At 41.3% G+C, this 144,179-nt stretch overlaps 7 protein-coding genes across 13 annotated transcripts; 2 read left to right on the top strand and 5 right to left on the bottom strand.

Moving 5' to 3' along the window:
• The first annotated feature begins 8,052 nt into the window (after positions 1-8,052).
• Positions 8,053-18,931, top strand: nfil3-2 (nuclear factor, interleukin 3 regulated, member 2). Of its 2 annotated transcripts, none has more exons than XM_073495176.1 (2): positions 8,053-8,200; positions 14,436-18,931. In XM_073495176.1, the coding sequence occupies exon 2, from the start codon at positions 14,980-14,982 to the stop codon at positions 16,837-16,839; it is 1,860 nt and encodes a 619-aa protein (XP_073351277.1). In that variant the 5' UTR covers positions 8,053-8,200; positions 14,436-14,979; the 3' UTR covers positions 16,840-18,931. The 2 variants fall into 2 exon arrangements, with proteins under 2 accessions (XP_073351277.1, XP_073351278.1); XM_073495177.1 differs by lacking the exon at positions 8,053-8,200 and adding an exon at positions 9,064-9,200.
• Positions 18,932-42,248: 23,317 nt separating this feature from the next.
• Positions 42,249-58,291, bottom strand: LOC141019588 (ral guanine nucleotide dissociation stimulator-like 1). The gene is made up of 17 exons (XM_073494551.1): positions 57,945-58,291; positions 54,252-54,538; positions 52,997-53,041; positions 52,705-52,904; positions 52,422-52,579; positions 52,082-52,330; positions 51,778-51,881; positions 51,316-51,400; positions 49,906-49,977; positions 49,198-49,284; positions 47,349-47,381; positions 46,812-46,933; positions 45,601-45,690; positions 45,139-45,268; positions 44,292-44,618; positions 42,724-42,838; positions 42,249-42,624 (listed from the first exon to the last, which is right to left on the bottom strand). The coding sequence occupies exons 1-17, from the start codon at positions 57,966-57,968 to the stop codon at positions 42,485-42,487; spliced, it is 2,268 nt and encodes a 755-aa protein (XP_073350652.1). The 5' UTR covers positions 57,969-58,291; the 3' UTR covers positions 42,249-42,484.
• An 8,356-nt stretch (positions 58,292-66,647) lies between these two features.
• LOC141019171 (choline transporter-like protein 2) lies at positions 66,648-88,296 on the bottom strand. Of its 4 annotated transcripts, none has more exons than XM_073494017.1 (22): positions 88,151-88,294; positions 79,786-79,834; positions 79,628-79,701; positions 79,440-79,524; positions 78,206-78,290; positions 77,711-77,824; positions 77,526-77,586; positions 77,273-77,396; positions 77,034-77,117; positions 76,784-76,896; positions 75,367-75,498; positions 75,169-75,268; positions 74,814-74,906; positions 73,650-73,734; positions 73,079-73,341; positions 72,824-72,918; positions 72,484-72,587; positions 72,302-72,375; positions 72,112-72,182; positions 71,598-71,686; positions 71,384-71,468; positions 66,648-67,485 (listed from the first exon to the last, which is right to left on the bottom strand). In XM_073494017.1, exons 1-22 carry the CDS (start codon positions 88,176-88,178, stop codon positions 67,379-67,381), a joined length of 2,115 nt encoding a protein of 704 aa, XP_073350118.1. In that variant the 5' UTR covers positions 88,179-88,294; the 3' UTR covers positions 66,648-67,378. The 4 variants fall into 4 exon arrangements, with proteins under 4 accessions (XP_073350118.1, XP_073350117.1, XP_073350116.1 ...); XM_073494016.1 differs by lacking the exon at positions 88,151-88,294 and adding an exon at positions 81,483-81,882; XM_073494015.1 differs by lacking the exon at positions 66,648-67,485 and adding an exon at positions 67,776-70,842 and having other exon boundaries at positions 88,151-88,296.
• Positions 88,297-91,151: 2,855 nt separating this feature from the next.
• gcdhb (glutaryl-CoA dehydrogenase b) lies at positions 91,152-97,112 on the top strand. Its single transcript, XM_073494161.1, has 12 exons — positions 91,152-91,236; positions 91,705-91,817; positions 92,260-92,292; positions 92,403-92,543; positions 93,094-93,156; positions 93,566-93,736; positions 93,895-94,024; positions 94,940-95,156; positions 95,368-95,471; positions 95,642-95,767; positions 96,167-96,327; positions 96,459-97,112. The coding sequence occupies exons 2-12, from the start codon at positions 91,715-91,717 to the stop codon at positions 96,530-96,532; spliced, it is 1,323 nt and encodes a 440-aa protein (XP_073350262.1). The 5' UTR covers positions 91,152-91,236; positions 91,705-91,714; the 3' UTR covers positions 96,533-97,112.
• Positions 97,113-105,757: 8,645 nt separating this feature from the next.
• On the bottom strand, positions 105,758-115,576 carry farsa (phenylalanyl-tRNA synthetase subunit alpha). Its single transcript, XM_073494727.1, has 13 exons — positions 115,397-115,576; positions 114,993-115,130; positions 113,930-114,028; positions 113,721-113,839; positions 111,402-111,494; positions 109,610-109,738; positions 109,402-109,517; positions 109,223-109,307; positions 109,008-109,107; positions 108,170-108,338; positions 107,865-107,942; positions 107,088-107,202; positions 105,758-106,308 (listed from the first exon to the last, which is right to left on the bottom strand). Exons 1-13 carry the CDS (start codon positions 115,541-115,543, stop codon positions 106,203-106,205), a joined length of 1,494 nt encoding a protein of 497 aa, XP_073350828.1. The 5' UTR covers positions 115,544-115,576; the 3' UTR covers positions 105,758-106,202.
• A 4,863-nt stretch (positions 115,577-120,439) lies between these two features.
• On the bottom strand, positions 120,440-133,243 carry ilf3b (interleukin enhancer binding factor 3b). Of its 3 annotated transcripts, XM_073493950.1 has the most exons (18): positions 133,167-133,243; positions 131,651-131,749; positions 130,623-130,846; positions 130,320-130,494; positions 130,072-130,216; positions 128,586-128,677; positions 127,352-127,447; positions 126,945-127,056; positions 126,744-126,841; positions 126,548-126,659; positions 126,280-126,393; positions 125,847-126,052; positions 125,557-125,733; positions 125,178-125,459; positions 124,711-124,843; positions 124,543-124,590; positions 122,584-123,003; positions 120,440-121,281 (listed from the first exon to the last, which is right to left on the bottom strand). In XM_073493950.1, exons 2-18 carry the CDS (start codon positions 131,651-131,653, stop codon positions 121,142-121,144), a joined length of 2,577 nt encoding a protein of 858 aa, XP_073350051.1. In that variant the 5' UTR covers positions 131,654-131,749; positions 133,167-133,243; the 3' UTR covers positions 120,440-121,141. The 3 variants fall into 3 exon arrangements, with proteins under 3 accessions (XP_073350051.1, XP_073350052.1, XP_073350053.1); XM_073493951.1 differs by lacking the exon at positions 133,167-133,243 and having other exon boundaries at positions 121,058-121,281; positions 125,178-125,444; positions 131,651-131,734; XM_073493952.1 differs by lacking the exons at positions 120,440-121,281; positions 122,584-123,003 and adding an exon at positions 123,145-123,986.
• Positions 133,244-134,182: 939 nt separating this feature from the next.
• On the bottom strand, positions 134,183-139,317 carry LOC141019605 (prostaglandin E2 receptor EP1 subtype-like). The gene is made up of 3 exons (XM_073494571.1): positions 139,136-139,317; positions 136,866-137,767; positions 134,183-135,225 (listed from the first exon to the last, which is right to left on the bottom strand). The coding sequence occupies exons 2-3, from the start codon at positions 137,718-137,720 to the stop codon at positions 134,950-134,952; spliced, it is 1,131 nt and encodes a 376-aa protein (XP_073350672.1). The 5' UTR covers positions 137,721-137,767; positions 139,136-139,317; the 3' UTR covers positions 134,183-134,949.
• Between the last annotated feature and the right edge of the window lie 4,862 nt (positions 139,318-144,179).

Below are 144,179 nucleotides of genomic sequence, written 5' to 3'. Positions count from 1 at the left end.
AAACCCCAACGGAACAATGCCAAACTGTTATCTCTTAAATAGCATACAGCAATATAACCAAACATAAATAGAGCCTGGAGTCCGGATATCTTTTCACAGATAGTGAGAGAATAAGTGAAAGAGTACAAGAGATGGGTAAGGCCTGGCTGACAAGTGCTGACAAATGCAGGCGTTGAGCAGAGGAGATGAGCACTTGGCAGGGTTGTCTCCCACAGTCCCTGCAGGCGTCAAGACAGTCTGACAGACAGAGACAGAGACGGTGGGTGTGTCTGCTATTACTCAACAGTTCTATTAGAAACCTTCAACACACCAGAGCCTTAATTATAACAGCTGGAGGGGAATTCTTGTAAATTGAAGAATGGATGGTATGAATTTGATGGGGCCACATTCAGATTCTAGTGGTTCTTTTTGCAACATGTCTATTGTCAGACATTTTGTGTCACAGCGCCCAAATTTCTATACAGTTTTAGGTCAGCTCAAAATCAGTTAGCGTTCATTCATCTTGCTCTAGTTGGGAATGTGTAAAAATCATGATGCTTCAGAGTCAGCAGGGGGCAGCAAAGACAACATCTTCAACGTCGCCATGGAGCCCAGGAGTCTGTGTTTAAACATCAACCACAAGATATGAATCATGCCATGGATCACTGCTATTTGTATTGTTCCTGCAGGTTAGCAAGTAAATGGGCATGGAGATGAGTAATAGTTAAATTAAGCAACTGTACACGTGAATTTTTTATGTGTGCGTATGCAGGCAGAGACGTGAGGAAGCTGAGGCTCAAGCCTGAAAAGGTCAACTGAATTAAGAGGAGAAAAAAATGTTTGATGCAATATATATGTCACAAATTCAGGTCATTGCCATTTTGTTATGAGAAATCTTCTAATAATTTATTCAGCTTGTTATGTTTAATCATCATTTTGTTACTAGAAAGATTTTTTTTCAACTGCTTATGCGTAAAAAAGGTTTAAATCTGATCTTTTAATGCCTTTTGTAGGGGGAAAAACTGATTTAGACTGTAATTAGATGACTCCCCAAGAATTTAGAAACACAAACATTCATTCTGGCTGCAGTTCTTTCCAAAATATTGATTATAAAAGCAACATTTTCTGCGAGTAAATTGGACAAGCCTGTGGTGAAATGGAGTGGTAACAAGGTAGAGGCGAGGCACACGCTGCAGGTGTGGAGCGGAGGGAAGAAGAGAGTCTGATTTAATGAATCTACTGCAACATGCTGCTGTTACGCTACCGTCCTCACGCACATCCATGCATCCATAAAAAATCCCCACAACCCCCTCATCCCCCCATGTTCTGTTCCCCCCTTATTTTTTTTTCTCCAGTGAAAGGATAAAGCCTGTTGCTAGGCAGGCAGTGCGACAGTTGCCATGGGAACGCTTGCAGACATAGCTGGAAGGGGGAAAAAACGTTGGGCAGGGTGGGGGTAAAGGATGGGGTGCAAAAAGAGAGGGAGCGATGCGGAGACAGAGAGAGTGCGTGTGTGTTTTTATGGGGGGAGGGGGATCCAAGTTCACGGCCAATGCCTCAGTGCTGTTTGTCTCCTCCAGCTAGAGGAGGGAACAAAGAGGTGCAAAGGAATGGTGATTCATATTTAGTTCACATTTGAGGCACCACATTTCGGGGTTACCCTCTGATAATGCAGTGTCACGGGATGTAGGTGTGAAGTGGATACTGGAATGAATGAATCGAAGGCACCGCACACATCATTTGCTTTGTCTCTTTTGAGGTGCAGGGAACCAAATCCACCCCAAAATCTTTTTCTCAAAGAAAAGTCAATCCCACTCACGCTCAATCACAAGTATCACCTGATGAAGTGAAGTGGACATTGAAAAAAGATGGCAGCAGCAACTTGACAGATCTGGACTGATGTCGGCTTTGACACTCTATAATAGAAAACCACATCAAGAACTGGCAAAGAAGGTCACTTAGCATAATTGAGGCAGACAGTTATTTAGTGTACTGAACAAATTGCAGCACAAGAACAAGAAAGTACTGCGGTGTCAAAGGTGAAAAGTCCAGTTATACAAAATAAATGCTTCAATTAATGCACTAAACGCACAAATGTTACTTTAACAAGGTTAGATGTGGAAAAGGATAACTGAGAAAAACTAAGACTTCATGGGGGATGCAGGAGACACATCCCCCTCAATAATTAGAACACATGCATTTGTCCCTCTCAAAAAAAACCTGAATGTAACAGAAGGCATTTATTTTAGTGATTATTTTCCATTATATTTTGTGTTGTCTTTGTGGTTTTTTATTGTTTTGTGGTTTGTGGCTGAGCCTGTCCTCATCAGATAAACAACCATGTGGGTTGAAATTGAAAGCAGCATATTACGACCCACATTGACCTTTGTTGTTAGGCAACGACCTTGAGCGGCTGTGGTAATTACAAGTAGTATAAAGAATGACAAGTCCGTAAAGGGAAGAGGTCAGGGATGGACGGTCAGGAGACCTAAAGCCCCTTTCACATATGCACTATAACTCTGGATCTATCCAGAGTTTAGCCATAGGAGCTGTATGTGTGAACACAAATGTCTGCATTATCTGCCCCAGACTTTACCTTGCCAGCTTCCTAGTCCTAAATCCGGGTGAGCAACATGTGGGAATAAAGCAGACAATTGTCCTAGTGAATCAAAGCAAATGTGGGCGATATCCTGATCTAATTCTCTGGATATTGTCCGGAGTTCATATGTGAAAGGGGTGAAAGTTACGTCATCCATAACGTGACGTAAGTTAATTAGGTAATGTAGATACATTTGTAATGGAATTTACCGAAGCAAAGTCATGATTTTTTTTTTTTGGCCTTTGTATGGCTTTATTTACAGGTCAGCTTCAGAGAGATGACAGAAAACAGGCTGAGAGAGAGGGGGGAGAGCCTCTGCACATGGGACACCCGCTCTACCAACTGAGCTAATGGGCGCCCCCAAAGTTATGATTTTAACCCAAATGACAAGGTTTCCCCAAACCTAACCAAACTGCAACTGTATGACGAACATGGTGATATATGTTGTTTTGGGAGACACTGACAATCGACCTATTCAGTTGTTTAGGTATGATGTCTTCTCATTTTCTGAACTTACCAGACTGTTCTTCTTGTTCTAATACTTGCCTTAACCCACCTAATTGATCAAAAATCTCAATGTGTTAATAGACTGCCCAAAAAGACCAAACTGTCAGGAACAGACTCCATGAGGATGGCATGAGAGCCTAATGTCCTCTAGTCGGACCTGTGCTCACAGCCCAGCACCATGCGGCTCGATTGGCGAGACAACACCAGAATTGGCAGGTCTGCCATTGGCACCCCGTTCTCTTCACAGATGCGAGCAGGTTCACACTGAGCACATGTGACAGGCGTGAAAGAGTCTGGAGATGCCGTGGTGGACATTGTCCTGCCTGTACATAATCCAGCATGACCAGTTTGGCGGTGGGTCAGTGATGGTCTGGGGAGGCGTATCCTTGAAGGGTCGCATAGACCTCCATGTCATAGCCAACGGTACCCTGACTGCTGTTAGGTACCAGGATTAAATCCTCAGAACGATTGTCAGACCTTACGCTGCTGCACTGGGCCCTGGGTTCCTCCTGGTGCAGGACAATGCCCGACCTCATGTGGCCAGAGTGTGTAGGCAGTTCCTGGATGATGAAGGCATTGATGCCATTGACTGGCCCTCTCCTTCCCCTGACCTAAATCCAATTGAGCACCTACGTTATGTATTGGTGCAGGCTGTCCAGGAGCTCACTGATGCCCTGATCCAGGTCTGGGAGGAGATCCCCCAGGACACCATCTGTCGACTCATGAGGAGCATGCCCAGACGTTGTCGGGAGTGCATACAGTCACGGGCCATTCACACTACTGAGTCACATTGTGAGTTGCCTTGATAAAATTCAGTTGGATCAGCCAGTGATTTAATTTTTTTACTTTGATTTTCGGTGTGATTTTGAATCCAGCCCTCAATGGGTTGATGATTTTGGTTTCCACTGACCACTGATTTTGTTCACAACAAATGACATCAGAGATCAAGGATTTTCGACTTGAATAATCTGTTCATCAAGATCGGACGTGTGGACGGAAGTGCTTTTGAGAAGATGTCAAAAATATCGAGATATAAATCATGTATCACAATATAACCTAAAAATATTGCAATATTATTTTACAAATCATAGGCCATAAATTAAAAAGGCACAATTTGGTACGTAAAAAAAAATCACCAGAATGCAGGAAATAAAGTGCTAAACGCTAAAAATCTCCTGGATGGGGTCCCCCCCAGCCCCCACTGAATATGTGTCTGCTCCGAATGTTTAAAAAAAACCTCGACCTTGCACTTACTCATACACACACACCCCTTTCAGTCCAATGCCAAAGATAGATTTTTAAAAAAGAGGAAATAATGAACACATCCGCAGCAGACGTCAGCCTTCCAGGCATCCATTCAAGCCCTTTTTTCTCCGGTTTAAATCAAAGTGCACTTTGCTGCACATTTACTGAGACACTGAGCAGACCTTCACCATCCCTGAGTCAGGAGCGGGATGGAGGAAGACGGGTATCTGTTGCTATTGTCTAAATCACTAAGTGCACATGCAAATTATGATCTGCTTTCCTCCCTGCAGCTAAAAGGGAGCTGTCCAACTCTTTTTGAAACTATCACTAAGCACATTGGTCTCTCTGGTGCACTCCCCTGCATGCCACGGTGACAGATACCCATTCAACTGTTTGAGCTTATTTAAAAGCCTGCTCTTTATTTACCTGAAGGATGGCGTGAAACCAGACGAGTGACATTAACAGAACAGTTTGCTCCCTTGCTCTTTGTGTGAGTCTCTTCCATGCTTCATGCCTGCCAGCATGACACACATTCCTGCTTGTGATCAAGATGAATCAAAACACAATGTGCTTCAATTACACAATACGGTTGCATTGTGGCCAGAGGAGCTCGCTCTATTAGTTTATTCAACACTGTGTGGCGGAAGTAGATTCAGATTATTGCAACAATACAATGACAGGCATGTGAGTGCCAGGAAAGCTTCCTGACTATTAAACCAAAATGTTCCACTTGCAGTCATGCGCTTACAACAATGACAATAGTGCCTGTGGTTTCCTCTGGAGTACCACTGTCACAGTAGCTGAAAACACAATAAGTCTTTACTTGGTGGTCCATTAGTGCAGCGTGTAGGGGCCGTGGGGCAAGGGGTGATAAGGCAGAAAATACCCTCCAACAAACACATGTTGATGAGTAGTTACTGTACAGGATGTGGGCCCACGTCAGTACTGATCCATACTTATACTCTATTACATTTCTGTGGGATATATTGTACCTTTTACTCCACTACCATTATCTGAAAAATATGATGATTTTTATTTCATACAAAACATAAACTTTGTCAGTGTATTAAGAATATCTAAATTAATATGAGTTATTTCTAAACTGCATTCATTTAAATATATATATTTATCAGCAACTTGGCAAATGAAAGTATAAAACCTAAAAGTAGATGAAAAGATGAATAAAGGCAGTCAAATTGTGTGTGTGTGTGTGTGTGTGTGTGTGTGTGTGTGTGTGTGTGTGTGTGTGTGTGTGTGTGTGTGTGTGTGTGTGTGTGTGTGTGTGTGTGTGTGTGTACGTACATACTTGGCCAATAAGCCAATTCTGATTTTATAAGTAGCATTTCATGTGTGAAATTGGTTGAGCTGGAGCTTATCTTATTAAGTGTGTAGTTTGCATTTGGCTGGGAAGTTTAATCTTTAACAATATACTCAAGTAAGTGAGAGTACCTCAAACGTCTCAAGTCCAGTACTTGAGAATATGTACTTACTTTTTATCACTGGTCCAGCACTGACAGTCTGGTAGTCTGGGCCCTTTAACCTGTAGGAAAAGAGAGTATTAGAGTATTAATGTTACACTTTGTCACAAGAGAAGAGGACACAAACGCAGACAACACACAGGAGGCAGGAAATAGGGGAACCAAAAGTGAGCTTTAATAAAATAAAGGCTGAAAATACAAAACACAAGAAATCTATACAAACCAGGAGAAACCAAAAATGTCCAAAAAAGGACCAAAAACAAAGTGCAACAGAAAAGCAAAGTTCAAATCAAACGGGAAACAAGAAACCAAACTCAGAAACATACCAAAATGGGAGGCACGAGGAAACACTGGAGGAAACACTGGGAAGAAATGCTGGGAGGCAACACAGGGGAAGACGGACCAAAACAACATTTACCAACACGGACCTCACGGATTTACACAGGACACGGAACACGGAGGAATGACGGAACGAACTGACAAACACATGAGGGAGAACAAAGACTATATACACAGACACCCTAACGAGGGGATCAGGAACAGGTGGCGTGAGGAGGGAAGAGGCACAGGTGAGGAAACGAGCGGAAAAACCCTGGGAGGGAAAAACACACAGGAGGAACTGAAAAGCAAGAAGTGACACATGAGGGCATAATATCAAAATAAAAGAAACACAAGAACAAGAGACTGACTCATGACAATTGTCATTGTCATGTCAGGGCACATTGTCCTGCTGGGGGGCAACTGCCATCAGGTAGTGTTGTTGTGATGCGGGGGTGTACTTGGTCCACAACAGTGTTTGGATGGGTGGTGCGTGTCAAGTGGCATTCACATGAATGCCAGCACCCAAGGTTTCCCAGCAGAACATCGCATTGTGATGAGATGATCAATGTTATTCACGTCACCTGTCAGTGGTTTTGATGTTGTGGCCGGTGTTTTTGCAGTCCAGGCCCTGTTGGGAGAATTGCTGAGAGCGGTGACTGTATAGTTGTGACATCACAGCCAGTGGCGTACTCAGGATGTTTGAGGGGTTAGGGGCGAAAAAAATAAAAAGGGCACCAGCTGTATGAGGTGGGGCACCTCGTGCAGAAAGTTGTTACGCATTTACAGTGAAGAGAAGCCACTTTATCACGTTTTGTCCCTTGGGAAAGGCACCCTAGGGAGAACTTTATCACATTTTATCTACCATAGGTGCATCCAAGAGGGCACACATGTATACATTTCTCTGTGGATTGAGTGTTTTGATACTCTTACAGTGTTTATATAGCACATACGCCTGCATTATAATAAAGAAAGTTTGGACTGACACCCATTTTTAAGCTGGCACATAAACAAACAGCTACAAGAAGCAGCTGGTCATCTTAGTTAAGCATAAAGACATAAAATAGGAGGATACAGCTAGCCTAGCACTGTCTAAAGCTAATAAAATCAACCTACCAGCACCTCTTAAGCTCAGTAATTAACATGTTATATATTGTGTTTAATTTGTACAAAACTCCAAATGTTTTGCTAGTTGTTTTTATAGCCTTTATGCTAAGCTAAGCTAAGCTAAGTGGCTGTTAGCTATAGTTTTGATTTTACCATACGGGTGTGAGTATGGTATCTATCTTCTCATCTAACTTTCGGCGAAGAAACCGAACTGTCGCTTTAACTTGTAGCTGGTGTCGCAACAGGGGAAAACAAGATGATTTGGCACGCAGTTACTCAGAAAGTCACATGGGTCTGTTGGACAGACTCTGGTTCAGTACAACCTGCGCAAACAATGAGAATCTGCTTTTCCCAAAGCACCGGCTGTGGTGGGTGAAACAGCTTATTTTTATATTTCTTTGCTCACGGCTCGCCTCTATGTGTGTTTCCACTGTGCTGCTGTTTGTAATGTCTAGTAACCTTATTATGGGTATCACAGGCCCTCATCTGACTGAGTCTGGCTTTGAGCCTAGTCCCTCCCCCTCCAGGCCTCTCTCCTCCCCCTGCATCTCCTCTCCTGCAACGGGATTTGAAGGCGAGGAGAGAGGGAGGGGGCAGAGCCGAGAGAGAAACAAAAAACGTGACTAGGCACCCAAAGCGTCCTGTTATGCAACAACTGACCTACTAACATACATTTAGAGACTCTGAGAGAGAAGCAGAGAGAGAGAGAGGGAAGGAAATAGAGAGAGACAGAGAGAGAGAGAGAAAGAGAGAGAGAGAGAGCAAACATGACATGAGGAGCGCACTGAGCACAAGAAGCACTGTGTTCACACTCTCGCATATACCTGCACTAATCGCAGAGCTGGTGTTTTGAAAGTGACGGACAGTGTGTGTATGAGTGTGTGAGGGCAGCAGCCGATGCGCAAAGCGGATTGTTGGACAGGAGCAAGGCTGTGTGTACCCACTGTGGACTCAGCTGTAGAAACCGGTAAGTTTGGCTTATTTTTATACCTGCATCATATATCAGTGATATTAATTTAAATGTGTTGGATATAGTGCTACACATTGTACTCTGATTTTTTTTTTATCTGGGTTTTTGCATCTATTTTTTTTCTTCTGTTTTTTTCCTACTCCCTGAGTGTTTGTTTTGGTGCCTGGGCGCATCTTCTCAATGTCAAGGCGAGGCTGCTTCCCCAGTGTGGAGACTGTGTGAGGGTCTGTGTGTGTGTGTGAGGAGGGGGGGAGGGGGGTATCCAGAGGTTATGGGATTCCTTCAGAAAAAGGTGCGGTATGTCTGGCGGAAAACAGAGGCGAATGTGGATGAATTGGAGCGGTGGCATGGTTGTAATGAGGCAGGGGCAGCACATCCGCGCTGTTTGTGTTATGGTAGATTTAATCAGTCATATACTCACGACTTGTTGTGGTGCGTTTAGGGGCTAGTTTAGTCTGTTATACCAGAGTCGGTTAAATGATACACCTGCTTTCAGATAAAAAATTTTTAACACGAATTATAAAGGTAAGAAAATGTTATAAACTGATCCCATAGAGGGGAAATATTATATTATTATAAGCCTATTATTATGAGGAGGCATAAAGAGAATATTCCATATAAGTAACGTTCAAAGTCAGGTTTATATTTACACTGCGCTGTTCTGGGTTAGTAGGCTATATGCAGACAACTGGAAAAATCCCATGCAGGCTCCGAGGACACACTTCTCTCTGTCACGTGTAGCAGCTCTTTGTAAAGGTTAACGCGGCTGTGCAGCCCTCCGGGTTAACCCTTTAGTAGGCTAGCAGTCTGAAGGAGCACAACACAATCCAGAGCAGGCAGACAGGCATGATCATCCGTCCCGGATACATGTGGACATTTCGGTGTGACTTCTTTCGCTTTGTTTCACGACCTCGGCTCGGACCGACGGGAGCCTAAAATAGAAAAACGGGATGAAGAATGGTGAAGTTCACGAGCTCTGATTGCAGCCGCGTGCCAGGTGAGGTGTGGAAACCAGAACATCTGGATCAAATGTGGGTCAGACGTGTCCCGGTGTTGCCGAGGAGCTCAGTTGACAGCTACTATAGAAATGTACATTTATTGTAACAGGCGGATGAAAATGTGGAGATGTTTCATATCTTTGTGAGTCAGTGGGGGAATTTCATGGCATGGATGGATTCTTGCAGTCGCCTCGGATGACTGAGGATCCGATTAAATATGCATGAAGACGATTTGTCAGACAGGGCAACAAAGGAGGCATGCGGGGTAACATATTTATCACAATGTGCTGCTATGTAAATGATAAGCCGTATTTTTTGTTTTTTTGTTTTTTGGCTTTGCGCTCAACATACTCAAAGGCACATTAAAACAATACATCATGTTCTTTAAATTGACTTGAGCCGCTGTAACTCCGTTTGGCTGCAGTCAGCATTGGTTCAGTAGTGCTGTGAAATGTTGCCATAACTTGTAGGCGCATAGATGACAAAGAAGGGGCATTTGATGTGATATTTTACTCTTTGTTTTGAAAGGGAAAACTCCCCTTGGCTTCATTTTCCACACCGGCTTTGTGGTTTACAGACCGCACGTGGGCACGGTCACCCCCTTCCTTGTATTGCAGCTTTACCATGCATTGAGCATCGGATGCAATAACAGTTTATAGTCATGTAATTCACACATAACAGGAGTGTGAACAAGCAATTTTCTAGGTGAAAGAATAATTTAAGATTTGTTGTGAAGTGCCCAGGACAGCCTGTCTCTCCTCAGGGAGCGTGCCTGTGAGCATTTTACGCATTGTAAGTTGTGCGTGTGCCGCACCTGTACTTTAATGCGATGTAGGGAACATTGAAGAGGTTACTCAGGTTGCATAATAAATGAATTAAATAATTAAAATGGATTAAAGAATGGGGCAGATTATGCAATCGGTGGAAACCCATAGTCTGTGGCTATGCAGCGTTGCGCTTTGCAGCGGAGCGACCGCTGCCAATTGGTTGGCGCACACACTGGGTCTCTATGCCAGCTATGAATGTAGGTCACATTAGTCCTGTGGGAGGGGGGGCGGCTGAGGCGCACCACCGCCGCTGACTAGAAAGGCAGAATCAAAACCCCACCAAAATAAATCCTCGCCCCGCCATAACAAAGAAACGAGGCAGGCATGCAGAAATAGAAGATTGGCACACTGATAAGAGTCCCGCATGACCTAAATAAATATCATCTCACTCATCAAAACTTACAGAATTTTGATAATAAACCCCCTAAAATCTTGTTTTGTCAAGTATTTTTATCCTATTGCATCACTGAAATGGGCTGCTGAGAGAACCGTGATTATTTGGGTTTAGATTAAACCCGGTCTGTGTCCACTTTTACTAAATAAAACCCGGGAGGGGAGTTCACACCCAGGAGCATGGACTTGTCTCCATTCTGGCCTACTTTGTGGCCTCTTGACTTTCTCGGGGTTTCCTGGCACATGTAAGATGATAAAAGATGAGGGCCGTGCTTTGTTATTGTGCTGTGGTTTTGAGCCAGCACAGAGGCGAATTACAGCATTTAGTAGGCCACGGGAGCACATGTGACTGGTGCAACACATGGACTGAGTCACTCTGCTGTTTTTTTTCCTTTTCCAGAGAGGGGTTATATGGCAGTGTGTTCGTGGAACAAGGATAGGACTCCGCCTTGCTGGCAGGCTGCCTGATTTCTTAACCCCCCTCTCTCCTTCTCTTTCTTGGGAAGAAAAAAAGTCAGCTCTCAGACTTGGAATTCAAGCGGACCCCACCCATGACCCCCAACTCTGCACCACGTGCCATCCATAGCATACTTCCCAGGGGTGGGGGGGTGGGGGCAATAGTTTCATCATTACCCTCTTTTCTCTGAACCATGAGGCCCCCCCTCCCCTGCTTTTTTTATTTTAGACCTGCTCCCATTTCCTGAAACTCTCCACAGGAACACGTGCCGGGGTTTGAACTCAGTCCACTGTTTCCAAAGCTCATTGCCACATTTAGACTCGCCCGGGCCCTGTGGTCGTGTGAGCGGGTGCAACTTGGATTCTTTTACTGTGCTATCATTCCACAAGTGCCACAGAGACCTGGTGATGACACGTGGAGAATATATGATAAATTGGAAACGACTAATCTAGGTCAGGGAAATGTGTGCAGAGCTAGGTTCGCTTCCTTCAGTGGGATCTATTTGTGTATTTGAGCCGGAAAATTTGATTTATGCGTGCATATAATGGCTGTATTTTAAGTTTTCCTCTTGGCTGCTGTGATTCATTTGCCATGTCCCTGCTGTTGTGGCTTTAAGCATATCCGAAAATGTAAATCAGCTGTAATTTTGGTGACAAAGAGGGTGAATGAAATGGGTTTCCAGGCTGAGCTGTGAGGCACAGTCAGAACGTGCTGCAGGTTGGTGTGATTCACGCTCATTCATACAGTTGGAAATTGAGGGGTGCAGACAAACAGCAAGAAGCAAGAGCCTCCACTGTGAGTTAATTAAACCGAAATATGCAATATTACGCACTCGGTGACGTCAATCACCCTCCTTTTGTTGCTGAACGATGTTTTCTCACCATCTGCTTTTGGCCGTGTCAAGCCACTGGTTCAGAGGAAGGGAGAGAGAGTCCGATATGATTGGCTGTTTCCCCCCTTTTGTTGCTATGGGTGACACATTCCTTCTATTGATGCAATACCAACATTGTCGCAATTGCCTCTGGTCCCCCCCCCACCAAGCTACAGTATAATCTCATCTCCAGCCCTTTCTCTTTGTTTTAAGTCTCCCTCATTGATTCCCTCCATTTCTTTGTCTCCACTCCACTTGCACACACCTCTGTCTATATTTAGACAATGCTCTAATTCTCTGCGCCTCCTTGTTCTTTTTTGTCTTCCCATCTCTTTTTGTCCTTTTTCCCCCGATCTCTCTCCCGTCTCTCGCCGCCTCACCTCTCCGCAGCTCGGTTGACCTATATTCTAGAGAGCCGTACAGTGGAGGCAGCCAGACTTGTGTTTACAGAGTGCGGTCGGTCCCCAGTTTCTGGGTCAGTGGGACATGCTGAGAAAAAAGTCTCTCACTTCGTTCTTTCTCTCTCCCGTGCCCAACAGCCACATGTCAAAGGCTCACAAGGATAACCTCAAACCATTTAGTCAGGCAGACGGGGAAAATCCAGACACTTACAAACAATCTAATGTGATGTAGATTGTCCAATTAGTTATGATTCTTTAGATATAATTTTCTTAAAACAGTCTGCCATTGTCTGGATTTGAGATGCAAAAACGTCCTTTTGCTAGAATCTGGGCTCAAATCCATATTCGTAGCAAGGATACGCCTGTAGTTACGTAATGGTGTCAGATCCTGACGAAGAGCAGAATATAACCAGTTCAAACACCTTGCCAGATTATGAGATAACAGATTCAGACAGTGTAATAGTGCTTATACAGTTTAACCTAGGAGTGCAGATGTTGAGTAATACACAGTTAATGCAGTTGGTAAGAATGGATGGGATCTACTGTGACTATTATTATGCATACATTTAGATAGAGAACACCAGTAAGTAAGTGAGGAAATAATGTTGCGCCATATTTCGATACGTTTGACCTACAATACTCGAGTCCACGGGCACAATCTGACTGTGGGTTAGTTACAATCTAAAAGAGAGAGATAGGGAGAGACAGAGGGAGGGAAAGAGTCATTTGTTTGCCTTTGTCATGCACTAAAAGTACAAGTCATGTGGAAGCACGGCAACAACACGTGTGACCTAATTATTTTTACAGAGCGAGTCTAACCTGTGATATTAACAAGAAGCAGGTCATTGCCACATATCCTGTTATTTGGGTCTCTGCTGTTGGAACTAGAGGAAAAGTCAGGAATATACCAAAGATGTTAGGATTCATTCTCAGGGAACCATTGATATCTGCACCTAATTTTATTGTAGTTGAGATAATTCATCTTATGCCATGCTGCCCTACATGGCTAAAAACAGAATATCGCATTTAAAAAGATTTTCTTTTTAATCCATTGGTGTTATGCCCTAATAAGTACATCGTTCTGGTTTTGTCTGGAGGCCCACCTGTTCAGGTCATTACAGTGGGTTCCCTGCTGTATTTGAGCTCTGAGTCACCTATTTCCATAGTTATGAGACTTTCCAACCACCCTCGTGTTTTACCCAAATGTTAATAGGACATGTTATTCCTGCCCGTGTCCCGCCTCCCGCCTCCTTTCTTTCCAGCGGCCCTTGACCTATATTTATCAATGCCCCACCTCCCAGCTGCCCCCACACCTCCAAATCTCCTGCCTCAGTCTCAGCCTCTTTATCCTTGACCTGCACTGGCTGCTGCCTTTGTCTGCCTTATCTGCTCACTCTGCATCATTGATTTGGCATTGAGTTTTCCTGGCAAAAGAATGCTGCCACATTCCTCCACGGATGAACACACAGGGGGGGCAGCTGTGTTTCACCAGTGTTTGTGGAAAAGGGGTTGGATGTACCTCACAGAGGGGTTTTTCTTTTCAGGAAATGTTCTAAAACTGATCCTGGGTGGGAACCCCATCAGCCCTGCATCTGACTCAATGCTTGCTCGGTCTGGCCCAGATACTCATCAGGCAAACAAAAGGAGCTAATCCATAAACAGTCCAGTTTTGTGCTCTCAGCATGTGTCAGACTGATGCAATTTATGTGGTGTGACACTATTTCATGTGTGCACTTGCCCCATTTGCCCCAAATGTCCTTTTTAATTACCAGTCTTTCATTTGTGCCTTCAACTGCCTCAAAAAATGTGTGCTCAGACATTTGCACATATGTAAAAAAAAAAAAAGATTATATGGACTCCTTCATAAATACTGGGTGACAAGATGAAACAAGCCTTGCAGTGAACTCAACTCCCTCATTACGTCACAAAAGTCAACATCAGCATGGCAGGCTAAGGGTCAGGGGTCATAGGCTGCAGACGGAGCAGATCAATAGCTGGGCCAAGAGGTCAGACAGTGGGGTCTAGCAACCATTTATTGGTTGCCATGGGTGACACTGCCAGTTAAAGCCAGACATCCTAAAACAGCAAAGGAAAGCTGTTAGGATGTAGAAACTTGTCTTTGATTACAATGCATGCTTAAAAGAATAACACCATTAGGAGAAATGACAAAAAATGCCTTAAAAGAAACAACTTCTGTCTAAAGTCTGATGTGAGAAAATGCACAATGGAGCACTTGCAGTCCACATTGATTAACATACCTTTTTTGTCTGTCTTTATCTCTGCAGCCTTTCATCTTGCAGTCAACCGCAGAGAGAAGCGAGACAGACAGAGGGAGCGGGAACGAGGCTCCCCGAGAGACTGACAGGCTGAGGTAGACGGGCCGACCTACATCCTGCTGTTTGCATGGAGAACTAGGACACCTCTCCGCCAGCTTAGCTCAGTGTGCTGTTTTTATGCTAAACCTTCAAAAACCAACAGCAGAAAACCGAGAGGAAAAAAAGACATTTGCCTCATCAGATCAACTTTAAAGGACATTTGTGCTTTTTCAAGACTGGTCTGATCCATTGAGGGTCTATGATACTTTGAAGCGTCTGGACACTGAACCAAAAACCCTTCAAGTGGATAAATGAGGGTTGCTGTGCTGGCTAACTTGGGCACTTGAGTCCCCATCTGTCATAACCACACTGAATCTGCAATAAACAGACCAAGAACTTTGGGGGAAAACTTTCAAAGGTTGTTTTCATCACCACCCCTCCTTCCCTTGACCTCTGACCTGGTTCTTCCCCAGTCACCCAAGAAACATTTCAAACTGGCTGCCACAAGACAAGAATGGAAAATCTGACTTCAGCTCTGAAAACTTTAAACAAAAACTCAGGGAATAACCTAAACTGCCTTGAGACCTTTGATGGTTACGAAGAATCTGATTCTGTTCAAGGGAGTCCAACTCGTCTAGGCCGCCTCAGCAAGCCCAAACCCAATATGACCTGCAGACGAAAGCGTGAGTTTATCTCTGATGAGAAAAAGGACGCCTCCTATTGGGAGAAACGCCGCAAAAACAACGAGGCTGCCAAGCGCTCCAGGGAGAAGCGACGTCTCAATGATATGGTTTTGGAGAACCGAGTCATTGCACTGAATGATGAAAATGTGAGGCTCAAGACAGAGCTGCTCCAGCTGAAGCTGCGTTTTGGCCTTATAAGCACTGCCTCCTACATTGAAAAGAGCCAGCAGATTGGTGGCAACAACACGGGAAGTGGAGGCTCCTCCTCTACCCCTTCAAATCAGTACTACTCCAGTGGTTACTCTAGTGGTTCTCAGGTGATGATGAACTCTGATTCCTCCGAAACAGAGCAGTCGGGACGCAGTGAGGGTCACAGGCAGATGGTGAAATACTCGCCACGAGGCTCCCTCTCTGACATGTCCGACGGCTCCTCCAGGGACAGCCCTGAGCCAATGCCTTTTGAGATCAAACAGGAAGGTGACAGGCTAGAGATGGACATTGCCAATGGCACCACCACCCAGATCATGTTTAATATCCACCGTGGTCTGGCCTCCGTGCCCACTCATCACCAGATCCAGCAGCATACTCAGGAGCTGGAGGCTGCATATCACTGCCAACACCAGCAGCAGCACCAACTTCACCAACAACCACCAGCCCATCAGGAGGCTGTTACGGCTATCAACACTGTCAGTCAGCCTGCCCCTCATCCACCTGCTGCCCAGAGGAGTGTCATTCTTTATGGCTCCAGCAGTGCCTCCTATCCTGTAGACACACTGACGAGGCCCAAGGACATTGATCTGCAGGCAGCCCAGAGGCAAAGCAGTGGCAGCAGCCAACTGTCCCAGGCCATTACAGAAAGCTCCACAGAGACACTGGCTGAGGTGACGAAACAGCTGGAGAGGAAGACATTAGACTCCCCGCCATATGAGCTCCCAGACAGTCGTAATGAGGCTGGAGAGAGACAGGTGTACAGAGTTTGCCAACTTCCCCAGCAACACCTGCAACAGGAGCAGCAGCAACTCCAGCAAGAGAGCGATTCGTCTGCAGAGCTCCTCCACAAACAAGTGGAGGGGGTCAACCACTCCCACCTATACCACCATCTCCAGCAGTCACATCATGCTTACCTCAGTGCCCAAGACGAGGAGCCACCTGTGCTTACCTATGAGGGTGGGCCCAGGAGCGAGCCTTACTACCAAGGCCAGTCAAGCTCCTCTGGCAAGGATACTTCATCCAGTGATGGTGATCCCCGCAGCTCTGACAAAGAGGCCTCCACGGATGACGATGAGTCCCCCTCCTCATCTTGCTCAGATATGGGCAGCTACCGTAACCAACATCTTACCGGCGTCCACCAGCCTGCCTCACCTCTGCCCTACTCCCAGCTGTGCTCTCAGTTCCAGGGCCGGGATCCCCATGGGGAGGTGAAGGGCACAGCATTGCCTCACAAACTCAGACTCAAACACCGTGCCATGAGCACCGGGAGCAGCGGCAACTGTTCTGGCCAGGAGTCCCCGACAACCCCTCCCTCTGCAACGCCGCCTCCCCTGCCCCAGCACCCCTACCTGTCCCTCATGCCACAGCAGAACATTCAGAGCCCTGGTGTAGCCTGTAAACAGGCTGCCTCAGGGGAGGGGGCCAGGAAGGAGAGCGGGAAAAAGGAGACAGGTGGACGACGGAACAAGAGGCGAGATTAGGTTACATTCTCTGAACTTGTCACAACTTAAAGGAAAGACATTTCTCCTCTAAGAACTACCCTGCCATCATGCCTTTGCCCTATAATCCAATCTCCTTCTTAAGCCCTCGGGACAGAAAGCTGGGCTTTTCTACTCCCCTACCCCTATATCACCAAAAAGGCTGGACATCTTGTAGGGCTGTATCATATTTGTATATATTGTACAGATTTGTCATTTCTTACATCCTTTACATACTTACAGAAGCACTTTTGTTTATGTGATGAGAGGAGGAATGGAACTGCCTGTTTTTCTACTTTTGTCATCCAATGTTATACAGCACAGTACATCAGCATACATCACCATTTTGATCACGTACAAACAAGAATGTAGGAAAAATGAAAAGTTTTGAGCTTTATCAGTACTATAAATTTGGTACATATCTGACTGTAGACAAACATACACGTGTATGGCTATCTGCCTTAATTAAAGTCAAATGCAAACGTACACTGGGGACATTCCCTCGACCAAAGAAGCACCAACACTACAAATATAAAGTTCCATACCTCTTCCCAGACCCTACCTCTACCAACCCATACTCTCCCCAACCATCTCCATTATTTCACAAAAGATCGCCATCACCTTTATTTTTTAAGCACTTGGTTTGTATATTACTGTGATATATGAATATATGTATCTATTATAAATATATATTTTACAAAGAAATTTGAATACAAATCCAACAAAAATGCGACAAACATGCAATGGTAAAAGAGGGTTTTGAAAGTGACCATCCTATTATGAATCACAATTACTGTACAGCCACATTGTCCTCTGTTGCTACAGGACCCATTTGAATTAAAACGCCTCTTTCTTGATTGTTAAGCTTTAGCATTAATCATTTGTTAATGCCCTGTTTACACAGAAATGGCCGTCCGCATTGGAGCGCCAACAGCACTGAATGGAGAACACATTGTTTCCTGAGGCCAGAGCCTCATTAAAATGTTTGGATTTCTTAACCTTTAACCAGCCTTTAAATATTCGGTGGAATTCACCAGCTGCAGGCTTTAAGCCTTTAGTTTATTTGAGCTTTATCAACCATATCTTGTTGTTGTTACCATTCACTGGCCCAATGTATTTATTTCCCTCTTCTCCACACGCCCATCACTGTAAAAAAGCCCACAGGAACATAGACGGAGAATGTGTACAGACCTTTTTAGATACATACCGCAGCCTTGAGTTTGAACTGTAATGTAGGCATGGGATGCTTGGGGGCAAATGCAGGAGGTCGCATTCATGTAAACACACTACAGTGCACTGAGTTCTGAACAGGTTCCTCTTGTGTAAACCAAGACAGCGTTTACATGAAATGAGGTTTTGTAGTGTGACCAAACATGGCCCTTGAGATTTATATTAGCACCCAGATAATTGAGTCATTGTGAAATAAAAGCAAACTAAATTCTCTAACCCTCCAATGGACACCAGAGTTCAAATTCCCCAACAACAATTTGAGCTTAAATTAATCAAGAAAATGACCTCCCTTGTGTCCCATGTGCCTCCATTTATCATTTCAGGGGTTATTCATCCCTTTCTCATTGTAGTTCTGCTTTTGGGCAGTGATGAATTGCCTGCACTGGATCTTAGTTTAACAAGTCTATGTACCATGTTTGGCTTTTTGGTGCTTGTGTATAAATGTAAAGCTCCCCCCACCCTTGAACAACACTGTAATGTTTATTTCATTGGTTTTATATCCTCTTTTTTTCATCAAGGTGTTGTTCTGTTTTCCTCTATTCTGTGTTTTCTCTCCTATTGACTGTGATGACATGTATTTGCCTCATTCCTCCTCCCCTTCCCCCTTTTCTCAGTGTGTATTAATCAGTAATGTTTGTGGTTTTGCTGATGGTTTTATGAAAAAGACAAGAGAAAAAAAAGAAACAGGCAAAGATAGCGTGGTGTGTAGAGATGGGTGGTGGTTGGTCTGGTTGGTCATTACCATCGCTTCCTTTTGACATGAATATGTATGTAAAGACACTAATGTTCATTGTGGAAGATGGGAGCATTTCAAGATCGAAAAATAAAATAAAAATAATGTTGACCATATCAACATATCATGAAACAGGCCTGTTTTTCTCCTTCTTTCACCAGTGTTTGTGTGGTTTAGCACAATGACACCTGTTTGGATGTTGCACACACCTATAACTGAATTATAAACTGAACTTCGATCTGTCTAAGACTCTTCGGTTTTGGCCAGCAATGACTGTCAACATAGCAATCAGTCCGTGGGCAGCACATGCACACTGGCAGCCTGGCTCGTCCTCTTATCTACTGTGGTGGTGTTCTATAAACCTTATGCCAGAACCAACAGTTAGGTAATATATTACTCACCGATCGACGTAACAGAATGAATCACCATCACTGACCAAACAGAATAAATGAGGGCAATAGAGAATATAGCCATACTCGGTTTTAATCTTCCATATTCCTTGCAAACAGTTAGAAAGTTTCTTGTAACCGTACGTCACATCATATAAAAATGTGCCAGTTTTCTGTAATGTTTCAACTTTTCTTATAAACTGAAGATTTAGACAAAAGTGAAGCTTGACATACACACCCTGTATCCATTTTGCAGAATAGCCTTGTATAGAAAGTTACCATTTCCCATGGGCGACACATACTTTTTTGGCATCAGAGGTTAATCTGAAATGAGAGGCGCTTCGCAGTGACACACTTTGCCCGGTGGGGCCTGCGGACTCCCTGGCAAGCTTGTCTGATGTAACAGTGGCCTACTTCTACGAATAGACATGAGCTTAACGCATGAACATACCATCAAATGTTGCACTCACGTTAGGCAGAACCCCTCACACATCTGATTATAGCCTCTGGACTTGAACACCATGGTTGTACCTCTTTGATGTCACACCACTTTTGACGCACTCCACATGACCTTCTCTGGACATTAAAGGGACAGTGTGAATGACTAGCTGAACATGAATAAAGTCCCTCAGCAGTGAGACATTCCTACAAGGCCAAAAGATCACTTCAGTTGTGACAACAATATTTAAAGCAGAAGAGCAACACAGACTGGACCATGTTTCCAACTAAACAGCCTACATCTGAACTGAGAGAGTCAGCTGTGTGTGATGTGCAGGACAAAGCCGGGGCAGAGACAGTCTGAGCCTCTGGCTGCTGCTGCCAGCTCAACTGTCCCGACAACCTCCTGGCCAAGTCCCACTGCATTCTTTGTACTGACACAGAAAAGGCTGCTGTTATTACACAGTCCACACCTCCAGGCTACATGGTACCATATTGTAGGAGTTTACAGCATGTATATGAATAGTTAATAATCAACTGACATCTGACCTTCTTAGTGAGAATATAGAAATCAATTACAGCACATGTGCATTTCAATCCATAATTATGTGAGATAGTAGTGGTGTTATTACACAACTGCTCCCTAGATAAGGGTTAATTATCCCATAAGCACATGCAGTCCATATTGAATAATAATTCATTCTCTTTGCCTCTCACCCTGTTATAAACTAAAACGGGGTCATGTTCATAACAACATAAAGGGCAAGGGGAGGAGCGGTGAAGGGGGATGGAGGAAAGGGGGGGGGGGATACGGGAGGGGAGGGAAGTTAACCCAGTGCACTAACTTGATCTAAGCCTGCAAACAAAGCACCTCTTTGAGGCTGACGCATCAATGCCCTTCACAATGCTCTCAGTCTCTCCCTCTCAAACACACACACACACATACCAGTGCACATTTCCTCACACACATGTGCAAAAAGAAAAAAAAAACACACACACTACCATCCCCATATGATTATGGCTTTTGGGGGAGTCAGTAAATGCTGAATTCCTTACAATGGCCACCCTACGCAGTACCCATGGGATCGTACCAAGGTGACACTCCTTGCAGCATTTTGCTGCGTCTCCCATTTTCCTGATGTGACTTGAACGGCTGCTGCACCGGAGCTTGCATAAACAGGTCAGGAGGAAAAGTAGGTCAGTGTGCGCGGCAAGGGAGGAGAGAGGAAAAGGAGAAGTACAGAGAGGGAGAGGGAGCGCGCTGGCGGATGGATCGATGAAGGTTATGGCTCCATCCGTGTCACTCTTGTTTGTCTCTGGCAGCAGAGATGCACTTGGCAAACAGAGCAGAAACAGGGCTCTTGTGTTACCTGGTTCCCCCATCGCAGAATGGGGAAACTTTAGGTTAGTGGAGCAGGGGGAGGGAGGGGGGGCGCCTGGGACTGCAGAGATGGCACACTAGAAGCTTCTGACACATTTCTGGGGCAGGTTCCAGGATGCCTGCAGAGCCAGATCAGATTCAGGTAACATGACCAAAGAAATCCCCTGTATGTGTACTGGGAACTACAGCTGTGCTGTTTATGTCAAATCTGTTATGACACACTGTAACAGGTGTACAGTGACCTGCACTGGATGCTAATAAGGAGCAAACTGAGGAAACACACCTTAAATTTTTAAATTGTTTCCGTCACTGACACCTTTCTTATCTTCTCCTGTGGACATTATCAATAGCTTCTAAGCAAACACACCTGTGAAGGCACATTTGCATTACATGTGTACATGCAAATATGCTGCATACATACATTGTACATAAGAAGTGATGATGAATAGTTTCATCACACTGCTGTTGACATGACCTACTTATCTATCATTCACAACCCTAGAGGCACGATTCCCAGCAGTCCACTGTCGGATGCTGGAAGTTCTCCTTACATGGCGCCCTAAACCTACAGTATTGTCAATTAAACATTATCATTAAACAAACCGAACAAAACATAGTGGTTTCTTTACAAGAGAGGGTGCATTCTTGGAAAGCTATTCCAGTATTAAAAGCTTGTCAAAAGAAAACGCAAATCAAAGAGTAAAGATCATGATTCTTTTCTGCTTACACAACTAGCGTATAGCTTGAGGCTCAGAACACATCTCACCCCTTATTTCGAAGAGGTTACAAGCAGAGGGAGCGTTGTCTGATCAGAGGCGGCAACAATAAAGAGGTTAAAATGTGAAGGAAGAGCGATGAGAAGTTAGAGGTTGAAAGAAGTGAGGGATGAGAGAAAGACACGAGGTAAGTGTTGAAAAGGGAGCGAAAATGGGAAATCTATTCAAGGTTTTTAAGTAAGCAGTTTGAGTTGGAGATGAAGTGACAGCCTCTTTAGTTTGAGCAAAGAGCAGGAGGGAGCTCTGAGGTAACACATTAGATGCTAAGTGCAGTTGTTCACCGACATTCAAACTGGTCTGAAGCGGCTGGTGGACTGAATAGAGCTGGGGCAGGGAGTGGCCTTGCCCCGATTTAGCTTTGAGCCCACCCCCCCGCCCTCTCTTCACTGTCTTCATCATGCTCTCTGGGTCACGCACAAACACACACACACACACACACACACACTCACAAAAGACCTTGTTGACCTGGAGCCTCAACTGCGACCCTCCCTCCGAAGTGTGAGTCCACTTAAAAAGTGATGTAAGAGGTACCGGAATGTCACAGACAAACAGGTTAGTGGCTTATTTTCCATGCATAAACAATCACAAGCTAAAAGCTCAGCAGATTTCCAATGGTGTTTGTGTGTGCATGCATGTGTGTAACATCATGTGATAAGAAAATGGGAGCAGCCTGAGCGAGGAGAGAGAATAAAACCTGACTCATCTAACAAGTAAGTTAATCCCCAACCTCTGATTCAGTTATCACTATATTTATATGACCCATATTTTAACAGCACTCACAGTCCTGATATCTGGTGTCGGAAAAACCAAATGCCAGAATAAGCTCTCGCCACCCACACCTGCAGTGCAGCGGGATCCCCACGACTAGTCCTCCCCCCTTAGCAAAGCAAAATGCAAATGCAGCAGTGGACCTGCTGCTGACTGGCACATAGCGGCCGACCTGGGCAAGGGCTGTTTAGCTGCAATGCCAGGCTCTGCCAGCTCCTATTAGACTGTAGGAGAAAACATCCCAGAGGGAGAGATGGAGAAAGAAAAGACAGGTGTACGAGCATGAATCTGCAATAAACAGATTTTAAAGGGGGCGTCAGTGAGGAGTCAAATGAAGAATGATGATGGAGGCCCAGAGGGCACAGAGAAGGGGTGGGAAAGCACTGCAGGGAGGAAAAACAAAGAGCCGACTGTGTAATACGCCTCATGGGCTTCCTTCCTGTTGGACCACAACGCCATCGACTAACTGCAGCCACAGGGGAAGAAAACACAAAAAACCTAGAAAAATCTGCTAAGCATACCATCTCACTGCGGTCCCACCCAAACACACACACACACAAACAGCATTCCCACCTGCACCTCTCTGCAAAACACTGGGTTAACTCACAGAAGTGATGTAAGAGGTGGGGGAGTGACACAAATACCGCAAATTCTGTTGTTTATGCATTCATCAGAGCTCCACCCGAGCCCTACACAGCCACCCACATACTCACTGCAACACCAGGTGCCACCTATCTAAGTTTTTATTGGACTTTGGTATTTGTAACCCACACAAGACGACTCACAAACGTGTACAGTGATCTACAAAAATGTCACTATGCACGACTTACTCTGTAAATGTGGATTTTAATTGAATGTAAAAATGATTCAGGCTTTACAAATGTTAATAAAAATATATGTATGTATGACGAAAATATAGGTAAAGTCACATTTCACTGCACAGAAGATCACTTTCCAAAGTGGAGTACTTACGCTTCACAAACGTCAAACACTTACAATGCAAATGCATGTTTAAACCAGCTGTGACTAACTGTGATTTCTAAAGGTCAAGAGGATAAAACAAAGAGTGAAAAACACTGTTCACCAACACTGGACGACTCCAATAACACTGAGCACTGATGCTGCCCAATGTCAAATGAGATTGAAGAACAATAAAAGGTAAAAATAAGTATCAGTCCATTAAATCTTTCACTTTGTATTTAATACCTAGTGACTTGATTTATTGATTGTAAATGTACTTGCACTTTTCCTCTCTAAATCTGAGCGGCTGAGCATTTATTATCATAACAACTTGATGGTTTATCGTTTTTTTTTATAAGGAAAAAAGATTAAGTAACTGGAAAGGAATGTGTTTGTGTAGTGTGATGGTAAGTCATAATACATTTATTGCAAAATCCAGCAAAACACAACAATGACACTGTGACATTTTGCCAGAGTGGAGGAGAGCTGACATATAAAAGAGCCAGTGTCGTAAATGAAACTGTGCTAATCTTATCTAAATATTGACTTGATGGCTTTCAAAAGGTTTATGGGACACATCATAATGAAACTCTTACTGGTAATGTGTAATGAGTATTACACTACAACGGAAGTGCATGGAGCCACTTGCAAACAGATAAAACGTTTCCGTATCAAAGTCTTTCCTTTAACATGTGACACTTTTGAAAAACAACACTTTGGTTGTGATCAAATCCCTTGTGGGGTTTTTTAAGTTTTGTGTCTGTTATGAAACACACCTTTTTTTTTCACAGATGGCATATCTACCATCAGTGTTGTGGTGTAGTTTGGAACGCACTGGGGAAGGTATTACACAATATTAGGCAACCTGCAGCCTTTAGTTATACTTGAGTAACATACGGCTGCCTGTGTTACTGTGGGGTCCGGGCAGGGCGAGTGAGGAATGTTTGTTTTGATTTTAGAGGGCTCAGGCAGGGGGCCCAGGACTGTACGGTGTGTGTGTGTGTGTGTGTGTGTGTGTGTGTGTGTGTGTGTGTGTGTGTGTGTGTGTGTGTGTGTGCGTGTGTGTGTGTGCGCGGGCGCGCCTGTACGTGAGGGGAGGGTTAACTCACGGCAAATTACCCTCACTTGCCTTGCCTCTGTTTTTGTTTTCAATTCCTCATCCATGGCTAAAAATTAGGTCAGCAGTCACATGTGATGTGTTTCAGCCAGGGGAGCAACGTGAGGCGGAAAAAGGAAAAAAATAAACACGAGGCATTCGTAACCTTTTTCACAGACATGTATATGTCAGTCTGGAGCTGAGCTTTACACTTAAAATCTCACAGCCTCACCAGCTATCTGCGAAATGTTTGAAGCCAAACCTTCCTTACCTCAAACATTTCTTTTGTCTTTTACCCAAGCTTCACAGAAATGGCAGTTGGCCATGTGTTATGCTTACTGTTGACTTTGGAAGGGCTCCAGCCGTAGTGACCTTGTGGAAAGTCACAATCACAGGTGTTGCTGGTGTGTGTACAGGCTACACCTCTGATATGAGTGTTTACGGGCAATGGGAGTGTCAGGAACGAGGAAACAAAGAGAAGAGGACAAGAGATAAAGCGTCACAGACATCAAATCGAACATTCTTTAATGATGCATGTTTGAGATCAGTGTGAACAGACGTCTATCTTGTCTGAAAGGAGCGGCACAAACACTACTAAAATGACCCTGCATGCATTCATTTGTTGTTATCCGTGAAAAATGGTTTGTGTTAAACTCAAGGATTATTTGCTACGGAGGCTGAATAGATGACATCTGCAAAGGGACAAAGAAAGAACAATATAAATACAGTGACACAGTTGATTCAGAAGCTATAGCTGACACTTATTCTGACACTTGTTCCAAAAACAATACAAAACTAAATTAAATGCCAATGGTCTATTAACATTTCTTAATGTCAGTCAGCTAAGTTGTGTTATATGTATTATTATGTGGGTGTAGAATATGTACATCATTGATATTTAACATTCAGACTCACTCTTCATGAGGTGGCACGAGGCTCATCACAGCAGGGAGCAGGGAAGTGATAATAGAAATGATGCACAGGGCAGAAGTGGGGCTTTTGAAATTGTATGTAAACCACCAAGTGACAGCATAACTTCGACTCGTGCTTTTCGGTCGCTGCATCTGACAATTTCTGAGAGTTAGCCTTTCAGCTGTGATGACACATGCACATGGCACCGCCTGGCTCCTTTTACCTGGAAGCAAAGATCTTCACCAAGAGGGGGTAACATACACGGGCGATTACGCAATCACTCTGATCACACCCGTCTTTACAGGAGTGACTGCTGCAGCAAACACATCCAGATCCCGCACTGGCTTCCCAACCTACAAACATGTTTTCTTAATGACGCTAACTTGATTATGACACTGAGTGAACTCCCACTTTGTTTTACTTCATTCATTCAGCCTCACATCGTGTTCATATTAGCTGATTTCTCTTTATGAGGGGGTATCTTTTTGTTCAGTTTTGTTCTATAACCAATCAGTGGTGACTGACATTCTTCAGTGGATAATGTTGGATATCTGTAGCTAGTCTCACTTACTGTATCTTATAACTTTGTTAGAAAAAATAAGTTGATTTAGGAGTTTACAACGACCTGTGCAGCTGTGTCAAACTCATTCATGCTTGTAGCCAATTTTATGTCACTATTTTGCACGATAGTCGATAGCCAGCGAGCTATGTAGAAAGATGATGTGCCCATTTTTGATCCTGCCTACGAAGCTCAACTTTTTCTCCAACTGAGGGAAAAACAGCTTTCAAAAAATTTGAGATGTAAGCTTTGATCGTTTAAATCCGATTGCCAGTCCCAACGAGGCTAGAAGTCTCGGCCCATCCTTGCTGCTCAGTGAGTGTGTACTTAGGAAGCAAGCCAACATGCTTACAATGGCAATGTTACATGCTGATATTAAACAGGTACAATGACTACAATGTTCACCATCTCAGTTTATCAGTTAGCCAACATTTGCTAATTAGTACTAAACACAGAGGCTGATAGTGTAATTTGTTTTCCAGACTTTCTATCATAAACCAAAGGAACTTCATACTACTTCCATCACATTCCTCTTTCAGACATTAACGTTGTTCGTTTTTAACGTTAACGTCTTTGTTACATCACATGTTTTGTCTGATTTTATCAATTAAAAAAAAAATGTTGTTGTTACATGCAAAAATATTTCTCAAGTTACCATCTGTGTAATCTTAACATCCAGTGATGCCTGACAGCCATCATTTCAACCAAAAATAGGTATTAGTAAATCGGCCCTTTGTGGATATCTACGCAGCGCTAAAAGCCTGCACACTGGAAGCAGCTGTTAAAATGTAGGTCAGCTCCTCCCTCTTTCTTCAACACAGTCCCGCCTTGCTCTCACCAAATACATTTTCAAGCAACAGAGCCTTGAGTGAACCCAACACGCCATAGCGAAGTAGCTGAGGCTGTGGGGGTAACAGAGGGGGGGTAAAGGGGTGTACCGGGGGAGGTTGATCGGGCTCCCTCAAAGGAGGGCATGCCCAATATTCAGATTTGGCCCTCCCAACATGGCTCTGCCTCTCCGCGACCCCACCTCCTCCCTTTTTTCCGCCACGACTTCTGAGGAAATCTCCCTTCTGCTCCAAGAATCCTGACCATATACAGCAGCCTGTGGGATAACAAACCAACAGACTAAACTGTAGTCACATGTCTCAGCTGGCTTTGATTCCGCCTCAACGGCCAACTACAGGAATGTCGTGTCTGTGCTGCGACCCCCTCTTAGGGGAGCGGCCGTTATCTATCAGCAGGTTCAGTTAGCTTTCCCCAGTGTTAACGCACAGCCATGACTGCTCTTCTGTGAGGCAGGAACAAGGCCACCTTTTAAGGAGACAAAGGTGGTATTTGAGGTCTCATACAGGAGTGATGGGATGGAAAAGGAGCAGATGATGGGGTGCTTTTTATTTTCTCCTCAGACTGGAATGTGAGCAGAGACGCTGTTTGGGGCCCCCCGGCAGCAGCTGACTGCGCCAGTGTGGGTGGGTGACTACAGCCTTCCGTTATGAGTCTGCTGTTCAGGGCAGTGTGTCACATACTGGGGGAAGCACACTTTCTCTCCAGCACAGCACTGGCACAGAGTGCTGCAGCCGAGAACGTTCACACAAACGGGGAAGTTAAATCATAGGTTATGCATCAACAGCTGAGCAGTATGAAAGTATTAAGGGGGAGGTGTGAGTCGCCGAAGCTGATGAGTCATTTTTTTTTAGATATAATTTATGGTTTGAGGAGAATGAAAGTGTACGTAAATGTAAAGTTCAGTTGGACGCCGACAAAGTGGTCCATTATTTAACCTCACTGTTTCCTGACACATTCAGTTATTTTAAAAAGTTTGGAAACAAAGCCAAGTGATTGACGGAGCACTAGAAGAACAGAAATCATCCCAGTATGCATGAATCACATATTGGGGACGAAGTGACAGAAGTGTCACACAAGGCAACAAGGCGACAGCATCACTGCGGTTCACAGTGGAAAGGAGATACATTGGGAGGGGAGACAAGATAAACTTCCAAGAAGGGTCTCCCAGAGAGATAACAAAATATGATCTGAAAGCAGAGAAGCTTAAATGCATTCAGTGGCCTGTTACGCAACGCAGAACAAAAAGAACCCATTGTATTAGACTGACAGCACAGAATAGGGCTATCTAATCCACAGTGGCCTTTGCACAGAAAAAAGAGAGGCTCAGACAAATGCAGGTTGTTTACATTGTTGCGTGTGACATATTGTTCCATGGTTATAGTTCTTGGCTGACAGACAGGCTGCTGAGGCATGTGGTGTACAGCGTCTTATCCGATTCACGTGCATACATACACCTTGACCTCCATCCAGTGACACACATCGCAGCCCAGTTGACATACATCTTTGGCTCACGTTGTCTGTTACATTGTTGTCGGATACAGACATACACGTCCACAGCTCCATAGTGTGTCAAAGTGTAACTGATGCTTCTTCCCACACACAAAGCCACTGAACCTAGTTTCTCATCCAGTACGATCCAGTTTGTCACAAAGCAGCAAACAACGGGCCTCAGGTGAGTGAGACCTGAGAAGATCGTGAGAGGATATCCCAGAGACCCTTGTGTAAGATCGTTTCTAGGGTCAGGTGTCAGAGAAGAAAGACTTGGCCATTTCCTAACAGGGTCAGAGGTCAAAGCCAACACTCAACAAACATCACAGGAGTCATTATAGGAGACACACTGGCCAAAGTTCTGCCTCAAAGAACAGAAATATTCACATACACAATAAATACAATCCACATACAAAATGTTTTAGCCGTGATGGAGTGTATACATATCAGCAGTCTGAGTTAGACAAATCAAGTTGGTTTCTTCATAGACGTAGACGTGTGTATGTTAAATGATGGTGTTTTGGCAAAGCATTTACCAGCATGTATCTCTCCACCGGGTGACTATGAGTATCTCAGGAAATGTTTGTGCATTGCACATTTACATGAACATTGCACAGGTATATGCACACAGATCCATCTAGCGTATAAAGCATTTCTTTTCTATTTAATCTAATTTATTTGAGTGTCTTTTTATTTTTGTTATATTTTTATTTTTCCACTTTCTGCATTTCTACCCTCAGCTGCTACCTTCTGTTATTTTTTGCACGCTGTTCCCTTGTGCTGCTGTGTCGAATTGAAATTTCCCTATCAGGGATAATAAAGGAACATCTTACCTTATTTAAGAGAGTAATTTTGTAAGATATCCACTTGATTTGGCTAACTCACATCATAATGGTTGTAAACCTCTGGGCATTAGAGTCTAAAACTATGCTAGGTAGAGTCTAAAGCTACACTAGCCAGAGCTTAAAAGCTATACTTGCTAGTACACATATATACAGGGCCCTAATGTGAGGAATGAATTGCCATCAAGACACGAAGGGGCCCATAAAGAAAGCCTTTGCACAGGCTCCTGAATTGTAATATATAATATATATAATATAATATGTAATGTGGAAGTAAAAAGAAAACTCACACAAAAACTAATTTAAAAAACGTAGAAATAAAATATACTAAAATGTTATAATGTAATTTAGTTACAGTTGTAAATATAGCACAGTCATCTATTGTCTCTAACTATGGTGGGATCTATATGAGCACATAATGGATGCAGGTGCAAAGAGAGTGTCTGACTGACATGTTTCAGGATATGTTATCCCTCCCCACAGTGGCGATGGCTTCCTGCCACAGACAAAGGACTGGGCCATGTGCCTGGATTCCTCGTAGGCCTCCATGTAGATCTGGTTTATTGTGCCAGCCAGGCACTATCTCGCAGACAATGACAGGCCTTGTATTGCAGTCCATGTCTCTATAGCCCATCGTTCTTTATCACATGCTCTTCTTCTTCTTCTACATCTCTCTCTCAGTCTTGCTCACTGTGATCAGCTTCCCCCTCACTAGTCCTGGTCCAAAAAAGAGATACGCTGTAACAACTGGTCATTGTTCACACAGACATCTGCAAGACCTTGGAGCACAGATGCATGTCACTGTTTTGTAAGAGAAAGAAACAGGAAGGTCATAAATGTGCAAGGACTGTTTGTGCAATATGTAAAATATCTTGTAATATCTTGTTTGGTAATTTTGTTTTCAGTGGGTCTGTTTTGCAAAATTACTTAATATGGTGAAATGTCAACCCATGAAGCTTAAAGGTCCCATATTGTGCTCATTTTCAGGTTCATATTTTAATTTTGGGTGCTAAAAAATGTTTAATGCTCAAAAAACATTCATATTGTCCATTGCTGCAGCACCTCTATTCACCCTCTGTCTGAACGCTCCTTTTTAATGACTGTCTCTGCTGTGTCAGCTCTCAAGGCCTGAGCAGGCACCGCCAACTGTGTTTCCACATCAGCTCTGCCGCTGTTTTTTGCAAACATAACCATTCAGGAGACATTGCTGAGGGTGGTGACAGTGTGGTTGTGACATCACAACCTCACGGAAGTGCTGACAACTTTAAATGCACAGTTTTTGAGTACGGACTGTGTTCACTTGTCCATGGTGGCTATGAGACGTTTGGATACTTAAGCAGTATTTATAGATCACCAAGACCTCCATTTTAATCAATAAAGAAAAGAAAATCTCACTTTCTACAATATGGGACCTAATCTATGACATTTTTAATATAACACACACAGTCACACATCCGGCTTCTTGAATGCACTTAAACCATCTTTCCACTGACCAGAGCCTGAAAAACATGAATTACCTGCTTTTAAAGAACGCCCTGTGACTAACAGACATATTTAATTCATTTTCAATGACGTATATCAGGTCTGTATGAGAGTCCTCTGACATTCTTCTCATCCATTTAGCCATTCATCTGTTGAAAGTGTGCACACATTTCCTTATATAAAAGATGGGTTTAAAATTTATATCAGCTTTAATTTATTATAATAAAGTCACCACATATGAATCTTTTGCACCAAGGTCTTGCAGTTATCAGCGCAAACAATGACCACTTGTTATATCTATGTATCATCACGTGTGGTAGGACCTTGGTGCACAGACACAAGCATTTATTTTGTAAAGATAAGAAATAAAAAAGTAATAATGAGGGTGCAAGGACTTTTTGATAACTGAGTAATAACAGCCTTGGTCAGCTTGGACAACAATTTTGTGGCGTATTAGTAGAAGACTATTCCTGCTCTAGTTTAATTAATTAGGAATAAATGAATCACTGCATGAATGCACCCTTCTACCCACACACACACTCATACAAACAAATCCAAGGAGAGAGCACACACCCAAAGAATTATCAAGGATCAATTCAGAGTCTTATCTCAACAAACTACTGTACTATGCTATATTAATAGCAGGTGTGGCATTGTATCCAGCACACACACTCATATTTAAACTGTATCTTACGGTCCCCTTAATTTCTGGGAAACAAACACCAAATATGTGTGGGCTTGTTTTAGTGCCACGTGAGTTGTTGGTTAAGTAGGTCAGTCAGTAAGTCAGGAGTGGCAGGGAAGGAGTGCACAAACTCCATTACCTCATGCAGTGGATTAGTGTCAACAGGTCCATCCATCTGTCTCGAGCCGTCCCGGTTCAAGTGACTGTAAGGAGAGCAGTGGGAACTGGTGTTCCTGTTCCTGCCCTCCTGTTTGTCCTCATAAAGCCACACAACCACCTGTAAGCAATGCACACAAAGATTTGAGTGTGTTGCTACACATACGAGAATGTGCACACACATACACGCACAGAACCTGTGGTTTACAGCACATTGGGTCAGGCCAGTAAAGTTACACCTGAAGCTCTCAATGCTGAATTAGTGCAAGCAGCCAGCAGCCAAAAGGAGTACTTCCTGTTTCTTGTATAGAGTGTCAGAGGACGACCTGAACTGAGAGACAACAACAAACGAGCAGGGGGGTGGGGGGGGGGGGGCTTCCTGGTGCAATAACCTCATAAACAACCCTTCAAGTGTGTGCTGGAAAACACATATACAGGAAGTGTACAGTTGCAACTTCTCTGGTTAAGCCAGTAAAATGATAAAAGTTGCAATGAGGAAGCTGTTGTCATAACTGAGTGTGATGATGGTGGTTTTTAACTACTTTGTAGCAGCACAAACAAACTGTAAACACAAAGGATCAGATGCGGTGCACGTGTCAGCAAACAGTTGCTTATTTTCATATCTAGCAGTAACCATTAATTTAGCTTCCTGTTTTGTCTCCATCAACCCAACTCTCCTTAAGCCATATTTTTGGTCTCCACCAACTTGAGGTGGAGGGTACTGACGTGAGGGTACTGACGTCAAATTGCTTGTTGCTTTGTCTACAAGAGACTGGAGTATGTCCTCGCCTCAGCTGGTTAATCTTTTCAGCGTCCTTAGTAGGGTGGGTTGCCACAGTAATGAAATTTTCCCCACCTAATAAGCTCATGACAACACCATTGTTACCTTGTACATCCGCTTTTTTACAAAAAAATTGTAGAGTGCTGTGTGAATTTACTGCTAATGAAAAATAAACATTTCCTACAACTGCAGCTTCATGTTAAAAGCATTTAACTGGTAATATATGTGTTGATTTAGGCCGGCTATTCACAGGAAATGCATTGTGTTCAGCACTTACTGCTATCTTTCATCAAATATGCCAATACAGAACAAGACAACGGTCATTTTCTGCATTTGTTGACAGCAGATCAGTTTGAAATATGTCAGGGAACAGTTTTAAGCAGTCTGCCGGAGTAATGAAACAAGCTGTTAGATGACTAGCTGCACGTGACAGGACCTCCAACTTCTCAGTGAGGTAACTAACTACTTTCACCACATTAGCTTTATCAGGTTCTCCACCAAGCACCATTGCATTTTAGCTTTTTGCTTTGACAGCAAATCCTCTGCCATTATTGTGTCGGTCAACTCTCTTCACATTCGTCATGCTGTAAGTGAATCGGACTCCTGCTGAGTGCTGCGACTCTGCCGCAGGTGCTGCCAAAAAGAGCAACCACCTTCAGCTGATAATTGTAGAATCCGTCGTCCAATTAACTGTTGATTTAGAAAAAAGCAAAACAACAGTGGGAAAGAAATGTAATCGGTGTACGCCCGAACACTGTGTAACACTGGTAGCACCGAGTACCGTGACAAGCCTAATCCTCAATAGAGCTGCAACAATAAGTCAATTTATCGATTAGTCGATCGAAAGAAATATATTTTGATATATGATTAAGTCGGTCCTTTTTCAAGCAAAAATGTAAACCGGTTTCTTCCAATTTCTTTCTTAAATTCAAAGATTTTGCTGCTTCACTTTGTCATTTATGATAGTAAATGGAGAGTCTGACTGTTGGTTGGACAAAAGAAGCAATCTGAGGATGTCACTTTAGGCCGATGATGAGCGTTTTTCACAATTTTTCAACATCTTGTAGACTTAATGAATTGATTAATCGTTAATGAAAATAATTGTTGATTGCAGCCCTAATCCTTCATAAAGAGCACATCACCTTGATATATACACGACAGAGAGACACCCCTACAATTACATAACTTGCATCAAAGATTAAAGAGGTGTCTCGGTTTCAATATTAACAGATGTTTATGCCATGTTTGGAATTAATTGCTAAAGCTGCCTGTTAGCTGCCTGTAGAGATGTTTATGCAATATTGCCGTTAGCAGCACGGTGTCTCAGTGGTTGTCAGTAAAAAGCTGGAGCATGCTGGAGTGCTCACAGTAAAAAAAAAAGAAAGAAAGAACACAACACATAAGATAACAGACACAGAAAAAAAAAATAGGTCACTGCCATCCAGCAAAAAACTGCACATAAAAGTCTGAGAGCCTTGAGACCAGTTGAGAGAAAGAAGGAAGCGAGCGGGCAGAAGTGGACTTTAAATGTACACAGTGACAGCAGAGGAGTCAGTTTACATTGAGGGCCTCCCTGCTCCTCCCCGCCACTCAATCCTTCCTCCTCTAATCCAAACACCTGGAGGGAGGAGGGAGGGAACAGCAGGCCCCATGTGAGCTGCTGCTCACATGCAGTCGGCAAGCAACGTGTTACAGTAACACCTTTACTGGGGCCAAGGCGGGCAGTTACATAAAGCACAGACACACACACACACACACACACACACACAGGCGCGCGCACACACAGACACAGATATATATACACAAGCACACTGCCAAGGAAATGGGATGAGGCGGTCAGGTTTGCAGGTGGGTATGGGAACAAACTGGAGCGGAGGGTTTTATAGTATCAGCTGTTGTTTGTGTTTCCTGTTTCACTGCTTACATGCTGTTTTAAAGGGTGCCACCATAAGCTCCATCATTGTTAACACACCGAGATGGCTGCCAAGGCAACATAATGTGCGAGTAGTTTACATTCAACAGGTTTATTGGAAGTGAGATCGTTGCAGAGGAGGTGAAAAAAAAATCCCAAAGTGTGATTACAAGAATTTAACACAAGTAAAAAAAAAAAAAGATCATTTTACAGTCCTAAAAAGATTGGGACATATTCTTATTAGAAAATAACAACTACAACTTCACGTTGTAGTTCAAGTTCACTCTGTCTCACTATTATTGACACAACTGGAGTCGGGCAGACGGACAAACAGGAAAGAGACCAGAGGTAAACACACAGGCTGTATTTCCAAAAGGCTTCTGCGAGTGAGAAATATGGGTTAAGCTGGGATTTCACTTCGGTCACTGAACCTGTAACACCAGGTTCTGTCACAATGCTGCCCATGACAATGAACAGTACAGCTGAATCACTCCAGCCTCAGCCATGAGCAAATAAATGCTACAATACTAGTCTTCGTCACTGTCTGGGAACTAAAGACTGGCTGTAAAACTAAGGTCCTGTACGTGAGCTCAGTGAGAGGCCTCTCAAATTTGATTTGATGTGCGTTCCTGTCCTCACACTCACCCAAATTCTCAGAAGCCCTCTCGCACTGGAATTCGTGGCACAAGTCTTCTAACAGACAGCGCCTTTATTAATAGTAGCCACAGCCAGAGCAGTTGGGACATGTTTACATTCAGCTCAAGCAAGCTGCGAGTTGCAACAGAGGCATTGAAAAAAGCTCCAGCAGCAGATTAAGCTATACTTCATCTGGACAGAAAGCAGCTAAATATAAATACAGCATGAAGAAAAATATGGTTGAAGAAAGGGGACATGATTTACGTGAAATGCAGAAGTGGGGAAAAAACAGCCCACCTCTTGCATGTTAAGCTTGTTGTTTTTCAAAAGAAACTAGGTTATCGACACTTGAAACAGGGAATAATAATGGCTGCCATTGTCTGTGAAGCAACAGGCAGAGCTGAGGAAATGGGTGGATTCTTGGTAAAAGGGTAGAAAAAAGAGTGGGAGAGAGAGAGGGAGAGAGAGAGGAAGGGTGAAGGGCGGCACGTGAAGGCAGGGAGTGTGTTGACTGAGAGCCATGTGCTTGGGCCAGGCGTGTAAGTGACTGAAGCTGTTCGACGTCACTGCATGAGTCATACCGGAGGAGGCTGGTGCTCCACACGTCTCCATTCACATACACACAAATTCATCCATAAAGGTAATGTGTGCAAGGACACCGGCGGTCTAAAAATAGACAAGCACACACAGGCACATAAACTAACACATAGCACACGCTTGCAAAAAACACTCCAAACAAGCACACTAACCAGAGAAGCAAGAAAAGTACAGGAAGGACATTAAACTCTCCTTCAAGTCATAATGGTAGGAAATGCAGTGACGTCTCGACTGGCCACAATATGAAAGATGCATGTGAGAGAAGTCGCACATGTCTTAACAAGGACTCAAAAATCACTGATGTAGATGTTACCAAAGAGCAGCAATATACAGTGTATACAGCATATATTACAGTGTACTGTAGTATATGAATGAACATTATCTTTATTCAAGTATCATTTACTTAAAGGTACCCAGGCCTCATGGGCTCTAATACAGCATATTACCTACAAAGGCAGGAGAAAACAAAAGGAAAGCAAGCCCATACATGGTACCATGTTGTTATTGTGTGTCTCTGCAAACCACGGGTCATATCACCTCTATATTATATGTGTATTAGCTGACTTCAGGAAGAGGACAGGAGGGCAGTATTGTGAGCTCGCCAACCGCTGTTTGGCATGGGCGTTTCAACATTTGTAAGTGTGAAACCACTGGGTATTTTTAAAGAGACGTCAGGACATTTCCAGCCTTGTCTGCTTTGACAGAACCAGGTAAGCCAAAAACAATGATCCCTAACTAAGAATGTTAATGATTAATCGATTAATCGCCATTAATAATTTAACTGATTAAAAATGTATTAATTGACAATCAGAGATGGGCAAAAACACAACTTACAAACACTTGCTTATAAAATATATCAAAATAAAACACAACATACTGGTATGAGAAATGTATTTGATTAAAAAACAAGTAATTTGTAATCGTGACATTGTAACATTTTATCTACTACCACTACATCTACTCTGATTTCGCATCGAGCGCAAACCATGTCATTGGTTAAAATAAATTAATATGTCATATATGATTAATAATTAACCAATAACTGATTGTTAATGCAGCTGACTATTTATTAAAGAAATTACTTAACTTTCCGTAACCAAGTGGTTTTTGTGCCTAAACCTAACTAGACCATAAAATTAAAGACTGAAACCTAAAGAAACGTTAAGATTCAACATATCTGTGGGTTGCAGAAACGTAAATTACCAACATTTATTCTGGCCAATGTGTTGACATTTTCCACTAACGATGTTAAATGTATATACTGTACTCTAAATTTGTCAGTCAGTGTCGAGCAGACATTTTCACACAGGTGAAACTTCCTGTCCTCCTCTGGGACTGGATGGAAGATTCCAATTGCCACAGCTAAAGCCTGAACTGAGCATAAATAGATCTCTGAGCTCTGGTCAGGCCGAGGGGCTTTTTTTTTTTTTGCTCGGGATGGTGAGTGTGCTTGATAACACAATTTTCTATATAATCTTCCATTAGCACAGACTTAAAATAACTAACAGTACAACAACTTGTTTACACAAATATACTGTAAACCAAATTTAGAAGATAATAAATCTGCTGCCTGCTCAGCTCCTGTCAGAAGAACTGCAAGTACCAACTGTAAAATTAGAAAGTCTGACCTCAGTGCCTGCTGGCTTGATTTCAACTATTAAATCATTTATATAGAGTACAAGTAGAGTAAGGAAAAGAGCATATCCTCCTGTGTCACACCAAAAACAGTTGGAAACCAACCTGTTCTGTAGTTCTTAATCAGCAAACATGCAACTGGAGCTTAATAGGGGGCTTAATCACTTAATTAGGCTTCCCACTGATACCAGATTTCAATAGTTTGAGGTTGAGAGGATCATCGGAAGTCCTCTTCTTCAGGAAGGATGGGTGCAGCTTAGCATTCAAAATAGTCAAAAAAGCATGAAGAGAGAAGCTGCAGCACATCATTATAGTGACGTAAATGTATAAATCACGTGATTAAAATCTTCTCAGGCTGAACAGTAGCTGTTTCGGTGTGACAAGTGAATTGTTTTGTGGCACACTAGAAAAAAGGTTAAAAACACTTCTGCATTCATTTCAGAGGTGAGGGTGGAAAAAAGTGCGTAACTCACGTGGGTGGCAAAACATCTGTATATGACTCTAAATGTGCGTGCGAAGACCTAAATGTCTGCCCGGCATGCATATGCATGAGCGTGTGCGCATATGGCACCACCGATCTGTGTCCTGCCAAGAATATCTAGGGGTGCAAACAGGCCCGACTGTCACTCATGGTGATTCAGTGTTTGTATACATGGTGTGAGATTTTTTTTTCCGTGTGTGTGTGTACGGGGTCGGTACCTTCCTTTTCTGAGAATGGGGAACAAGGTTTATCAACAGCGTGCAGAGGCAAATAGGGCCTTCGGGCAGGCCCTGTTACAGCTTTCACCACTTCTAGCACATGGGTAACATCTATATAAATGGTGAAAACATGGCAGTAACTCACTGACACCATCACACATGTAACACACAAGCTGCTGACACATGCCTCCTTCCTCTGGCTGTAAAAACAGCTGAATGCCTTTCTCTTCCACAGAGGGGGGAGCCAACCAGGCGAGGCATGGGGCAGCTGCACGTCGTCAGCTGTACGAGCTCAACTCGAGCACAGATCAGAGGAACCGGTTGCCTAATATTTTCATAGCTTCTACAGCCTCACATGTGTTTGCAATCAGTGTGGTTACGAAATAACTACAACAAAACAACAGGGATGTTTATAAAAGATAATGACAGTAATGGTCATGGAGGTAAAAATGGAGGATCATGAGCTACTACTAACAGAAGTGAAGCGTCCTCACACAGCTTTGTTTTGTTTTGAATAAGCTGCACTTCCTTCCTCCCACTTCCTTCTTACCTAATACACAGGCTCTGATGTCATCATACCTTGGATGAGCCTTTTAATACAGACGAGGCTCACCGATGCCAACATTTTATGACCATGTGAGGATCATTATATTACATTTATGAAGAAACAAATGGCTCAACAGGCCAGAGACTACGTGTGACTTAACCACAAGACACACACCTCACTTTAAGTATGCCAGCAGGCGTGAACCGAAACGTCTCTGACTTCCTCAAACACTCTTGGGGTCAACAGAGGACAAGATCATTGATTTTAACGACAGCTAAAGTCCATGTCTCATCAATCCTCGTTAGAGACCTGCAACACCGATTTCCGGGACAAATGGAGATAAGACCTTGAATGTCTCCTTTGGCCTGCAGGCTGCAGATGAATACCAGTTTGGATCTCTCAGGAATAAGGACAGTATTGATACAGTGTGTACCATGCAGCTCACACACAGCCAAGATCACGGCCGGACATTGCAGGCATACATAATACATGAGAAAGTATGAGATGAGGGGCAGTGTCCTGTTTCTCCTCTAGAACTGCTGACCTGTGCATCCCCCCTCTCACACACACACACCCACACATCATGAGGCAAGTCCTCTCTAATGAATCCAAAGCCGTACCCCTCTGCTGAGTGTGCGTCTGCTGCAGCCAAGAGTGGGTAAAAGGGCCAGCAGCACTCAATAGAGGACACACTCTTTACAGAAATCCCCTCCTGCACTGATCAAATGCTGGCAGCATGGAGCATGTGTCATTATGTTTTCTATTTAAAAGAGATGGGGTTACATGGGGTAATATTCAGCTTTAATGGAGGGAGGTGGAGGAAATGATGCCTGGGGTTTCAAGTTATGTCACAACCACCTGATGTTGTTGCACAAAATACCTCACAACCACACTTTACTGCCACACATATATACACAGGGGCCAAGTGTGCTCAGGCTCAGCAGAGTCAGCTCAGACTGCCAACATGCTACTGCTCCCGAGTGGCGTCTGGATGCCAGTACAGTTTATTGGTGAAATAGTTCACCAGGAGCTGAGCACACGGCTCTCCGGCGTCATCTGGTGGCAACATTTCATCGACTTTTACTGCCATGGGGTCTGTACACATGGGCTGAACTATTTTTTAACTTAACTGTGGAAACAAAGAGAATTAAAGTTGCTGGAAATTTTTAAAAAAGACTTCCTGGAATTACCCTGAGGATATTTGAGTCTGTTCAGAAAATAAAAGCAGACACATAAAAGGTTTATTCACTCTCAGAACAGACTCAACCATTCAGGAAAATTGTTTGCAGTTCTTTTTTTTAAAACATAGATTGGAAAAAATGTGGCTGACACCCTGTAAACACTGGAAGAGGTTTCACAATATATCCTTGTAGCCTCAATGCCCTTCAACAAAATGTACTGACTTATCCGATATTTGTGTCGTCAGTTCGAGAGAAAATGTTAATTATCTTTTTTATGTGTTAGTTGCCAGGTTTTTTTTTTGTTTTCTGTTTTTTTTAGCTAAATGAATTAATTCACTTTATTTAAATTAAATATATGATAGCTTGTATTTTCAACTCCTGAACAAACATGTGACTTTAGAAAGACATCATTATTGGTTAAGTTTCCATATTAATTGATTTTTCGAAAATGTATAAGCAAAAAGCAAAAAAAGAAAGTTTTTTAATAATCTTCACCTCAGATTTGAAATACAAGCTATGAGATCCAACTGAAACACAACAAGGGGCCAAACAAGGCCGTGTGATGTCTGTGATGCTTGAGTGAAAACACTTTACCACAAAGAGAACACAGCCTACATTTTGGAAAAAAAATGTCATGATTGCTTCTGTACACAAACCTGTAATATCTGTATTCAAACCCTGACCTAACCCTGTTTTAGTCATCGATTTATTTTATTTTTATCAAATGTTTTCTTTTCTTTATTGGAACAGACCGGTGTAGTGAACATATGTCATGTTCTATGTTGTCTATTATATTTGAGGTTCAATACAGAAAAGAAGACATAGAATTATTAATTGATTTGGTTGGTGTATTTTCAGGTCAGTTACAATAGAAAAATAACTTGTCCATGTGTGACAGTGTCTCATTATTATTATTTTTATCATTATATTTTGTCATTATTTTGCCTTTTTTTCATGGCTTTATTAATAGAAAGATGACAGGAATGCAGGATGAGAGAGAGGGGGGATGACATGCAAGAAAGGGCTGCAGATCGGACTCAAACCCTGGACCGCTGTAGTGAGGACAGAGCCTCTGTATGTGTGATGCCTCCTCTACCATCTGAGCTACCAGGGCACCCAGACAGTGAGTCATCATTAAAAAAAAATGTATTTCCCCACACGCACTAACTCAAAGATATACAATATTAATTTTGACTTTTTTGTATTTTTTTTAGCTTTGAAAAGTAAGCCACTCAATGACATTTCATAAAGGAAACACTTTACCCCTGACTGGCCACATCAGCCTTAATAGCAGAAACCATCTGAGTGAAAATGCACATCAGGCGCTGGATTTTTTTTCAAAACTGTTTATTACACTTTGTTTTACAATTCTGACATTCTCTTCATTAATCACAAGAGTGAACAAAAAGCTGTTTTATTTATAAACCAGGAGTACCAACCATTCAGATCTCAACTGCAGAGAGGATACTTCAGTGTGAGAAGTAATTCATGTTTCAGATCTGTAGGGACAGATCGGCAGGTAGAGGAGGTCACTGACACGTTTGTTCCTCTCCTCAACAGCTGTCTACACTTGAAGGAGGCTTCCGAGTGATAACATTTTACAGAGTGTGTCTGTTCTTTGTATAACTCTTCCTCTTTTCAAATGATTCCCGGAGCTTTAACTGTGTGAAGATATGATTATTATCTATGATATCACTTAAGTCTTGACGTCGATTGACGTCATTGAAATTATTCCATTCAAATTCCTCGGCTTTAAATCAAGCCATTTAAGCATCAGTTACATCCAGGCATCACAAGTCTGAACCTAATTTATTAAAGGAATTTAAGTTAAAAAAAACTTTTCATTAACATTTTAAACATTCTCATCAGAAAATAAGACATCTCTACAATTAAAATCTCATTAATCACAGCTGTTTCAAAATAAACTTTGTTTTCATTTTTCGAAAAGTACGTTCCTGCCAGTCAAGAGACAACTTAACACCACAGTGAGTCATCACATGTGTGAATTAAATGAAGGTGCAATCAGCAGTGGGATCACAGTGAGGGTGAAAATAAATAATCATAAATGTCAAACTTGCTTAGTCATAGCATGAACACCCTTATCTAAATACAGTAGCAATTTGCATGTGAACATCGTGTCCCATCCATCAAAGTCTCTGCTGCTGCCGCCATGGTTACCCAGGCTCAGGAATGCCATCCTTCCAGTCGGGGCAGCCAGTCGGACATGATGAGTATCACAGCAACGCCAAAGGAGCCGGCCTAATACTCCCCGGGAACACAGTGATCCCTGGTGAGAACGTCCCCGCCCACTCCTCAGATGGAACTGGCACAGCGACACACAGGCACGCTGGGCGGTCTCATCTCGAGTGGCCGACAACCTGCCTTCCGACGGGTTCATTACAGACCGAACGCCCCTTCCCCTTTCCCTTTTCAACGCACAGGTTATTAATGGCACCCAGCTGCGTTGGGAAATGGCCAGTCATTTGTCAGTGTTCAGGTGACTGATGTTGGCACGTGTTGCTCTCTGGGGGGAGTGTGTGTGTGTATGTGTGTGTCTCCTCATGTCCATACAGCAATCAAAGGTGACATTTAGCAGCAGTGTCAGAGCTAAAATCATGTATTTGAACATGTATAACAATGGGAGCTTTACCAACATAACAAAGGAATGGGTTGATTTTTTTTTTTTTTTTAAGATTCATGCCTTCAAGTCTTTTCCAACAGGAAGGTTGGATGTTTCTTAAAGCTCCGTCAGTTTCTGTTGAGGCGAGCATTCTTCTTCATAAAGTGCTTTTGCATCATCTTGTCAGTTACCATAAAAATGTCTCTAAAAGTCATCTAATCTTTCTTAAAATTAAAGACCATTTCCAACGAGCGTCCCATCAGCTAAGTCCATCCTCCTGGTGCAGAATACGTCCACTACTTTGTGTATCGTCCGAGACTCGAAGTTGCCCTCAGTGGTTTCTTCTGGCCTTTGGAGAACTGGCGCAAAATAAAGTCAAAGTTCGCCGTTGTTGACATGGCATAGAAGACGTTCGCTTTGTCTGGTATGAGCAACTCTGAAAACAGAAACACAAGATAAAGTGTCAGAATGGTTTGAGTTTTGTTTCAGGACTATTTCAACAGTTCTTCTGATAGTAGAGTCATTCTGTCCTGACCTCTGTCCTGGGATATGAGCTGTGTCAGGGTGAAGTCCCGCCAGTTCATGTGCTCGAGGTGATGCTTCTCCAATGCCCTTTGGATCACCTGTGCAGTTTTGTCCTGGCTGGTCAACTATGAGAGATAAGGAATTATAAATCATATTAAACACACTTGTTTAAAGTCACTTTTATATTCACTGCAGAATAATGTATGTGCATAGTTGGACACTAGATGGCTGCTTTCACCTTCATCTATTAAAAGGAGGAAAGTCTCTCAGTGTTCACATTAAAGGGCCATTTTGCAGGATTTATTGGCATCGAACTGTGAGGTTGCAGATTGAAACCAACTGAATACTACTAGTTTCACCCACTCAGTGGCCGCTTATATCACAAAAAAAGTGAAAGGTCCTCTGGTAGCAATATTTGGTTTGTCCGTTCTGGGCTACACGGTGGATCCACTCCCTCTGTAGATACTGGATCTTTATTACGTGTTAATACAGGCATGATTTAACATCACAGCTAGTTTGGAAGCCAATCACAGTCCAACATGCAACTTATGAAAGTCCCCGGTGCACATGAGAGTTGAATGTTGAGTTGCAATGAACAATATTTTTATATTCAAAGATTCTGGATGTTTCAATGAAGAGGTAACTGAACTCTTCTTTTCTTCCAAGAAGAGTATTTTTATATGCCTGCAAAACCTTCGATAAGCAATCAATCATCCTAGCTGTACTCTGTCTTTTCTCTGATTGCAGTTGTTTCCGTTTCATATAGCTGTAAACAGAATATCTTTGGGTTTTAGAGTGTTGACTAAACAGAAACGCTATTTGACATCCTTCAGTCAGAGAAAAGAGGATTTTTGCTCTTTTCTTTGACACATTGTGGAATAAAGAATTAATTCTAAAAGCAAAAAAATAATCAATTATTATTAAATCATGAATATTATTATATATATATATATGTATATATATATATATATATATATATATATATATATATATATATATATATATATATATATATATATATATATATATATATATATAAATAATCTTTAGTTACAGCCCTATTGAAAATGCTACTCAAGTAGAAGTAAATCTACAAATGTACAAAATAAGATCACATTTAAAACACAATGTAGCTCAAATGCGTATGTTATTACATGTTATAATTGTATTATTAGTAGTATGTGTATATTATGTGTTTTACGATGATAACATTTCTGTTTCTGTAAAAAAAGGATTTGGTGATAGTGACATAAAGGCCATTTATAGTTAAAGAAAAAGTATTTTACTCCTTCACAGAAGGTCTGTCTCTGTAGGGATACTTTCTATAATGTTGTTAGACACTTATAATGATCTGAGCCCGTCAGTGGGAAAAACAAGCACCTTTAGTGGACGTACTTTGATGGCTGAAGGATTACAGGACCAATTCCAAAATTAGTAATTTACACACCAAGATATGTAAAGCACTACAGTACATTACAACAAAGAAATCACTAACTCATTCATACTAAATATCCATATTTAAATATGGAAAACAACACAAAGTGGTGACGCTGTAATAATACCTGAGGATAAACTCACCAGGATGCTTTTGTACATGTTGCCGTTGTTGTGGCCCAGGTCCACGCTCACCCGGACTATACACGAGTCGGCCACCTGACGGTTGTACACCGGCAGGGAGGTCATGGACACGGAGCGTTTGTGGTTGGAGGACAGGATGGACTTCGGCCGAGCACCGCCGCCGGACGCCAGTGGAGTGCAGAGGTCCGTCCGGCAGTCCGAGCAGGAGCCAGAAGGAGTAGGAGAGTCTGGAGAGGAAGCCGCGGAGGAGCAGGGGGAGGAGGAGGAAGAGGAGGACGAGGAGGAAGAGAAGGCCTCGGACACATTGTTGCAAGAGCTGTGAAATGACTGCAGAGAAGATGAGAGGAAAACAAGAGAAAGCATATTGATTTGAGTGACGCTGGAGATATGGTTACGGCATGTGTTGTGTTTCAGAGAACAAGTGAGCAATAGAGCAGCAGTGAGAGCTGTACTTGAGCTCAGCTGAGGACCTCCTCAACTGAATTCCACTTGTTAAGGGCTTGTGCTAGTTTCGATGGCTCTTTGAAGAGGATCCTTTGTGAAGGGAGATTATGTAAGTTTCCCAGATTTTAAAGCCATTCAGTGTTTCATACTTCTTATTACAAATGCTTCAGGGTGTGTTTGACTGCTTAAAAACAAGACGATTGTTTGCTAAGTGTAAATAGTGGATGTTGTGCTGAGGACAGAGGCCTACAGATGAAGGCACGGCATCACAAAGCTTTCAACAAAGACACCGCTGTTCGCACGACTGAGGACAAAGCATATACAGAATACAAGGCTGTGAGACCATGAGGCACGCACACACACACACACACACACACACACACACACACACACAGCTGTTTACCTGCAGTCTGATGGAGCAGGCTGAGTTCGGGGAGGAGAGGTCCTCCATCTCAGATCCACTGGATCCAGAAGATGTAACGCTGATCTGGTCAGCAGGGAGCTTTTTAGATCCATCGCTCACTGTGAGCAAGCTGAAGACAGAGAATAAACTTGAGCTTGTATCAAAGAAGCCAGAAAAAACTCATTTTACACAGATAATAGTGCTGTTTTATATATAATCATATAATATTATAGAATTTCTTTTCCTTTTACTGTGTATCAACACTTTATACAACAAACCGTCCTGATTTCTTTCGTGTTGTGCGGTCAACAAATGCTGCACTTATTACTTAACACTTTGTATCTGCTGTGACTTGAGCGTTTAAGTTTTTAAGTGTTGTGCGTGCAGCTCTGTGTGATCAGTAAAATGTGCATGTACTTTGCATGTTTGAATATTCAAATGAGACCACGGCATGATACTCACGAAGAGAGTTTCTTTGTGAGCGTGCGGTGGCTCCAGGGTGTTGGCGAACACAAGTCCACTGGCGGCTCCAGCTGCCTCGACAGTTCGTAGCTGGAACAAAAACTTAAATGAGTACTGAAATCCTGAGGAAAACTTTTCTCTTCTTCGTCAGTCTACAGGCACTTGAGTTGTGGTTTCTTTCTGAAGCATTCGTTGAAGTCACCCATCTCATTCACTCTAAGTTTTTTATGCTCAAAATAATACCCAGGGTGCACTTTGGTTTTCAAAAGTAGACCAGCTCTTTGGATGTAGCATGTTTATGGTAATCATTTTTTTTTAATTTATTTTGTTTAGTTTCAGGAGGCTGACTGAGTAGAATAGCGTAAATAAATATCCTCAAAACAAAAGTCTGATGACTTATGTTTTTCCTCAGAAACAGACATAAAGCACATGTTCAGACTTTATGACATTTTATATTTTCACTAATGTGCTGCTTCGAAGTTTTGATCATTGCCATGGTAATGCACGTCTAAAATACGCATTTAAATGCTTCAGGGCTTTTTATTTAACTGGAAGGTGACGTTGCACCAGCTGCACCAAAAAGAGCAAGGAATGGAGCTCCTCCATACCATGTATGAAGACCAAGTGCATGCAGGTGATAGAAGCATCCAGAACAGAGCAAAAATGTGGACCTGCAAGTTTGAGGTTGCGACGAAAGCGAGCTTTCGCACTTGAGTGAGCACGACAGCTCAACAACTGCTCGCTCGCCTGACACTTTGGAGGCGGGGAATGGAACAGACAGAGGATGATGTCTTCACCTCTCTCCCGTATGTTTGAGGAAAATTTGATTGCTTGAATATTTAGAGGACATTCTCACTTAAGCTTTTAACCCCCAAAAATGGCATTTAGGAGAGCCCTATATTCAAATAAGTATTGTATTATAAATGTGATTTGATTTGATAAGGCCCCGACAATGCCATTACTCAGTCTGATGGGACATTTTGATCAATTATGGTGCATACTGCCTCTAATGATGTATCTTTGAGAGGAAAGTAATTAAAGCAACACACCTTTATTTGACTACAGGGAGAATGAACTCTTTTATGACAGAAGAAGAATTTTTACAAGGCATATTTCGGATTCTGTAACTAAACTTTTATTGAGCTTCCAGCAGGCTTTGCTCTGCTTGTGACACGGGTATGTTATGTGAAGGGGTAAATAAACCAGCTCACCTCTCCTGGTCAGTGAGCAGCTTGTGTCCCTGCAGCCACGCAGCGATTCTGGGGTGATGGGGCAGGTTGTACTGGGAACAGGACGCCTGCAGCAGGCGGATCTGTGACAGAACCTCGAACTCCTGTGGGGAGAGAGAACAGTCGCAGGATAAACAGAGTGAAGGAGGCCGCAAGATGCCCAGACTCCTCACATCTGTGCGGTTACATAACCAGCCTGTAGCAACAGGGTACAACACAGTGGTATTTGGAACATTTACAAAGCTGCAGTAAAGTGTTTCCGTACAGAGACGTGTAAATGTTTAAAGAAAATAACCAAAAGGTCTCCCAGCTTTCAGAATGTCATGTGGAAAACAACAAAAAATGTCTCTCTCCGTTTACTTTGGCAATGCAAATATACTGCACACACCCAACCACACAGACACACACTGACAATGTGATGTGGACACCTTGTACTCTGTGTTTCTGACTACTGTGGGAAAAAAAAAAGAATAAATAAAGGGGATTACGTAAAAGATGTCACAAAGAGGAACAACTCACCCTCCTCCTCTTCTCAAAGTTTATGAGCCCGCCCTGTCAAATGAACAGACGGTTAGTACAGTGCTGATTTATTGCACGTATCAATGATTAGTTGCATCAAGAAATGAACAGAAACACTATGATAACACTTTATTCAAACAGCCCCTATTTAGCATTTATAAGCAGTATAAATCATAATAAAATGGTCTATATCACCTTGTTATGTATTTATAACCTTACATAAGAAACCTTTAAAGAGTTCATTAATTGTAAATAACATCACCGCTTCTGAATCATTCATAACTGGTGTATAAAAGATGAATCATGTCAATTATTGACATTATAACATCATCATATGGTATGTTCAGGTATGTTCATCGTTTCATTCACGTTCACTTTCATTCACATAATTCATTCACATAATTCATTGTTTCATTTCATTTTTTAGAAGTATTTCCAAGGTCAAGAATTAACCTTTATCAACACTTTCATATAATTAAATATGATTTCAGCTATGTTATACTGTACGGAAGCCCTAAAGGGCCAGGCATTCATACAGTTTATTTCCTCCGTTTTCCCGTGATAACGAGTTAATTTCATTTGTTTTCTCGAGATCTCGAGTTATTATCTCGAAATAACAACTGCCGGTTTCCCGAGATAACGGGATAATTTTCTCGAGATCTCGAGATAACGAAACTTTGTTTTCCCGAGATAACGATATAATTAATTCGAGATCTTGAGATAACGAAACGATAGTGTTGTATATTAAATCATTGCAGGAAACATCATTCAGTGTAGCAATGTCAGAGGAGCAGGAGCATATCGATCACCGCGTCGCATATCTTTTCAATCAAGGCCTGACACAGGCTGAAATAGCATTATGCCTTGCTATTACAGATAATATACACATTAGTGTGCGTAATCTAAAAAGACGGTTAGCAAGGCTTCAGCTATATCGGTGGCGCAATCTAAGTGAGCCTGATGTCGTCATTAAGCCGGACATCACGAGATAATTTTCTCGAGATAACGAAATTTAGCTGGTCAGCTATGTAGGTAATGACGAGATCTCGAATTAATTATATCGTTATCTCGGGAAAACAAAATTTCGTTATCTCGAGAAAATTATCTCGTTATCTCGGGAAACGGCAGTTGTTATTTCGAGATAATAACTTGAAATCTCAAGAAAACAAATGAAATTAACTCGTTATCACGGGAAAACGGAGGAAATAAAATGTATGAATGCATGGCCCTTTAGGGCTTCCGTAATACTGTGATAGTGACTGTTCATATATGAGTTACAAATGCTTTGAAATCTGTTTCATCTCGTTAAAAATATTGAGATATGAATTATTATGACTTCTTTTACACTCTTACTTTTTGGAAATTATTTAAAGGGCACAAGGGACTTTTTGCAATTTTATAAATGTCAATTAAAGATTAAGAATACGAGTTACATCTTAATTAAGGTATTTCATATGTCTCCACTGTCACAGTGAGAAGGCCTCCCAGCTGCACCTCACAGCCTTGAACCGGATGCATACTGCTCATTTTAGGTTCTTCCCAGCTTCACACTCCTATGCGGGCTTTTGTCCAGTATTTCCCCATTCACCTTATCTGGACCGAGCTCATCTGCTCGGTGCATCCGGTCTTATTCTTACACTCCCGAGGAGAGGCATTCTCACTGCCACAAGCGGGTCTTAGATCTATTTTGGCAAAAACATATTGTATAGCAACCAAATATCAAGTGTTTACATACTGCTTATGAATGCTAAAAAGAGGGGATTAAAGTAAAGCTATACACACTACTATGCCCTGGGGGAACTACATAATATGATGAGATGCTCTACAGTTCAGTATGAACAGTATGTACCTCCACAGTGTCCAGCAGAGCTGTGTCCAGCATGGTGAGGACGGTCAGGTAGGTGCCCAGGTAAGGAACCACTCCACTGGAGGTGCTCTGCAGAGAGACGTGGAACACACTGCTTATTAGAGTCACAGCTGCAGGGTCATGTTTCACTGCATCTGGTTATTTGTGTCTTTTGAATACAGTCATTAGCTGTTTTTAATTGAATGAGTCGAGATGGACCGACATTCACACAAGGCAAGTCCCAGTTAGCAGCACTGTGGGTTCATGTTACGGCCCAGGAGAATGTGCATATGACTCATAAAAGACCCTGGACTAGTCTATTATTACTGTCCTATAATCCTGGTGATCAGAGGCCATTTGAAACTCGCTCTGCACCGAGCGAGGCTAAAGATAGGTTTGGGTATCTGCCATGCCGGAGATACTCCACCCACACTGAGGGAAATCAGCTCTCTTGTGGCTTTAAGAGTTGTATAAAATGGAGGAGATTTTTGCATGCGTCTTTTAAAAAACTAAACCTTGTTGCCTCCGAGACAATATCACATGAGTAATGATCACATTTTCAACATTCCTAATGTGAAACGCTGCATCAGATGTGGCGGAAAAGTAAGGTCGCTGCTTAGTGTCTAGACCTCAGAGATTTATGTCACTGGGCTTCGTCTCATGTCTTCAAAACATCTCATCTCTCTTTTCTCATCCCGAGGCATGTCTTACCATCTGTCTGGGGATCGGACACCTCTTGGATATCTTTGGAGAAATGTTATCCACAGTTGCCTGGCCTCCGTCCTGTCAAAGTAGGTCATACAGAGCCACATTCAAATGAAGGTTACAGGACAGTATGTAGACCCATTATTCACAAAAAGTTTTGAAACATTTTTAGCAAATTTGCATGATTATTTTCCTCTGCATGCACGTGTGCTCACGTGTGCTCATGTGTGTTCAGGTAAATAATCAGTACGTTGTATGTTTGCACACGAGCACGTGAGGGTTTTAAAATGAAGAAAGTGAGCCAACTGTAATCTGGCATATGAAGCAAATACTTTAAGAATAAGATTTTATTACACATTAACTTGAAGATCCTGTTTAATAATTATCTTGTGAAAGGAGGGAGGCCACTTTCAAGCCTTCTCTCATAAGTCTTTGTGTGCAATATCAGTCTAAAAAGCAGCGATTAGGCTTTAAGTAAATGTAGGAGTAACTGTGTTTACATAGGTAAAAGCTTTTTTAGTAAAAGTCGATGCCGAACACAACAAACGTGAAAAGTGAGAAGAAAGAAAAACAAGTTAACAAAAGTCAGACGATTTCTTAGAGAAGAATCTCTTTGAATGTTATTGTGAAGGAGCAAACACAAGTTCAAGCTTCTTAGTTGTTGTGTTCATAGTGTACCGATCTATGTGTGATCTATTGACGTTACAGTCTTTTCACTGAAACCAGACACAAGCCTCCTCTGACGCAGTTGCCTAAAGGAGACGACATAAAAGAAAAAAGGGAACATAATGTGCTCGAGGCCTCTAGTTTCCCATTAACACGCTGGTAAACATTTCTGTAAAAATTAACTACAAAAAAAATGAATCTATTTAATGATTACAAAGAAAAATCCATGTACTTTGAGTGCTTGGGAAGACAATCATTTCCAAACATGTTTCCTGTATGTGAAACATTCTTGGTGCTGCGTTCTTAATCGACACTGAGATCACTGAAGGCATGAGTCCCCGTCTCAAACTGACTGTCAAGGCTGAGAGTCTGTAACAGCTGCTGAAGTGGACTGACTTGTTTGCATTAGTAAACATAAAGACTTAGGTAGGTCAAAAAATTAACTGTATGCACATCCAATGGAAATGTATAGGAATGTCGGTTACTTGTGTCAGATACATACAGTATTTACTGTGGACCACATGATGACAAGGATAAACAAATATTATGAAGAGTAAAAATTGTGCTTGTGTGGAATACAAATGTTTTGGGTTTTTTTAATTCTGAGAAAAACCTAAAGAAAAAGAAGTATTTTTTACATATGGAAGAGGAGGTTCCAATGACTGATGCATCTAAAGGTTAAAACACTAAACTTCTATCTAATTTAATCTAATCTAGTCTGTTTTTTTGTGCAACAAGTCTTCTTCTTACCTCCACCAGCAGCTCTCTGTTGGTCAGTACACAGTTCTCATCGGGGAAGGTTTCTACCAGGTTATCAAACGTGGCCATGCTATCCCTGCAAAAAGAGCACAGACAACATGTAGTAAATATGGAGTCCAAAATAAAATACTTGAATCATTAACTATATCACACATTAAATGGTGTTCTGTCACTACTGGTCCATGACCAGTTGTTTATACCATAAAAAGGACAACATGAAGTTACCGTATGCTCCAGTTATCCTTGACATTCTAATAGCTGACTGCTGTGTTCATGACCTGACACTGAATATGGGTCACCCAAAAGCGAGACATTTGCTGACTTGCACTGTCGCTGACATAGAATTGCATTTAATGAGGGTTCAATGTACTCATTAAATGACAGTTACATAAAACATAATATAAACATAACCATAGAGATATGTTGTGGCCTTTGGCTTTAACCCCGCCCTACCTGCTCACAGCAGCCCAGGTCTTTCTCAGCCTGTAAACTGCATTGGACTGAAGGGCCGACAGGATCGCCTTGAGAGAGGAGAAGTTCTTCAACCGACGACAGTCCTGCAGAAGAAATTACTTGCATTCAGAGGATTCACTTAACTTCAAATCAAATGTTTCAGTAACCACTCCTTCAGTTGAGGCTATTTTTTGACTAGTCTTGTCCAATACAAACAGACGTACATGTGTTCACTTTTTTAACATACCATAAAAACTTGAGTCAGAACTTGAATGCAGCCTAACTCACTTTAATTTCGACTGACCTGTGCTACTCTGATCCACTTCTCTATGATGCGGGCCCTTTGAGCGGGTGTAGTGGCAGGCCGGCGGGAGGAAGTGGGACTGGAGTTGCCGTCCGTCGGCCGGCAGAGCAGTGACATTATGACCTGGTTTGTGATGGTGTTGAACTGTGTAATGGTGGCACGGATGGTGGGAGACATGTTTTCCTTCTTGTCTCTTTGGGACCACACGCAGCCCAGACACTGGTAAGGGACCACTTTGACAAACAGAGCCTGAAACACCATGAAAACCAAACATCAGTCTTAAGACATCGATGTATAACAATAGAAATGTGTAAAACTTTAAATACATCCTCTCACGTACAGAGTCCATTCGGGTAAGCTGTTCGGCAACAGCAACAGCAGAGAAGTCCATGATGCCACCTTGATCCAAAAAGTTTTCACATCCTGAATCCTCATCACCAGAACCCTCCTCGTCCTGCTCCAGATCTTCCTGGGTTGGACTGACATTTGTCTCACCCTCTGAAGAAAAACATAGAAGGAATCAGGGAAAAGTAAGCATGGCTTTCTGGAGAAGGATTTAACTTGTTGACAGCCGTCATGATGGTACAGCACATGGACTATCATGTTATGCGCTGGAGGATCACCTTCTTTCTGGAATTTCTTGAGCAGTGCCTCAGCCTGCGCAGCCAGCGAGCAGTAGTTGGGCTGACTGCGCATGTTGTCGTGGACTGCAGAGCTGATCCTCAGGTGATCCAGCAGCAGCCTGAGGGCCGCGTGCAGGGGAGGATCTCTGAAGTCCTCGCTGTACTCATCCAACCATGTCTGGACAAAGGCCAACAGAGGGCTGAGGAGGCAGCAGGAGAATCATTATAGTTTAACTAGTTTATAAAAATGAACAAGCACACTGAAATGTAAACTCAAAAGTCATGTGCTTACCTCCTGTAGCATTCACTGTTGTCCAGATCTGAAGCAGCACTGTCTCTATAGGGGGAAAAACAGCCTTAGTCATACTCTTCAGGCTGTTTTTATATATATATATTTTAATGATTATTTGTTCCTACCGCTGCAGCTATCCTAAACCTGACCTCAATTCATGCCAACCGCAGTCTAAAACTGCTCTGTGCATAATTGCTGTTGTTGAAAGCCTCAAGATAATGAGCACCTGCTAGGTACTTATTATTACATCAAAGCTGGCAGGAGATGGTTGCTTTGTCAGGGAAACAATGTATAAAAAGATCCTGAGGCAACATGTTGACTTTGCGTGCGCTACAACCAGAGTTGTTTTACCAGAATCGAGGACAGAAGAGATGACTCTTTACCTGTGGCTCTTCATCGCGTTTAAAGAGACTCTCCAATCAGGGGAAGATAACCAGAAAAAGGATTAACTATCCTAAAATATTAGCAATTTTTGGGTAGTTAAAAGAGAGACAGAAACAGTGTACGTGAATGGAAATGTGAATCGTGATGCAGTGAGGGGGAACTTAAATGTAGTGTCTCATTCAGACAACCATTAAAAGGAATAATTTAACATCTTGGGAAATGTGCTTATTTGCTTTCTTGTGGAGAATTAAATGAGAAGATTGATACCACCCTCATGTCTGTGCTAGTCACAAAGAAGGCCCAGAAGACCACAGTCAGCTGTTGTTCAGTAGGTTCAAGCTGCGTCCATCGAGTCACACATATAATCAGCTGAGATGTGGAACTCATTGGTCCCGGCTGCTACTGAGAGGTTGAATAACATTATGTAATTTCTTGTTGTTTGTGTGCTGTTGATTGTTTTACTGCTGGCTGAGCAAGAAAATGCCTCTCGGGGATGATAAAGATTAACTTGACCTTGACCAAAAGCTGCCAACCAAAACCTCCACAGCTGACCCTTTAAGATGTTTCTCATTTGTTTAATTCCATACAATGTCACCTGCATAAAAAGTGTAGCTACTACAGGGAGCTTTGAACTTGTTATGAAACAGTTTCAATTTTATACTGACCCTCTGTATGATCTACATAAGCAAACAAGACCATCAGTGAGAAAATTGACTATGTCTATACAGCTTTTTTAATTTATTGAGCCTTAGTTCGTTGTTATAGTTGATATAGTTATTCTTTATTTGCATAATAAACAAATGATAAATGTGTTCAATAAAAAAACAAAACAGTAAACCAGTCATACAGTGGTAGCAAAAAGTGACTGTACCTCTGGAAGAGCAGCTCTATGAGCTGGGAGGTACCAGTGAAGGTTCTGTACGTAGAGAGGAGGATCCTGCCATAGTCCAGCTCCTGGCAGCCAGGGTCAAGGAGGTGATTCACAAGCAGGTCCAGGGTAGCAGCCTTCAGGCGCCGCACCTTGCAGGTTCGGTACTGGACAAATGCACAGCATGGACTGGTCTCGCTGGGGTTGGAGGAGGGGACGGGCTCCCGGCGCAGAGTGACCCCATATACTGCACCATCCTCGAACTCCTCACCCCATTCCTGCACTGGGTTCTGGGGATGGTAGAGGTGGGAGATAATGTTTAAACACCAACATTCACTCAGAGAGTTGCTACCTTCAAAAGTCATGTGTGTGTCTGAAAGTATACAGGTACGGGTCAAATACACAAATATATATGTAGTGCTGTTACTGGTCACAACATTAGGGTCAGGCTGGGCAGTGGGGAGGTAAATATAGCAGCACGCCTCTATGACCAAAAAGCCAGATGAGCCTACACACACACAAACAAGTGACACAACTCCACTACTGAGACTCACACTGATCCCCTATGAACCACAACAACATATTATCTGCTTATACTCATCACCATCATTCCAGTGAGTGCACAAACAGGTTAGTGTGTAAAGATGATAATTATCAGATGCTCATCTACGTCTCATGCAGGTGTTTAGTCACTGATTCAACAATTTCCCAGCCACACAGCAACCAGATACTTCCCAGAAGGTTTGTAGGCTCACATGAATGTTTATGGACAAATACAAGATTATCAAAAGGTTAGCACATCCAATAGTACATCGAAGCAAAATGCCAAAACAAATGCAAAACACTGCCTAAATGTCAGCGAATGTCACTCATCCTCTCATAACCAATAAAAAGGAGCCTTGGAGGACTGTAGGGTGCTGGTTCAGCACCAAGTCTCGTGTTTTTGTTCAAACATACTGTAGATTTTTATTACATATTGCGACAGGTCAGGTCAGAGCTCGTCTGATTGTTTGATCTAAGTGAGAGATATTAATCAGTGTTGGAGCGATCTCTCCTCCAGAGTGCTCAACAGCACTTGACACGACAAGAGAACAGGGTTTTTAATGTGAATACTGAGCATCTAGTCCAGGCTTTCAGATGTATAATGACACAAAGGCTGTGAAGCGTAATTTAAAAACGTCCAAAGGAGCCACTGAACTGTATGTCATTTTTATTTTGATGTTATAAAATTTAATCAATGAATAACTGCTCAAAAGTAAAGGAAACAAAACTGAAATGGTTTCTTTTTGTAAAAGTCTACCTTTCCATAATCACAATCAAATTCAATAGGAACCCGTCATCAGTCACCCACTCACCCTCAATGTCTACCTCCTCCCTTACTGTCAGTGCTGTCATTTTAGTATCAACAGCAGTTTCACTCACATAACACAAGATATGCTTTCAAGCCTAAAGACGGCCAAATCAACCATCATTACCCTCCATTAAAGGACCACTCAAGTGATTTAGTGTCACACTTTCACAACATTAGGAATGTTGTGAGAGACACACTAAAGAAGAATAATTTAAATTGAAGCTACTGAGGCTGAGATATCCTGACTTTTTGCTCGAGTGAAGCTCTAAATCAGCTGGATACTACATTTCCCATAATGCAACTCAACAGCATTTTTCATTAAACTTACCCTGCCTACGATAACCCAATTCTTTCAAGCTTCATGGCCCAATTTGTAGCACATTTTCTGTTACGAATTTTCAATCTCCAAGCCCAAACCAAGGCAACCCTGATGACATCACCGTGACATCATCGGCGTTGAAATGTATACAGATCAAAAGAGGGGATGATGCAGACATTTTCACGGCTTCAGTAACGCTCCCTCCCAAGTAAAGAAAACGTGTAAAATTGATGAAGTGCTCCTTTAAATGCCTATTGCGTTACATCATAAAAACATGCGTCAGTAACATGTCTTGCATGACTCCCGTCTAATCCTTCTGATTAATATGATGATGCTTCACAAATCTTTATGAGGCCCTGGAATGAAAGCAAGTAATCATGTGTCTAATGAGCGATTCGATCTAAATCGTTATGTCACATACTACACATCCTCCTGCATCTTAAAAAAAAAAAAGTATCGTGAACTTAAAGTTTCATGTCAAAATCATGTTTGGACGATGGGAACAGAGCGAGCATTACTGACTAAATACTGCAGAGGAGATGAAAGACACTGCCTGTGCTCATAACAAGTATCTGAATTCAATTATCTACATGAGAGGCCTCGTCTCCTCTTATGTAAATGATTATTTAAATCCTCTATCTAGAGACAAATGTTGAGCCGCAGTGCATGCTAGTGCTAACCAGTATCACACAACCCTTTTGTCCCTCATAGAAACTAGGATCGTTTGTTAGCTACACAGATGGTAAACTGTGCATTGTGTCCTACTGTTACTCCGCGTCAGCGATGGTGGTGCTAAGCACTGACAGCCAAGTCTCAATCAGAAATGGGAAACTTAAGACTTCTTATATTAGACCTCTTTACATGGTCCCTGCAGAATTTAATATGAATGAAAAAGCAGATCATGGAGCAGCAAGAGGATGCATTTGACCAAAGTCAGAGACTTAAGGCAAGTCAGCACAGTTATAGACTTTGTCTTTTGCAGCCTCTCATGTGTTAACATTACATTTGAGTCATAGAGTAAAGAATTTTTCTGAAAAAATAAATACGAGGTGATGTTGAAATGGTTGAAAGAAGGTCGTTAGACAGCACTTACCACAGTTATTAAGCTACTTACAGAATCCTCATAGACTCTTGATGGAAAAACATTTAGTCTGCTGATCGATACAAAATATTTTTAAGTTGTTTCTCTTCTTCTGAATGCAAAGAAAGATGATAGCTGACATAAGGCACATGTCCTTGCATCCAATATTAGTTAAAGTGATGTTATTTCCAACATTTTACATTGTCATGCAAATAAATTGGAAATATTATATATAGCATTTCAGCAGACAAAATGATTTTTCATCCATATTCGGGCTGCAACTAATGATTATTTTCATTGTCAGTTTCCTCAATCAATCCATTAGTAGCTTGGTCTATAGAATGTCACAAAAACAGGGAAAAATGTAAATCAGTGTTTCCTCAAGACCAAGATGAAATGTCTTCTGTCGTCCACAACCCAAAGATATTCACTTTCATAAAGGAAGTAGATAAACCAGATCATATTCACATTTCAAAAGCTGAAATCAGACAATTTTGACATTTACTCTACAAAAAATAACTCAAACTGATTAATCAATTATCAAAATAGTTGGCGATTATTTAAATAGCTGACAACAAGTCGATTAAGCTTTGCAGCTGATGGATAAAGTACTCTATAAACACCTTCAGTTCAGCATTAAGTGTTTCTAAAAGACCCAACTGTAATGTTATTATATTGGAGGCACAACATATTCTCATAGATGCACTGAATACAGACTTGCTGTGGGATACATGTAGTTTACAGAGATCATAATGAGCCAGTACATGAAGGAATCACTTCACATATCAGTGAGAACATGTATTTGCCTCTAACAGCTTACATTAAATAAACTACTCCTTAGTTATCCCTGATTGGATCAATGGAAATAAATCTAACTAATCAATTAATAATAGTTGACTTCATTCAACCATTAGTGTATTCTTAAATCATAAACAGCTCTCTTACCATTGTTAACTCCCATTTTCCCATCTCGTCCGGTGGCTTAAGGAGTGTTTTCCATCTTGACAGGATCTGCTGGACTGAAAATAAACTTCCACGGTGTGACACACAGACTTTACGGCTGCATCTTGTTATTATAAAAACGCTTTTTTAAACTCTCTTGCTCGGGACTACATGAACGCGATCCTGTTACAATTACAAAGACGACTTTCACCGTGAAGTGTTGTCTACATTTCACGCCTGCATAGAAAAGCGCAGGGCTGCTCCCATGTGTGCTGACTTGTTTTCCTCTGTGTTCCCCGGAATGATGAGTGTCCACCGGCACCAGCGACAGTTTCCCCTCTGCCTGAGGACACTTCAGCTGAAACTCACCGGGCTTTATAGTGGGAGTGACTCTGTGCTGCAAGTGTTGACTGTAGGAGGAGTGACAGGAGGTGTGTGTGTGTGTGTGTGTGTGTGTGTGTGTGTGTGTGTGTGTGTGTGTTTTCATGATGTTCCAACATTTAAAGCAATGATGTGGAAAATATGCTTATTCGCTTTCTCAGAATGACAAAAAAAAAAGATCAGGTGATCAGTTAAGAACGGGTGAAATCCGGGAAAGAAGAGTATGGGTGGGCGTGGCCACGACGCAAAGTGGGCGTGGTCTAAACATAAATGGTCCCTAAAATACAGTTTCTGTTCATGGCTTTTTGTCATTAGGAGAAAGAAACACAATGTTTGTGTTGTGTGTAATCAGTTACAGCAGCCAAAAACAATATAATGCAAAGGTAAGACATAAAAATAGAATCGTATATACATAATATGTACAAATGTAAACAGTGTAATTATAAACAGTGTGACCGCCTGCTGGGGAGGACTGAATCTGGCATAATTTTAAATAAAATAATAAATTAATAAATGGTTAAATGGATTAATTAATATGCCATTACGGAAATAACTAAGTGTTTGGAAAAATATCGGGGGGAAATGCAAAGGGAGACAAATACATAGAAACATAAATATATAATAATAATATATAAATATTTATTAATGACATTAATGACAAACATTAATAAATAAAATCAAAATTTAAATGGGAATAAATAGTCGGATCAATACAAAGCTAAAATGGAATGGCACTCAGCAGAGTACATTCCTCTGCAGAGGCCAAACAGTCAATCAAGAAGAATCCAATAACAAATAAAACATATTTAAATCCATTTCTATTTTTGGATCCGCATCAAATTGTACTTGCTCATTGATACAAGCCACCTAAAAGATCCGTGCATTATTCCCTGAGAAATTATCAAAACTACTGAAAATCACCCTGTCTCACACTGTTAAAGAAAGGGAGGAAAAATTCCCGGATCCATCTTTTTATCTGGATCTGCACCAAACAGTAATGGGGTCTAGTTTTTGTGTACTATTGTTGACAAACCAACAAACCGACAAGGAAACAGATACAGGTGTATTATGTGTTTTGTTGTTTTTGGTGCCTTTAATGGCATATTAATTCATTTTTCGAGCCATTCATTTAATTCTTTATTTTTTTCTGATTTTAGCAGTTTTAGGCTAGGAGTCTAACTTTCAGGACAAACAGGACAGGACTCAGGACGACTGCTTGTAATTCAGGACCTTCCCTGATTTTTCGACAGCTTTCTAGACAGTCTAGTAGTATCAATCTTCAGCGAAAGACAGAAAAATGCTTTTATATGCAAGACAAGCAGTGTGGGGGGCATGGTAAAACCCTGGGCCCTTATCGTTGATAAATCACATAACACTTCCTGGGTGGTGGCCCAATGTGCAAGAAAATGTGATAATGTGCCCTTTAGGGAGGCCTTCCAAGGGATAAAACATGATGCAGTGCCATTTAGGCTGCCCTATTTGTGTTATATGTCACATTTGAGGTCAATTCTGTTTTGTAACACGTCATGCCATTCGGGCCTCTTCTGCTTGTGGATCGCCATCATGCTGTCTGAAATCACACTTTGTTTGGTACAGTGTAAAAAAAAGCAGAGCTGGTTGAATGAAGGTTTTACACCACACTTATATGTGTGAAAACATGCTGGACCATGACTGGCTTCCAAGTTAGTTGTCACAACAGTAAGTCACAAACTCCTGCTTGTAGGTACACGTCTTTATCTGATATTTAAGGAGATTACAGAGAGTCATTCCCCCTTCAGTAGGTGATTGTGGAAACAGCCTTCAGGAGTCAATCTCATATGTAGCACATACATTTTTCTGCAGAGTGACAGTCAAACATGCAAGTGAGGCAACAATAAGCAAAACACATACTTGAGTGAAGGGGGGAGTTTAAACATATTTCCATCTGGTTGTCTCCATGCTCCTCCACTGGACAACGTGAGGATTTAAAGATGTTTTACGTGTGATCTGCGAAAAATCTGAACGTGTTCTCCTTTTGTCCAGTAGATTGGTTGCAGGACTTGAAATAATAAAAGAGAATAAAAGAGCACAGACATACTAATGAAAGTTCAAAACGCTGTCAGGATCATATGACTGTCGCCTGCTGTGATCTATAACACTGATAGATGACAGCAGTACATGAGTGACATCACTGGAATTGCAGATTTCTATCTCTTACACACTGAATGCATAGTTAAGACTCCCGATGTGCTGCTGCTCACAGGGAGGGAAGCTGGATAAACAAATAACATTACACTTTAATGGATAAATCTCAATATTTCAAATATGCTGATATTTTTGACATCTGATGATGTCATAACGATGTCATCAGGGTTGTTTTGGCTTGGACTGGGAGAGTCCAGATATTTCACAGAAAGCTGGTGTTACAAACTGGAGGTACAGACATTGAAAGACATGGGTGATTACAAAGCAGGGAGGACTGATAAAGGTGCTATCCAGTTGCATTATGGGAAATGTAGGATCTAGTGTTTTTGGAGCTTGACATAGGGACTTAAAGTCAGGATATCTCAGCCTCTCCTTCTTCAGTCTTGACCATTCTTTTTAAAATATGTCCCCCGACTTGATGGAAGTGCAATATCAAATTACTGGAGTGTCTCTTTAAATAAGTGTCACCAGACTGATGAGGTTTTCATCAGCGTTATAATGTGATAAAGAGATACGCTACAAAAGCCACAATGATCCATCCTATATGAACTGAGTATAAAAACAGACCTTTATTATGGGGACTTGACACTGAAGTAGGTCACTTTTATAATTTCATCACGCCTCCCTCTGTCTGTGTGACTGTGTCCTACACAACAGCCCTCATTTTCTTTTTATTCTCCAAATCATGAAAATCCCAATTTCTTTAAACCATGACCCGGGTCACTGATGAACATCTGAGTGTGTGTGTTTATGTTCCAGGCAAATTTTTCACAATCTGACCTACATGATACCGGCTTTTCCAAGAAAGTGAAAACATGCTTAACTTTTCTATGAAAGATGCCTGTTGTTTCCTGAGTGTGACATTTTGCCCTGCGTCATCCGGAGCTGATGTGTAGTCTACCTCTTCCCATCCAAATGTAACGAACAACAAACACACCACATGCCCTTTATTTAGTCAAGACAAGACCTGTCTCATCCGGTGACATTCTGAGCCACATGTGCAAGTTGTACCACTAACTAACATCAAATCTTACAGTGTCGGGTTCCAACTGATGTATTAAATATGCCTGCATCAAACACCACAGGGCTCATATTTTAATCTTTTGTCGTCACAGTAGCACTGAAACAATTGACGCAAGTGTTTCCTTTTCATCTAAAATCTTGGAGCAGATTTAGTTTCCTTTATCCAGCCTGATCAGTTACACCACTGAACCCTCTCAAGCATTTAGGTGTGGTTCATCCCCCGAGTGCCTTTCATTGTTGATAGAGATGGCATCATATATAAGCCCAGGCAGGCTGCAAGCACAAATATGACACCTACTGACCGCACCTACACCTGCTATTAACATGTCATCTCTTTTAATAGGCCCGATAAGTTCAATTAGAGGGCATTTCTGAAGGTTTGAGCAGTTCATTTTGAGATTAGTAACTGTTTTTTTCGTGTAAGCTTGAACATTATCAGCCGACTTGAGGGACAAAGCCGGCCTCAGGTGAACAAGACTACGAGTCTAGCCATGATAGCGGCTCTGCAAGGCTGTACTTAGGGCCAAATGCTAATGTCAGCATGCTAACGATGCTAATCAGCATATTAGCATCACAATTCTAATATGCTGATTGAAGTGTAATGTTTACCATTTTCATCATCTTAGTTTGTCATATAAGCATGCTAACATCTGCCAATTAACGTCAAACCCAAATGTCATTAGTTTTGCACGTATTTGATCAAAAACCAAAGATTTGGAAAAACTGAAACTTTGACTTGATGATGACACTAAATAAAAGGTTTTCTATGATACACTCTGAGGGGAACATAAATGTCTGTACCAAATTTCTTACAATTTGGTCGCTGTTGGTCTATGTTAGCAAAAAACTAAAATGTCAACATCATGAGGATGCTTCAAGAAAATCACAGGATCACCCCAGTCAGTAGAAATCTACATCTGGGGACTATGAATGTGAAAATGTCATCCAATAGTTGTTGAGATATTTCAGTGTGGACCAAAGTGTGGAATCAACCGACTCACAAGAGCCAAGCCCCTTGCATAGCCAACAAAAAAAAGGCTACATACTACACAATCCGCAGGTATTTCAGCACACTTCCTCCTCTGCATGCCATCTTTCAAGAGCTCTTCAAATTGTGCAAGACTCTTGAGCAGCAGTGCACTAAATATTTACGTGCCGCGAGAACACCTGTCACAGATTATAATCCTCGCTTTTAGTGCTTGCTGTGATTGGGCCAAAGAGGAGCATTTCTTAAATCGGCACACCCATTGTGATTAAAGATGTGTTTTGTCATGTGTCATGTGTCATGTGTTGCCCTGGTGGAACATGTGCGAACAGTTTGTCCCTGGCATCAAAGAACAACAATTGACAGAGAGGTGTGTTGTCTAATGAGTCACTGCTCCCATCAGAAGTTAATTCAAATATAAAATCTCAAGAGCACAAGTGACAACCTATACTTCAGCATTTGATCTCTGGATTCAGGGATCCAAAGACCTCAGAGGAAGGCTGACGCACAGTGGATGCAGCAGTGGTAAGGAATGCAGGCAGACAGTCTTTTATCAACACATCACAGGACACAAATACCTCTGAGCCTCATGACAGGGACTTGCCTTCAAAGCAAAGCAAAAAAGTATGTTCACTGACATTTGTGTTCATGGCTTCAGCACATTTAAGTTGGAAGTTAAACTGACCAAGTTAGTGCTTTAAAACTGCACTAATCAATATCATTATATTAACAACAGAAAGAATTTGGTTTGGGGCTCCCCGTCCCTCTGCTCTCTCAAAGCTCTCCAGACAAACAAAGTGGTGAGACATGACTCCTCATTACCTTCATTACCAACCTTTTAAACATAAAAATGCTTTAAATGGAACCGTACAGAGGTACCATCATAAAGCTGTTTCACATTGTTCAGGGTTGCCATGGCCACAGTGTGGCACATATCAAGTACATACCAGTCACACTCTCAAGAACTCCACCACTCCTGCTAATGACTCAACCACTCAGGCTGTTCAGGTGTCCTCCATGGAGACTGGAATGAAATAAAACCCTCACAGGCCAACGAGCCTGGTTAACCACTCAGGACCTGTGACGCAAAACTGCAAAGAAAACAGCATCTTTTGTGGATCGACTCTTGAATTAACTTAACTGTTTGACTGCAAACAATTGAACTGAAGTCATTATCCCTGGGAGTACTGATGATGCTAACGGATCGGCTGGAGTGTGTTTACTGTGTTGATGGAGGTCACTGTGCAAAGGTTCAGAACTGTCTACAATGAATGAGCCTTTGGGTGAGGTATGGCACAATAATAAAAAGCAAAAATCAAGCCATCCTTTAGAAGCTACCTCCATTTAAACCACAAAGAGATTGGTACCAGGCCAAAAAAACACAATAAAGGTAGGTAATGTTGCGCAAGTCACTGAAAGAGAATCTTTCAATTTGTTTACAAAGAGGAGAGTTGGACTACAAAATGTGGTAGAAACCTGTCAGCTTATCTCCATTGACTTGATTTCAGGCTTGTTCTAGTGGAACATGTCAATTCACAGTGGTGTCAAATGCCACTGCCACCATTTCGTTAGAAGATACCTGTCCAGCAGCATACTGGTGGTATGTGTCATATTCTTAGTAGTGTGCCATTTTGGCTTGGTTTTTAGCTGCTGTTCAACTGGCACTCCCCAGCAGCATGACAGATCTTACTGGCACTGGTACTTTGCCACTGCAGTACGCCATAAGAAAACAACACACCACTTACATTCCAATGACAGGTGCCATTTTTCACACACAGATATTGTGCAACTGTTAGCTTAGTCATCGTAACATTAGCTAACAGTTGTGAGATAGACACTCATTGTAGGCAGCTGTCACTGAAGCTAATAGGGCCAGACTTAGCTACTATGGCTAACAGCAAGCAGGGTAGCCAAATTTGACTATTGACACTTGCTATAGGCTAAAGGACATTATGTTGACATTTCATTTTTATTACCTCTGTGTTCACCTCTGTCAGTTTGTTGGTTTGTGAACAGGATGACATAAAAACTACAGAACAGATTTTCACGAAACCTGAATTAAGGATGTCTTGGCCCAGAATAGACCCAATTACCTTTTGGTGGATAAAGGGGTGGATCAAGGATTTTTTTTTTTTTTTTTTTTTTCTTTTTTGACATTTTCGTTAATTTCTCAGGGAATAATGGATCTTGATGAAAAAATTCAGGCATATTACGGTGGTACGTTTTCATAGAGGGGTAGTCTTTTTTTCAATATGGTAACAAAAAGAGATAGAAGTCTGTAACTACCACCAATGTGCAGCTATGATAATGGGGATTCAGAAAGGTACCAACAGTGATAAGGCTTGATTAAATTAAAGGGGTCTGTTGGGCCTTGGCAGAGGTATGCGCTCTACTGGGTACTTCTGCATTACCACATAATATCAGTGAGAGTTGTCACATGCCAGTTCGTAGCGGTGTATCACACTGCAGCAGGAGAGGCATACTTTCATTAATTCATTTTATTCTTGTGACTGACACACTTTAATGTCTAATAAAGTAGTGAGGCATACTGCTAATTTGGATTAAAGTTCACTTTTGCAGCTCCCTTTGTGCATTTCATTCCTTCTCACAGTATTTAAGCATGAAGTCCTGTTTATGGTCTCATAAAATAGACCAGTAGGTAGATAGGCCAACCCAGTATACTTATAATTTGGTGTCTTTAATCCACCAATAGGTCAAAGTGACAGTAGTGTCCGTGCCCCAACAGAGGTAATGTGCTGTTTGTTGATTTTCGTCTTTTATTTGATTTTAAGAAAGATGATTGTAATCTAAGCAGGGCGAAACGTTCCTGAACCATCAGGTGACATTTACACACAGCCAGCATGGAGGCCACACGGCAGATAAGCTCTTCCCCTGCTCTACTGACTTGACCGGCGCTTACAACAGACTGGGACAAACTGAACGCACTGCATAGTTAACACGCTCCATCTCATGGTCGATGACAGAACAGCAGGTAGAATGACAAGGCTGTTAAGAGAGCTGTTGGTGAATGTGTCATCATGTACAGGTGGATGAGTGTACCTGTGTGCAGCATGTACCTGTGTGTGGATGAATGCACTGAAGCTCAGGGGTTGGTGCGTTCATGACCAGTCGTGTTTTGAGAAAAGATGCAGGTGAGAGACTATATGAACACTTTTTTAAACGTTGAATATTCTTCACAAAGAATTCCACAGTTCAGCAGCATTAAAACAACTAAAACAAATCATCCAGGCTTTTAGGCAACTGAGAGAGACGGGGAAGGTCCCATTTCTCAATCCACTCACATATGGCCAATTAAAAATGTATTTACTCATTTAAATTGCTTAATATTGTTGTAAAGAGCCACTTTAATGAACACATAGCACTAGCATTTTAATATCACTCAATATGAGCATCATATAGCTACAGTGTTGGAAAAGCCCTCTGTGATGATGGCAAACATTTTTCTAACTTAAAGCAACATTATGCAACTTTTTTAAAAAAAACCTTAGAATGACAACTTTACAATCATTTTGATGATAGCGTCTTGTAAAAGGGCCAAAATTGCAATTGTCAATTTCTATAATGTTGCTTTAAAGGCAGAATCAGGTCAAAAACATAAAATTGTATAATGATTACGGTGGTGACTTTTTAATGTGAAATACATTTATGATACATCAAGGAACACAAAAAGAAATGCGTAAGTTAATCGTTTTGTCATGCGTTTTGAAAAATGTAGTGGATTAGTTGCTTAATGGCTGCAACTCTTACTATAAAAACTACAGCGCTTAATTCTTGGATGTCAATAGAATAACACATAAATGTCAATAGTACTTATTAGTTTTCTCTCCCAAGATGATTCTTTGACAGAGTGAAGCCCATTAACAGGACCGGTTTCCCCACGTCTTACAAAATGCACAGTTGGCAAGTTCTCTACTACACATGGCCGTTTTAATAAAATAGAAATAAAATGGAGCAGATTGGATTCATCACCAACACCTGAAATATACCTAATCAGCAAATATCATGGTGCACAGAGTAACATCAAGACAAAGCTGGGAACAGCTCCAAGAGCAAGTGGAAACATTTAGGATGGAAATTAGTAAGTGGTTAAAAGAAGAGACGGCCTCACACAATTATGTACAAAACTATGCTTTATTTCAAAAACAGTCTCAATTCAGTTCCATAAAGATAAAATAAGAATCAAAGCATAACCCTGTACGTCAATTGTTCCTTTTCATAACTCTCTCCATATGCTTGCTGATAAAAGATGCACCACAGCATCCGATGCTAACGGTCTAATTGTAAGTGTAAATACACCTCCTCTACGAATGAGTGGCAGCTTAATGGCTTTGGTAACAACAAGATTAAATATTTATCCAAATATAAAATACGATTACACATTTAAGAAGAAAAACAAAAGGGGATAAAAGCACAAAGTAACAGCGTTAATAGATTATATTTAAGCTTACCTTCATGTCTCACTTAAATATTAAAAATAAAACATGCTTAAATTTGGCTGCATCTTTGATAAAAAATTTACAACATATTAAAAATGTGTTTGGGTATTTACTACATTCAGAATATAAATGAATCATCTCCAAATGTTTCATCCGGACAAAAACTCTAACAAAAATTAAATAACATGACGAACCAAAGTGTCTGATTCATAAGACACGGAGACGTGTGGGAATGAAACATTTGGCAGTAACCAAACACACTGGATGACACGGTTTGTCGCCTGTAGGCTCCTGGTGACTAACGGCATTAGGTTCTTGTCCAAGCCTGTTTCCCAACTCAACAAAACCAGTCAGTTTTTAGCCCACAGTCTCACCTCAATAGGGCTTTTAATGTTACAGAAGGTGCTTTACTCAGCCGGCTGGGTCTTGTTCTTCTTATTCAGGACTTTGCGGAGGCTCTCAGGCATCAGGTAGGGCCTCTCTGCACTGCCATCATTCCTCTCAAGATCCTCCACTGGAAAGAGATTCAATAAATGGCATTAAACTAAGGTTATCAAAGCCACAGATGTTTTTCTTTTTCTTGTGCATTTTTGCAAAAGCAGAGACAATCTGCAGCCTGAACAGAGACAAGTACTTTTGCAAGAGTGACTGAAAGACAAAGTTAAATTAGCTTGTTTCCAGTTCCACAGAAATACAGCTTCATTTGTATTAAAAAAACGTTTATAGCTTTAATCAACAGTTCAATCACCAAGAACATGCATCCATTTCAAGACAATAAATTCCTTCATTTTATGCAGCGGAGACTTGTCAGCTCAAATACTGTTTATTTAACAAACTATACTGCCAAGCACACAATCCTTTGTAAAGAGGATGCAAAACTACAACTGCTTGTTTTACAGTAAAAACTTCAACACAATAAAAGAAGAAAGCAGCTGGCCTCAAGAAAATCGCCAGCATTCATTTATACAGATAAAAAACCTGCTATGGCTTAGTGTCAACAGAAATAAAAGTGCATTGATAGTGCAACATACTAAGTAGCACTGATGATTCTGATTGCGTTAACTGTAAACAACAAGGTAAAAACTTTAGGTCAAAGGTGCAAACAGACCAATTAACACTGTAAATGAGGCACATGATCGGCTTCAAGTTTCTATTGGCTAGTGGCAGTGGGAGGAACTATTAAAAGGCTAAGACAGAGATTAGAAATGTCAGTTTACCTCAGAAGAAGCCATTTATACAATTTCCAGACATTTAGTTGAGCAGGTTTTCCAACATGGTCAAGAAAAAATACAAACCAACTACAGACATGTCAAGCACCATGATGTTAAAAGTGAGGAAAGACCTGATGTTAAGAGAATTTTTCTCAACTAACTGAACTGAATCAACCACTGAAAGACCATTTCATCATCTAAAGCAAGTAGCAAATTATGAATTAATACCATATATACACAATACACACATTTAATGCACTCATTCTTAGAGACATTCTAAATGTTCAATTGACCATTTGCTAACCTGCCTTGTTACTGTAGCTATGCCTTTAAAGTTCTCGCACAGCACATTTGCGTTTATACTGGTAATGAGTTTAGGCTTCTGTGTAAACTTTCCTAAATCCCACAAAGAGCAGGATAGAGTCACTAAGTTAGCCTACACTCTGTTATAAGATCTTGGACCAGCTTCCACACCGTTGGGTGAATTTGCTGAAATACTCCTTTGTGTTGGAACTAACTATGGGTTAGAACTATAAGCCAATGTTTTTGACAGACCCTACTCTGCTTCTGATTGGCTAGTGCTCATCGCGCTTGTTGGTTGGGTTGGTCAGGTTTAGGTACAATGAGTGATAATTGGTTAGTGTTAGAGTAAAACTATTATGGCAGCCAATCAGAGGCAGCAGAGGGCGGGTCCATGTGAACATGCTAATGATAAACAGTTTAATTCATTCCATAAACTTTTGTTCTCACACTTTTAAATTTCAGAAAGCTGACACAGAGACACCGTCTTTCAGACTCTTAAACTTTACTAGAGCCACATGCACACTGCTTCTGCATGTCCAAAGCTTGAGAGGCCTGCCATGCCTGATTATGGTTGCTAAGCTATGATTGAACAATCACTGTTTTGTGAAGGGGTTTAGCAAATGGCCAATTAAGGTGCAATATGTGTGATTTTTAGTTGTAAAGATTTTTTTTTTTAAATAAAATTAACTAAAAAACTGAAATTATTAACAAAATGTTAAAATGTTGATGTCATGATCTCATGTAATGTGTTTAGGGCTGGGTATCGAACTCTGTACTTTTAAGCGTACCGACCGAATTATGTCGGTACTGCCGAGTAGCGATTCACATTAAATCAATCTGTGCCAAATTTCAGTACCTGAGTGTGCATCTTTATTGAAAGAAAGACAGAGTGAGACATCTCCCCAAAACTCACTGACTACGTCTGAAATTAGCACATGCTGTTTAGTTACTAAAACAGTATGATTATTAGTATGTCTGTCGATGCTAACACATAATGGGAATTCAAATTAACAGCGCAACCATGGTAAAAGTATATTTACAAACGATCCGTTTCAATTCACATACTTAACATAAAACGCCATGTCTGCTCATAATTACAGGCATATACAGTATTTAATATGCTTTGGAAACTAAATTATAACTGCTGACTTCACATAATGAACTCAATCTGCTGCTGTAACACTGAGCTGCTACAACAAGCTCAAAAACACAAACTAAAAAATTTCCAGTCATTTAAAATACAGAATACCACTAGTCGAGACGTTGCGTGCCAGGAGAGGGCTATTATATCTATTCTTATAGCACTGGGTTGATGAGCAGGAACAGCTAAATGTAGCAGTTTACTTTAAAACTTATTTTATATTACAGATTTATATGCAGTCAAGATGCTACTGAAATAAAACTTAGAACGACTGACTGACGTGATGTGCATTGTTACTGGAAGTGAGTAAGTCATCTAGTTAGAGTTGAAATTACTTTTGTTACTTTTGTGTTTTGTTATTACAGAGAGATTACTGAAAGAAAATACTGTATCGAATTCAAGCTACCGGTATCAGAACCGGCATTGGTACAAATGTGAACGGTACCCAACCCTAACTGTGCTGTAGAGATATCTACCAAAGCAAGCATTTTAACCAGCTAACCCCCGACCTGTCCGGTCCAAAGCTCCTGCACCAGCAGTGTAAACACCAACACTCCACTGGTGCTCTGAGCTCCCAGTCTGAACAGCAAGATGTGTCAAAAACCAAGCTAACTAGCCAACAGCAGCTACAGTTAGCAGCATAAAGCATATCTGGTGATATGCTGCCCCTTTTTTGTGCAGATTATGAATTAGACAGCTAGCCAAATCTTACACATTGCACCTTTAAGGAAACAAATCGATCAAATAATATTTCCCATGTCTTGTGTCAATGGACCAAAAAGGTCAAAGGAAATATGCATCACCTGGCTGTGAATAAAGAAAACACTGAATCCCTGCTACTTTAAGGCCTGGTGTCCTGTAGCTGTACCACAATCTGCCTCTGTGACATGAGTGGTTAAGTGAGAAGCAGAATTTCCCAGAGGGCAACAGCAAAGTACCAGCTCCTTACTATAGTCATTAACATAGTCTTTAACTTTAACAGTTAAAAAACTAATGACACTCGCAAACAGTGTCTTTGCCCACAAAACTCCTCTTCTCTAAGCTGCGTCCTCCTCCTCAGCCTTCTGTGGTTTCAACTGGATGTCTTCATCGTCCTGTTGCTGAGCAGAAGAAGAAGGCAGATCCTCAGCCTTGTTCTTCCACAGAATCTCATGGAGGGTTGAGGACATGTAATAAGGCCTCGCTGCTGAACCGTCATTGCGCTCCAAGTCTTCACCTTATTGTGTGTGAGTGTATATTTATGTGTTAACAGGTGGAACAGAAAATAAGTATTGAAATCAGGGTAAAAAAAAAAAAAGGTGTTATCGGGCCAGTAGGAAGGGGAAAGGGAAGTTTGTGAATTGTGGGAAGTGAGAAAAAAAAGAAGGGAGAGACAAAAAGAGAAAGAAAGTCAAACAGCAAGCAAGCAAAAGCACCCACAGGCATTACAGATTTTGAAAGATAACAGTTCAACACCAAGCAGCAGCAGCAATTTCCAGATTAACACCATAAGCAACAGACTGTTAATTTCAAATGGTGTTTAAATTTTAAAGTGTAGCACACCACATTCATGCAATTTAGAATTAGTGACAGCCCAACACCAAAAGCAATGTGAGACTTAAAGAAGTGAGGAAGGTTTTGCATTTTATGTCGAGGCCTGTCTTCAATGCAACATGTCAGCAATGCTTGGTTTCTTTTATGTAGGAGTCTAACTGACACTTGTTTGGACAACCAAGAATTTATACAAGGAAGTTAAGAATGACTGAGGTGTTACTTACAGAAACAGAGGAAAAGAGTGTCCACACACATGGCGTACACACTGAAGAATCCATGGGCAATGAGGTAGGAGCCAATCACCACCGTCTGATAAGAACGACAAGAACCGGAGGCTCATATTAAATTCATAACTTACACATAGCAACATCTTGAGTCGGGGACAACAGAGTTATACACCAATCCTGTTGTATTTGATTAGAGGACCATCAGACTCACCAGGATGGGCACCCAGTAGTAGTGGAGATGAGGAGCTGTATTCTCAAAGGCCTTCACTCTCCCAGAGAAGAAAAAGAAAGCAAAGATCCCTGTGGAACAAAGACCACAGAAAGCTCACACTTTAATACCTCAAATCCTGTTAAATTTTTTGGCAGACGGCTGCTAATAGTTGTCTCTCCGATAGCTGTCACACTGTACTTTATGAACGACAATAGATATCCACAGTATCTACAGTTCAAGCCAGTGAAAATAATACAAACACCATTGATATTGCTCACTTACAGTAATACAGCTATAAGGTCATTAAGCAGACATATTTAGACAATACATTATATTTTGCAAGTGTATGGATTGGTTAACAGCCATTTCATTTAAAACGCAGCACCTGTATACAGAACAACCTCTCGGGAAAACTTGCATATAATCTCACACTTTTTCGTCAGGGAATGCTTCTCCAGTCTAGAATAGTGTGTATGGTCAATAAAAAAATTCAAGCATGAAAAATAACACTCACCCACGAGCCCAACAATGAGCAGTTTGCCCAAAAACAAGAGGAAATCTGTCACTTTGTCCAAGACAGCCACCCTGAAGGATTAAAGAGAATCATTTATTCTTTACAAGAAGAGAGAAACTGACAATCATATCAATTAAAAACAGAAAAAAAAGTTGAATTTATACTTGTCCAAAACACCATGTAGACTCACCTGATCATGTTCCTCATGAGGAGGAAGAAGGCATCTCTGGCAGAGGTGCAAAAGTTTTTGCCATAAATTGCCACCTAGAGGCCAAATACATCATTTCATTCAACTGATTCAACATTACAAATTCTGAGTTTGTATTTTAATGATGTGCTGAGGGCAGTGAAATAACCAAATACACCACATACCATAATGTAGGCATTTCTGTTTAGGAACTTGATGAATTTCTCCAGACACCAGAAGCAGCACTTCAGACAGCACAGCAGGAATTTGGTACACTTATTTTGGGCTCCTGTGAATAATGATTGACAGGTGAATGAAGATTCAACCCACACTGGAGACATGTCTTCTACATTACCCCGAGGATGCATTAGAAGTTAATTAAGATCATTTTTGAGCAACAAACTAACATTTGCATTGCCCCAAGAGTCAGAGAGCTTCATTTGCTTGACTCAAGTCTATGTGCTATCAAACTATGGATTATAATCTTGAGCAGACGTGTAATTATAATCAAAATTAGTACCAGACCTTTCAGTTTGTGGTCCAGATACTCCAGCAAAACCCTGATGATCTGAATGATTGAGAGGATAAGGGAGCCAAAGGCCAGAGTTCCTGTATGATACCTAAAACAAGATAAAAGTGACGCTCAAGCAAAGTACGAAAACATGTCAGCTGAAAGAAGACCTACTGTCAAATCAGAATCCTCCGTTTTAAAAATAAAACAAGTTACAAGCGAGTCCAGAGGAAGTCAACACACAAGGAGAAAAAAAATACACTTCACACCTGAGAGATCTCCCGAGGGCAGAAAACACTGGGAAGGCAGGCATGTCATCTGGCTTGACGAAGGCCCAGTAGTACGAGGCGAAGGCCCCGGCCAGGGTCATCTGTCCAAGAGCCGTGACAAAGTTGGCACACCAGAAGAAGAGGAAGACGTTGTAGAACTGCAGGCCAATCAGGTATTTGTGGTAAACGGTCTCTCCACCGTAGAAGGCAAAAAGGCACTCAGAGTCAGGGCACTCCTTTTTCATGGAACTGGTAGTGTAGTTCTGAAGCACAGATACAGGTTACATACACACCTTGTAAACACAGACACTTGACACTGGACTGACAATCCAGAAGACTTCCATTTAATGTGATGGAAAAACCATTATTATTCACTCCAAATAAGAAGGGCTGGATCAAGCAGTCTGTTATGACTCAAAAAACCTCATTCACAAGTGATAATGTAAAAGATTCAGAAGGTCAATAAAAGATTATTAATGAACAATGATGTTTTCTAAAAACTGTTGTAAGGTAGAAAAAATGGTGACTGGAGGTTCCAACATGAATTGATAAATAAAATGAGAAAACTTACAGCTGGGTCACATGTTGTCCTTGAGTGGTCACATGCTGTATCATTGAAAACTTTGTAGATGGGTTCATTTGAGGTAGACAAGAAGCTGATCAGTGCTGTCAAGGACAACCTACTAATATGACATCACTTTATATTCATTCTGGCACAGGTTTGTCCGAAGTAACTTACATGTTTCCCACAGATATGGAGGAGACATTTAGGGTTCAGTGTCAGAAAACTCACATTAATGGCTGACGTGTTCCACCACCCAAGCTTCATTAGTTATCCACGTGTTTTTAAAATGTATTCCTGCCTAATACAGTTGCACACACTTGGATGGTTAGCTGCTACTGCAAAACTAAAATTAAATCAAAATGTCCCAAATCTACCGCACTTGCAGACTTGCAAACGTAGCAACTGCATTCCTGAGGAGTGGCTACGCCTGTCCAAATCCACAATTCATCAAGTCCCAAGGAGCCTTAGGTGGACTTTCTGCAGACTACCAGAGATTTCCCTTAAGTCACAGACTTGACTCCAAAAAATTGTTTTTGGGGACGTCAGCATTTTTCCTTTTTGAAGTTTAAGTTAATTGACGTAGTTACGATATACAAAAGGCAGAACATAGTATTAGCGCTGTTTATCAGCTACACAAAGCAGCAAACACTGCAAATATCCAATGTTTGTCATGTATCATTTGAAGAAACACTTTGCTTTGCAGACAGGGTCAAAATATGTCATTCATATCCATGTAAACTATTGAGGTCTGAAGTTCCAACTTAGTAAAGATTAAAGAATTGTATCCAAATGTTTGGGCTTGTGGCTGTTTGGTCTTAAGAGGCACTATGTTGCCCTCTGCTGTCTGACTTGGTCTTCCTCATAAACTGAATGATTACTTTGTAGATTTTCACAATTAGTCAGACAGAGTTGCCTATTACTTCCATTACCACAGCTATGCTGCTGTTTGTCAAGACAAGGATGATTCATACTTTTAATTGCTGATGTTTCACAACATGTGTTTTTCTTTGAAAATACTCAGTCCACTTTAAGAGCTGGTTAAATGCCTGGCTCATGGGCAGTTCTACATGTGCTGCTGAGTGTTTATTATCTCTACCCATTGCTCTTATGTTGTGGCTACAGTCAGCCCTAAATAATGACACACTGATGGACAGTAACGTGAAAGGATACACAGCAGTAACTGCCCAGTAGGCGATGACCATGGCCAGGAGAAGGAACGTGAACAGTGGGTAGAAGAGAGAAGACATCACATGCCCGATGGCTCTGTAAACACAAAGCATCATCACAACCAAGTCAAGCAAAAAAAACAAAACAAAAAACCACATCCATCATTACTCCGAGTTACAATTGAATGACTTCATCTGTGCCTGTGCCATTAGCCTGACACTTTAATCCATCACCATGAATCACAGTAAAAGGGTTTTTAAGTCAGAACAATTTAACATCGTAACTGTCATCGATCTATTTTTCATTTCATCCCATCTTCTTTTCTAATAATGCCTAAAGCTCTAATGTGAAGTCCGACCTGCTGGCTTCTTTGATGAGAGCAACGGCAATGAGGATCCTCTTCCTGAGGAAGATGAGCAGTAGGATGATGATGAGCTCCACAATGGCCAGGATAATCACTGAAGGAAAAGGATGGCAGAAGTAGAGGTGACATAGGTGTCCCAACTTTATAGCAACATGTCAGAATGTAGAAACGTGAAGATTGCTGTGTACTGACTGAAGGCCAGCCAAGTCTGTCTGATCTGCAGATACACTGTGAAGTCTGTCTGGAAGCCCAGTTCCTGTAGAGTCACATCAGCACCTGCTTCTCCTTTCAGTGCAGCATACTCCATGTAGCAGTGGAAGATACCTAAACAGTGGCAAATTATATTTTAACTAAGCAAATGGAAGCAGTGTGTAACAGAGCCAAAACAAAAAATGTGATACAAAAATCCTCTAATGTGTATTCATGAGAAAAAACAGCACTTGTGTAAATGGGGCAGCACACATCAGTCACATTGCTTCTGGGAAAGAACACAGGGGACTTTTCCAGAAAGCAGGTTCAGAGAAAACTGAATTTGTTAACCATGAGTTGAGGGAAACTTGTCGATATTTTCCATTCTTTTTCCCAGTATGGTTACATCAGGACACAGAGGAAAATGATCATTCATTGTCACCTATAAAACACCAATGACTTCAATCCAGAATGCATATATTTTGCACCATGCGAGCAAGAGGGAGCGAGGGGCAGAGAGAGAGCAGCAGGGAGCTAAACAAGTTATGATAGGGAGCAGAAAGATTGTTCTCTCACAGGCTGGAGCACTGATGGATGCAAAGTTTATCATCTGTTAAGGAAATCTGGTAAATGATGAATGAGTGGATTCTGCTGAATAAAATATATGTATCAATTTACAGACTCTTTTCCCCAATTCAACTGCTTGTTGCTGTTTTTGATGATGAAGAAACAGCCTGCAGCTCACACATGAACATCTGTAGCTCCTCTGAAATAAAACAGAGGCTCTGTTCTTTATTTACCCATTGACATGGTGACACTTGTTATCAGACCTCCATTGATGATGACTTCCTTTCATTCAACACACGTGCTTAACGCAAGATATGTGCCAATATCCTACGAGATACTAATTCAAAAGAAGATTGAGTATGTAGTGTGTTCACACTGTTGTGACACAACACTGTTGTGTGACAAAAGGAAGTGTGCTCGAAACGGTCAGTATGGATACTAAAAACCCAGATACTTGAATCTGCTGTTGTTGAACACAATTCACCCACAATGCAATGCACAATGGAAATGGAGGGACTGCTCACAGCTAGGAAAAATAAAAACTAATTGTGTCTGAAGTAAAAAATCTCCAGAAAACAAACAACATATTATTTTTGTTTGTTTGAAGTCTGACAGCACAAGTCCTGTATTTTCTTTTTGTATAGAAAGGTAAAAAATGTTTTTATACTGCAGCCAAAGCGGGATACTATATGGAGTATGGAACTGGGAGTTCCAAAAACTCTGATCACCTGTTGTGGAGCACACATTACATTCAGAGTTTGTCAAACCTGCTTGCTGAAAGAGGCCTCTAGAGTGCTGACCTACTTTGAGGCGAGTATGAAAATGACTAAGCATTGTGTACTATGGCCCTTACCGTATCCTATGACCAGTATCACCAGGACAATCATAACCCAGACCATGATCCCTGCCAGGAAGCGCAGGAGAACGATGAAGAGCAGGCTGGTGAGCATAGCAATAACCAATCCACTGGAGAGAGGAGGGGAGGTAAGGACAGTCAGTAAGTGAGAGGTGAATCCAACTCATGTTTCATTGCTAGAAAACTGGATTAAAGTGACAAAAGACGCTGCAGAAAGGAGATTTACAACTGTAGGTGAGTGACTTACATGAGGATCCAGTACCAGGACTGTGTGTAATCCTCAAAGATTTTCATGACCACCTGACGAGCTTCTATAACCACAGTGGCATTCCTGTGGAGAGATTCCTGTGTGTTTATCCATTTAAGCAGTGTGGGATTCCTCGTCAGATACGGTTTGTAAAATCTAAATGTGGCAGGTTGGGACAAGCCAGGCCACGGCTATTTACAAATAATGACAGAAGGGTATTTACTCTGACATATACTCACTTGACTCCATCCACAAGATCTTTGGCATCTCTCATGTTTCCATTGCCATCATCAAAGTGGGAGTTATTTCCCACGGTTATCACCCCTCCTTTCGTGCCCAAAGCTGGGAAACACCTACGAGTGACTGAAGGAAAGTAGAAGAAGAAACAGCAAAAATTAAAAGGAGGCTGGTCAATTTGAATCCGTGACATACATTTTTATATGCCGCAACTTTCCAGATTGATATAGATAGATAGACTGAGATCCAACTCACAAGGTTTGCTCGGGGTCAGCATGGCAGGACAGAGACCTTGCTTGAGGATCTCTGGTATACCCTGAAACAAAGTATATGCAAAACAGGTGAGCAATAGCGTGGAAACATTTCAACAATCACAATAACAGAGATAGAAAAGAAAGAAAGAAGCATCCATGAGGTTTAAATTCAGACTTTAAACTCACCATTGAATTAGTCACACCTTCCTTGCAGAATTTCTTGTAGTAGTCAAAGTCATTTTTGTTGCTGTAGGCTTTGATTAATGTCATGAACTTTTCAGGGCACTTCTCCACACACATCTAAGGATGAAGCAGCATTTACAGCAGGACATGGTTACATTGAGTGCAGGGAAAGCATTCACTGGTTATGATTTTGAGTACAAAATGCAGCACAGCAGAGAGATTGATTGCCAAGATAAACTATTTTGGAAATTCCTGGTGATAAAGAGGACACAAACGCAATAGCTGTATCCAAAACCCACACTACGTACCAATTCTGAGCATATCTTGTATTTATTGTGTTTTCAAACTGGGAAAAGTCTCAAAATAAAGTACACTCTCCCACAGAACTATGTAAACAGGAAGTGGAGGAGGTGCTCACAGCTAGGAAACATTTAAAATCGGTTGAAAACAAAAAAGGAAATTGCTGGAGAAGAATACGTCAAAAGAGTGAGTTTACACCTGTGTGGTCGGACACTGGAACTCCAGCAGCACCATGGGGCTGGCACACTTCATGATGTTGAAGTAGAACAACAGTGGCTTTTTCCTGTTACAACATACAGTACATACAAAACGGTCAGAGGAAGAAAACGCTGACAGAAGAAGCTCCTGTTAGGAGTGATTTCATGAAACACAAAGGGTGTTTTTCAACTGTTAACATGTGCTAATGAAAAAGGGCATGTATAAAAAACATCAAGAATATCAGGAGATTTATTTGCAGCACATTTTATGGAACTGAATCATCCAGGCTCTTCCCTTAAACATGCTGGATTGAGAAGGTGAGTTTGTCAAAGAGAGGTGGAGACTTAGAGAGTCCATGATTCCACCTGATATTTTGTTCCTTCCTCCTTTTTGTTTACTTGGTCATTTTTTCCTTGATTTTTGTACTTTTACCATCAGGACACTGCACAGGGTGTTTTATTTTGAAAACTGACCAAATGTTCTATGCCGTTTCTGTGTCTGAATTCCAGGCTCTATCTGCTCCTTAGATGCAAAAACAGACATATTTTAAGCGAAGCAGAGCGGGGCGCCGCTTCTGAAACACACTGTGGTGGAATCGCAAGCATTGTCTAGAGTGGCTGTGATCAGCTTCAGTTGGCACACCGCAGTCAGAACAAGACACAGTCGTGCCTGTTGGAATCAAGCTGTAAGAAGGAGGCATTCTGGATTTCTAGACTTAAAGTCGCATATAGAGGCTTCTCTATTAGATCATATGTTATTAAAGAAAAGCAATTTAGAATTATAGATGGATCTGTTAAGACAATTACAGATTGACTTGATTTAATTGGTTAGGTTTATCCATAAATTTTGTATACTGTGTTTTTTTAATTAATTTTGAATGGATGCAAGAGGAAATCATTTGTTGCCTTGCCTTGACAACAGAGATTCAATATCGATGGGTGAAGAATATTTTGAAAAGATGATTTGTAAAAGGACATGTTTGGCACTTTTGCAATGTTTGTATTAACTTAGACTAATGGTAATTTGTAAAAAGCATTTTTAAAGATTTGTTGAATAAAGCATGGTGTTCTTGTGTGACATGTTTTAATGTTGATGGACATCTAATGCATTGAAGATTACACTGGTCTGCACATCGCTATGTGTGTGTGTGTGTGTGTGTGTGTTCTCAAAGACAACGTCCAGCAGAGAAACAAGGACTCTTATAATGATAATCTAAACTTAGCAGGCAACTCACTCGAGTGGGGTGCCAGCCTGCCCACAGAACTGCCCTCTGCTGTCTGTGGGATAGATCACCTTCCTGGGGTCGCCCTGGGACCAGGCTGGAAGCACAAACATAGAAGTTGAAGGTTACAAAGGGGTTTTCTGTATTTCTATGGGTGGGTATTTTTATATGTAAACCAAACTGCAGTGCCGTTTCCTTACCCAGTATTCCCACTGCAAAATAACCCAGTATGGCGATAATGAAGAGGATGCAGCACACAATGTCTGTGCAGCCCCTAAAATAGAGAGAGTATAGTTTGAAGCATTGAAACAAACTCTTTGTAAACAAAACATGTTCCAGAAGTAACATCAGGTCTCACCTGTTCTGGATTGGACCCTTGAAGGTCGGGTCATACTTCCTTGGCTCGCCTATGGAAAAAAAAAAGAAAAGTTTTTTGCTTTGTGAACACTTAACCCATTGCTGTGATGAAAGGTCTACAGCAGTGCGAGAAACATAAAAAGTTAAAAACAGAGATGCACCTTGCACCCAGTCTTTAAAAGGAGAGATGATTTAATTTCACGTAACAGTACGCCCCCGTCTTCCTCCCATTCTTCTGTCAGATGACTTTTCCCTCCAGGCAGACACGCCTGGCAACCCAACAAATTCCTCCCTGGTGACTAAGCTGAAGCAAATTCATGTCAAAGACCAAGCCAACATAACTGGCACAGCCACTAGAGGGGGCCTACATCATTTTATTGCATAACATCTAATTTTACAAGGCAATCATGTCATGTCAATACAGGATTTATGTCAGAGATAGTGTTACTTTTGTTTTTCTGGAGAGAATTATGTTATTTTTGGCTCTAATGATAACAAGACTTCCTCCAATTAATGGACTTGTCAGAAGCTTCCCATCTGAACACGTTTATTTAATAATCTGATGCATACATGTATTGCAGTGCAATGAAGTAAAAACACTTCTACAGGGTTTCACTGTCAACAGTGTCATGCTTTCAAGTCATTGAGATTTTGAGTGATCAGCTGATGTTCTGTGGGTAATTATTGCAGACAGAGGCATATAGTTAAGTTTGCTGCACGTTATCTGAGGTCAGCGTGTCAGAAGCGGGAGGCAGAGTGTATTATCTAAGCAAATTCATCAGAGAACGTTAGTTTCACTTAGTGGTTCAGTTCTCTTCAGAACAGAAATTTAAAAAGCATGAAAGCATTGATCAAGGTCAAAGATTATCAGGCTGCACAATCACAACCAACACAAAAAAAATGCTTTTATATCCAAAATCACCAGTATTTTGACATCATGGCTGCCTTGCTAAGGCTTCAAATCTCTCAAAGCACTAACCACAGCATGTGTACATATGTAGCACTGGAAACCCCGTAGAGTCTAGACAGTGGAGTATGATATTCTCGGTGGCGTCTTTGCATATTAATAATGTATGTGGGCCAGAGGATAATGCTGCGGGAAGCATTTACCAGATGAGCTCTTGGAGAAGGTTCCTGTTAGAAAAACCGCAGTTGATGTATTTCATATACACAGTGTAATATCAGTATTGTCACTCTGAGGTGCTATTTTTTCAAAGTTTCACTGCTTTGATGTTTGAAATTTTTCCACTGATGAATATAAACAAGTAAAGGAATCTTTCAGACACATGTAGCCGTGAACCAGTGCCAGGCTAAAAGAATCACTGATTGAGTTTCAGATGAAAATCCTGCTCTCTTAATGATTGTCTGAACACACATTAGTATTTGTGCAAGGAGAAAAGCACTGATAAAAGAGCTCCCGGCTCTCACACACCTGTATAATCAACAAACTGCCAGCAGTGGCAGGTTCCACACAAACACACCCAGCCTTCCCCTACCATGTTGACATGCTGATACTGCTGCTCCAGTTTCACTCAAAACAATTTCCATACCTCATGAGACAGATTCACTTTTAAAGCAGTAAGAAAAGAAAAGCCTAAAGACAGAACAATAATCCTCGGCTCATCTGACGTCTCTTAAATTGATACAGACAGAGAAAAGCTGTGAATTGATAAAAAAACTCAACATAAAGAGCATTACCATTCTTTCCAAAATATTCTTCATCCTCCTCAGGCATGTTGAATTTCCTCTCAGGGACAAATGTTGAAATGTTACAGAGAACTCTTTTACTCTTCCCCCTTTATCTGGCTGACTGCTTCCTCCCTCTCTGCTGGTTTAAATGAGCGGGGGAATCAGGTATTGTGGAGAAAGAAACCAGTCCAACCTGTCCCTGAATAGCTGTGAGCCTGGGCAGTCAGCAATGCTCCTCCTCACTTCGCTTCCATGTTTATCCTGAAACAACTGCTTCTTTCCAATCTGTGCCCCACCTGTGCATCTGCTGCTGTCTCCTCCCACTTCCAAAAGACCTCTTTTTGTCTGTTTTTCCACTTTGCTTCTGCCTCAAATAAGCCATTCCCACAGGCAAATGAAGTATCTACAGGAAGGTTACATGTGAAAGAGAAGAGGTGTGGACTTCAGGGTGGGGACTGCTGATGTGTACGAAGAGGAAAACCGAGTTGCTGTTATCAGAAACATGTGTTTGGAGTAAACAAGGAAACATTCCTCTGGTGGTGGTGTGTGTAGCTGCAGTGAAGGAGGAGTGATTAGATTCAGGTGTGCAGCACATGGTTTGCTACAAATCCAATCACCTGCAGAGAGCCGAAGCACATAATGTTAAGCTCTACAATATAAATCTTTTTGTGATGTTGAATAACTGCCTTTAAACTGCCTTGTGGAGAAAATAATATCCCCTCAAATTTCATCCTCTCAGAGTGATTGTTCCCATCTTGTGGGAGCATGGCAGTATTACACTGGGACCGATTGAGATAGAACAAAACTCACTCTCTGTTCTGTATTAAACAGCCAAAGGCAATCTGACTATGATACATGAATTTCTAATTGTAACAAAGAGTCCACAGACGGACTAAATTGTTTTATTTTTTACAAATGCTGACAGAAACAGAAAGTTCAGCCGAATGACTGAAAGTTTCCATTCTGTCCTTGTTATATGGCCAATATTACTGCGCATGGGAAAATTACCATCAGGAGCCTCGGCTGTGCTGCAGTTTCTCTAACAAAAATCTTTTTCATCAAGGGACAGTGTAAAGATTGACAGAGACAGAGACTGGTAGTTTCTGTGGAATTTGATTTCTTGGATTACAATCCAAGACATGACACACAGCAGACAACACATCACAACAATAGTTCTTACTTCCTATTATTGTCCTTTACTGTTGAACTGAAACTGAAAAAATCCAGTTCCAGTGAAAAATAGTAATCCCCCCCACACACATTTCAAGTAATTTATCAAAAGAGGTTCGGTTACAAAAGACCTTTCCCAAGGATGCTGAGGTAAAAAACTGTATGTGGGAATGACTCTTTTCATTGGAATTATTGACTGTTGTTGGCCTTAAACATATAAGATAACAATCACAGATGCAGTGGCCGATGTTATTCTGTTGTGTCACAACACAACATCTATTTTGCATTGACACATTCATGAACTACTGGTGAAAACCTGCCATCACTTTGTGCTATGTAAGTACTGAAACATTCTTCCCATTGAGTAAGTAGTTGTATAGCAGACTAAAAAGGCTTTTGAAGCACTTTCCAATTTAAGCATCTTTTTCATGTGAAGGAAGGTTGTATTAAAGGTTGTTTCATAAATTTGTATGAACAAATTTGTGCTCTGTGAGCAGCTAAATTACTTTTAAACTGAAGATCTCTTTGTTTCCCTGGCAATACAGGGGATATAAATACTTTAAAAGCAAGAAAAAAAAACTACTACAAAAAAAACATCTCTATTAGCGTAGGTTGTCAGCCAAATTCTTATTTTAAGCTTCTATGTCCTTATCAGCCCGGAATTTCACAGTGTATACCTAAACATTTTTTATTTGTTGGCAGAGAGCAATAGTTTTAATCCATTAACAGCTCTCCAGTGTATCTAATCTAATTCCAAAGCACCATAAAAAATGCAATGTTATATGTCTAAGAGCTTTGATCTATTTATGAAATACCACAGTTTTTTTCTAATATTTACGTGGGCACCCATTTCCAGAGAGACAATCTGTATTCGTATTGTGCTTTGGTGTGTTTTGATTATAAATCCAGTATTAATGTGTCTATTCATTGCGATATTTATTATTTAACAATTAATTACTGCTAGAAAGAAAGATGTCTTCATGTCATCATAGTTTATGTTCTTTAGTTCATGTTTTGTTTTCACAGAAATTTCATCAGAAGTGAAACTGAAGCCAGACTTGATGTCTTGCATTGTTTCTCCTCATGTTTCTTCCTCAGTACATTGTTTACTTTGGACATTGTCCCATGTGTCCTGACCTTCCTCAGTTTCCCTGCTATATTGTCTTGCCACCTCCCTTCACATCCTTAATCTACAAAAAAATCTGGTACACTTTTGTCATGGACGACATCTCAGTTGGAAAAGTACGGTGAAATTAAGGATTGCTGAATTCAATTTAGCTGATCTGTTTCAGGGTCCTGGGACTGTTCATGCTGGCATACTGTCACACCCTGCCTTACTGAATACCCTCGAATAGAAGAGAGCCATCGTTAAATCTATGAGTCACACCTGTGCTTTCCCTTCTATGACAAGGGTTTCCATGCTATTATAAGGCTTAGGAGCAGCACCCCAGCTGTTTTGGGCACAACCTGAGCAAAAGGGACGTGAAATCAATGTGGAGAGCATCAAAACTGATGAAGTTACTTTCCCCAGGTGAAATGGTTCTCGTTAGTTCTCAGTGGACTTTTTTCTATTTTTTTGTATACAGACGGAAATTGCTAATTTTTTAAATCGATAAACATAAAATGTCCTTATATTATTGTATAGGGTAAACACTGTATGATAAGTCAATCTGTCTGCAGTGACAACGCTCTACTGTTAATTATCAAACTTGATTATATTTTTAACAACTGATGATAATACTTGGTATGCTCGAAACAAAAGTAGCCATGTTGCGTTTTATTGAATTAACATCAACAAAACTTATTTGACAATAGACACTTTGACATGTCAACATGTCAAAGCTGGAGAAGCACAGGTGGAATTTATAACATACATGATGACTCCCTGCGTGTTTGTGTGCTGTGAAAAAGGTCTATGCAACACTTTTGGTCATTGTAAACTGATTTGTGTAGATCTCCATCGACATGTATTGCTTTGACTACAGAAGACATTCACATATCGCTGTTAAAACCTTCCAACTCCAGGATCCTGTCAAAGGCCACTGGTGAACTCAGAAATGCAATTGAGTTATGTAACAGCAAGACCATGTTTTTTTGCTTTTAGTTCCAGAGAACTAAAAGGAGCTAAAGTCAAGGTCAGATAAGTAGCTGGTGGGTGAGTAAGTAGAAAAGCCAAAAGTTCTATAGGTCCAAAGGATAAATCTTAAAGGGTTTGATGTTATAGCCAAAGAATATAGTAGGCAGACTGTAATGGCATCTAGAGGTTAGAGCTGCTGCCCACCCTGCACATCTCCCACATGTCTTTCATTACAGAGGGTGTGAAGTGTTTAAGTTCAAGCTCAGATCTATTTACAGTGTTAAAAAGGAAGCAACACCACAATCACACACAAATCTACAGTATACACAGTAAAATGTTGTATTCTTACAACAAAATTTAGTACGTCTGTCTCATATTTGGGAGCCAGCTAGTTTATAAAGAAGCTGCCATCTACTCATGCAACATTTTCACACAACAAGCCCCTCAGATAAACTCAGAATCAAACCTTATCTCTGCTGTCCCACCCAGTGCAGCTATTTATGTATTTCTGAGACACAGCTGACAGAAATTGAAACCAACAAACACAAACACATTATCTAGACTAAATAAGACCACTGTCCTACTGACTACAGAATAAGAGACATTTCAAGGAACATTCGAGTGAAGTTACTGGAGCTGTTGAAGTGCCAAAAATTGTGCTGCTTTCCAATTAACAAAGAGAGACATTCCTTAATAAGGACGGTCAGCAGGGTCAGCCAAGATCAACAAATGAAGCTACTGACTGGTAAAAGAAACTGACTAACACATCCGGTAAATAGCTCACTCGTGATGGTCCTGCTTCCACATCCAGTCTACTCTCCATCTGTATCTCTTCTTCTCTCCAAACTCATTTTCCCTGACCTTAATAACCAATCAGTCTCACACTGCTCTGAACATGCCTTTGTATTGCAGACTGTTGGCAAGCCGGCAGAACCACTAGACAGTAAGAAGAGTCACATGATCTGGTGTGGGTTGTTAGGGTATGATGAAGCACATTTAAATCGAAACAGGTGGAGAAGTTTTCAGCTGTGTGTTAGTAGTATTGGGGGAAAACTTTAGAGTACAGGAACTGAACTGAAAATAAATGAAACAGGAAAAAAAAAATCTACAAATGCAGCTCAAAAAAAAAAAAAACAACATGAAAGAGTGAAGCTCGGCATCGAGTTTCAGTGCACGGCTCCTAAATATGGCTTATAATTACACCTAATCTGCACCAGGGCATGGCTGCCCGGCTGCTTCAAATCCTGTCATTGCGGTTTCTTGATATATCTCAGCCTGAAATTACTCCAACATGTGAAACTGTGGTGGATCCTAACTGTGTGTTCTGAATGAGTCCCCCTATGGTATGTTTAGATTATAGAATGCCTCCCCTTCTTTTAGCTAGATTTGACTAAAGTCTCACGATGCACTCAGAAATATTAATGTGTTGAACTTAAAGGGACCATTCACCCCAAAATCAAAACATCATAGTTTCCCTATTACCTGTAGTGCTCTTTATCCATCTAGATTGTTTGGTATGAGTTGTAGAGTTTTGTAGATATCAGCAGTAAAGATGTCTGTGTTCTCTTTATAACAATGGAACTAGATGGCACTCAGCTCGTGGGGCTCAAAGCACAAAAAAAAAGCATTTGAAAACTCAACAGCAATGACTCATGACCCAGTTACTCAAAATAATCTATGAACCTTGTTGTGACTAGTTTCCTGTAGGAACTATGCTTTCTACCGAACTACACCTGCCAACCGTATCGCTACACGAAAGGACGAGTGGCTAGCTAACGAAGCTAGCTGACGATACAACTCAGCCAGGGCGGATGCCATTAATGTTAGCATCACACGCTGTCACAAGCCTCACCTCCATGAGTAGATACACACTTCCTTTAATGCAGTGTTGCAGTGGGCAGGTGTAGTTTGAAAGAAATGTATCTTGATTAACTGGGTCATGATTTTTGGAAAGACACATTGCTGTTGAATCTTTCAAATGTATTTTTTTGGCACTTTGAGCATCACAAGGCGAGTGACATCTAGTTCAGTTATTTTCGAGAGAAGGCAGACATCTTTAAAACTGGGCAACTCACACCAAAACAATCTAGATGGATAAAAAGCACAGCAGGGACGAGAAAAAAATATGTATTTCTGATTTTGTGGTGAACTGTGCCTTTAAAGTTTTTAGAAGCTGGTGACTCAAACCAATGTCATTTCCTAAGTGAATTTGCAGCCACGTCACAACCATCTTCTCCCATGGGTCTAAATACAATTATGTTCCTCCTCTATGGCTTCCTTTTTACCATCTTGCTCTGCGTACAACTGTCCAAATCCTCTGCAAACATTTAAGTATTTTGTTTATTGGAAACAAGCACATAAAGTATGGTTGTGCCTTCTGTTGAGGGCTGGGAATGTAAGTCAATTAGCCATCATGTGGCAGGCAGAGTGGAAAAGGGTGTGTGCAGAGTGGGGGAAGACAACATTATGTGAAAGCCACATCATGAAAGCCAGCAGGCAGAAGAAGTGCCTCGTATTGTTATTCAGTGCTAATTGTCAACATCCTGTAAAACATGATTATCATGTTTCTGTAGAACAATGTGAAGTGCTTTAAAAACTAAAAGCCCATTTAATTTAGTATAATGCACGAAGGCATCATAAGGCAGTAAACATGCTCCAAGAACAGGCTTTTTCTTTTTTTGTGAATTGTTGTCCAATTTCTCTGCCCATGAAAGAATAACATAAGATGTATATCACATCCAACACACAACAGGGTGTGTCACCGTGTTATTTATAAGGGATATTTGGGATAAGGAGGGGATAATTACAACCACACGGTGGCAATCCAAGCAAATAAAGAGATATTGTTTTGAACAATTGAACCGAGCATAGTGTCTCTAATATGACACTACCAATAGAGACTGAAAGCACGTAGCACATGTGTGAGGTATTTTCTAATAAGCTCTATACATAGCTCCTGCTGCCTGCCATACCAGACTGAGGAATGTGGCAGCAACTGCACAAGCACACGATAAACTGGGACATTGTACACAGTGACAATATACGAGGCAGTTTGTGCCACCACCTGCCTCACACAAAACGTGACAGACAAAAAAACTTTGCATTCACGCGTTGTGTCTGTGAGTCCAAAGTGTAGACACAGATGTTAGCTGATATTTAGGTTGGCATATGGCGTGAGAGAAAGTGGTCCACTAGTACCAGCTAGCGTTAACTTGCGACAAAAACAGCAGAAAACAATACACGTATTGCTGTAAATACGAAAACAATTTCAAGTAGCGCAAGTATTTGAGCTACAGCAGACATTTCACGCTACCATCCAGGGCCAAAACAAAAAACTAGCTAACCTGCGTTTGTAAATGTGACGTTAAAGGGGAGCTATCCCGGGACAGACTGAAGTGAAGCATGCCCCCGTTGGACTTGAATTAATTACCAAATTTCGGTTTCTCCTCCAGTTCCATGTTTACAGAGTGTTTCTTCTGGGCCAAAGGCGACCACTACAGCATATTCCCAGCCTTGACAGAGGTTTTCGTGTAGCGCTTCTGTCAACTCCAACACTTCGAAGAAATCCGCTCCAAAAATCTTGTCTGCCCTGCTAACATTTAAAGGGAGATTCCTTAGGGGAACGTGCTGGCCAATGAAAACGCAGGATACCATGATTGACAAGGTCCTAAACCAATCACCGAGCGAAGGCGGGAGTTTAGAGTCCTGGAGACTGGGTTCATTCTAGCACCGTTAACTGATCGAGGCGCAACTGTCCAATGAGCTGCTATAACTGAATGATATGAAACAGCAGAGCACCAGATAGAAATTAATCTTAATATTTAATAAAACACAACAAGGTCTAGACCACGTTCGTTTGTTTGTTCGTCATTACTCATTCACAGTGAAAATGTGTCTTCATCAGCCAAACGTGCAGCGAATCAGTGACACAGCACAACTTTTGTTGGTCTGATGAAATTCAAGACAACATTAATTATAAAAGCAATCTATTCATTCATAATTCAGCTTACAGGCCCAACATTGCCTGATCTGACTCTGCACTCTGTGAGTCACGACAGCTGCTGGTAGGCTGCAGAGGTGGAAGACGTAAGATCCGAAATTACTCCAGTAAAATAAGAAACAACACAGTGTTAAAATACTCAGTTACAGGCAAAACCCTGTGTTCAAAAAAGTATTCAAGTAATTTTTCACACGTATGAAAAATGTACATAGGCCTACGTTTTTTGAGCTTGAATCATTCACCATGCAGAACGGCCCCTTTCAGAGTATTATAATATGTACTGCATGGGTTGTACTTTATTTTAGTGGAATTAAAGGGCCAGTCCCTCAATATTACAGGTCCAGTTCAGTGTACTCTAGATGGAGCTTTCCACAATCTGAAAAAAATAACCCTGATGATGTCATCATGGTTATTTTGGCATAGGCTTGGAGTTTCTGTAGGAAGCCTGTGTCACAAACAGGGGTCGTGGAGTTTAAGAGACATGGGCATTCACCAGGCAGTGGGTTGTAACAAAAAAACACTATCGGGTTGCATTATTTATAAAAGTCAGGATATATCAGGCTCTGCTGCTTTGATTTTCACCATTCTTTGTAAAAAAATCTATCTCTTGTTAGTTTGGTTAGTCAACTTTATGAAAGTGAAACAGCAAAATGCCACTTGAACATGCAACCTACATGTTGTAGCCAGTTGGGATGGATCTAATTTTAGCTACTTAGTCTATGGTTGCATAGTGCAATATATCATGTTGTATGAGCTGGCCCTGTGTTAAATACTATCAAAGTAACAATTACTGTCAAATAAATACTGTGGAGTAAAATATATTTAAATCATTTTCAAAGAGACAATGACTGTAATGTGTGAAGTATTAAAGGTGTCTGCAATTGAATTCGTCAATACCCAAACCAAATACACGAAAGTAGCAAAATCACTCTTAAAATAATCAATTAGAAACAGAAATCTTGATTTAAAAGTTATATTTAATCAAAAAAGTGTGTAAAAGTTACTTAAAAACACTATGCAGGGAAAAATAACTTGGCCAGAGTTTTTATTATACATTTTAGTATATTGAATTTTTATTACTAGGAATTATGCTACTATATAGCATTGTAATGTATGTTGTAGCTGGCCTTGGATCAAACTGTAGCTTGGGTAGTTTAATTCACAGTATCAGAGTTTATCCTATTTCATGTGCTCGTGTTCTCACAGACTCAATAAGCTGGTCAAAAGGGCTGGCTCAGTTTTGGACTGTCCTCTGGACTCCATTGAGGAGGTGGGTGAGAGGAGGATGTTAGCCAAGCTGACACCAATTATGGACAACCCCTCTCACCCCCTACATGAGACTGTGGGGGCCTTAAGCAGCTCCTTTAAGTCTACTTGTTTAATGTCCCTTGTACTTATTGTATGTCTGTCTACCTGCTCTTGTACTTATTGTATGTCTGTCTACCTGCTACTGTCACAAGTGAATTTCCCCAATGTGGGATGAATAAAAGTCTAAAGTCTAAAGTCTAAAAGTGATAAATCTTAATCAGCAAAGTAATTGCTAACCAAGCTGCCAGATGAACAGATAAAGCTGAGTGAATGCAATGTTTCCCTCTGAAATTTAGTGGAGTAGAGGTGGCATAATATTAAAATAGTCAAGTAACATACAAGTACCTCAGAATACTATAGCACAGTAAATATTTTTGTTACTTTCCACCACTGTAATAAACACTAATTTTTCTTCTTTCTGACCTTTAATTACATATTTGTAATGTAACTTTTTATTTGAAAACAGTTAATAAATGTTTTTTATTATTGCAACAACCAGAGTGGTTGCAGTAAAACCGAGATTTTTCTTTCCACAATCAAAATGCTGTGGAGATTTATTTTATTGGATGCTGCACCCTTGTGGAACAGTTGCACTATAAAGTATTGGCATTGTGCAAGACAAAAGGAAAGAAAAACTCTGGGAACTTTTCCTTGAATATCTCTGTCAGTAATCAGCATACATGAGTACTGGTATGAGAACAATAGAAGTACTACTTGTGTCTGCTGTCAGGACCTTTAGGAAATTGGCAGCTACTTTCATCCTTCCTTGCTTTTTTTATTCTGGGAACTGAAACATAATAATAGCCACAGATATCCACTCCTCCAAAACTCACGCCTCTGCTATTGAGCCAATCAGTGTCGTCTGCGGAGGCTGAAGTGTCCTCTGAAGGCAGCCATCTTCAGTGATGATGGCTGTAAAGATAATATAATATAAAGATAAACAATAAAGAGAGTATTCATATTTTTGATCTTAGTCTCAGATCTGCCTTCACATGGACAAAACGATCGAATCTGCGCAAGAGTAGTTGACCACAGTTTAATGTTTGGCACATGATTCAATGATGCAGCCACACTCAATATGGCACGCAGCTTGGGGCGCATTACGTGATGACGTCAGGATGTGTTTTGACGCTCAGTGCCGCTGCGCTGTCAACCTGAGAGGCAGAAAAGGGAAACCAGGACAAGGATTGTCGTCCCCTTTAACGCAGGTAAATACTCTTTATACCACGACCACCATGTTTTTACCGCTACTCTCAACACACAGCGCTCGTACAGTACAATGTAATGTACAATATTCGTAATGGACGTTCGTTGTGCTGGTAACACTCAAGTAACGAGCTAGCTGGCTGGAGCTAGCACCATTAGCTTGTTGCTACAGTAAAGTTACCTAAGGCCACACAAGCTAACTTTGCTTGGCTACAAACCAAAGTGGGTTGGCTTTCTGGACTGGTCTGCTTGCGTGACACTTTCTTCACTTTTCTTCGTTAGATATTACATTGAACATTTTGATATGGATCATTGAGAGTTAGTAGACAAACGTCTTCTGATGGGACAGTTGTGAAATGTGCAATACTGCCATTACTTCCACTGCCCAACTACAGGGCTGACTAATACATTTCACTTCAAGTTACCAGTTTTATGAATGTAAATAAATGTAGATAATGTTTATTTTATAGATTAATCATCATGGCATTGAGAAGCGCTGTGTGCCGCCTGTTGGTCAACCCTCAGAGATGTGCCTTCATCTCAGCGTCCAGGGCCCAGGGAACTGCAGCACCTGCCAGACGGGGTAAGTGTTATGACCTGGCATGACACCATGCCAGCCGCAGTGGTAAAATACTTTAAAGGGACAGTTCACCACCCACATTTACAACTTTCCCTTCCAGATAGGTTCAGTGTCATAAAGCTCTCATACCCGCCCAGACGGAGCCTTGGAGCCTTCTTTTATTTGAAGCTATATTCGACACTGTGGAGTCTGTAATTTGACAAAGACAATTGTATATAATTGTATTTAAAGATTAAAGAAGTGTATCTAAATGTAACCTAGGCAGTTTTACTGTGCTATAACAATATGTAGTGACTGCATTTTCTTTAACTATGTTATGTTGTTGGATGTTCAGTGAAAATAGTGTTTTATTTTCTAATTATGCATTTTATTACATCTTTTTCACAAATTGAGTTAATTACATTTCTTGCATAATATACATTTTTCTGGTTTGAATTTTCCACAGATGCAGAGAAGACTGAGCAGAAGTCCAAAGCCCGTAGGTGTTCATAGCTTCATATATCTGACATCTATGCCAGAGATTATATTTTGAATTGAAGCTCTCTCCAGAACATATTTCTTACGATGTTCATTTTTGCTCTTCTTCAGCTAAAGCCCAGTTCAACTGGCTTGATGCCCTGGACCTGGATAGCCAGCTGACGGAGGATGAGATCATGATCAGAGACTCCTTCCGGACGTACTGCCAAGAGAAACTCATGCCTCGCATTGTTATGGCAAACAGAAATGAAGGTGAGTCCGTTGGTTATTTCTTGATGTTTTTCATGCATGACTACCCATGTCGCATTCACATGCCTAATATCTGGTTTAGGTGTTTGTTAGTGGTTATACTAAACACAGATTCTTAAAGCTACAACAAGGAACTTTTATTTTTGTAGATTCTGGCAGCCTCTTTGGACATAAGATGACAAAGGTGAAACAAGTAAACTTTGTTCTAATATCGCACAGTAACACAAGTCCAAAGAGCAGCTTCTTTCCTCAGGCTGTGAGACTCCTTAATTCATCCTCAGCACTCCGCAATAACAAATAGTTTTAATTTTATTACTCACGTCGGCAATGTACCCAGTGACAGGCATTATGAATAACTATTTTAGTTATACATACATTGCCAGTGTTCTTACTGATGGTCTCTTTTGCTGTAGGTCATAAAGAAGAATCACTAGTTAATTTAAAATGTTTCATAACCAGTTCCATGTAGTAGCTTTACTGAGATCTTGATATGAAATGTGTATCTTGGCCTCATATGACAGCTAGTTGTATTTATTTTTTTATTTTTTTTCAGTGTTCCACAGAGAAATTGTGTCAGAGATGGGAGAGATGGGTGTCCTGGGCCCAACCATCAAAGGTGAGTTTGAATAAGTCAATTCAATTTGACAGGCATACTTTGCACAAGGTACTGCATCTATGTTACCGAGTTAATCCAACATCAGTAAATGCCCTTTAATTTTTTATGACCTAAACATAATGGACCACATGTGTGACCATGTGTGTTTATTGTAGCATTTTATTGTGAACTTTAAAGTTTCACCATACTTCGATTGTAAAACAACCAAACTTCTATCACATAAATGACAGTCTGAAATGGACTTTGGCCATGTGCACACTGGACTTGTGTGTGTTTGTTTTTGAGAAATCTCTTGAGTGTGTTTTAGCCCAATAAACCTTCCTTGATTTCCTAACATTCATTCATTTAATGCTTTACATTCTATGTTTAATAACACTGACACTAACTCCTCCCATGTCTTCATATAAAGGTTATGGCTGTGCTGGGACAAGCTATGTGGCCTATGGTTTGATCGCCAGAGAAGTAGAGAGAGTGGACAGCGGCTATCGCTCAGTCATGAGTGTGCAGTCGTCACTGGTCATGCACCCAATCAATGCCTATGGCACAGAGGAGCAGAAACAGAAGTATCTCCCCAGGCTGGGTAAGAAGCAACAACAATTTTATACCTATCAGTCTAGTGTCAGGCAGTTTATTTACAGCAATAGATAGGTGAAGATGAATCAAATGTTAATCCATTAACCAGAAGAAGCCAATGATGAGTGACTGACCTCCAGGTTTATTCTCCTCTGTCACTCCCAGCTCGTGGAGAGATCCTGGGTTGCTTTGGCCTGACGGAACCTAACCACGGTAGCGACCCGGCCGGCATGGAAACCAGAGCCAAATACAATCCGTCCAGTCGCACCTACTCTCTCACTGGCTCAAAGACCTGGTGAGTCCTGGGAATGTGCAAATAAGAAGATATGTTAATTAAATGTTTGTATGCAGATATCTCCCTTTAATTTGTTTTCCTAAATAATATATCTTTTACTCAAGTTCAGGGAGCATCAATCACACTGGTTTTAGAGAATAGCTTTTATCTGTTTGAGCAAATGAACCCTTCATTTGCTGTATGATCAAATGAAGCAGTATAAAATATAATTTGCACCAATGTAATGCTTTTTCCCCTGGTTTGTTTGTTAACTCACTCCAGATGCTGACTTTTTTTAGTCACATTAAAATATGCATAATGATAAATAGAGAAAACAGTGAGATGTGTCTACTTATTCAAGTACCAGAAATTCTGACCAGAATAATGATGACATGGTTGCAGAAAGGCTCTGATGTTTATGTCATGTATATGTACACCCAAATATTCTGACTGAATTCTCTATAAAGTGTGTGGTACGACCACTGGCAGATGTTCTTTTTTAGTGACCTTGGTTTTATGCTTTGTTTTATTTTATTTTTTTCTTCATATATTGTTTAAAATGTTCGTATAAAATTTCTGTTTTAAAGATAAATGTTTTGTTGTGGCTTTATATGTCATTAGTTGTCCACATGGTGGAGCTGTTCACACAAAGTACTGAAACTCACAGAGACACTGCCTTTTTTTCTGTAGTTTACTAAAGTCACATTTGATGACACTAGAGGGTAGTTATTTAATAACGTCATATGAATAAAAAAGTCCACAGTGCTTTAGGTCCAAGACAAAAGTAATATTAGAAGAAAGACTACACAAATGTTCACAGCATTGTGAATTTATGAAGAAAACAGGTTGCACTACCTTTTTTTGTAGTTGGTAAGTACAGGTCTGACTTCACATACACAAAGGCATCTCCCTGACACTCTGTGCCTTCACCTTCAGGATCACCAACTCCCCAGTGGCAGACGTTGCTGTCGTCTGGGCCAAATGTGATGATGGGAAGATCCGTGGCTTCATCTTGGAGCGTGGCATGAAGGGACTCTCGACACCTAAGATCGAGGGAAAGTTCTCCCTGAGAGCCTCGGCCACTGGCATGATCGTCATGGACGAGGTGGAGGTTCCAGAGGAGAACCTGCTGCCTAACGCCACCGGCCTGGGGGTGAGTGGAGTGAAACCATCAGTGTTGTTGGTGATACTTGAACAAAAATAACACCTTTGCTCTCTTACATTCATAATATACACACGTGACTCTCTTTGTTACTGTACATATTACACAGTGTGGCTGTGTGTGAGTTTTACAATTGAAGCACTTCAAATTCTACACTACATGCAGCAGTAATTCTTCATCACTCTCCTTTTCCTGCCTCCAGGGTCCTTTTGGCTGCTTAAACAACGCTCGGTACGGTATTGCGTGGGGTGCTCTGGGTGCTGCAGAATTCTGTTTCCATGCAGCTCGACAGTACACACTCGACAGGTCTGTGTAATGTGTGTTTAGTAGTCTCTATGCATGGGTATTTTATAATGCATTAATTACACTTAATTACATTAAATGTTAAAAAAAAAAAAAATACACACATTTTTAGTTCAATTTAGTGGATTTGATTATTTATTGATAATCATAAGGATGTTGTTTTCTATTATCAGGATCCAGTTTGGCGTGCCGCTGGCGAGGAATCAGCTGATGCAGAAGAAAATGGCTGACATGTTGACAGAGATCACAATCGGCCTACAGTCCTGTCTGCAGCTGGGAAGACTCATCGATGAGAAAAAGTAAAGATGACTTTGTCCTCTGACTGAGGTGGAAGTCTTGTCATCATTTCTGACTGTTGCTTTCAGAAAGAACAAATATCTGATGAAGTATTTCACAATGTGGCAACTGTGTCTCTTGGTAATTAACACTAAACACAAAGCACAGCTGAGGCTGATAGGATTAGTTCTGCAGGTATTTGGTCATAATACAAAGTAATGATGGGGCTAGAACGATGAAGAGTAAAGGGATCACCAATGTTTTTAAAATCATCCTCTGAGGACCATGAAAAGTACCAACATCTAATGGCATTCCCTTTCTGTAGTTGTTACGATACTTCAGTCTGGATGAAAGTGGTTGGCAACCAGCATAGCTAACCCTAAAACTAATGCAAAACAAATATGTGTGTGTTTTCTTAACAGAGCAGCCCCAGAGATGATATCCATGCTGAAGAGGAACAGCTGTGGTAAAGCCCTCGACATCGTCCGGCAGGCCAGAGACATGTTGGGAGGAAATGGCATAGCAGATGAGTATCACATCATTCGCCACGTCATGAACCTGGAGTCTGTCAACACATACGAAGGTGAGGAGGAGGAGTAGGGATAAACTGTTTGTTTGAATTTAATTGCTGCATCTTACTTTTTGAGTATATTAACGCCACCTCCAATTGGCTTCCTGTTGATCCTGTGTGATATCGGTTGTCTCCTCCTCCAGGTACTCATGACATCCACGCCCTGATCCTCGGCCGAGCCATCACAGGGCTGCAGTCCTTCACTGTGGGCAAATAGAGCAATTTGAGTGCTTTATTTTGGGTGAAAGAACAAGTCGCATTTTTGGTCTGTCTCTGAACTTGTGCTTTGTTGTGCAGTGTTGTTAATGCAAAAGTCGATTTTGAAAAACATAAAGGGCTATTTTTGTACTCTCAATCACAACACTTTAACAAGATTTCTTTTCAGCTCCCTAATTCCCAGTTGTATGGACAACATCAGATTCATTGTATAGACTGTCATGGACACTACTGTAGCGAAGTTTTAACAGTTCTGAATGAGATGCTGCCGATTACTGATGTATGCAATGTTAATACTGTAATTATAAAACAACTAAGCATAAATGGCCACAACTTGTTTGGAATTACCTGTGATGGTTTTTTGTTTATAATTTGATCTCATTATGCAGATGTTGTCATTGTATCATTGGTCTAAAGTTAATCTCACACAGATGACAAGATAAACTACTATTGTTAGGTACACCATGCTGATTACCTCTAGCACTTTACTGGCTCCATCACTAATATGTCATTAATTTCCATGGTTTGCGAGAGGTCAAGAATGTTGATCAGAGCTTTAATAAATATGAGGTTACAAGGTGTTTTTGTGTTATTTTTTTAAAACACAAGGGTTTAAAAAATATGTTTGGGTCATTTGTGCTGCATCTATTTTTTTAAAATGGACTGTTGATGATGAATTGAGGAGTCTCACAGCCTGGGGAATGAAGCTGCTCCGTAGTCAAGGGATATGTCAGCAGACACTTTAGTATCTTTTTCCAAATAGCAGCAGGGTGAACAGACTGTGGCTGGAGTGGGTGTTGTCTTTTACTATCCTTTGGGCTCTGCAGACATCTGACCTCACAGATATCACTGATGCTCTGTAGATGGGTACCAGTGATGTTCTGGGCGGCTTTAATCTCTTGCTGTAGAGCCCTCCTGTGGTAAAATGTATTGAAGTATTCCCAATGTCTGTCGGGGGACCATGACACAACATAAATAGATAGATAAATACAAGTTGAACCAAACAGCTCTGAGATATGACATATGAAGCTACATGCTGTACAGTTTCCTCAGCAGTGAAAGAAATACTCAGTTCATAGTAAAATCAAAAGTCCTGATTTCAAAATTTCACTTAATTACAAGTACAAGAGTCAGTAAAATGTACTTGGAGAGGAAAAGTTCTTTAAAAAACAATTTACACACTTTCTGAAGAAAAATCTTCACTGTGGCTGCTAAGCTTAAAGTGTTGTGCATAAGCCCGAGTGAGTGAGATTTGGGACGGCAGACACCAAGAGACCTGTGACAACTCTGAGAGAGAGCTTCAAAGGCTCTTGAGGGTAGAGGATAACATAAATGCAGTCAAATGGAGGGGGATCTGGGAGGAGCAGGTGCATTAAGCTAAAGCTCCACAGGAATGGCTTCATTGAAAACATCTGTCAATGTCCTGGAGTGGCAGTAACAGAGTCAATCCAATGGAGAATTTGAGGCTGCTGCCCTGACAGAGCTTGAGCAGTTTCACAAAAAAGAGTGGAGCAACCACAGCCAAAGGTGCATCTACTAAATACTGAGTTGGATGCAGTGAATAAATGCAGATATGTATTTTACATTCTGTATTTGCATTTCATTTAGATAACGCCATAGACAGCTTTTTCCAGTTTGACATTCATGGGGCTTTTTCTCTGATTCACGGTTCTCTTTTTATTATCTACCTCACTTTATGTCCCGGACAATTAAGCAGCCGTGAAACCTACAAAATGTTCCCAGCCCTGAGCAGATAATCTCTGTTGTGTTTTATTTTTTTCTCTTTAAATCCACGAGGGCATGAAGGATGTTAAACTAGGCAGTAACCCCGGACAGATAAAGACCTCCATCCTCTCCAGCTTCACTGCATGTCTGCCACTGTCACTTTGAGGTGAAGGGAATTAAACAACTGCCAAATCCCTGCTTGTACATGATGCCCACTCGTGTTGTACATGGCTCTTACATAAGGAAATTGCTTTTTTTTTTTTGGACCACGTTCTTTCATCTTTCGGCATGTGTAGCTATGACTCGCTGTGACTAACCGTACCCTTAATGGACCCAGTGTGTGGACAGTCAGAAGCTGGCATGTTGCTTGCCTTGTGTTTCTCCTACTCTCTCATCCACACATTAGCAGCAGCCATGACAGTCTAATACTCTGATGATTAGGAAGCTTTTCATCTCAAATAATCATCAGGATCATGACCCCAGTGAGCTAGCAGCTCTGACACAACGAGTGACAAACACGCTTATCCCTTCACTACACCGAACCACAAGATTATGATTTATGAGTTGGGATTTGAGCGTATGAGTGGTGTGACCTTTGTGGGATTGGTGAAGGCACATCTTCAGTTTGAATTGATGTAATGTAACTTTGTGCTTTGTCTTGACCCTGGATGTGGTGGCAGATTAACCTCAAAGCAAGAGAAGTCTGGGTTGTTCCTGGTCTACCTGCTAGAAACCCTGAATTGCCTGTAGATGACAGAGTGAGTTTGGTCATCTGTTAGCCATGTCATAGACTTCAAACAGATTATTTTTTTTAATCTGGGCCTTTTGGGGCAAGAGAGCTGACTGGGTGTCCCCCTCTGTTGGCGGACTTGAAAATATCCACACTGGTGGGAAATGTTCCTAAAAGTAAACCATTGGCTGGATGGAGCGGAGTTTAAACCCAGTCGAGGACTTGGTGACCAGATGTAGAATCCTTCAGGGGGAAACACACTGAGCAGATAATGTGCTGGAGGGTGTTTGACTGATCCTCACCTCATCCTCACCTGCCGAGGAGCTTTGGTAGGTCAGCCCCCAGTGGTGCTAGGCAGGATCTAGCTGAGGGTCTGACCAATGGTAGGTCCAATCCATGGATGTATTAAGAGAGCTATGCCACTCAGCCTTGCTGCCAATTCTTCCAAGTAGTCAGCTGCGAACAGCAACAGAATGAATCTCTTTCTGGCCAAAAAGTCATTTCTAATTTCCTGCGACAGTACACTGTAAAAAGTGCTGCTTATCACTTATTATGTATTTTAATCAATGAAGGTTTAAATTTGCAAAATTTTCTCAAAGCTTTAAAAAAGTAATTTTTTATCTACGTGACGGACACAGCGAGAGACCACTCAACACAGAAACTATGTATATATATATATATATATACATATATATATATATATATATATATATATATATATATATATATGTATATATATATATATGTATATATATATATATATACATATATATGTATATATATATGTATATATATATATATATATGTATATATATATATATAACAGGGCCCTTTAGCATGTGGCTGCTTCCTCCTGCTGTGGGTCAAGAACCGCCCCTTTAGGAACCAGCATGGGTGTTTCTGATCACTAGTAGCGCTATGGAGCAGTGTTTTCACAAGTGGGTGCCCAGGCAGTGTGCTTTTACATACTCTCAGTATCACACTGTTCCACTGCTTGACAGTGAACGCGTCAACAAACACAGCAGTTGTTAAAGCAGATCTTGTGACTCGAAAAAGCTGTCTGGCTCCATAGCGTACCATCCTATATTGATTTCCTGATTTATTTTGAGGCCTGCATCTTTCCAGTCATTCCAGAAGTGTTGGCCCTGATTCACGTTTTGGTGCCATTATACAGAGTTTCAAGCAAATTTTGATGATTGTCATGATAATACCGTGAACCGCACATATTTTAGCCTGGGATAACTGTGACCCGATGATGTCATATCGTCCCATGCCTGGGCTGCACTTTTTTTTAGGCCTTGTGGATAAGCACAATGTGTTTTGGTCCACAACAATGTAATGTCATTCTAACACACAGGGCACCTTTAAACCACTGAAGGTCTGTATAAACAAGAATTAGCAGCTCTTCCTGGGTCTTCAGGGTCAGACATCTATTTTCTACCCCTGCACACTTAACACCATGTGCGTGACTCAGGCTGTCACTCAGACTCATTATGTCGTAGGCCATACTTCAGTTTGTGTTGTGGTTACACTGGGCTGCATTGTAAAGCATTGTGTTCCTTTATTAAACTTTCCACTCGCCCACATCCCAGCGCCCCCTGACATCAGGGAAACTCACACCAACATGGATCAGCGCAAATAGCTCCTGATTGATTTCCTAAGAGACGGCTTCTGGGTAACTTGAAGGAATTAAGGGCACGGCGACACGTAAGCCTGTAGAGGCATGTGGACACAGGCGCAGCGGACTGTGCTGCAAAGTGGGCGGACGCGCCGGCTCAGGAGCGCACGCAGAGGACGCGCTTCACTTCAGCACCAAGGACAGAGAGGAGGGGGGGTGCAGCAGCTCCTGGACACTTTACAGGGACGACCGTCAAACCGCTGAACCTGTGGGATGTATTTAACCGAGGAGAGTCACTCACTCAAACATTTGGATGGATCTGGAGCTTCAAAGTAAGGTCGACAAGGCTGGAAGATGAATGCAAACTGTTAAATGCTGCCACTCAGATTTCTTCAACCATGTCTCTCTCTTTTTTTCTCTCTTTGCAGAATTGGAGGATTTGTCTTCTTGCTCGTGTAACTCTGCTTCATGTGAGGAGCATCATTCTCATGCGTGGAGGACGGTCCAGTCTTAAGTGAGGAGCCAGAAGTGGGAACAACAAGAAGTCCCTCATCATGGATGGCTATAATTTCAGCGGCTTGAACTCCACTGATGAAGCTCAGGCTTACCCGTACTCACTGACAATAGACCCTCTGTACAAGCAATACAAGCCCCCACCGAAGGAGCTCATCGCTTTGCCGAAGGCGGTGGTGTATCTTCTCATGGCTGCCCTGGTGGTTGTTGGAGTTGCCTATGCGATTGTTGGACATCTCATCAAGGATCTGGCCATTGACGTAGCAGGTAGTGCTTTCTGATGTATACAGTTCTACCCACCATGTAACATACACACCGAGAGTTAGATGTATGGACTGTCATATGTGGAGCTTCAGTGGCCTACATGTTGGTGGTCAATGAGACAAGCAGGCTACACAACATCTGGCTGCATTATAATGCAAAGGCAAGGGTCAACCATCAGGGCTCAGTCTATGGAGCAGTGGCTCCCAATGTCTTTCCCCCAGAGGTAGCCTACACCCACAGCCCCATAAGTTCATTTAAAGCTGCTGTAAGTGATATTTTTTTAAATTAAAAGTGAAGTGTTGAATAGCGCTTTATTCAAACAGTGTGTTCAGTCAGTAACCCATGTCTCTTCCCATGCAGTAAAAGAGAAAAGACATTTTCTGGTATCCCTGCCCACTTTATCCAATCAGGACAGAGAACTACGTAAAGAGGCGGTCATATTTACTGGCAATGGCAGAACAGTGTAAGCTTCCAGCTCCAATTCCAGCCCTCACAGTGGTGGGTTACACTACCGAACACGCCAAGAAAGAGGCAAAGAGAGCTGCCTCGAAAAAAGGAAAGGGGTCGTGCAGCGTGGTGACGTAGAGAGGAGGGAGGGGATCGCTGCCTGCAAAACGGACAGGAAGTCAGCTAAAACAACAACAATGCTTACAGCTGCTTTAATGTAATGCATTTAAACTATACTTTCAGCTGACTACAGTATTTGAACTGTTTATTAATTACTTAGAGCAAATTATTCCAGCTTTTTTATTTGTGTTGTTACGGCAGAACTGGTCCATTCCTACCACGCCGATAAAATAGAAATGAATTAGTATCATGTTATAATGTGAGAAGTTCATTGTCATAACAAGATATTCTCACGTTCTTACATCATGTAGGCATTAAAACGAAAAACTTTGTTCTTGTTTTAACAATATACTATCATGTTATAATGTGATAATTTGTTAACGTAAAATGTTACACGTTATAATGTGATAACTTATTGTTATAACAGAAAATGTTGGAATGACTACTGAGTACTGAACATGTTGACAGACGTTGCAGCAGTGATCCCACAGCAAGATGGTCTCTAGTTTTTAATCAAGTCGTAATATCTTTGCTGCCCCACATTATACTGGCACCTGCATAAGTACTCCCGGGGGTACATGTAAGCCTTGTTAGGAGTCACTTATTTAGGGCATTGTCTGTAGTAATCAAGAGCAACAAACTTCAGCAGCCACTGACCTCAAATCTTTCTTTCATTGGTGGAATTAAGTCTACAACCCCTGTCTCCCTTCTTTAGATTGTGTGTTGGGTCCGGTTAATGATGAAGAATTGGAAAAGGAAAACAACCCGCAGCGCACGACCTTCAGCCATCCTCCTCCAACGCATCCATTTCCTCACAATGCCTTCCATGTGTGGGACCAGGATGACGTGGTCATCCCTCTGCCCCACGACGAGAACCCCCAGATCAGCCCGCTGCTGATGGCTGCTATCCCCTACATCCCGTCTTTCTTCCCGCACCAACACAGCCCAACAAGTTACAACTCTATGAACTTCTCTGCCAGCCCATCCAGAGAGCTCAACATCCCGAGGGAGGTCTGATTTTGGACAAGGTTCACGATCATGAACAGCCTTGACGACTAGCGACCAAGTGTTGGAACCCCAGCACACATAAGACACATGCAGATATGACTTTGAAGTGTCTGATGTGGCCGTTGTCATGCAATGTGTAGAAACCCTGTCTCATGTTTCCCTCCTCTGCCAGCAGATGTACAGCACACAATTACCTGCAATGATTACACTGTGTCCTTCTGTCTTGTGCATTGATGATGATTTATTAGAATTATGCATCCTGACGTAAGACTGTTGTCTCTCACGCATCATATATAAAGAGTCAAACACCATGAGGAGGGGAACCCAAGGACATAAAGGGATAACTGGAGAAGATCACTGGATATTTTCTCTATGTGCCTGAGCTTCAGAGAGGAGCTGATGTGTTAGATTAAGTTTAATAGACATTACATGTTGGTAAACGCTGTTACTGATACGGCATACCTACTGTTTCACTTCTTTGTGGATGAAATAAAGGTTTTTCTCAGCAAAGTCTGACATGTGGCTGTAAGATATAATAGTGTAGCACTCAGTAGAAAATGTGTGGATGTTACTGATTTTATTTCTGTTACACGTTTGTTACCAGTCTTACCTCATCTTGCAGGGGTTGCTGCCCTATACATAGTCCTGGCATTAACAAAGCTGCTTCCAGCCCGTAAACAACCAGCTGGCTGTCTCACACACTCCAGTAAGATGTTATTTCAAGACACTGAGGGATTAGCTTAAGTGGAAGACTTACGGGAGTTCCAGCAATTCAACATGTACACAAGTTAAATCCTGTAGCCTTTATGGCAGGTGTCACACGGACTCACGGGTTCCCCTGTCTGGTACGCAGAGCCCATCAGTGCAGCTTATAGGACATACAGTAAGTCCACAGTATGTAGCATGCTGGGAAAGTGAGCTGATTTCTCATGTAATACCAGCTCACAGCAGCTTCTGACGTCAACGTGCTCTTAAAAAGGGTTTGAAGAAAGTTTGAAATCACTGCTCAATTTGCGGCTTTGATTTTAATCAATTCAAAACGAATTTTAACGCTATTTTTAAAGCTGTGAAAATATATTTGAAATGCAGTCCAAAACAGAAGTGGGCTTATTTTTCCACACGGCAGGGAAGAACAAGCTTTGTACAGACAGAGGTGAAAAGATGCTGGACGTTTCGATCCTTTGCTGACCGACTGAACCAAGAGACTCTCGATTCTCATTTACAACTCCTGTCTAATGTCATGTGCCACTTCTTACATCAGGAGCTTAGTAAGTTAATTTGAGCATTGGCCTGAAGGTGAACCTCAGTGTGGAGCAGTGTGGCAAGAAAAGAGAGCAGGGTGACTGTTGAACTCTATTCAACATGTGATTTAAGACCAGATTTACACTTACAGAAATTACAGGGGATGGAGGATTAAATGCAATTTAAAAAAACTGTTAATCAGCATGTTACCATGACGAGATGCATCCACACAGTCTTAGAAATGTTAATAAAACATTACAAACATAGCCGAACTGTTAAATCACATCCAAACACAGGCCTTCTTCTATCACAGACACAACAAACCTGCTGGATCCCTTCAAATATCGAAGTTCAAAGATGGCAGACAATGTTTAGTGCAAATTTGGAGGGACTTTTTGGCCATATTTCAGGGAAAACCACATATCTGATAACCTATTAGCTAATGTTAGCATTCAACTGCTTCCCAGTTTATATCCCTGTTTGATCCCTCCAGGGCGTTTCACTTCAACAATTAAATATATGTGACCAACATGCATATTGATATTTCAGAATAATTTCTCACCTTCTATACTGTATTGTGTAACATTATCAAATGCTAATATTGGATAGAAAGTGGTTAAATGTTAATTTAATGTATGCCACTTTCATACCCAATCAGGATACTCTTACCTGTTACTGATGAACCAGTTTACCTGTGGAATATTCCAAACAGGTGTTTTTGGAGCATTCAACAACTTTCCCAGTCTTTTGTTGACTCTGTCCTAACTTGTTTGAAAAATGTTTCTGGCATCAAATTCAGAATAAGCATAACATTACTTCAGTTTAGTTTATGTATAAAATCATTTGCAAATGATCACATTCTGATAATAGAATCAATTTTCAAAGTTACGCTCTGCTGCAGACAGCACTAAAAATATCTGTCATTAAGCAGCAAGAAACCTCAGATAAAATTCCTACATTTTTAACATCTTGGCCTTCATTGCTGTGATCACTTTCAGTTTAAACAGAGCTTTTCCACTGCTGACATTTTGACGCTCAGGTGGAATTAATAACATTAACGATGGCTGAGTTCCATAAGCCGGCACCACCACAACAGCTCCACTAAGAGCATCTAGCCCCCAATTAATGTTATTTAATACACCTGTGCCTTTCCTGCCATGAAAAAGGTCTTCTGACACCATTAATTATACTCACATAGACTTTCAGCAGCTATGGAATTAACATTAAAAAGCTACCTGCCTAGCACAGTAGCCAATGGTAGAAATTAGTTTTTTACCAAGCTCAAATGGGATAAAATACTTTGAGTTTGTGTTTGTATCAGTACCATTCAGACTCTCACAGAGAAGTGAGGTGAGCGCTGACTGGTTTTACAGCTGGACACTTACTGAAGTTTGAGTTTGGAGATATGACACGTTAGAGCCATTAATGCACGTAAATCAAAATAAACTTATCGAAAAACGAAAAAAATTGAGTCATGCAACTCGTTTCTTTGTTAAGAAAGACACATAAATCCATATAATTCCAGGTTTATGATAACAAACACACAAGTCAGGTTGTAGTGGTATTTGGAAAAAGCCTTTAATTGTACCTTTGTTACATTCCAGGAGTATTTGTATTTAGTATTTTTTTCCTGTACAAGTAGGTCATTTCCTGTAGTAGCTTGGGCAGGGTGATGTAAAAAAAAAACTGTAATTAGTTTGTAACAAAGTTGAGACTCCCACTGATGTTTTGCATGGCAGCACAGTATATAGTTCATACAAATGCTGCTCCTGTGTGTCAAAGCCCTTTGAGAAACAGTTTACTGTGATCTGTTTGAAGTGTTGTTGGAGAAAATAGACCTTCTTTTTGTGCTAGTCGCTTTCAGACTAACTGGTTTAACTGGCCGAGCTTGGACTGGCAAGAATAAACCAAAGGTGGAGGGCTTTCTCAAGGGAGATGTAGAAATGAGGGGGTAAAGGTAGGTCAAGTCCATCAAAAATAATAATGATAAATGTTGAGTGAAGCTCAGGACTCCAGTCGACAGATGGGGCTGTCGTAGACCATCTGTAGGTTCACCTTGTGTCCCACCAGTTCTCTGATGTTGTTGATGCCGTACTTAATCATCGTGGGCCTGCGGGTCAGAAGAGAGGGCTGAGTGAGCAACAGTTGTTGTTGTGTAAAAAGCAGCCAGAACAGAAGCCAAAGTGTCTGTGTTGTGTCTAATGCCAGGTCTGACAGGTCAGAGCAAAAGCAACCGAGGGAAGAGGGAGGATTACTCTGCGTGGATTATACAGCCTTTCCCAGCTCACTCACTCCATAGGTATTAGGCATGACAGTTAACCCCAGTTAAAACTCAAATACAACCGCATTTAAAGAAATATTCTCTACAATCAGCAGTAGTTCCACCACAAAATGACCCCATAATGTTGGAGTTGAACCAACACTGGGCTGGTTAATATGTTTTGAAGAGAAATGTAATGCCTTCGACTGTAGCAAATTAACAACATTTTGATTAGCTGTAAATAGCCAACAGTGTCTACATACAATGACATATACAGTCCACAATCCAACATGAAATAATCCCCATAAATTATGTTAATAATACATTTAAATAATTCATAAAGAGAAATAATCCTCTTCAGACAATAAAACCTAAATATGTGAAATGTGGGTCAGATGTGAGCTTATTGAATACACACACTGATGACGTCTATACACAGACTGAATCACACACAAAGTCACAAATGGAAAATCTGAGATTAGCATCAAGATATGGAGATATGCTCCCATTTTCAAAAGCTGCCAGTAAAATAAAAAGGAGGTACTGATACCACCAAAAACAGTTTGTATTCTGTCTGTATGTAACTGATTCATGGTGTGTTAATGTGAGCTTAATGCGTGTGCGTTCACCTTTCCAGAGACAGTCCCCAGGCAATTACTGACACATCCTCAGGAAGACCCATGGGCAGCAGCATCTCTGGTCTGAAGACGCCCGAGTTTCCTACTTCCACCCACTTTTTAAGTCCTGTGTTTATGGAGAAAAATTATACACAGTTGGTGGAACAACCAAAACAACAAATCACAACTGGCAGAGAGCAGTATCTACAGAAGCAGCGACACTGAGAAAACATTCAAAGTTTTCAGACTTTAAACTCTAACAAATAGAAAGGATGTACTACCTTCATTTTACGTCTCAACTTAAATAGAACCCATAATGTGCTTAAAAAAGGAACATACTGCACACTGCCCTTATTTATTAATTTACAATGAAATACACTCAAATATTTGATTTAAAAGGTAGCATAGCCTCAACATATCACATTAATCTAACCAGTTTCACACAGTTTTCTTCCAACATGACTGGATTAAACTGCTGACTAAATCAGTTGGGAGAATAACAAATGGAATTACTGAGATGTCAGTTCATCAAAATGTATATTTTTCACTTGCAGATTCCATCTCGGAAAAGACAAAGGAGTACATTTTGTTTTGGCTTCAGCTAAAGCTAACTGTTAGCTATCTCTCAGCGAGCAGTTACTTGACACAAATGTATGTTAAAGGCAAATGCCATTTGCCTTTGTATGGCAAACATTTTTTTATGTTTGTGTACAAGGGAGGGAAAACAGCAGCCAGTTAAATTAAAAGAGTGTCAACAGTCATGGATGATGTGAAAGAGTTGTACTCTACCTTCATGGTAGCTGAACACTTCCATGCTGGGCTCTGTGTACGGGTTGTAGGCGGGCTTAAAGCGGAGCTTGGTAATTCCTGGAAAAGAAGCAACAGAGGGCAGATTTGTGTGGCTTCAAAAACTCATCTGAAGGCAACAAGAACACTCAGTGACGCTTATCAAAGTGTGTTTAAGTCTGTTCTGTGTTAAGTTTTCAGTTACTCCTCAGGAATACGTGAAACTTTTAGCTCCATTATAAACTAATGTACCTGGCTTCTTAGTTATTAATCAAGTCATATTAACAGTGTCATGGAATCCTGCTGACCTAATTTGGTGAAGAACTGATGGAGGATGCCCATGAGGTCTCCGAGTGTGAGGCCGTAGTCGGCCACCACGCCCTCTATCTGATGGAACTCAGCCAGGTGGGTGGCATCCAAGGTCTCGTTCCTGAACACCCGGTCGATGGAGAAATACTTGACGGGGGTGAACTTCTCCTGGTGGTTGAGCAGACGGTTGGACATGTGGGTGGTGAGAAAGAGGAGCGTCATGGTCAATGACAGCACATGTACAGTATATTCGCTATATGGTTAAAATATATCTGAACATTACACCCATATAATTTTTTAACAACTCCGTCCAAAGCTACATGCTGCTGTAACTGGCACCAGTCCTCTGGTTTCAGGCTTTCCACAAGAGAAACCTGGCTGCAATTTTCCTGACAACTGTTCATCTGATCGTCTTCACACTTGGCGGGTGTATTGCTGAGGACCCAAGGAGGTGCAGTGTTGAAGTGCTCCATCTCAACTACTACTGCCAGAAGCACACTATGGTGTGTATTAAGAGGGGCTCCCTAACTGTTACACTGCTGAGAGGCAAACTGGGTACAGCTTACTCTCCGTCGGTGGCTACAAAACAGTTGATGAAAGAGAGACTGGATATTTTACGTTGTAGCAAAATCTTGCCATTTTGTTTTTTGCTCCCAGAAACAGCCTGCTCCCAAATAGCTAGCTGTTAGCAATGAGAGTAGCAAGTTAATGTATCTCTATTTTGCTAAGCAGTGAGTGTTGAGTGTGAAGTAGCTTGGATGAACAGTTCTCAAAGAAAGCAGTTAGCCTGTTTTGAACAGAAAATATTTTGAACACGCACTGCACTAGTTAACTCACCTGTTGTGCAAGTTTATACAACATGCGTGCGCTGACTGCTGTAGTGTGAGTTCGGAGGATGTTCTTCTGAGCCTCCTCTATCTTCCAGTCGTATTTGTACCTGAAACAGAGGATATAAGATAATGTTATATCAGAGGCTTCATTGTGCCTGCTGTAGGACGTAGGGACAGCAGCCATACTGTTCCTTGTTATGCAAGTGTGTGATTATGTCTCACCCCTGTGAACCAAAGCCTCCCTCTGAGTGAACCTTCTTCACTCTCTCCAGGTAGTCCTGAGGGAACTCATGGGCGCGTGCTGGGTCTGAAAAATGTTGATTGGAATAAATGATCATCAGAAACAAGTCGGACACAACGGAAAGCGACGGGATTCAGAGATATAAAGGCATGACACGCACCAGACAGGAAGAAGGTGTCATGCTGGTCTCTGGCTGGGTGCTGCTGGGGCTGGAACAGGGAATCAAAGTTCCAGAAAGAGCTCTCTATGAAGTTGTTGGTCGGCATCTCTGTGAAGCTACGGAAAAGCAGGGAGTTTATTTCATGTGTTTTTTTATGCATGTGTTTGTGAGATGGTCTTCTTTCACTGTGATATTTACAGCCACTCACCCCATCTCCAGGAAGATCTGCCTGAACTGTGTTCGCACCTTCATCAGCGGGTGCAGGTGGCCACAATCAGGGGCCACGCCCAGGGCCTCAAAGTTGTAGGGCTTAAATTTCTTCTCTTTCCAGCTGCCACTGAAACACAGGCAAGAATAAAGTGGAGCTGTTAAGAGAAGAAGAGTCTGAAGAAGGCAAGGACTGACTGCAGCTTTCACTTCTGCAGTTTGATAAACTACAGTGTTGCTTGCTTCTTTATAGTCACTACGTTATCATAATCCGGTGACATAATATTCCCCCAATTTATTTGATTAATCTGCAGCTGAGATGACAGAGCATCAAATCTATGGTGAACACAAAAAGTCAAAGCAGCATCAGTTTAAATTTTGGGCAGAGAACATCTGGATGCTGCTTTTAGCTAAATCCCCTCTATGATATAATTTCATGAACAAGTTTTTTTTACATTCTGATTATGCCTCATCCTCAGCAAGAAAACAGTATAAGCTGTATTATGACCATGTCCATTATTTATTTACTTATCCTTTATTTTAAAGTTTGTCACATAAAGAATACAATAATAGCATACATTTTCATTAACATACATTTTTGAGTTTTGAATGCTAATTTCAAATGAAATGCCGCTAGAAATTAAAAGCAATTGTTACTTTGCATGGCTTCTCATCAGAAAAACAACACAGAAGAAAGAATAAAAATGTTTAATATCTCAGAAAACTTTGTTATCTAGTAACATTAAACATTTTCCAGGACATGCAGACATATTGCACAACTCCACCTTACTTAGCCAACATGCAGGTCTGAATGAATCATTTGCTTCTGTTACATTGGTTGTTCAGTCACTTTTTTGTCCTGCCCTGCCTTTAGGACAAAGTCCTCATCTTTGGACTCGTCCCCTTTTATGGGCACAGGTTTCTCTGTGTCCTCTGTCTGAGGTCCTGCACCCCATCACTGACAGATAGAGGAGGACAGACAGGACACATTCTATAGATGTAGTGAAGGTGTCGTGTAGGATTTTCCTAAAAGATGATGATGCATAGACTCATACAAAAGTAATCCCTCTCAATAATCACTTATGACCCACTAGAAGTGTGTGTAGATGTCTGGATCTGCAGAGACCCTGCCCTCTGCCTGTATTTCCTTTTTTTATTTTTTATTTTATTTTGCTGTGTTCAGGTCATTTCTGACCTTCAACCACTGGGCAGTGGTGTGTAGTCTCCAACCAACAACAGTGCAAGGTTGGAACTCAAACATAGGGTTAGGGTTAGGTTACATCACATTATTACCAGGTTACATCCCTGTTTCCATCTCTCTCTTTCTCTTTCCGCTCTCTGTCAGTCATAAGGAGCTGCATGTCTGTATGTCTGTTTGACTGAGGGCGGGGCTGAGCTGAGCTACACACACACGCAGGGCAGAGAGGTATATGGTGGACAGGATGAAGTTTACGCTTCAGCTGCATTCACACAAAATTCTGAGGGTTGTGTGGAAGTGTGGGTTGTGTTTTCATTTGTGCTTTAGAACTGACCACCTTGAAACAATCACAACACTTCATTTTTCTGATTCACTGCTTTGTTTCTGCTAACATCACTCTCTTTTCTATTCACTCCCTTGCTCAGTGATCCAACGCTGATCTTTCTCTCTTTGTCTTGCCTACTGAGCCGGGGAGGAGGGACCAACTTTGAATGGTGTGTTCGTTTACAAACAGAAACCAAGGAATCCTGCAAATTATACCTTTAAGCAGACATTAAAACACATTTTAGACTTAATAAGTAGCAACTGTACTCACTTGGCAATCATCTCAGGGGAGAGCTCCGTCTCCTGCTTTGTGATGGTTGTGCTGAAGGAGTTGCCCTTAGAGATCCAGTACGACTTCACCGTCCTAAACACAAAAAAATTAAGACATTATGAGTGACTCAATGGTAGAGGTGATCCTCTTCATGAATATATCTGACTTTTATATTACAATTGTTGTTGTCCAAGCAGCTGTTTGGTGGTGCTATATTGAAATGCATAATAGTGTTTCTAATATATTTTTGTGAACTCCAATGACGAATCTGCTCTCAACAGTTTCTCCGTAATGTCTCGTGAATGTGAATATAGGAGGCTGTGTGTGTCTGTCTGGATGTCTGCGCAGTTTGTTTGACGTACATCTATGAAAAGATGTCATCTATGATGAAATATTTGGTTACTTCGTAAACCTCACTACAGTCATGTCAGTAGTCAGTATGTCCTGATAATATCTTCCCTCAGGAAAAAGATGCTTAGTTACATCAGCTCTGTACATCTGTGGCTTGCCTACCAGAGTATGAGGGATTGCTTTCTGAGTAAGAGGATTTTTGGAAGAATCTGCACATTGGTATCAATCCAGAATATTTGTGTGTGTCGACACCAAAATCCAAAATGTTCTCATCCACGTGCATTCTAACTTTGAATGTTCTTCATCATGTCTGCATCTATATAATGACTTGCTGACTGTACCCATGACATTTTATGCATCAGTTGCTTTATTTTGTCTTCTTAAAAAATGGTAGACTCTATACTATATACTATACTATACAATCAATCTATCTATGTGTACAGTCGTGTGTAACTGTCCCTTTAAAATAAATAAATAGGACTAAACTGACATTAAGATAAGCAATGAAATCTTGAGATTATTCAGATACTCTGTCAAAATGAAATCATAATTTGAGATTACTATTTCACAAGTTATCACGAAAACATATAGGAATAAGGTGACTGATCTACTCTATATCAAAAGTTTTGTAACAAACATTTCATCTTCAATTATAATAAAATCTATAGCTTCTCCTCAGTGCCCCAAGCTGTGCAGACACACTCATGACATCATCCAGATGAGTCCTATTTCTCAACCAAAGAACATTTTGAAGCTCAGAAGCCTCATTACAGAAACGTAAGTCTGAAATCCTACCTTATCTCAGTTTTAGTATCTTTAGTTTTCATTTAGGATTTTTTGCATTATAGAAACATCTTTTGTAACTTAAGAATCAATCCAATTTTATCTTGGGATAGGACTGTAGCTATTACAGAACTGTTCTAACTGAAGCATTCCCTAAATTAGGACGGTATAGACTCTGTCTGGCAATGAATATTGGGAGCAAAATTAACACTGAAAAATTATCACTGAAGGCTACTCAAACCATATGATGACACTTAAAAACCTTCTATTGCTCAGTTGGTTTTCTTTGCTAAGATTCAAAAATTGAACGCAAGCTGTCCTTGTCTATTACAGCATGCCAGCTAGCCAGTAACAAGTCAAGTGAGTCTCGTGCACTTTCTAGATACAGATACAGGCATGACTGGACGAGTACCGATTGAAGAATCATGTTTAGAGTTCAAAGACGTTTTAAGTTAAGACATGATATGAGGTCTGAGATGAGACACAGACATAAGTTTAGGAACTGCTTCTGTAATTGGATTTTTCCATTTTTTGAAATTTCGGATGAACCAGCAGTGAGGACATTTTTCTGCAATGACGCCCCAGGTCTCTTCTTAAATTGGAAGTTTGGGCTGTTGGGAACCTGAAAACATGTTAATTTCCATTCTTCTCTACTGCGGCTTTGCACTAAGCTCCAATATGGACATCAGGAGGAAAGATTCTCAAGGGACTGTCTCAAACCTGCTACCCCCTGTGTTGTTGTAAATATTTGAGCAAAAATCTTTACTGTACCTCACAAAACCACACAGTACACAACTTACTTTGCATCCTGCTCCATTGGAACAATTAAACTGCTTGACTGTGTTACAAAATAGAAGAAGTCCATTCACAAAGCATCTGTCTGGCACCATGTTGGTCATCCACAGCCCCCACAGAGGCAAAGAAGACACAATCCCAAATTTTTGGCAAACTCCTTAATAGTTACATAACGAATGTTGGCAACAGGATGCATCAAAACAATTACAATGTGTTCCCACCACACTATTCAACTGTTGTTAGGGACTGAACGTCTATCAGTTTCAGGTATGACCCCAACCTCAGGACAACTACTGAGCCATCCCAACCCAAAGCTTCTACTGCCACCCACTGGCAGACAAGGGGACACAACCACCACTTACTGTATGTATTAAAGGTTTGCGGACTTACACTTCAGAGAGCAGCTTTCTCTTCTTCAGCTCATTCTTTTCCTTCTCCTCCAGCTGAGTCATGTCCCCTTTCTTTATCAGAAGCAGCTTCTCTCTGACCTGGTCTTCAATGTTCTCCACCTGGGGACCAATACACAACCACACACCCTTGTTTAGAGCGGGGACTGCCGATAACAAAAGTCATGATAAGGGGTAAAACTTGTCACATACAGTCCTGAATATCCTTGGGCCGCCCTCATGGGCCTTGTCCACTCTGATCCACTTGTTGGACATGGCTTTGCTGAAGCCGATCTTCCCAAAGGACAGTTTCTGCATAGGGAGAAACACAGGAGGGCAACAGTGTCATCTGGATATATATATATATATAAAACACAAATGTAGAATACAACAGGATGTGCACTCCATTCGGCATTTACTTAAGGAAATTGACACTTAATAGACTGACGGCAACAAAACTAATTTCATACATTAGTAGTAAGAAAAAACAAATGTTTAAAATTGATGTACAGTTTGTACCTACTTACACAGATAGTCAGTTCTTTGCGTTGTAGAACAGAGTGAGAAAAAACAAGTTTTGTGTTTATACTTTTGTAAGTGCATATTGTATATTTTGCCTTCTATTAACAAGTATATTAGAGAATTTTGAGCATCAGTTTTTAGTTTTACTACTTAACTAGAGTACATGAACCACAAAGTGAGGCTTTAACAGAATAGGCTGCAGTCAATGCATAGATTTTGAACATTTTTGTGGCATCCGTCCACCACATAAAGGCAACAGATCGCAGACTAACCTGAGGTGATGTGGATATCAATTGAAAGCTGCAACTGACAATCAGTTTCATTATTGATTAGTGTGATTATTTGTCAATATTCAATGTTTTGTTTGTCCGACAAACAGTCAAAATCCAAAGAAAAACAAAGATATTCAGTTTATGATCATGTACAACAGTTTTAAGCAGCTGGTAACTAGTTTTTTGCTGACGTAGATACTTATAGGAACCCTTCGTAAAGTGCAGGATTAAGAGGACCATAAACAAACAGTGGGATATCTCTACACTTAATTATCTAGTCAATGTTTCAGTCACATGGACCTTCATGCTTCATGCAGACATTCTGTATTAGGCTTCATAGAAACCCTGTTAAATACTTGGGAGCCATTTTAACAGCAGGTATTCGTCCCTTGTGTTCACACCTGAACCCAAATCCACCTGAATGTTTCCACCAGTTTCTTTTCCCCATCACTGAGCTCGACCTGTCCACCTGTAGCACTCACCATGAGCTCACTCTGTGCCAGACCCTCCAGCGGGATGGAGCTGAAGACCCGGGCTTCATGGCTGCCCTGCTCGGCTATCTCCGTGCCCTCCTCCGTCAGCTCCCAGCGCTTGGAGGAGCGCAGCTCGGCTGAGATTACCTGGACAGCAGGGCACAAACACGACTGTCGGCTCGTTTGAATGCGACTTTAACAGTGTAAATATTCACCCTGACTGGCTCAATGGACGGGTGTACTTTCATAGATGTCACACAATGCTGAGCTGACTAAACATGGCTCTCCAAACACTTCTGACTGACAGGTGTCGTCTCTTTAACCGAGCCGTCCTTATTGCATCAGTCTCAATGAACGAACAGTGTTGACGGTGACAGCCTAACTTCCGCTGCCTCTCAGTCCGGAAAACTCACGTCGCCGAGAGCCTGCAGACTCTTCACGGCCCCGACGATGACCTGGTGGTCCACCCCGAGGCTGCTAGCCACTTCCAGGCTGTCCACGCCATCGTCCACCTTCTCAATCCGCTGTAGAAGCGTCTCCACCACACCGGTGTCCGCCATGCTGGAGCCCTGCGAAGCCCGAAAGAGACCGGATGTGACGTCGCGTTCCCAGAGGCCGAATGTTTCTGAGTAGCGGGGCGTCGAGAATGAGAGGTAAAGGAGTACCGTAAATACTGTTGTAGTTAGTTTTTGTTCTGCCCTTTTGATCTCCGATCTGGTCTCTGTATTAATAGAGATTAATTAAAGTATAATATAAACTAGAAAATGTGTATTTCCTGCGAAAATATAGTGTGAATGCTGACAGCTGAAGTGATTTCGAAAAAAATACTGGAAAATAATTGCCTGAAATGCATAAAACTATAATGCATTGCACTACACTGCTGAAAAACTTCATGTAGTAGTAGTAGAAGTAGTACAAGTAGTAGTAATATTAGAAGTAGTACAATTAGTAGTATTAATAGAAGTAGTAGTCGTAGAATAAGTAGTAGAAGAATTACCAGCATTACATCTGCAAAGAAACAAGCATCTAAAGTTATTGAATAAATGTAGGGAAGTAAAAAGTGCAATATTTGCCTCTAAAATGTAGTGGGGCAGAAGTGTAAGGTCGCAGAAAACGGAAATACTCAAAGTACTAATACCTTAAATTTGTACTTAGTTAGATTCCATCACTGGACTTTACAAGAAGATGTCTACAAGTTTTGCTGCTGTTTCTTATGTGTGTTTCTTCTCCCGCCAGGTCCGAGACCGAGAAAGTCCGAGAAAGTGGAGCACTTGTCTGCAGACACCACATATGTCAGACACCCTGACATAGTTATCATGAAGAAAAGTTTCATAATTTAAAAACTGCCATGTTTTAATGACGTTATCAGAGATGCAAGCAAGTAAACCTTGACAATATAACTAAAAATATAATATTGGCTCCTTATGTTTACACATTTTTTTGTAATTTGATTACATAATGGCAATTATACGTAATCTGTTCTACCCAGCCCGTATAGGATGGTGTTGTACTGTAGTAGTGGCAGTTCTTAGGTGGATCTAAGGGGGTCCAGAGCCCCAGTAACAACATGTGGCCTCACTACATCTTTAGTTTGTTTGTTCCCTGAAGCCATTTCAAACTTGGAATCTCCTTTTCAATGTGAGATTGCCATTTTAATCAGGACTTCAAATTATCCTACACAACAGCTACACCAGAACATCATTTATTCCCAATCATTTATTCCCAATTCCCAACGTTTCTTCACATGATGAAATAAATGTCAGTGAGTTTGTGTGGTGAAAGTGTGTATTGCATTACTCAAAAACAGGAAAATCAGGTGAAGTTGAATATCAAATATATTATTAGAATGAAATAGTCAAAGAAATTGTAGCATCTAGGCAAAAGTGCAAAAATTGGTCAAACACAAATTCACATTTACATATATACATGGTGTATAAACAGTTCTGATTTTTGGATTCCAGCCTTTATCATCCCAGTCAGTCAGGTCACACTGAGAGCTGTGGTTTCACACAGGTAGTGCCGTTCGCCAGCACAAATGATGTCATCCCAGGAGTTTACCCAACCCTGCTTCTCAGTGCTTGTTGGTGGGATAATTGCAACACAGTCCTGTCCCGCTTGGCTGTTGTCCCAGGAGGCCATGGCATTGTTTGGCTCACGACTCCTCCAATAAGTCACATCTGGATGGATTCTTTGGCCAGTGACCCAGAAGTAGTCGCTCTCCATCGCCATGTCCTGCAACCCGATCCACGCTGAATGGAACGCCTCTTCAGGGTGCTGCTGTACAAACTGAAAAGTCATGTTGGTCAAAAATGCCCGGTCTTCGGCATTCAGAACCACAGCCATGTCAGCCCCCATGTCGAGAGACTCCCTGCAAGCCTTTTCCCACTTCTTTGAGTCTTTGGACAGGAAGAAGCAGTGTGAAGTGTGCTTGACCCAGCCGGGCAGGCAGTGTGAACGCTGCAGTGTGTTCCTGTCGCAGAATCTCCAGAGGAAGGACAGCTTGCTGGAGAACAGGACTGAATGTTGGCGTTTATTTAATTCTTCCAGCTGCATGGTGGTTTGCCATTCAATATCTAACAGCTGGTGCCAACGTTCGCTCTCTGCAGACGCCAGGCTGACAATGCGCCGTGATGCGTTCACATGGAGGTGCAGTTGTCTGCTCTCTGCTTCTACATGGTTGCAGTTTTCCATGGTTGAATGTAGAAACATGGCCAACTCTTTCTTCTCCTCTTCCACTTGGGTTTTTTCATGCAATGTGTTCTTTAGGAGCAGGCTCAGCTGTGTCTTTTCAGCAGACAACGAGGTGAAGTTGTTCAGTGCCAAATCTAGAGACATGCTAAGGTCTTTGTTCTCCACTTCCAGCTTTCTCTTCTCTTGCGACGTGTTCTCCAAGAGCAGGCTCAGGTCTGTCTTTTCTTTTGGTGTGTTCTCCAAGAGCAGGTTCAGCTCTGTCTTTTCTTTTGACGTGTTCTCCAAGAGCAGGTTCAGCTCTGTCTTTTCAGCAGACAACAAACTGAAGTTGTACATTGTTGAATTGAGAAACATGTTCAGTTGTCTGTTCTCCTCTTCAAACTGTGTCTTGTCTTGTCTTTGTTCTTCACTTCCAGCTGTCTCTTCTCTTGCGATGTGTTTTCTAAGAGCAGGCTCAGCTCGTTCTTTTCTATGTTCTTCAGGAGCAGGCTCAGCTTGGTCTTTTCAGCAGACAACAAGGTGAAGTTGTACAGCATTGCGTCAATGAGCAGTGTCATATGGCCACACTCGCTGGAGTTTTGATGAGTAGAGTTGAGGAGTTGCTTCAGGTAGCTGTTCTTTATTTGAAGGTCCTCTGCCATGTGCTGTAACTCAGCTGTCAGACTTTGCTGTTTATGCATCTGAATGAAGAGGTTGCTGGTCACAACACAGAGGAGCATCATCAGAACTCCAATCAGAATGGCACGCCATCTGGATCGCAGTCTCTTCATGCAGTTGTTTTGTAAGTCTTCTTGGTCATTTTTATGTCCAGCTTCTGAGGCAGTTCTTTCTTGTTCCTCATTTTGATTTTCACCAGCAAAACTATGAGAAAAAAAAGGCTTATGCTTAATAGTTTCCCCTCACAAACACAAAAAGTGCATCTGTTGTTTACAGTTGGAAAGAAATTAGATAATGGCTTTAACAGGGTAGTTATACCTGTGTACAATTTTGAATAGAAACTCTCCCTCTCAGATCTTTACTTGCTAACCTAACTCTACATGACACACTCATGTAGTTGGTCAATATTATCGGCCAAAATTCACATCTGGATTTTTTCTTCCTCCAGCTACATTTTTAATCCATTTAATTCATGTCTTTAAATCATACTGTCAGGTAAATGCCACATTTCAGTATCAAATTGGTCTATAAATTCACAATCACAAATAGTACATCTGTTGTTTACAGTTGGGAAGACATTACAGACACAATTTAGCATAGAAACTCTCTCGCTTACACCTCTACCCAGTAGTCACACAGCAGATTTGTTTTGTTCCTACAGCCACATTAATAAATCAAAAAATAAATATTAATGGTTTAAACACTCACAATTACATTACCTCTCTTGGATATCTTCTGTGTTGCCCATTTCTCGTCTGTTTCAGTGCGTTTCTTCAGGATTTTATCAGTAAGTATAAGTAGTGCAAGTTGAACAAGCAGATATTTGCATGTGTATTTTTGAAGTATCAAATGATTCACATGAAAACTGATGAGTTGCCATACCAACCCTGAATGCCTTGGACTCGCGAGATCACGTTGCTCTTGTCACGCGAGATTTGGGGTTAATCACGTCCATGGAATTATTAAGCTAGCTACAGTGTTTTATTTTCGTTATTTCGTTGTAGTGAAAGGGAAAGAAGTGGAGATATCAACAGCATCTGTAACAATTTCTCACTTACGATCACTTATTATATAGTATAGTATAATATGTAACAAAGTGTATCAACAAACAGGCCTGTAGTAATATAATCAGTCCAGCAGAGACACAATAGAGAGGGAGCATGGTGTGGACAGGATGGCTGTTATCCTGTACTGATAATGCAGAATGGCCCACATCAGAACTTGACATTAGATTATGATTACTGATGCATTAATATTGAAGCTTCACTAATGCTGCAGCTGGAGTAAGTGCAGCTGATTTTAACTATATATGCATATATGTAGCTGTCATTTTAAAGTATTCGAGTAAAAAGTAGAATATTTGCCTCCCAGTGTAGTAGAAGTACAGGTACCTTAACATGTATCTAGACTAAATGTACTTACATCTCACCACGAGAAACATGTACTTTTTAGTATGCTTCAACAAAACTAAAATGTGATGTATGAGCTATGTAACTGTAAATAATCTAATGATTATCTGGCAGCACTTTTTATTTATAAATGCAAATTTACTGGTAAAAGCCTAATTTAATGGCAGTCTAATGGAGATCTTACATTACATTTCTGTCTGAATCTAAATGCTGTGAAGACTTGTAAAACTATTTAGCTCAAGGTCTTTAAATAAAATGGAACTCTCCCTATTTTACCTGTATCCCACCACAAATATAAGCTACAGAGCATCTGCAGCCAAGAAATATTACATTCTAGCAGTTTCTTTCCTAAAGATCAAGAGTATCATATTTAAAGATTCATACCTCAGTCACAGACTGTGGTTTCATTTATCTTTCTAATAAATGGTTATGTTGTAATTAATGGTTTTATTAATAGTTAAAAATAAATAACCAACACTTTAAGCAGTACTTTAAAACAGTTTTAAAACATACAAACAATTTTAAGCAATACAAACTTTATGGTTGCCAGGTTGTGAAAATCTGACTGGTGAGCCATTAAGTCAAGTAATTAATAAATTAAACCAAGTCTTAAAGGCTTAAATAGTTGAAGCTTCGTCAATTGCCCACCTTATAATAATAAATATCATTAGTACAAATACTTGATACTTAAAGCCACTATTTCAAATAAAAATAATTTATTCATACAAACATTTTGTTCTACATTAACAGGAACAAATCCCACCCATCCAAAAAGCTACACTGAGCAGAAATGTGGTTACAACATGAGGAAGTAAACATTTTCCAGTAATCTCAAAAACCATTTATTAAAATAACTATTACACTATTACAAAATAAGCCAAAATTACAAGCAATGCAGAAAAGAATAAGATATTCTGGTCTATTGAATTGTTACAAAAAACAACAACCTTTGTAGTTTCAACTACAAGATTTTACTAGTTTCACATGAGAAAGAAATGCTGTCACCACACAACTCTTTATAAGAAAGGAAATCAAGTCAGAGCTAATGAGTGAGTAATTTGTAACATCAGCCTTCATATTTAGTGATGAGGAAGAGGACTGGTAGCAGAGATTTAAAAATAAAAATAAAATAAAAAAATAAGAAGAACCTAAAAACACAATCTAAGCACTGACCAGACCACTGAACAGACCACTAAATTCAGCCAAAACTCAGCTCTGACACTTACAAAGTCCAGACATCTCAATTTTGTGCCCACATGTGCCACATAGAAACCCAAAAGCACATAAGAAGCAAACATGGAAAAGGCAGAGAGCACAGGCAAGCCGTCTATCACTTTCTTTGGCTTGAGACACTGATGCAGGGAGCTTGGTGCCAATGATTCACAGACGGAGTAACACAGTCTATCTGTACTGGTAATTCATGCTGCTGTCTCCCCTGCCGTAGCCCACTGGGTTGTGGTACTGAGAGTGGTTGGCGCCAAAGCCCTGGTTGCCACTTCCTCCTCCGCCCTGTGAGTTGTAGTTGGACTGGTTGTTGAAACCTACAAAGAAAGCGTGACAATAAGTCAAACGAATTTACAACAGACAAAAGGTATGAAGCTTGAAACTGCAGCATGTTTTCTTTTTCTGGCCACCTGTGGGCAGCAGAAACAATGTTGTGATTTGTTAGCAAAAAGTTAAAGAGCAACATCAGATTTCATGTAGAGTCGTGTTTCAGGCCACCTGTTGAATGTCAGTATAATTATTAATTCACCATCTGTTAGTGTTGGTTTTGGTTTTGACCCTTCGCTGAAATATGGAGTTCAACAGGGTTCCATTCTTGGGCCCTTACTATTTTACATTTTTAAGCTACTACTTGTACTGTACTACTGTCGTATTATTAAAAAAACACAATATCAGCGATCAGTTCCATGCCGACGACACATAGTTATATCTCTCCTTCGACATTAATAATATAAATAAATCTCCACATCTATTGCAAATATCAAAAACTGGATGGCTTAAAATCTTCTACAGGTGAACTCAGAAAATCCAGGTCCAACAGGAGGAAACGCATCTCACCCACCTAAAAATCACTTCATTGGCTGCTGGTACATTTAAGAGTACATTTTAAAATTCAAATTCTCACATTTAAGGCTCGTTTAAACTAAAGGCGACCAGACCTTTTCTGTTTGGTCCCCTAATTTGTGCAATGATCTGCCAGAGGATATCAGGGATATCATTGTCTTCTTTAAAGCTTTAGACTTGCTTTTACTGATTTCAGTGTTTAACTGATTCTGTTTGTCGTATTTATTTTATTTTTATCCTTTGTTGAATTTTAGCATAACATTTCATTAACTGTTGCATACTTTCTTTTATAAATTGTATGTAAAGTGCTTTGTAAATTATTTGTGAGAAGCACAATATAAACAAAGATCTTAATATGTAAAAGTCTTATGGCTACAGTAAATTTTCTTCAGGCATTGACTGAATCTCATTTAACAATGGAAAGTAGTCATGTAATAATGGGAAAATGTGCAATTTAAATGAAACATGTCAGAATGTTGTTGTGAGAAATATTTGATTTATCAAGAGGTTTAATTTGTGTATTTACGAAAGAGTTTTGTGACAGCAAGCTACAGTGACATGTTATAAAAAGTGAAGATAGAAAAATTAAGTATGCGGTGATAATGTGAAAAATATCTTGTTGATCAATGATCAGAACAAGAAAAAAACCCATCAGTGTTTTGGGTTTTTTTGTCACAGTAGCAGCATACCCTGCTGTACTTGGTACATGTGATGCAAAATTGAATTCTGTATCCAATTTCAGAACGGCACATTTCCTTTAAACCTCCTTAACTCACCTTCATAACTGAAGTCTTGGCTACCTCCTGCACCCCCCGTCACCTGGCTCGGGTAGGCAGTGCTGTATGAGTATCCACCCGTCCCCCCCTGGTTCTGGTTGAAACTCTTCTTTCCCTGCCCATAGCCCTGGCCATACTGGTTATAGGATCCTTGCCCTGGGGGGCTGTTGGACTGGTACCCCCCTGCAGTTCCAGTGTTCGCCCCTGGGGGACCTGGAAAGGGTGGCTTCCCTCCTTTGTGCATGGGGGGTTTCTTTTTGGGGGTTTTGGCTGCAGACGTGGCAGTGTAGGCTCCTTCATTCTGGTAGTATGAACCATAGGAGCCCTGTGCTGATCCTGGTGCTGTGCTGGCTGGAGGGCCACCTGATGGGCTGCCTGACACCCCGGCTCCTCCATTTGTACCACCATTGTTGTAGTAATCTGGGAAATAACAGCATTGCACAGTCTTAAAATGGGCATAACTTGATATCTTCTAATAGCCAATGCTTGCATATGGACTCTGTGCAATACAATCTTTTCATGTACTCAGAAATTAATTCAGACCCTGGAGAAACACAGTAATGAATGGTGTGATGTCACATTTATTAAAAAAAACAAAAACATTAAAAAAACAGCTAGAGCAAGAAGTCTTCCCTACACAAACATACATCAGATTCTCCAATTCACACAATGTGTGTGCAAACGTAGTGCCAACAGCCTCAGTTCATCAATGCCTAACGCTGTTACAGATGGACAATACCAAACAAAAGTTAAGACCATCATGCATTCAGTGTAGCTATGACTCAACAGTGTTGCTGATATGACATTTTCAAAAAAGCAAAAACAGAAAATAAAAACAGCTTCATCATGATTGAAAGTGACAGAAAGGCATTAGAATGAATGAAAACAGATTTCTCTGTATCGTCATCTTATTATGGAATCAGAGGGAGACCAGGCTGTTGCAGACAGTAATCCGAAAGTATGTATGTTGTCCAGGTTCCCACAGGCTTTCCCTTAATCATGATCCAAATGAACAGAAGAAGCCCTGTGAGCCAGTCTGACACATGGAGGCAATCTACAGTAAATCAGCCCTGTGGTTTGGGGAGGTCCAGGTGTTCAGGTACATCCACAGCAAGTTCAGAGAAAACAGGGTGACTTATGGAGGCTACATGCATGCAGTGGCAGATCGTCTTCCCGAGGTACCAGGACATGACAAGTGGATTGGCAAGACAGGGTGGAGAGGTTGTTGTCACTTTATTCCCAGGGTTGCGGACTTGGTGGTGATAGGAGTTCATGATGCTGCTGGAACACTACTGAGTATTTTGTCCACTTTTATCCTCTCTACGGGACTGTTTTTGATTTTAAGACTGGGAAGATCTATGTCGCAAACTCGTGGTAGCCATAGCAGTCTGAGACAAAGTCACCTAAAGAGTGAGACAGGGCAGAGAAGGGAAAAAAATATCAAAATTAGATTTATTGTTTTTTTTCCTGCCATTAACGTGGCAGTTGAATGACTCATTTGGTCAGATTGCATTTAAAGTTGTTGGGGTTTTTTTTGTTTTTTTTAGATTTCTCTGCTCCTGTCACTCTCAGGTAGGTCAGTCCTCAGAACAGGCTGCCAGAGGGAAGAAAAGAAAAGGGGTTCTCTTACGAGGGGGGCTTGTCAAAACAGATTGAATCCTGTGGCTTAAAGCAGAGAAATGTAAAATCGTTGAACTGGGAACATCCCAACATATATTATTATTATATGGTCTTGTTTGCCGTTTGTTCTGGAGTGAAAGATTTCGTAGTTATGGAGTTAAAACAAGCTGTAAAAGCTGTTTTTCTACAGTCTTGGCCAGATGTACTTTCCTGCTCCAGGACATATTTATGCTGAGACATCTGTTTGGATTTCTCAAGGAAAGCTCGACTTCAGCCCAGATAAAGAGTAAAAAAAAAAACAGTCAAACTGGAACTATAATAGGTGAAATGAATACTCACTGTATCCGGAGTTAGCACTGTTCCCGTAACCATATGTTCCAAATCCACCTGGGAAGATGACACACATTTAAAATGCTGATCGGACACTATGCCAATCATATTAACCATGCCTAACAACACCATACCACCAAATACAAAATGTCTGTTCAAGGAGAAGCATGTTTTTACCTCCTTGGCCGTAGCCCCCTCCATTATTGAAGCCCCTGCCCCTTCCACGACCTCGGCCTCCTCTCCCTCTGCCTCTGGGCGAAACTGCGTCTCCAACTCCAGCGGCTCCCATCATGCCGAAGCCTGGAGTGTGCTGAAGAGGAAAGTTATTTATACTTTTCATCAACACTGAGCAGAAACCTTCAACATTAAGTCGTTATAAGAATATACATAATTTATACACAAGTGAAGCAATCACATTTTCACATAATCTGCTCTTTGTAAGTCATTTTAACAATGTATGACATTAAAAGAGTAAAAACATTGATTATAGTGTTTTAGAGAAAAATAACCTAAAATACACACTGTATAACAACTAATACACCTTTTCAACATGATCAGTTTGATCTCACACTAAATTTGACCTGAGCCAAGACTTTAAACAAATCAAACATTTAAGAATTCACTCTGTTTCACTGGGTGCTCACCATGGGCGGTCCCTTTTTCTTTTTAGTGGCCTCGGCCACAGCGCCTTCACGGAAGAGCCACTCCAGCGCAGCCAGGGCAGCGTAAGCCTTTGCCACCTTCTTATTGGATCCTGTCCCCTGAAACTTCTGACCGTCAATCTCCACCTCCATGACAAAGCGTTTGTCGTGGCTGCCTCCGGTCTCTGAGATGAGCTCGTACTTCAGGCCACGGCGCTTCTCGTTCAGCTCCATCACTGGGTTCTTGCCGTGTTTGGTCAGGATTGGTCCCTGTTGGCGAGCAGTCTGACATGTAAGATATATGGTCAGTTAAATTAGAGCAAACTTCGCTCAACTTTATGCACACAATCATCATTTGCTGACACACAGAACAGCTATGTACCTCTGCAGCATCACTGGTGTCTGCATTGACTGCTCCTGTGGCAGCAGTGGTAGTTTCAATGGTTGTGACTGCTGGCTTCAATTCTTCCACAGCGGCAGCTACAACCGCCTCCTCTGATTTTACCGGCTCAGCAGTCTTTAGTTCCACTCCTGTGGGCAGGCCCATGTCCTGAAGGACCTGCAGTTGTCCACACAGATTTATTGTGGTTTAAACAGCACAAAGACATGTCCAATAGAAACTCAATCACAGGGCCAACAGTTAGGCCATATCAAAATATTCCCTGTGCTCACCTTGACAGCTACATGCAGCTTGGCAGTACGTTTGGATGGGCCAGAAGCCTCAAAGGTTGTGCCGTCCACTTCAACGGCCATAGTGAAGACCGGAACATGAACTGGGCCAGTCTGAGATATCAGTTTGTACTGGAGACCTGGCTTCAGCTGATTGAGCCTCATCAGAGCGTTCATAGCCTGGGGAGGCTCAGCCTTCTCCTCTGGAGCTGGTGGGACAAACAGTAAGAAACAGACTTAACACTTTGCACTTCAGCAACTATCAATTATTCTATTGACGTTTTGTTTTCAAATCAGTCATTAGTCTATATACTGTCAAAGCAGTAGAGGTGATGTTCTCAAATTGTCTGGTTTTCCAAAACTAAAAAAGTATTCAATTTACAAAGATTGTCCAAATTTGAATTTCTGTAAATCCACTAGTTGAAACAACACTTACATTTCTTCTGAAGCTTTTTCTTCTTTTTATTTGGACTCTTGTCATCCATTCCCTCCTCTTCCTCAATGGGCCTTTTCATTGGTGGGGCGTATGCTGTACTAGGTGGGATTTGCACTGCATCACAGACAAACACAAAATTTTGCCATAAGAAAATACAAGACACCTTGCTGCATTACATCTATATAAAAAAACCTCAAGACAAATAAATAACCGGCAGACTGTTATGATTGTTGATTGCTTGAATCTCACAGGGGCAAGCCTGGCTTACCTGTGTAATCAATAGGTGTCTCACTACGAGGTTTTTTGGGCATCTTAGAGGGGAGGGGATCCATCCCGAGCACTTTGTGAAGCTGTCCGAAAGCCGACAGCCTTAAGGCATGCTGAACATACAAGATACAGGGCGTCAGTTTTACTTTTACTAAATTGTGAATACACACACCGACACATGATTTTATCGTACTCACTTGTGCACTCGCTGTGATGTCTTCTCTCTGCTGGTGATCCAAGTGACCAATAGCATCTGTGGCCTCTTTTTCACATGGATCAGAGATTCCAGCACCGTCTGAAACACATGGATATTATAGTTTTAGATTCACTTAGAAAAAATTGCAAATAAAACTCAATTAAGTAACATCTGGAAATGTCCACCTTTCCTACATACATACCTGACATAAGGATTCCTGAAGCCAGACACTCCAAAACTCTCCGAAGAGCTTCTCCTGCCCCCATGGGCCGGTTCCCTGTGCCAATGGCTTTCTCACAGATCAGCTCCAGTGGCTGCAAAGCAGAAGAGGGAGGGAGACTTGTTTGAGGATGCTATTTTTAAGCTCAGTCACTAACACAAAGAGATTTCAGGTCACTGCGTTAGATAGTAGCTCTGCAATTTAACAATCATGGTGGTGCCTTTGCTTTTTTTTTGGTATCCAGGCAGAAAAAGCTTCAGTTAGGAGAGCTTTGCAGTTTTGATCAGCAAAAATTTGTCTTAGGAAAAATACTTTGTGTATTTAGCAGTTCTCATCCGCGATGAAACCATAAAGACTATCACAGCTGTTTAGCTGAGGCTCTCACTCACCCAGCCACGAAGCGGGGCCCATGTGGGGACGCGGGCACACAGGTCCCTTAGGATCCGGATAACGATGACACAGGAGCGCAGCCCGTTGGCCCTGGCCTGGGGACACAAGCAGGGATGGGGGAGGGAAGGGGCACGAGGAGGACAAGCAGCCTTAGTCAAAGAGGAAGACAATGTAAAGCACAAAACATGAACATCCAAATAAATGAAAGAAAATAAAAATGAAGCCACACGGACTAAAACAGCTTAGCTTTGTCATTATGGAATTATTAGATGACAGAATAATGTTTACTTTGTTGGAAGAGCATATGTATGATCATTCACATTCATGGCTGTAAGTCAATAGCCAACATGATTGATGGTGAGGTTATTAGACAAAAAACATTTCTTTTTGTGGGGAAAAACATGCACATTAATTTAAGTTCAGGAAGAAACATGAAAATAAAGCCACCTCAAACTTAATACCAGCGCTAATGTGAGAACCCAGTGAACTATTTAAAAGGGGACGTGCGCTGTCATTGAATAGAGTAATGGTCAGTGGTCCGTGAGTAAAAGTCAGTGAGAATAAAAAAAATGTAACTACTCAAGGTGCAATATTCCTGTTGATTTGTGGCACACAGTAACAGAAACAGCCAGAGAGCAAGGAAAAGTTGAGGCCACATACTCTACAAAAGCTGCAGAGATGGAGCACTGATTGTTATAGAGTGAAAGCCAAACATGACACAGGCCACAATACTATAATGAATTATTATTAACATTGTTCACTACAAAAACAGTTTCTCTTCAAAACTACAGAATAGGGCAGCAGAAAGTGCTCTATAGGTAGCACAAATGTGAAAATAACAACAACTCACTCACACCAACAATGACATTATAGAAATATTGCACCTGAATACATGGTGTGTTAGTCCCAGATTTTTGATCTGCTGATTGAGTTAAGCAACTTTGAGGGTTACTACTGAACTAAAAAGCAGCACTGAACTTCTTTTTCAAAAATGACACTGCAGTGGAACCTGTTAAGTGAGCAAAGCAACTCTACAACAGTGTAATGACAAAGGTTTCCTAAGAAACAGACATCCAGATCATCAAGTATTACTACAGGAAGTACACTTCAAAAGAGTAAATAAAGAAAAGGAAAAAAAACATGGAACGCCCAAATAAAAGACAAAAGAACAGAGCATAAAACCAAACTCAAAACTACTTCTGTTTTAGAGACAAATAAAGACAAGATCCAAACCTGGAACCACTTAGCGTGGCGGAGAGACGCCAAGGCAGTTAGGCATTTCTGCCTGTCCAGAACATCCGGGGGATCGTTGACTGAAAGCGAGTCTATTGGCAGGTGGAATAAGAAGACAAGGTACAGTTTGACCAAGGGGAGTTCTGTCAGCCGGCCAGGGGGAACACAGGCAGCCTTCCCAAACCACAGGCAGGAGGGGGAAGGGGAGGGGGACCCCTCCACTGCAGAACCACCAACAGCTCTCAACCTCCCAGTTAATATGGTTTTGCACGGCCCGGCACATATGTTTAAACTTTAAACCCACCGGAACAACGGTATTGGGAAGTGGGCTATAACTTTACTGAGTAAAAATAAAAAATCATGACATAAAAATGTGCATTTATTAAGAGGTAATTGGTTGTATCAAATGGGAGGTTGTCTCGACATTGTTGCTTCAACTTAAATGGATGCTTCAGTGCTCAGAAAAGTTCTGCATTGTTTTTGTGGCGTCAACAGGAGGTAGAGCCCCTCCCCTTAGCCCCTATACTGGGTACACTGCACTTTGCCCCTTCCGAGACAGAGAGCGGCCAGTTGGTCAAAGGTCCAGCGTCCCTAAAAATTGACAAACTAGAAGGCTTGACAGAGAGAATCAGAATTGGAACCACAGGCAGAAGTTATCAGATGCACAAAAAGTGGGTATCAAAACAAGTCCACACTGCAGCAAAACTGATGGCTTAAAATACAAAGACCCAAACTGGGCATCACTGTTAGCACAGGGCTACAGATAAGGTCAAGGTTCAACACCTGTTAAACTGAGATCCTCACGACTGTTGAGTGCTCTCAAAGAATGTCAACTAGTGGACATCGGTGTTCTTGTAAAGTTACAATTACACTTAATGATAATATACTTTTTCATGATGCCATAGTCTATTGCTACCTAACAACTAGGGCTAATCCCCTCGTTTTTTGGCATAGTTGGACATTCATGAAGTGTCCCTTGTCATTATCTGTGAGCCCGAGCCTTCCCTGCTAAGGACCATCAGAGACAGTCAATGGCCATCTGTTGGGTCTAACAACCAAGGACAGTTTCACCACATGTTTTGCTACTCATTTTTGCTGCAATGCAAACCGTTCATCATCAATGATAAAACACATGCAAACAAAGTGGTCTCTCTTTTTGTATTTGGTTAAATTCTCAGTGAGCCTTCATGTCGTTGGTGAGCTTGATCATTAAGGGGGGGAGAGAAAGCCATGTCTTCAGCAGTCAGTAAACTACCTGCCCTATACTGTATATTGGGCCATCAAAAATGTACAGTTACATTACATGGAACTACGAGAGTGGCTAAAGAGCTATAAGCATAGCGTAGTTTCATTATGTGACAGTGCATTCTTGTCCCCTAGCTCCATTGAAGGCCCAATAAACAATATCTGTCTAGCCTGGTGGCCTCCCTGCTGGAGGAGGGGTGCCACTAAAAAAAACACTTGAGGCCCTCGTGTAGGAGCTTACCTCCAGTGGAAGCCCTCTCTATCTCCTCACGGACCAGAGGGGATGTCAGGTGAATGGTGAGGGTGAGAGGAGGCTCCTTGGTGTTCTTGATGACAATACTGGCCTCACGGATGTGCTGGGTTACAACATATTTGTCTTCTGTTGCCTGAGGAAGAGCAAAGTGTTTAAGACATGTCAAATATGAGGCCACTACTGATTTGTTTACACACAATTTTTATTACAGCAATTTCAGTCCTCAGTGTTCTCACCTTGAGCTGCGTAACAAGGTTTTCTGACACTTTCTTCAGCAGACTGATGGTAGGTTTTTCTTTACAGAGGAGCACCAGCTCCAAGTCCAGGTCCCCCTTTAGTAGCAGGCCCTTGGCAACCAGACCCACCCTCATTACACCACGCAGAGAGCGGGTGGCCTGATCTTTGTGCTCGCTATCAGGAGACACAGCAGATACAGGGGAGAAGCACAAGACGGACAAAAAGTTTAACAGGTGGTTAGAAAAGAAGGATATAAACCATTTCTATCATTTAACTGGAAGACATCACTGACATCTCCTCACCTTTCTTTATCAGTGTCTGTACTATCAGAATCAGACTTGGAGGTTCCCTTCTCCTGCTTATCCAGCCAGTCAGAGACGGCCTTGAGGGCCCGCTCTGTGTGAGATACCATGTTCTGAACACTTTCCAGTTCCTCCTGAGTTGGGTAGATGACTGAGTGCTTGGCCATGACATGGCGGTCATCATTCATGAAGACGCGCATGGAGCGGTGGCGCATTGGGGGAGGCTGGTGGGGTGGAATATATAAGATCATTTATAAGGAAGAAATACAAAAAATAAAATATATAGATAAGAACAAACAGAGTACACCGTGTGACACCATGGTCTGAATAAACAACATCCAGGACTGATGTTATCAACTCAGTCATGGTGCATATAAAACCCTGACATCTACTTTTGATAATGCACTAACACCTCACAGTGAGTTGGGCAGGGAAAATAAAAACAACACATCATCACTATTTAAACAGAGGCCTGTTTCACAACACAGGATTACTGGACCGATTAAAACCCAGAGGAGTTCTTTGGCCTTCAGGACATGTTTCAGACTTGAAGCGGTTCCAGGTTTAATTCAGAGCAGTTATCCAACTAACTTCATTAATCCTGCTTTATGGGTCAGGCTCTTAGTGAACCTGGAACAAGCGAGCATTAAAGGACCTACTTTCTCTGTCGCTCTCTTGTCTTTAATTAAAAAACTGAACAAGGCCTCATGTCTAGGACAGGCTTCTAACACCAGTGATTACACGAGCCGAGCGTATGCATGGGCAGCCAGAGCCAATTTAGAGGAGAGTGGTGATGTGGAAGCCACAGCATGTGTTCTTAAAGCCCCAGGCAAAGTGGAATAACAAAAGGCTGGCACCAGTCCTGTGACTTAAATTAGATGTGACACATTTATTTGTCCCATTAACAGTGACATTTAACAAAAAGGCCAGTGTGTCCTGTGCTCTGGCTGCCTGCCTGTTGTCAGATATAAAAACAACACAGAGATACAGAACTTCAAATAAACTACAGACTGAACTTAAATCATTACCATTATTATTCTGGAGGCCGTGGTGACTCCTTTATCCAGCGAGTGGCAGTACTCAAAAAAGGGCTTCTCTGCAGCAGATGACAATGTTGCAGTCCGTCTCTGTAAGATGAGAAAACATGCACACATTTTACACAACTGAAAGTAAGGCAGAATTCAAATGCCACCATGTGCGAATCTGAAGCAAACTGTTAACTAAGCTCGATCCACAAAGGATTTATGGAAGGAACATTTGATTTCAAGAAATGTCTGTTGTTTGCCAAAAACACTGAAGGGAGCAAAATGCTTCACACTTGGTCACTGAGGACTCTTTGTTCATCTCTTAGTGAAATAAAGCAGTCACCAGCTGGAGCAACCAGACTATTGGCACAGCAACACGTGCCTCAGGAACAACACGCAAACCTACTTTCACATGCAAAAATGTGATTCATTTTAATATATCTAAACCAGAAGGACACTGGACGCTTCAGGATGCAGACATTCATATTTGTAGTGCGCAAAAGCATGATTTCAAAATGTAATTTTCCACTAAGACAGATAATTGAGGGCAGTGCTGCAATAAATGATTGTCCTACGAGTAGAGGTCACCCCACGTTACCTCACGGATGACTGACTGATCATTTGGCAATGGCTTGGATGACATGAGTGTGACTGCTACTTAGCAACTACAACTAAATGATGTGATTAAGCTGAAATAGTTAGGTTGAGTGGGCAGGCAGGACATCTCATTAACTTGTCGCGACACGCCCACAGTGCCTGCATACTTTTCTGTTAACGTCTATAGATGGTTCACAGCATTATAACTGTGATAGGCAAATAAGGGGAACCATAACGAGCATAAGTACTAGGCCCTTTTTTATTTTTCAGTCAACAGGTTATTGAAGTGTGGCACCAGACAGAAACTTGTAAACAACAGTTGCACCTGTTAAACCTGCAATTTCACAAAGCCTTAACTTATATCAGGAGCAAATGTGAGTTATGAAAAAGCAGCCAAACAGTAAAAGGACTCAAGCCCTTCAGCTCCATCAGGGGAATTTAAAAAACAGACGCCATTTTAATTCAGCGCAGAGCCAGGCTGACGACGGCGGCTAACAGCGAGCTAACAACCCCCGCAAAAAAAACATACATCACCCATCGTTAAACGCTGCGCCATGCAACCAAAATAAAAACCACAAAAACCACCATTCACCTATCATGTTTGTCAACTCAATGGCTAAGTAGCAGTGGACACACTTTGCGGAAAACTGTGTTTGTAGTTGAATATCAGTCTGTTGCTTATCAGACACCAAAATGGTCGAGGAGACAAGATCGAGACCCCATTGAATGCTCAGCCACAGTTAGCACTTGGCAAGTTAGCTTAGCAGAACAAAGCCGAATGAATTTATTTCCGAGGCGCTCGTTTATAAACACGTCATAATGCGTTCACAAGCTTCGTCAATTCTCTCGGTGTTCAGTGGCCACCCTTGTTCGTGATATCGTGTTTGTGATGGGGCAGAAATTGTATATTTTTCTTACTCACCGTGATGTCGTTACTGCTAATGGACGGTGCTGCACGTTAGCCCCAGGTCTCGGCAGCAGGAGAGCAAACGGGAACGCCCACGATATGAAAAGCCATTATGTTCATTGGACAAAAGGTGCACGTGACTACGGATGTAGCCAATCTGGAAACAGGGGGTACAGACAGGTGGGCGTGGCTAGTGCCGGTGTCTTTTAATTGAATTGTCTCCCCTTAACAGCTGGCCGATTGATTCAGTGCGTTTTGGGGCTTTCCCTGTGGATCATATCGATTAAAACACGATCGGGACTCTGGTATAACCATTTTGCTACAGCTTGTTTTAAACACGTTGCATACTATGATTTTCTATTGGAATCTTTTCTGCACACACGACATCTGTTGCATTATCTATCCATCCTGTGCGAGGAATCCCTCCTCTATTGCTCTTCCTGAGGTTTCTTTTTTTCCATCTGATACTCAGGTTTTTTTAATTTAATTTTTAAAGTTGTTCCTTATTCGAAGGTCTGTGGGTTTTGTATGCTGTGCAGATTGTACAGCTCCTTTAGGCAAATTGTGATCTGTGATATTTGGCTATATAAATAAAACTGACTTGACTGAATGCTCCAGTCTGACCTCCAAGAATAATGATATTGAATATTTTAGCCAGAGTGGAGAATCACTGGCAGCATAATAAGAGAGCTGGAGTACATCACATGTAGTGTGTCTTGTCTTCAGAGTGACAAAAGACTCATTCTTATTCCCATAAAGGCGTCACATGATGGCATGTCACATCCTTTGTTTGGGGGAGATTCAAGGAACTAATGCAAATTCACTAAATGAGACTTGACATAAAGAAAAGGATATTTTAGTGAAATGATTTCTGTATGTTGGTATATGAGCAGAACCATGTTTGCGGTCACAAGAGACACAAGTGCCCTGCCTTCCTCAGTCAGAATGTAGAGGAATATCAAAAATATGATCTTATCTTGACAAAGTTGTAGAAATATGACTTCAATTATAGACCAGAATGAGATGGAACATGAAGAGATAACCATTTATTACGTAATCTCACATTCCCTTATCTTAACATCACATCCAATTAGCTTTTGCGACACATAGCTTCACTTCAGTCCCCAGACACTTGGGGAAAATACTGTAGATACATTCACAGACACACAATAAAGACACACATTCACATTCACATGTTTTTCACATCTTCAAGCTGAGGTAAAAGCACAGCCTTTTCTTTTGCTCTCCTATGTGAGCGTTTACACAAGTCATTGACTTTTACATTATGTCAGAGAAAAAAAACATTTGAATACAAAACTTTTGAGTTGAGATGTTTGTACACTTCAACAAAAAGTTAACACATGATACTCCAACTGAAACATTTTTTTTTTTTACATCTGCTCTCATAGAGGACAGACTGACATGCAAACAGGTCCTGCGTATGGGCCATTTTGCATTCTAATAAGAACTATTAGCAGTTTATAATGAGTTCATACACCAAACTAAGATGATGTTATTAGCTGGTCTTTCTGATATTTAAAATCTGAACATGTTGTTTCCATTTTTAAAAAAACAAAACATGTTGGATCTCAACATGTAACACTTCATACGCATAAACATAAACAGGGTGGATCTCATTCCCACCAGCCAAGAGAGGAAACTCTTTCATTGGGACCTTTTGACATGGAATTATAATCCAGATGATCAACTTCAGGGCTATATGGTGGTGCTGCTGGTGAATGAGCATCCCTTCAAAAGAGATAGCAGACGCGTCCCCTGTCTTCCTCTGCAGGTCTCTTTAAATCTTATTAACACTGTTTTTCTCTGAGTTCTGAAAGGAGCTGGCATCCCATCGAACAGAGCGGAACATGCTTCCCTTCAAACTGGCCTGTCTTTTAGTGATGCGGTAGATCTTCCTGAGGATGGCGCGTCGCAGCAGGATGTAGACCCATGGGTCCAGGATCTGGTTACAGGTTGCCATCCTGACACCCGTTACCATCAGGCCCCTATAAGTGTCTATGTCACTGCTCAGGGAGCCACTGAAGGACCGTGTGGCTGACATCATCCCAAAGATCTGAAAAAAAAGAAACAGGTTTAGGATCATCCTGTATCTAATAAACTCATATTAACAAGTAAAGTGTGATGTTAGTTAAATGTCCCACATTATGTGCATATCTAAGTACTCTGGGTGTCACCTATAAAAAGCCTACATGCTTTATTGCTCAAAAACACATTATTTTTGTCATTTCTGTCCATTGCTGCAGCACCTCTATTCACCCTCTGTCTCTGCTATGATTGGTCAATGTTTGTGACATCACAACCGTACGGAAGTCCTGACAGCTCGTATAGCTGCACAGCTTCTAAATACAAGTTGTGCACATTTCTCTGTCGTTTGAACATCATGATACTTTCACAGTATTTATATAGCACCTAGACCTGCCTCACAATGAAAAAGACAGGAAATCTCACTTTCTACATTATGGCACCTTTAATATTCCATGTCAGAGATGTTTGTGTTTTATACATAACCACCATGTTGTAATTGCCTTTTAAGCCTACATCCCAAAGGATCTGAGATACTTATTGAAATGTTACATGATAATGCTCACATGAACCAAATGTTGCTGCAACTATGGAGCTAACCAAGAACTTAAAAGTGTTCCCTCTTGTCCTGTATGTGCAAGAAAGATTGCTTACATGTACCAAAATACAATAATATACTGTTTCACCCTGATCTAGTGACATAGTCATAACAAACTTATGCAGGTGAAATGTTTATAAAAGATGCACAAGACAAGTGAAGAATAGAAAATACTGCATCTTGGGTTTGAGTTTTTTACTCCATGTAAACATCATACAGCTCCAACAAAGAGCTGAATATTGGACTTTTCTGACCTTAAGAAACTTTAGAGAAAACATTATGTTGAATGTTTAGGTTTTTGTTAAGGCTGTTCTCGAGAAAGATAGTTGATTGTTGAGTCTTTTTTCCAAGGTCATATACTTTGGGTTGTGGTAGGTCAGGCCCTCCACCAACACAAAAAGTCAGCATTTAACGACCTGGGAATGTGATTTAACAGTGAACAAGCTTACAAATTTCACCTTTAAAATATTGTTTAATGTAAAAATGCATTCCTAAGGCAGCTGCTAAGCCACAAGTTACCTCTTTTTTTCTGATAAAGTAACAATATTTTAACCTTGTGACTTAAGTCAGTTAAAATTATTGTGAAATTCCTGTTTCCTGCTGTGTTCAACCACCTGATGTGATGCAAAGCCCGGCTTCTTCCCTTCTTAGTTTTAACATTCATTCTGAACTATTTGGGTGAAATTATAAGCGTGACACAACCAGCTCAATTGAATCCTTGATTGTTTCCATGTTTAAAGGTCTGTTGACCACTTTGTTGTTTGTGTGAAATTTAAATATCTACCAAAAATTCTGTCAATCTCTTCTGTCAAGGCTGTAGATTGTTAGTAATCTTATAAATGATGGTGGAACTCACTCCACCTCAAGTCTAAAACCTGTAGCAGTAATCAAAGCTATTTGTGATATCTAAAAAAACTGAATTAATTTTCTGTCTCAACACACAACACTGACTTGAGAAATGACACACAATTCAAATATCAATACAATGACATCTTATCACATTGAAATATGTATTTTATTATTTTATTATTTTAAAATGGGATTAAATGTCAGATGATTTACCCAACACTCACCAGCAGAGGGCTCCAGCAGATGCAGGAGGTGACCATGATGCCCACCAGCTGGACCACCATCTCAGTGTCATGAGACTGGGCTGAGCGCCGTTGGGTGCAGGATCGTTTCTTTAGCCGGGCTCTTACCAGTGTGATCCCACTGATGGTGTTGCACACAAAGGCCAGAGCCAGAGAGCTCAGAGCCAGTCCAGAGAACAGCATCACAAAGACCAGATCTGTGGCTCTGGTGCCCTCCATCACCCTGATGAAGCACCATGTCCCTGGATACTGGTAAGTGTAGGCCCCCAGGCTGAAGAAGGGAAGAAGGGCCACACACAAAGCCAGTAGCCAGATCAGGGCCAGGGCCATCTTTGTCCGTGCTGTGGTCACCAGGCGAGCATGGAGCAGAGGCTTGGTGACGCCTAGGCAGCGCTCAGCAGCCATGGCACAGCCCATGAACAGAGGGCACAGGCCAAAGAACACCATGCAACCTCCCAGAAACAGACAAGAGGCATCCGGATCTGGAGGATCACCTCGTATGCTGGCGGAATCAACTTTTGACCCTGTGCCTGATGAGTATCTACTCAGTACGAGGGCCCCGGGGATGACATGTCCAACCAGGTCTGTTGCCACCAGAGAGCTGGCAAAGAGCAGAAATGTGGCCTTAGACCGCCGACGGAAGCGGTTGTAAGCCTTGGCAAGGATGCAGAGGGCCACCACGTTGAACAGGATGCCCAGGGTCATGGTGAGACCAGCCCATGTGGGATTGGTTGTTGGACGGGTGGCATTATGTGCTACGACTACCATGGTGGTGTGGTTAGAGGGGGGGAAGTGGGCGATAATACCCGAGGAGTTGAAGTGCTGCATCGCCAACATCACCGCTGGGCTCTGGGTCTGATGTGGTTCCTCTGGTTGAGAAGATACTGAAAAGGAGAAAAAGACTGGATCAGCATGCCGACTGATGAGGAACTGTATGAGAATTATTGCGGTGGCGAGGGGGCTTGAATCCTTAATTTCAATTTTTTAAAAAACAACAAAAAGAAAAGACCCTTGACTGCAGTATCATTTTCTTTGGAACTCCAATATCTCAGCTGATACAACTTTTTAAATCATGTACCCCAAATATAATTTTTACAGTTTTACATTTTTACACCGCCAAGATTCAGATTTAAAAATAAAAATTAATAAGGTTTAGTGTCATTATGATGTATGCGTAAGATGAGTTGTGTGTTATTATCTGTCATAGACAACACAATTACTCATTTCCCTAACCCTAATGTTGTTTCTTATGTAGCTATTAGCTTAATCAAAGTGAGGCTAAAATAAAATATTATTCGGGGGGTGAAAAAATTAAAGGACCCCAAGACTCACCCTCCTCCCCCAGCCCGCTCTCCCAGAAAAGTCAAACTACTCTACCTTTAGACAAAATAAAACTTATAATACCCTCCCACTTTGTGACCCACTTTCAATATTAATCATTTTCATACAATCCCTAACAGGTGTTCAATATTATATCATGATTGCACTGGGGGGCATCTTCACATGATTTATGTCACTACTAAAGCTGCTCAGGACAAAGTGACTCAACTTTAACCCACAAAAAATGAGCTCTCAGCCCTCTCTGAGGTTCAGGTGCCTCAATTTTCTCCTCACACGAGCCTATACTGGAAGTCCGGACAAGTTCTGGCAGTTTCTGTTGACACTGAGAAATGCTGCACACATTCCTCTAAAAGCACTGCTACCATGCAGCAGCAGTAACGAAGCAGTCAACAAGTTGTGTATGCAAACATGCAAGGAGCTGGGAAAATGTATTTCTGATGTTTTTCTGTAACCAAACATCATTTTTATAGTCCTTAATTTTTCTTGATGTTTAATTGTGTTCTCTATTTTACTCACATTATGATTATTATTCTGAACATGTTGTTTAGTAACTAATTAACAGATGAATACACTGTTATAAGCATGAAAAAAATCCACATACTGATGATAATACATAATGATACGCACATGATGATAACAGCCAATATTCAGTTTAAAGGAGCATTTCACTTAAGATGGTCTCACTTTTGTAATTGGCAGCAAAGCGTTCTCCAAATCCTCTGACCACAAATTGTTTTGATTAAACCCAATTTTTGCTGTAAAAAATTTTTGGACCAAATTTAACATTTTAAAATGCTTAAAAAATTTAAAAAATTAAAAAGATGGAAGAAAAAACAAAGTGAAGTCAGAAGGGTAGCCTCAGGGCATACCATTTGTCTTTGCATTTACCTTTTACGTGAAAGAAATCTTACCTTTGAAATAAGAAATCCATGAAGATGATCAGGATCACTCTTGTGATTTACTGATTTACTCATAACTGTGGCTACTTAAAAAACAAATTAATCCAGATTGCCCTTGATATCCTCTTGTGCTGTACCAAAGAAAGAACACTTCTTCTTCAACTGAAATAGTTCCTCATTCTGCGGCTATGTTGAAACTCCCCTCTCAGAACAAGCAGCCTTCCTATTACATTGCACGAGCATGTCCTCTGTTAGTGTGGCTGTGGCAGGCTGCTTTTATACAGCGGAGCTGCACTGTGCTCGCTTCGCCTCTGGGTGTCTCATTTGGAGGAAACGGACCTCTTCAGAACAGAACAGAGACTCCGTGGAGTGGACAGACAAAAGAGAAATCCCACAGAAGAATATGATGATTTAAAATCCAGCTGAAGAATTATGAGTTGTAGGGGCTTAAATATGAAGCTTATGACAACATAAACCTGTAGAATTTAAAATCTGAGGGCAGACCTGCCTTCAGCTCTTACTTTTATGAGCAGTGATGTAGTTTTTTCCACTTAAAAATAACCATGACTTCATATCACAGCAGCTTAAACAAAAATGGGGTATACTACACTGATTAGGCTCTTCAAATTAAAAGCTTTAAGTTGTTGAACCTGCATTACGTATCTGCTTTTACTGCATGTCCCCTTCTCTGTTAATTCTGCAGATATTAAAAAACTGGCCCGCTCCATTGAGCCTCATCTGAACAACCTCAACATCCCTGTGGTCAGCTCCCATCAATGTAAACCAGCTGGGCTCCTCGCCACTACAAACATCTCTGTCACAGACTGTAGCTGCAGCTGTGACTGCAAATGATTTTCCAGCTCTCCACAGGACCGGCCAGACTGCTGTGGGGGAAATTAGGGTTTAATGCTCCAGGGCCGCGCCTCAGGGAGGAGGAGAACACTGCACATTTCAATTTGGTAAAATCCCAGTATTATTTCATGACAAGCATACAGGAGGAATACACAAACTACATACGGCTGCAGTGATGGAAAGAGCCAGAGCTTCCTCCTCCAGTGAGAGGTGTTCTTACTTCACTGACACCTTATGTCAAAACAGTAGAAGGACTCAGCTGTAAAATCATGTGCTAACGTACACACTACGGCTCTTTGTTCTTATACACACTGCAGCTGTGTGTCAAAAAATGTCCTCTTTGCAGTGAGGCGAGGCGAGGACTGGAACATTTCTGCATGTACTCCTCACAGGAAAAAACTTTTTAATAATGTGTTTTAAAAGCACATATCTTAGACTGTGCCTGTGCATGTCTGCCTGTACTTGCAGGTATGTTAGGCCTGCCAAAGAAGTCAGACAACATGTCATTGGGGACAGGTGAGGAAGCAGTCATATTAGCTGAGTTTAATGCATCCCTGCCAATCAGCTGTGCTATAAAACCCACAGCCTGACAGGGATTTAACACCTGAGTTGGCTAAATGGAAGACCTCAGCGTTAGTGGATGGGAAGGAGCATGAGAGAAAGCTGAAGTTCATAAGGAAGGCTGCTGATCATCTGCCATTTTATTATAACACAGTTAAAGCAAAGGGAGTGAAACCGTTTATTTTATTTGGATGTTCCTCTGGAGGCTTTGTGATAACTCATTGTATTTACAGTAGCACACAAAAATGCTTTATGTGACCGCAGAAGGAGTTCATTTCAGGGTAAAAACATATTTGATCATACTTAAAGTAAAATGGTGAGAAATGGGTTTATAACCATAAAACATCTGATTCAGTCAGCTTTGGAGCACTTTTTCCACCTCTATGTGTGCCATTGTCTGTCTGCAGAAGCAATCATGGAAAAGACGGTCACCAGCCGACTCAATGGTCTCTCGGAGCAGCAGAGAAAACGTGTCTTTCTGAGATTTTCAGGCTTTGCTGCTGCATCTTAACTCCACATGGATGCTATTTGCTTGCATGCTGATTGCGAACTTTAATTTGCACCAAAGGGACGCACCATAAAAAGGGAAACCACATGCCAAAACAGCCGTAAATAAGCCTTACTCGTGGTTTTGCGTTGCACACTGCAGTGGACAGCAAACATACATCAATTCGACAATGTTTCCAACTTTCCTGAAAACCAATGAGCGCCAGCTTGTCCAGGGTTGTGTGTTGGATTTTGAATGCCTCACTTCATTACACAGGAATCTGCTGGCTGAGTGGTACTGCCCTGCACCGAGTTAAAACATGCAGAGTTTTACAGAAATACCAGCGCTGTGTTCCTGAGGGTCATCGTGTTTTGCTAAATTTCAAATTCTTATGTGTCCATCTAAAGGCCAGTGCCCTCAGTTTCACATTTTTCACTCAACTGTGTCAAACTGTTTGTCGAACATAAAACAGTCTTTTTATGACAGGCCTTCCTCGGCCTCACAGCAGCAGAAGAACACGGCAGCCTGCTCAGATATAGCTGGTTGCAGTCAGTTTCCACACCATTCTCTGCATTTCTGTAAAAAAACAGCCACCAAAAATTCCAGGATTTATTTGTTGAAAACCTCATAATTACCATGCTTTTAGTCCAGGCATTTTTGCATGATTATAATTGTCATGCTCGTTGGTTTTTATATACAATCTAATGTTCACAATCTCACAGAGAAAGTGCATTTTGATCATGCGGGCGCAAGTCTTGATAATGTGTTGAGTTGACTGTTGTTTTCCCTTGTTGCAAAAGTCTGGCATTTTGCCCTTAATCATCTATCTTTATAAGGCAAGCTGGATTAATGATTTCAATACTTGTGTGTCTGAGAAAGATCTCGCTCTTTCTTTAGGATGAGAATAATTTCTTGGAAGAAGGGCCAGATACAAAACATAATAATCCTCCCACTCCTGCCTACACAGTCCTAATCACCCCTCGTCTGACCGCGCGGAGTGAAGGCAAGTCCATCTGGTCCACCAGAGAGTGTGGATGTAGGGAGAGGAAAAAAGAAAAGAGGATGTAGGAAATTTATTGTTTCTGAAGAATACTTTAAAGGCAGAGAAAACATGATCTAAGTCTGCAGAAGATGTGTGTGGCCCGAGAGCCATTTTCACTGGAACCTGTGCCTATCAGCTTTTAAAAACATCTGTCCTGTTGTATTTTGCCCTTTTTTGGCTCATCAACAGTGAATATCAGTTGGTTACTAAAACTAACTCCCAGCCTTTATGTCATTTAATAGTTATTTGGGTCAAGCTAATTCATCAGTTCCTCTAATAGAATTCAACTCACGTGATGGAGACTGTGTCCATGTTTTACACATTCTACAGTTTTAAGGTAACTTAAACCAAAATGAATGATGAGATTATCTGTAAGCACAAAACATTATGGTGTGCAGAGTTTGGCTGAATCTTATTTTCACAAAAAGCAAGAACCTCCCCAGCAATATTCATATTTTCTTTGAACCCTCCCCTTGACTTTCACCCGACCAGCAATATCTCAACAGTATTGAATTGGTACAATTAATTTAAGTGTGTACCCCAGTTAAAGCTCAATATCTTTGGAACAACACAAAAAAACACTGATACACACATTTCACTGTTAGGTTGAATTGGGAAATCTTCCAGATTTATGCAAAAATAGCTAAATGTTGACAATTCCAGATATTCTGTCAATAGATACAGAGCGACTAATCAGTAACTTACTGTAACTGAGTGACCTAAACGCTGGAACAGCTCAAAGCACATTGAGGAACATGAGCTGTAATAATTTAACCACACTCCACATTTAAAATTTCAACAATAAATATAAATTGGCTCAGATAATGTAAGAACTTGTGTATAAGTTCAGTTGTCTGTCATGTAACCAACATAATGCCTGAGCTGTGGCTATCAACATAAATATTATGTATATCAACAAGGAGTTAAAATAGAATAGAAATGAATGAATTTGGGTGAATTTTAAACTGGACAGACCCGACCCCCTGTCTCCACTCGCTCTTCCAGTGACGTGAAAATACTGTGCCTTTAGTCCAAAGAAAACTCTTCCCTTTTTCTGACCCATGACTCCTTAATAACCCCTTATAATTTTAATACAGTCCCTTAGGATTCCTCGATTCACCCTGAAATAACTTGTGTTTTGCTCCAAAGAATCGTGATTCCCCCTAATTTCACTGCAGTGTACTCCTGCACGTATGAAAACCACAAGTACATGATAAGAAACTAATCTCAGCGTTCCTCTGAAATACACGAGGCACCAGAAAGCTGCAGGTCCTCCAGGGGGCTGCGGCTTTGAGAGAAAACCCCTCTGACGATGAGGATAGTCTGTCAACCGGGGAGTTGACATGGGTCATTGGAGACGCCCTCAACAAGAGAGCAGAAAACCGCAGCTTCCTCACTACTGTTTGTCCCAGGAACATGGGAACTCACAGTCACACTTACCCTACATGATCATATACACGTATATACTGTATATCTCATACACACACATGCACAGCCAGCAACCTGGAGGTGTGATTCTATGAAAAATCTTTTACCTACTAATGAATAATGATGGTGAAACCCAAAAAGTTGCTGACACTGGTTATGGGTGACTATTTCACATTTACGTAGTTTTATTTAAATCAGAATGCGTACAGAATTTATATGATATGATTTTGCTGCTCAGCTCAGCAGAGCGGCTAACTGTAACTTTTCAAGATATACATTAAAACACAATGGTCCAACTTGCCTGAGGTTTCTGCTATGCTTATTTTATGTAGCGTCGCTTTGCTTGCGTCTATGATGTCCACCCAACAGTGACAACTTAGACTAACAGCTAGTTTGAGGTAGACTCAAACTGTTACGATAAACCACAGACTTGCAAATTAAGTCTGTGGCCCAACAGCTTAATATGGTCAGTGAAGTTGTTGTTATTAAAGAGATATGAAAGCATCAGACATTCATTTTAGAAGAATTAGATGTATACACTTGGAAATAACTTAAAGGCCATTAAATTGCATGTAAGCTTGTGCGTGACGCAGGGGTTTTCTACCCAGAAGTCACTGTAAAACTCATGATTGGTTCTATTGATTTGGTCACCAGAAGATAAAAGTGCCTCAGCTGACCTCACTGTC

The sequence above is a fragment of the Pagrus major genome, chromosome 23 (assembly GCF_040436345.1).
Source record: "Pagrus major chromosome 23, Pma_NU_1.0".
In the NCBI taxonomy this organism is placed as follows: domain Eukaryota; kingdom Metazoa; phylum Chordata; class Actinopteri; order Spariformes; family Sparidae; genus Pagrus; species Pagrus major.
This window is presented reverse-complemented; position numbering and strand designations above follow the sequence as displayed.

Bases quoted from the DNA above. Each gene is read 5' to 3' on its own strand.
- LOC141019605 (XM_073494571.1), bottom strand. From the start codon at position 137,720: ATGTTGGCGATGCAGCACTTCAACTCCTCGGGTATTATCGCCCACTTC. The intron at 135,226-136,865 runs GTGAGTGTTGGG...CTTTTTTTTCAG, and splicing joins TCTGCTGGAGCCCTCTGCTG to ATCTTTGGGATGATGTCAGC.
- gcdhb (XM_073494161.1), top strand. From the start codon at position 91,715: ATGGCATTGAGAAGCGCTGTGTGCCGCCTGTTGGTCAACCCTCAGAGA. The intron at 95,157-95,367 runs GTGAGTGGAGTG...TCCTGCCTCCAG, and splicing joins CTAACGCCACCGGCCTGGGG to GGTCCTTTTGGCTGCTTAAA. The intron at 95,768-96,166 runs GTAAAGATGACT...TTTTCTTAACAG, and splicing joins AGACTCATCGATGAGAAAAA to AGCAGCCCCAGAGATGATAT.
- LOC141019171 (XM_073494014.1), bottom strand. From the start codon at position 81,519: ATGCCTGAGGAGGATGAAGAATATTTTGGAAAGAATG. The intron at 72,376-72,483 runs GTATGTGGTGTA...TTTGGCCTCTAG, and splicing joins ACAGAAATGCCTACATTATG to GTGGCAATTTATGGCAAAAA. The intron at 71,687-72,111 runs GTGAGTGTTATT...TTTGTTCCACAG, and splicing joins GCTCATTGTTGGGCTCGTGG to GGATCTTTGCTTTCTTTTTC.
- LOC141019588 (XM_073494551.1), bottom strand. From the start codon at position 57,968: ATGGGAAAATGGGAGTTAACAATG. The intron at 51,401-51,777 runs GTAGGGCGGGGT...CTCTTTTTGCAG, and splicing joins ACCTGGGCTGCTGTGAGCAG to GGATAGCATGGCCACGTTTG. The intron at 47,382-49,197 runs GTACATACTGTT...TTCATTTGACAG, and splicing joins CTCTGCTGGACACTGTGGAG to GGCGGGCTCATAAACTTTGA.
- ilf3b (XM_073493950.1), bottom strand. The intron at 130,495-130,622 runs GTGAGGAGATGT...GTCTCCTGATAG, and splicing joins ACAGACACTGATAAAGAAAG to CGAGCACAAAGATCAGGCCA. The intron at 124,844-125,177 runs GTGAGCACCCAG...TTTCCTCTTCAG, and splicing joins AGAAAAAGGGACCGCCCATG to CACACTCCAGGCTTCGGCAT.
- farsa (XM_073494727.1), bottom strand. From the start codon at position 115,543: ATGGCGGACACCGGTGTGGTGGAGACGCTTCTACAGCGGATTGAGAAG. The intron at 113,840-113,929 runs GTATGTGACAAG...ATTGGTCCCCAG, and splicing joins GCCCAAGGATATTCAGGACT to GTGGAGAACATTGAAGACCA. The intron at 109,739-111,401 runs GTGAGTACAGTT...CCTGTGTTTCAG, and splicing joins TCCCCTGAGATGATTGCCAA to TGGCAGCTGGAAAGAGAAGA.
- nfil3-2 (XM_073495176.1), top strand. From the start codon at position 14,980: ATGGAAAATCTGACTTCAGCTCTGAAAACTTTAAACAAAAACTCAGGG.